The sequence below is a fragment of the Varroa destructor genome, unplaced genomic scaffold (assembly GCF_002443255.2).
Source record: "Varroa destructor unplaced genomic scaffold, Vdes_3.0 BEIS01000003.1, whole genome shotgun sequence".
Taxonomy (NCBI): Eukaryota; Metazoa; Arthropoda; class Arachnida; order Mesostigmata; family Varroidae; genus Varroa; species Varroa destructor.
The window spans coordinates 45,282,836-45,398,346 of NW_019211456.1; the positions used below are offsets into that span (position 1 = coordinate 45,282,836).

Consider the following 115,511-nt stretch of genomic DNA (forward strand, 5'->3'; position numbering starts at 1 on the left):
GTACGATCTCGCGTGCTTCTTACAGATCCTTGATGTATATATATATGTGTATATATATATATACATATATATATGTGTTCACTGATAAGCCGTTATTCCAGAATTATATAAAATACTTACATTCATCTTTACCACAAAACATCCACGGACCTCGAATTGGCAACTCATTAAATGTATCTCACGCGAATCACCAGATTTACCCATGCGCTTCAATAAAAAAAAAACTCATCGCATCGAAAATCAGGTTACAGAAGGTTAACAAGACGTCCAGTATCGTAACTTTGTAAACTTACTATAGTTTTAGCGCAATTTCGGCCCCGCTGAAACCATGCTTACTCTCTCTAATCGTATTGAACGTTAACGATTATAGTTTAAGTTTTGGTGATAGAAAATCTACTTGAATCTTCCTAAGTTAACTTTAGACATTACAGAATAGGTTAAGTATAATAGGCCCAAAAATAGACATAAAAAATTAGTAGGTCATTGTGACCAAGTGTTAGCGACCATTAATAGATACCATTCAAATAGCATAAACGTCAGTTCAGTAGACGACGGTCGAGAAAATTGGTAAACGATTGCCCTGTTAGATTATCTAATAGACGGGCAGACGTTCGTTCGGGCAGAAGAAGGAGAATTTTCGATGGAGAATATACTGAACATCTGTTAATTTCGATACGGTATCTGGCCAAGTACATCTGATCTATATTACAAACATAAACGCATACATAATTATCTGTAAAAACTGTCGAGCTAAACTAGTTACTATTCATTTAGTCTGGTTTATAAGAAAATAATAAATTAAAGCTGTTCGAGCAATTTATCGGTGTCTCGGTTTTTGGCCAGTTTTAGATAGCCTAGAATGTAGCTACTTTTTTTGCCGTAGAAGGATGTCGTTAGGGCATTTGCCGTATCGTAACTATCTGATTACCATCCCTGTTTTCATCCCTGCATAATACTACCATAGTAGTGAAAACGTTCGATGAAAATCTAAGGTGGAGCGTTTCCTTGAGAAAAGGTTATCGAACGCTCTAAATAGGACGTCAAGTGAATGATAGCAGGAACGTCTGTAGTCATGCTTCACTTCATGGCGTGCATGAATAAACAACTGATTTTTTCGGTCAGATCCTCCTCCTGGTAGCGCTTCGTATTGAAGTTCTATTGTTTAAGATATTACCATATGTTTAATGGCTGAGAAAGCTCGAGTGGAAGGCGGGATTCCTTATTCATTATTAACGACTATGCAAAGCGGACCACTGTCGATGCCTTATTCATAGATCGCGTGTAGAATACCGAGGACCTTGAAAGAGCCTTCAACAATTAACCTAGCTTATAGTTCCACGTCTATGATAAGGCACAAAATATATTTTCGACTTATATACTTTAGTTCGTGTCGTCTAATTCTATTGCAAAAACTGTATCACATTCAATCTAAAAAATAACATTCGCATAAAGTATATTTCATAGAAAAATAAGCCTGTCAAAATATTTACACTTTATACATGGGGGAACCTAATCCTTAGTGGTAGTAGTGGTAGGAGTACCGTATAAAATCGCGGAAAAACTGAATTTTTCATCTATAGAATATAAATGTAACCGGTTTATCGTGTTTTCCTCCATATCTCCAACGTTTGGCAGGTATGGCAAAAGAGAATCTTGTTCTGTAAGGTGTCAATTTGGTAACAGAGTTAATTGCTGTTAAACAAAGAAGAGCATGCGAAGTGGCAAAAAGCCATTATTTCTACATGAAGAGTGTTCGCATGTTACGAATGAACGGGACGTCCCTTGATCGGTCTTCTATCGGCCCTGCCATTATCTACTTTTACTGCTTCGTATATGTTTCAGTCTGCTGTACCTAAACAATCGCGGCTATCGGGTTTCGCTGCTATTTCGCCAACTTATACGGTAACCAATCCGCGCATCTAAATACCTACACCTGCGAATCTTCTCCGTTTGCTTCATTGTCTACTTTTTCCTCGTTGCAGGCACGCCTCCGTTGTTTTCTTTCCTAATCATGAAATGATTTTTAGCTTTTTTAGCAAACTGTTTGCTTGGGTTGGGGTCATTCTCCGTGCGGACCTTGTCACCCACTCAGCCCAGTTATGGAAAAGTTTTACTCAGTAGATGCGAATTAACGCCACCTTAAAGTGAACGAGTTAGCAGAAGCCTTGGCGGCCTGAAAACTCTTGCCACGTCTACCCCGCACGCGAGCACAAATGAGCAGGTACATAAGCGGGTGCATACGCGGTAAGCAACCTTCTGTGTCTGCATTGATGTAACTCTTTATGGCGTCAACGTGAATCCGAGTGGGCGGTTGAAAGTTTAGCAATCAATTGCGTGTGGCTGCTCTTGGCAATGTTGGTGGAAGTCGCACTTTGGCGCTTTAGTCGGACCACTTCAATGTGTGAAGGCTTCTACGAACAGAGACGACACTGCAGTTAAAAAGTACCACAACAGTGATGGGAGAAAATCTGTGGATGAATGTTGAAACAACATCTAGATTTTCTAGTATCCCTGTGTCCCCTTTTCCTGTTGCCCTCACGCGTTATACGATCGAACCGTCTTTGAAGCGGGAAGCAGACGGTTAATCAGATACCGAAATAGACAGACTTGAATATTGCCCCCACGAGCACGCGCTCATTGCCGTGCAGTTGTCGCTGTGTCAAGGCTAGCGACCGTGACTTCGATGGTAATTGTCGAGATCATGATGGCTGAGGCTCACCATGCCGAACGGCAGCAGGCTGCCGTCTGCTCGTTCCGGGTAACGTTAATATTAGCTGTTTATGGGTGGATGTCTCTCATTCCCGGTGGCCAGGCTCTCTAAAAGCTTTCTGGCGCCTTGTTCGCCCAGAGGCTGCTGGTTGAACTGGACAGAAAGTCGACTGGCGTGCTGCTCCCGCACGTGCAGGCCTCGTCCTCTCTCCCAGCACGAGGCGCATGCGCGCACCTTCCAGCTGATCGGCGGAGGGTCGCGGCGGTGGTTGGTCCCTGCTGTCTGCCTGACGACTTTGATCGTGTATGGCCGGCTCGGTGCTGCTGGTCCGTCTAACAGGCTAAAGCTCTACCACCAGTAGCAGCAGCGACAGCGCTTACCACCAAAGAGAGACAGATAGTTGTTCGCCTGTTTGCCTACCTTACCTAACTCCGCTATCCGTGTGATGTTGACAATTCACTGATCAATCTGCCGATTGTTCATCCGGCCGTTCGTCGTTCTACCGATAACTTCCAATACGCCTCTACTGTTCATTACAAGTACTACGGCGACTGATAGTGCTGTCACTACCGTTGTGATTTGTGGCCAAGCGGCCGTACTATTTGACTGTGTACGCACGTTGCTACGACTACTGCTACTCCGATTACTACCAGCATCGCACTCGGTTGCTGCGGCTGATTTCGGTCAACATCATCTGTGCTACCTTTGTGCTATCAGCCGTCGAGAGATGCTCGCCTGATCTGGTCCAATTGCCTCCCACTCGCATAGAGAAGGAGAGACACACAGCTGATGGTCCTCGCTCCGGAGCAGGCACAGTTGGGACTTGGCGGGTACGAGAAGGCCACTTACCACGACCACCTCAACAGCCACAAATACGGCAACCAGATTTGTTACGTGGTGCCATCGAGCGCATCAGCTCTGCTGCGACGGCAACGACGACGCCAGGGGCAGAACAGATTACAGGTCTATCCCTGATAAAGGGCAATGCTATTTGTATTCGATGAGCAACGAGCTGTTGCATTTCGACAGCCACAGGCAAAGAGAGAAAATGAGTGAAAGAACAGAGGGCGCCAAACGGAAAAATAAAGCGAAAAAAAGACATAGAATTTGAATAGAGTGGGGTCCTGATTGCAATTCTATTGCTGTTATATTCGACTATTGCCACTCGTAGTACAACTAAAACTACTTCATTCAATTCGGATAGAATTGCAGACAAAGGCGCCGACGACAACCTTGACGTGACGGCGTGACTGTGTTGCTCTAAGAAGTCTCTATCTATAAGGAGACTGATAAGTAAATATATATATTTATGTGTATATATATATATATATATATATATATATATGTACATATATATAAATACGTATATCTATACGAACTATTTGACAAGTACTCCAATAAAAGTGTTAGCAACTTCAAGTATTTCTACACAGTTAACTGCTGTAATTCTGCGCCGAGGGAACTCAGAAAAAAATAACCAAACCGTATATATGAGATCCAATCGTCAGATAGCGAATCGATCGAATCATTCAGTATGGCAAAGTGGTAAATAACCAAGTTACCGTCAATTTTTCTAGTTTTCATTAAGTTGGTAGTTGTTAGTGTTAGTCGTCGTGTGTCATTGATGCTGCAGCCGTCTGGTGGAAGTTAATAGGAAACAGCTGACGTCCTGACCCGGACGCTTGCACGGTTACGGCAACGAAACGAACGAATCACTATCGGCATTATCATAACGGCGATGGTACAACAACGGTGGCAGATGGAGAACAACAACTAAAAGTTTTGAACAGAACGAGAAAGCAGACTAAATGGTCGGTAGAAGAGGGTCGTCAGATCGAAATCGTTCTTAAATACTAGATTTACTATTACGCCAGCAATGATGACGAACCATTTTGTTTATCGATAGCGGAAGTTGCAGGTCAACAACTTAATCAGTAGTTGACCTAATCGTTATTTTTTGTGATCCGATGGCTTTCGTTTCACAAACGTTATACACGGTAAAGCAGTAGGAAGAGAGACGCTTATCCAAAAAGCTTAGTCTCAGAATCTATAGGACATGCTATAAGAGAGAATACTGTTATCCTGACGTAATTCTAAAAACAACGGTGTGCTAAGCAAGAACAAAGGAATGTGCCTAAATTAATCGTATTTAAGGCTGTCTCCTATATTTTCTTCGGTGAAAGAAAAACTACGTTTAGTGCATTTTCTGCACTTCTTATGCATCCCATGGTCATCGTCCAGTTATCTGCCTAGGGTTTGCGCATCCAACGTCGACTTTAGGAACAACAACAACAACATCGTAAGGCTCTGATCATTGTTGATTGGTAGTGTCAACCTAGAACGCTACCACATAGAACGCTACCAACAAAGTTTTTTCTGAACTTGACGCGCTGGATGGATCTTGCCAAAACGGGAAAAATATCTCAACGGCCACGGCCGCATTCTAATGCAACGGAATAGAAAGTGAATCTTGAAGGTTAGTGGCAGTTCGAAATGTTAACGATCGCATGATGGGCTGAAAGATTTGGGCGATCTTGTAGTGCTCTCGTGAGGACAGAAGCGAGCACTGGAGTCATGATTTCCCAATCGAAATTTTCGAAGACCATCTTCCCTCGTCCGATTGACTCTCGCGAGTCATAGAGCAATACATAAGGGATCATTTTTAACGGACCTTTCTCAACATTCAACAGTCCAGCTGTTCGGCTGTAAGAAATCAGCCGTACAGCAGTTGCGCGGTTGTGAGGCCATCGGACATTACAATTACCCCACCCCGTGCAGCAACAGTGACCTCCGTTCACGATGCGGGTCGAAGCTCAGTGGATTCAACAGTACGGCACCACCGGTAAGTTGATTAAACAGAAATGACTAATAAGAAAATAGTTGGGATGGTGGTCTGTAGGGCAGAAACATCAAGATACTGGCAAAGTCCAATGCATGTTCTCTATCCACGGGACTGTGCGATAGCAGGAAAATTAATCAGCTTATCAATTGAATTCGACGGGAGATAGCTCAAAAGTTAACTTGAATAAGCTGTTCTTGCTTTTTCTGTTCTTCGTCTTCGTCATTAACTTCACTAAGAAATTTCGATCGTTGCCGTCTCTCAGTGCACTCCTCCAGCTGGACAAAATGCGCTACCTCTACTAGCCGTAGCATCGTATTGTAGAATACCTAGGCAGAAGGTAAGGTGTACTATTAGTACGCCAGCAGACGGTAACGTACACTATGTATGGTGGCGACGCGGCCGTCTGTTTGCTCGTGTTGTCCTGAGTTTGTTAGCGCGCACTCGTTCGTCCATTTTTCCACAGTGCCAGGCGAAATGGCCTGTTCTGATCCTTCGTTCTGCCGTTGTTTCCTTACCTGTAGATACAATGTTTGCGCTACTGCACTTGAAGGAAGCACGCGTCAGTTTCGGCTGTGGCCAGCGGTATCAGCCATCGTCTCTACTGCCTCCTTTGTTGCTTGCAACGTATTATGACGGCGATGATGGTCTTGATGCTGATGTTGGTTATGACGGCGACGACAAGGGTGATGATAATGACGATGGCCTTCATCGATGACGTCGACAAGGTTTCACAAGTGCCGGCACTTTTCAAGCGCGATAGTACCTTCTCGTTGCTGCTGCTGCTGCGGTTGTTGTTTGGCGACCCCGCGCGGCCAATGACTGTTACAATTAGAATAACAGTTGGTCATACTAATGCTGTTTCTGCTACTGTCGACAACCAAGAATAAACGAAAAATCATCTGTAGCGCTATACAGGGTTATGACTATCAATCAGCCAGCAACCCATTGTAACCCAATGGGTCAATGCTGCATTATGGCTAGGAAAGTAGCTTTGCTTTGAAAGTTAAAATTGTGTCCATTTTTTTTTTTATCTAGTCGCTAATTCTGCATCCGAACGCTATCGTCACCAATAGATCTTGATCACACGTTTACACCGATAAAAATCGTTTGATACCATATACACATATGATAGAGTAGCAGTATGATTTGTATGTAATACTGTATAGTATGGTGATCGCTATTATATGTATATCGCACGCGATTGAATTAGTCCTAAAGTAAATTGCTAAGGCTGTGCCGGCATCAGACGAAAGCTCGCTTGTCTTGCCATCAGAGGGTAAGCACTGTATAAGTACTAGTGTCCTCCAACAACACGCATTGGTGTCTAAAATCCAATTTACACTCGAGTAAGATCAGGCGAGCTGGCATGGTTGGAAGGCTTTAAAAGCTACAATATTCGTCATCGGTATCGATAAACGTATGTACCCGTAGCGTACGCCTGCTATGACCCGAATCGACACGAGTTAACGAGAGCCCAACGGAGCAGATCAGTACTCCAAAAAAAGTTGCATGAAAACCATAGAAGCAAACCTATTTCTCGTAAACGAATTCTATTGGCCAACCACACACACGATGAAGGTGGTCAGCAGTCTGCCGCTTGTTTCTACAAGTGAATCCTAAATCGGATCCTCTCTCGTTTGCGTCATATTTGTCGTGCGTTTTTTTTTTATAATATACTTACAGCTGAGGAGCGGGTTATTGTTGGCTAATTAGTGACTGCGCTGAACCATGACCTTTGCCCCCTATCTGGAATGTATACTATTCTATTAGTGCCGATCACTGGTGATACTGCTGTTTTTTTCCCTAATTTATACATTTTGTTAGCTAGTGTTGACGGCACCACGGGATGGCGACGTACGCAGTGATGGGAAAATCTCGTCGCGATATTTTAACTACGTGTCTTCGAATCGTAATTAAAACCGCTAATAGAATAACAACAGACCTACGGCAACAAAATTCGACTGCGTGCAGTGACTTGCGTCATATTGAAGGCTGGAGGTCGCTGTCTTTCAACGTGATGCGAGCATGCTCTCTGCCATTCAAAGCCATCAACTGCTTCATATATTGAGAGCATCTGTAGAAGCCAGATTTCGCTAACTCCGCGATTAAGTCCGTATAACGGCAAATGTCCAGCGGCTGAAATTGCTGCGCTCAGTATTTTCATTCGTACGTAAACGTTTCAATGACTATAGCTACCCGTCGTGTAACGAAAGGTCCAAGTGTTATACGCTGAACTAATTAAGTCAGCAGCCGAAGTTAATCAATGAATGTAGCATATTTAGTTTTACCTGTGCCAAGCAATTTCGGCCTAATCATTATAGCAAAAGGGGAAATGTTTTGTGCTCAACAGACTCGCTCTAACGACTGTCGTTCAGTATTATTACGTATCCAAGTGTATTCGAGATTAATGTCATCTGTAAACATAAATAACTTTACGTACATCATACAACAATCGACTCTCTCTCTCTCTATACACATGTAAAAATTGCACGAAGACCTGCATGAAGTATAATACTCACGTGCACCTCATATTATGGGAACAATTCTGGGGCATCCCTTCCAGTTAGTCTCTATGGCCGGCTGTTTTTCGTTTTTTGAAGAACCCCTGACTGGTTGTGAAAAGCAGAGTCGACGGCAGTTCGCTTTAGCGGCGCTGTCGGTAACGCCTCGTTCGTCGAACAGGGTCTTCGTTTTTAACACTTCCGCGTTCCTTGAGGTGCTCATATTGCTTGACTTCCCCCTTTACTCTGCTTACAGTTCAGCGTAGCTTAGCTATCCAGCTGCGCGGAGCGTATTCCATTGACATTTAGTCGGTAGTCAACGACAGAGCTATAACGTGGTGATGCTGACATCCTATAGACGGTCGTTCAACAACAGCCACGGGACAGCTGGCAACTGCGCAGGCACCGTCATTCCCGTCAGTGGTGCAGGCAGCAGGAGCCGAAGCGCAAGCGAAGCTAAATCAGCGACGGAGACACACGCCAGGACAAAGCGAAGCCCTCGAACCTCGCTTCACCCCACCTTCACTCCGCTGCCGCCACTAGCCGCCGCCACGCGTTGCCAGCCCGACCGCCCGCGGACCTCACCGCAAGCTAGCGAGTACCGCAAAAGCTGCTACTAGAGGGCGGCGCGATCGTGCTACGCGCGCGGTTAATCGCAGCCAAAGTCACCGCCAACGTGGCTCACGTGCAAGCGATACGTATGGCGGAGCGTGAATTAGTCGGGAAGCTGCAAGTCTAAATTGTATATACCGTAGCACATACGATACGGCACCACGCTAGACAACAAGTATTATATTTCATTATTAATAACAAAATAGAGTTTCAAAGACTCTTAGAGAATTGGAGCTAGCTAAGGCGTGGCGGCAGCTTTATCGTCGGCACGCTCCTCGCTTGCGACACTCGTGATCATTCATAAAATAAGTGTACTCCAATGTCCTTTCGCCGCTAAACTTTGAAATCGTTCTGGTGGTATGTAGTGCCATTTTAGATTGAAATACCCGTGACCAGAGCATGTTTGCAGACATACGTGCATGTGCAAATTATTTTGCCCAACACTCGGCGTTTCCTGCTTCTCTGTATAAACAGCTATACCTAGGTAAACCTGCCTCTGTAGACGAAAGCCGCTGCGTACGGCTGGCATCTTCTGATGCGACCGTCGGGACAAACGGCGTCTTACGCCTGAGCAGTTGCAATGGTTCGCTATAATACCTTCTTGACAGGCTCTAGGTATTCACCGTCAAGCAATATTTGAGCTAAATAAATTGGATAGGAGAAACTGTGCGGAAGCTAACGCTACTACCCTGTCGCTCTGACTGTTGATCATGATTTAATGTTAGCAGCGTTCAATACCTGGCATTTAAGTCTGCCACAAGCGCCACCATTAAGCGTTACCTGTCTAACTAACTGTTAGATCTCAGATGATTCTCTTTTTTCTGGCGTTAACCTCTTTGTTCTGTTCATCTTCGCCCCAGATTCATTTCTGATCAGACTATATGCAGATCAGCTAGTCCGACGTACCGAATGCTAATAAGTGTGCTTCGTTACGTTAGGGGTTTCCTATTAATTACCAGCCACCGATTTCTAACTATTACATTGACAGAGTGACACGGCGCGTGATCAACGCAAAGATAACGCTACATTTCGGCTCGTCATCGTATCTCCCGTACATACTTTACGAAATGTTGTGCTAAATTAAGTAAGTAAACATAAACTGTTGTAAATTACCGGTAGTAATATAACATTACAAGCAATAAAATCTAGTTTGCCATGAAGTAACAGGCAGCATAAACCGAGGCGTAAAAATGGCGATTTTACTGGTGAAAATGTTTTAATTTTCTTTTGTTATATGCACATGTATCTCATGCCGCATAAGAATCACCAGGGGAACGTGCAAAGCAGAGGGGGAAACGCGGCGTCGATTGTGTGTCGCATGGACTCCTTCGAACTATCGAACCGGGGGTAATCATTATAGCATCGATATTAACATTGAGCAAGTGAACCTAATCTTCAACACTAACAGCGCTATACAGCCATTCAAGCACAAAAAATTTCGCGAACCCCGCCGTACTCCCCAAACTACCCCTATAAACCATCAAAAGCTGCTGTTATTAAAGTTCGGCCTTCTATCGGTGTAAGTTCTTCTCTGCGGACCATGTGTGCTACGAAACTCCGCTTTTTCCATTGCTATTCCAAACCAATTCCGTTACTATTTTCTCGCAACGCTATGCACTTGCTGTCGATATCCCGTCACGACTTTCGTATTATACTATATTTTTTTTTTGTCAACTTTTATTAGTTAATTCGCACGCCTAAATCCAGAGACCTGATTTTTGGCACATAGCGTCACACACACATATCTTTGTAGAATTGTAGACATACACATGGTTCTAACAAAAAGTAGCAGCGTTGAGAACTACTACGCTGTAGACAGATATATATATATATATACGTATACATGGTGAGTGTCTACCGACAGAGACATAACTAGCTGAATCTGATTGGCTTTACTTCTATCTGGTGTGCCATTTTAACGACTGTTCAATCTTTAAGCTTGCCTTTTGCAGGCTGATTTTTTTCATGACCACGTATACATAACTCTCAATTAGTATTTCTGAGACTATGATGGTAGAAAAGACGAAGTAAGGTCTTTTGGTCATAACGGACAAGGCTTCATAGCGAATTTTGAATCTTTCAAACATTCTCTTCCAAGTCAACGCTAGGTCACTTTTTGCCACTGAACTTATCGCCGATGTAAGTAAACAATATCGTTCAGGGCTCTGAAACGAATAGGACATCTGTGGTGTGTAAGACAAAATGAGCAATTGTGCACGGTTCGTAATTAATTGGCTATTCTGAGTAAATCGCCGGCATAACGTCTAGCCATGTTCCAATCGACACGAGCGATTGATAGCAAGCACGCCAATAAATAACTATAGATACACGGTAAACGGCGTCAAAAGCATCTTCACAATTCCTTCGTTGCCCTTCTATTTCAAATTTATACGCGCGAATGTACGCTATCATATTATACGTTGGATCGGCAATGTACCGTAGAAACAACAAGGCGTGCTTTCCCAACGCTGCTTATTAACTTATACGTAGACAGGAGCTATTTGAGGGTATCGACGTGCTCGCAAACGTGTCAGCCTGCGGGAAGTACTAGGACGGATCGAGCAGCATGTGATGCTTACGCACTATATGCCGTTGATAAAATCGTTAAATTTTATTACGACATATATAATTAAAGTAGTACGATCGTTAGTGGTGTGATAAATTAGTTAGTTGGAAAAAGCTCTACAAATATGCCATGAAAACACTGTGTATCAATACTGACGGATGGGATCGCTGCTGGCAAAAAGATATTTACCATTGGCCTTATTACCCGGATATCGTGTTTTGCGACCCTCTCGCATTATAGCGGTATCGAACTAATAATCATGCCCGTTCTAGAATACCATCTGGCATCGACGAGTCTGTGTCAGCACAAACAAAGGTCTTCGCAGGCCAAAACGCAGCTGCCCTGGCTATCGTGACATAGAACTTACTGAATCTCGATGACTCAATGAAACTAGACACGCATAATTCACATAATTTTTTTGTCCACTGCTGTAAACCCCACTTATTTTTTTCTAGTCCACCGTCTCTAGGTTTAACCATAGATATGTCCCAGACGAGTGACGTTTCTCGATCGTTCGGCCTTTAGCGCAACTGTAATACTTGTATTCTTCCACAATTTAATTTTCTGTAGTCGCCAACGCTGTGTGCTAGTGCTTTACGTAGTGATGCCATGTGCTATCGCGCACTCTGCAGAAGGTGGCTTCATTCTACCGAATTAGGTATTCCCTATTGCCCCACAAAGCACTGCCCCGCCCTACCATACGGCGGCGACCCTGCAACAGCCGAAGCTGTGCATACGCCATATGTTGTGCTGTGAAAAGGTAATCTTACAATAAACGTGAAAATATAGGTTAGCAGTCGTCATTCGTCATTACGATCTTCAAGTGCTTCGAGAAGGGGCCGTTTGCCCCGCAGACCGCCTTTCTCTAGACCGATTGACACTTTCTGGTTATTTCTAAGCACAGACTAGACCTGGCGGCACTGGCAGAGTTGATATTGTTGATGGTGTACTTGCGCTATGTTAGTTGTCATGCCTTTACCACTGGAGCTGTTGCCTTTGCTAAAGCTATTCGAAGTCTGGTTGACGCGGCTCTTGCTGTACGTAACCCATTCATTCGCTCACAGTTCTCACAGTGGCGCACTGCTTGCTACAGCGCGTTAGGTAAAAATCAGTTAGTCGGCAATACATCGGCTAGGTGCGCGCACTACCGATGGACGGTGCGTTGAAGTGAGCGACGAGGTGCGGAGACAAGTAAGCATCGTTCCGCTTACGTGTGTGTATGTGTGGCATATTGCTAGCTGTTCGTGTCTGTTACTGGTGAGCGTCAGCCACCGCATGAGCAAATAAATGGGCGAACAAGGTTAGCGCTGCACGATTCCGTGCATAACTAGCGTGCGCGCACACGTTCTAGAGGCTTGCCTTGACAGCTACTTTACTATTGCCGTTGCCACTACTACCTGTCACAGAACTGATTGTCGCCGTGATGTCCACGTGTTGCTAACGGTAGCAACGGCAGTCATAACAGCGGTAGTTCCAGCCAAAGAATTAACATGAGAGCTGTGTACTTATAACGACAGTAGAACGGTCGCGTTCACTGCGAGAAGTGTCCGCCAGCTACGGCAACAGCGGCGGCCGCGACGACGACCGCAGCAGTGCGTAAACCAGCTGAGTAAGGTGGAGTGTCAAGGAGATGGTGCAGTGGGGACGAAGCGACAAAGCTTCTATCGGCCCGCCGTATCACTGTGTCCAGGATTTCAAGCGAAAGATCGCCCCCTTTTCTCCCTTCCCAGTCTCCCCATTTTCCATTCCTGTGGCACCGTAGTCGTCATTGTCACTACAAGCTGATACAGCTGCTGAATAAAGGGCTCTTGACGATGGTTTTGCTAAGGCTGTTGCTTCTGTAGCTGTATCTGGTAGTAATTCATTTTCTCCTCTATCTCCCATACCTCGTTGCTTGCCCGATTTCTTTCTAAATCTGGCTTTAAGCTCTGTCAACGAACGAAACGACGAAGCTGCGACGTTCGTGTTCGACCCATCGGGTCGGGGCTGGGTGGCTGACGGCCATAGCTGCACACTAATATGTTGCCAATGCCGAACCATTCCCGAGGCTACCATTACAAACACATTTCCTTTTGTTTAGCTCTCGCTGGATTCGTTTGCTTGGGTCGGTCTCGCCGGAAAAGCACCGTAATAGCAATGTTTTTTCGCATAGCGCTAAACTTCCTTATACTTCAGGCCCGATTCTAGCGGTGACGGTCCTTAAACGAAACACAAGGTTGGGGCCCCTCTATATTATCGTGCTATTCCTTTGTATATTTGTACATTATGGCATTAGATGAGCCCAATAACGATACTTTTTTGCGTTATTTCTCTATTCTTTAAAATAATGATGAGAAATGATGAACAAACCAAGCTAGAAATTGCTGATAAATCCATTGTCACACCACTAGTCAAAAACTTTTTATTGCCATTTATCGAATATACATATATATATATATATATATATATATATATATATATAGAAAGAGAGGTGGAAAAAGTAAGACATTTCTGCTTCTACCGTTTTCTTGTCGATATACGAGAGAGACAGTTATACATAAAATACGTTTTAAACTCAGCAGTGTCTCGTCGTTTGTTATTGTTTGTTCTCTGTTAAGCTCCGGAATCTGCGCAATAACGCGTCCAGAAAAAAACGTGCCGAAGAATCCTGACTCAATCCATATTTTTTCTCTTTTTATATTCAAGAAACTTACCCGACTACTACGACAACAGACGCGACTGCAGCTGCAGTCGCCATCTTTGTTAACTACTCTATTCTATGGTTCAATCCGCGTGGTAACTGTAACTAACTATTCGCCTAACGTGTTAATTGGAAAAGGCAAGACCGGATCACAGATAAATCCACGTGAAGCAGCGACTGTTACGAGGATTACTATAGCTGGTCAGCGGCCGTCTTGAGTTTGTTGTGCTCGTTCGTTGACCTATAGAGTTCCTTGAGTTTCTCTGGCTGCCTGGAAACTTCCACGCAAGTAGAATAGTCGACGCCGATTTAACTATTTTTTAACCCCCTTTTTTTTCTCTTGCTTTGACAATCTTTGCCTGGGCATCTGATCCCTGGTTCGTTAGAATTCACGACATACCCTCAGCTAACAGCTTACGCCAATGCAGAAATTGCCTCCGTCGCCGTCGTTACCATCGACAGCATCGTCTGCTTGTATCAGACAAACCAAACGGTCAGGTCGAATGACAAAGCGAGTGAAGCCGTGAGACCAGACTGCGTCTGTAGCCAGATCGGGACTTACTTGATCGATCAATCGATCTTGAGTCCCGCGGTACACGTGGAATGATCTCATGACATACGACCAGTATTCATTCGCTAACGCGATACTCTTTTGCGAGATAGGCAGAAAAATTGCCGCGGTAACCTAGTCACAATTGTAATAATCATCAGCATATCTGGTCGGGTCACTTTCCGTTATCCCCACGTCTCTAGTAACGAGATATATATTTACGTACACTAGCGGCGAGCAAGGGAGGCGCAAAGGCCCCTAGCAACAAGAAAATGGCGGGCTTTTAATGGCGGACAGCGGTAGATTTTCTTGTTGATCACGATTCTGTTGCACTCGAAAACAACGTGTAGTATATGGGTGACCTTGTCCTTTGCCGCTTACTGCATCGATTATGACTCAATTACGTCATCGAAGCAGTGGCTTCGACTTTCGTTGTTATCAAAGCTGCTACGCCACCAAAACGTAAACACCGCGTTTTCTGAACAATCATCGTCCCATTCAAATGCACACAATCTCAAGGGGGAGGTAGGGACTGGACAGAGGTTAAAAAATGATCTGCTCCTATTGTTCGTCGACGCAAATTGTCCCTTTACAATGAAAATGAAGTAATTGTTGCTGATGATGACACTCGATTGTGATAAAACAACGAACAAGGGCCGTACCAGAAATGCTTGTCGACCAGGACCAGTCGAACCATTTGGTGGACCCGTCTGACTTTGAATAACCCTCTAACAAATGCCTAGTCATTTTTAGGGGGGTGGGGGGCAGTGCGATAAATTTGTTATATCTGTGCTGACTTCCATCAACGGACCTCGCATTGTTGGGCTAATAAGAAGGTACTCGTTCCCAGCGGACTCATAATCAGTCAAGGTCAATAGCAGATCAAAAAGGCAGCATAACGTTGTCTTCCTTAGAACAACTTGACGAAACACCGTGTGCAAGAGGCTATCCATAGGCAAATTCTAACCACCGCCTGTTAACGAACAGTTGTGAAAATTCCACATATACTAGTAAAACACACTGCAGACGCCTTCTCTATCCAGAATATCGCGTACCTTCAAGCGCCTCAGCGCTATGGCAAGCAAATATTATTTAGATCATCCCTCCTTTCGCCTCAGGGGGCAGGAACGTAAGACGTTCCCCTTTTACTCGACCGCCAAGCACGCACAACGCCCCCTACAGTGATTTCGACTGCGTGAGAAGGTCTGCGCCTCGGAAGGCTTCTTAGGTAGCCTTCCATACTAGTCCGAACAAACGAATTCCGAGCTACCTCCGTCCGCGACCCCTGCTTACTCGATAAGCCGCCTGCTTTTGTTGGTCCAGCTTAGTCTTTGAGGTCTAGCTTTTATTAGTGGTCCATGTTTATAATCGTGGGTGTTGCTATTCTTTTTCTGAACAACAGCAAGAAGCAGACGCAGCCGAGTGCTTCATTGTCTGTGCCTGCTACTCATTTGATGACAAGCGAACTGTTTCGCGCTTCTTTTGATTCTTCCCTCACATCGTCCGTCTCCTACGGCATCTTCGCTCTTTGTTCGTCTTCATTAGACCCAGCCACGTGTCAAGGCCGTCACCACAGCATCGTTCAACCGTCGCCGTCGGGGCTCAGTGACGGCAAACTAGTCAAAATGGCGAAGAAGAGCCCCCCGCCCGGTCCCGCTTTGCCTGATCGGCTGTCCATTGGTCGGTCGTCCGGGCCATTGCGAGCTTGTCAGGGTCACCATTTCGGCATCTCGCCATCGACAAAGCAAGCTAGGGCTGCAAAGCACAAGCTGAACGCAGCTTTGTTGCAATTTTCGCTGTACATCTGCACCGCCCCGCGTCTCATAGAAATATATACCAACTGCGATCGGAGCGTAGTGTGTCGGCGTTGTAGTAATTGTTGTGGCTGTTCCACGTTTGTTATAAATTCTGCCACACCGCTCTCTTCGACATGGCGTTGGTGTACGAAGGGCTCTTGGCGCGTCTCGAACCTTTCTCCACTCGTTTCGTAGCAGTGTTCATCGAAAACAAACCTGCGCCTTGAACCTCACGATAGGGAGAGAGTGAGGCACGGGCAGCGCGATGACCTACTTTCGGTTAAAGCCGCTGACAATCGGCGGAGAGCGATGCCGAGCGCCCGCCTGCCTGTTTCCTCTAGTCGAGTTAAGGCTACGAGACCGTAGGCCAGGGTCTGCATCTATCCTGCCACGGCTGCTGCTGGTCAGGATCGTGCAATCCTGAGACGAGAGGCCAGATAACACGTTGTACTAGGAAACATCCCAACAGATCAAGCGCGCAAAAGGCCTACAGAATAATAGATTTCCTGGTTTGCTTGCACGTTTTCTCGCTTCCTCTATCATTTGCCCGCTCACTCGTGCCAGGCCTACCCCCAGGAGGAGGAAACAGCAGTTAGGGTGGCGGCAGCAGGCTTCTACTACCAGTCAGTAGTTGCCGGCGTTGCTGACCTCACCCACGGCCTTCGGTTGAACAGCGTCCGAATGAAAGGAAGGGAGAACAGCTGAGGGAGCCTGCGAGCATAAACCGCATTTTCCGACAAATAGGGAGAAGGGGGCAAACTTGGCCGAAGGTCATTGTGGGCACACCTAATGCATTGTAACACTAACACACATATACGATAGCCGTGTTATCATACGCGTCCGTTTGGCATCCGACACGACTTCAGCTGGTTTGTTATTTGAGCAAACCATACATACCCCCTTTACATACACATGCAAACAAATATGCTTAGACGCAACTCAAATAGAGGACAGAGTGGCACTGCTTGAATGACTTGTAGATGCTCATACAAGCAAAATGTCCGTGCTGCTAAGTAAAGAAAAACTGTTCCTTCATTATTTTACGTAATTACATATACAGGTCCGATGTGGTAGCTTTCGGAGAACTCGTTTGTTGCTTTCTTCGCAGAACTCCAAACAGATTCGCCCCCAGTCACTGCTACTAGTTGCCTGAGACCGGTAGCGGGCAGTGGGGGCCGGGGTCGGCTGTAATAGCCGTGTTGTTTTCTCATCAGAGTCACCCCATGACTACTGCTTAGCATGAACACACATAATAACGTCACAATCTTCTAGAATCCTGTACGGGTATTGTGAACGAGCGTATACTATATGTATATATAGCCATACAGCAGAAGTACTTCTGCTGCGCCGGCACCTCCGATCATGCAACATTATGAACTTTTTGCGTAAGCCATGGACTGGTTACTACCGGTTAGTTGCACTGTGGAGCCAGTGTCTCGTTCAATTGCTGCGCACGCGCAGAAGCTGTAAGTTTAACCTCGAAAACATGCTAAGAAATGCCCTCTAGGGCTGCTTGCACAAGTCTTTTCGACGCTTTGTGCGCACGCAGCGCATAATCAGCGATTGAACTTTGTTAGCTGGTAATGATTGCCGTATAGTTAACTATATTGCAACATCTTTATAGATATAAAAAAAAAAAGTGGAGAGAAGGCAACGATAGCAAACTGACCGGTACTGCACTTTTCCCCCTCAGCATTGGAGATAAACGATTTTGCTCAGCTTTCAATGACGATATAGGCCTCATGAGTAAAATCCGGCTCTGAGATCAACCGAAAATTATTTGTCAACAATGAGACAAATGATTCTCAATTAAAATATGCCTCAGTTCGTTTAAATCAGCCCCAAATATATAATGAACGCGCTTTAGACACCTATTTCTGGGATGTTTCTCTGTGTAGCTGCTACGATGAGGGGCGCTTGCGTTAGCTATAGATGTACTTGACATCGCTAACTTGAACAAGGCACCTCAACACTACTAAGAGAAGCCATGCGAGTCTTAGGACAACAAGGACATACAGAATTATTAATTCGCTGCAAAAGTATACGATGCGCTCGAACTGACTCATCGTCTGTTCAGCCTACTGCGCAAGACAGCGGCTTGGAACAAATCCTTTTCCAAGAGCTCCTGCCGATAACGCTGTGCTTCGGATCGTGTGTTCCGTTTGTCCACATCTCTGCTTGTGCTGACCATGCGGCAATACTCAACAGTGGTACGAATGCAAAGAGCGGCCCGGGCTGTTAGGATTCGTTGGTCGGTAGACGAGTCACTCGCTCGTCGCTGACGAAGAAATAAGGTCTCCGCTTCCTCTCTTTCCGTTCCCTATATTGCTCTGTCTTGCGATAACAACCGTTGATCGATTTAGGCGTAGAGCACACGAATTTTCGGTTCCACCGTAACCAGCGTACAACCTTGCCACTACTGAAGCTACCTATCGCTGCTGTATGATGAATACAGTGTAACCTATGGCGTGACTGCAGCATACCTCACTCTAACGTTGTCCTTATCGTTATGATGTATAGCATGCTGCGGTCGTAAGGAGTCGTGCGCACGTTTTGTTTTCCCCTCTGACGTATGTGCATGTATTTGGCTAGGCGATTGTGATACTGATAATTAGGTGGATGAAGAAACAAACGGGGACCCAAGGAAACATCGGCAGAAGCAGCGGCTGCTATAAGGCGTGCTACGACAGCGCCCCACCGAACGGACCCGACAGTGCCCTGCTGCCTGGCGCGGCAAGCGCTGGGCTTCCCCGGAAGTATTCTCTGTTGCATGAAGGGAGAGGACAGTCGACGACGCGCTCGCCACCGTTACCTTCTCCTCGTCTGGATGACGTCTAACTCGTTTTGTTTACACTCTCGATAGCAACAGGAGAACCCACGTTGCCTGCCCCGCCGCCGCTGTCGCCACCTCTCAACTTGATACTACTGGCAATTGTCACACTGGCTTTGCTTTTGCTATTGGTTCCTACATATAATGATTATTATCGAAGTTTCTGAAACCCCCGAGCAACAATCAGCGCATTGAATGAATAGGATCTACTCTGCCATTCTTTGATCTCGGCGGTATAACAGAGGTTGACGTCATCTGACGTTGTCGTCATCCGCGCAACTCAGCTTACCGACAAAATAGGCATCCGTCGGACGACAGCATTGTTCTTTTGTACGACTTTTCAACCGCTGGCCAGTATAATTCAGAGGGCCTATGGAGACGTCAGGGAAACGTCACGAGCTGTTTCGTTGAACATCTTGCCTTTCAATCATTACCTTTTGCCCATGTCGACCATAAGATAGACAGAGGGATAGACGAAAGAATAAACGTCTCAGGATATACAAATGGAATGATCCAGGGCCATTCCCTGAATTACGCGGCAGAATATCTGCAGTTTTCTTGGGAAGGAGGACGAGCGCACTGTCGCTGTGTAAGCAGTGTCGCTTTTTCATGCTCTTTGTGGAACTCCGTCATCTGAAGCAGCTGGGCTTCCCCATAGAGCCACTTCGAGCCCTTTCCCTTTCTCGCGCGACGTTACGGGCAACGTAATCGTCGTTTCCAGGAAAAAAAGTAGACCATTGGCCGGAGAGGGTGGACTTCAAGGGGAGAGACAGAACAAGCACCATTTGCTTGTGAAGCCATGTGGAGAAAGCTGTGCTGCCTAGCCGGAAGGAGGATACAGGGGGGCTGGCAAGATAAGGGGAAACGGACTACTGCTAGGGCGTACGTCAACGAATATCTTAATTTCTTGTTGAAACGCATACATCCATGAATCCGTTATTTTTCTCGTATACAAACGAGTACACGTTAGACCTTTATACTAAAGCTAACTAGATTTACGGGTCTTCCTCTTGACGCCGAGAAAGTTTTCCCATTGAAATCAATAAAGGTTTGCTGAGCAATAAAACTTCTAGCTAATTGGTAAGGATTTTACGTGGCATCGGTAAGGCTTTCATAGCAAAAGTGAACGAAATTAACCAACTGGTACTTTTGCTGGTTAATCCGTAATAGACCTCGAACATATGAGCTGTACCTGAACTGAATCTCTATTTGGCTAAAAAGTTCACATTTAGATACCACCATGACAGCAAAAAAAATCCTATCAATCTAGATAAAACAGAAACTAGAACAATTGTCGCTGCCAACTCCAGTTCATCGCATCTCACCACCTCAAAATATAAACAATGGTGTCTCCATCAATCATACATTTTGTCTGATTTACCTGTAGTTTACCTGTATTTAAAATCTATTTATATATTTTATACCTATTATTTTGTTGCTAACTCAGCTCGTGTTGTGGCCTGTTCCCTACGAGGAAAGGAAATCCTTGTGTCTAAAGAGTTCAGTCGTTATCAATTTGTTTTTCATTATTGTCTGCATATAATAACTCAGGCCAAACTTTATGCTCTGTCCGGTGCTTTCCTGAAAATGATAAACAATATACAGCGTCGTCCTTTCAAACTGGCTGGCAAATGGCTAATAGATCTGTTCTTAAAATGTGCTTGTAGCAAACACGTATGCTCTGTGCTTAGGGCTGTGTGTTTGTCCTTGTCTAGGTGTGCTTGGTCATAAGAAGTTGGCGCGTTAGAACCGGCGACAACATTGCGTCTCCTGTGTTTCTGATGTGTGCGCTTTCCCATGGAGGCAGCAGCAGCAGCAGCATCGTCGCTCAATGACAACTGCTGACACTGGCGTGAGTAGATGACGCTGGCTGCGGTGGCAGTAATGATGGGGCTTATGATGTCCGTGGCGGGGCCCTGAAGGACCTGGTTGCGTCAGTGGACCGCCGCACACCAGTGGCGCTGGTAACGGTGATGGTGGCGTTAGTAGCCATGAGCTGGAGGCCTTGTTCCGGTCCCAACCATGACCCTGAAGGACTTCCCGTCACACAGACCGCCGGCCGATAGACCGACCGACCAACACACATAGACGCCTCAGCATCGCCGCGATGACAGCTTCGTCGTCAGGCGTAGCAATGATGGACGTTTCAGCTGCAGGCCGCATCAGAAGTATTCGCTTTGAATTATAATTGCCAAGCAACTGATGTGTGCTAGTTCGTCGGCTCGCTCTCACACAAATGCTATATCGGGAGACGAAGAGTCTGTCTGCTATATAGCCTCGCCTACCTCGGATAATTCACCAGCAGAAGCAATGGCGAGCAGCGACCGCGCGATTGAATCAGCCAAACGGCATCGTCGGAGCAATAGCGATAGCAGCAGCGACAACAGTCAACCGATATAACCGCCGCTTCGATTGATAGGGTTGAACTGTGCGGTGTTATATGATATTAAATGAACAGACAGATGTGGCCTGCACACAGAAAAAACGATAAACGGACGTACAGCAAGAAAGGCACCCCAAGACATTACGTTTGCTAGCTAATAGCAGGAGCAGCCACATCGCGTTCACTTGGCTACGATGCAAGGCCTCAGACTGCGCGACGCTGCTTCTTCTGCAGTACCATGCTAGCCCTATTACTATAGTAGCAACAACTTTGACAATATCTGCCTGGCGCTCCTTCTCATAGCGATTGTAGTCAAAGATGTAGCTTCCTTAGGGGTTCTGTAGCGCCAAGCCTTACTCGTCGTAGTTGTCGTCACCGCCGCCTATAATGTAGCAGTTCTGCTAGATGGGGCCAAGGCCGTTCTTACCTTTAGCTACTTACTAGAATATAGCAGCTCTTGCGAGAAACGTAATGCCCGATGACGGTAGCGGCAACAGCAGCTGCATTGTAGGCTACTGCTGTTCGTGCCGCCGCTGCTGTTATCAACAGCTATAGCAAGTACTATTTTTGCTAGGATAGATGTATTATCAGTACGACTACGTCTAGTTTTCTGCAAATCTCAAGACACAGGAAAGCTGCGAGCGGCATCACGCACCGACACGCTGATAGCACGCACACAAAACACAAACCACTAGCCGTGAATGACAGGCAAGCGAACTAACGGATCTTCGTGCCGAGGCCACTCGCAATAACGCTTGTAGATCTGACAATTCGAACCGCAGTTGACTCCGGCGCAGCTGTTACCAGTAGAGCCAGAAGCAATCGAGTAGAAGCGATTTGAAGTGTGGCATCGGAACAATGAGGTGAACGGTTATAAGGCTCTTTTGTGCGGTGTTCGTATGAGACACACCTTAGAGCGAATGGCGACAGCTTCAAAAACAGAACTACAATGAAGTTACAGATGGAGAACGTTACTGGGTTGACGATAGCTTCGTTTGTGATAAGTTCCCTCGTCCATTCATTGTTTGGTTGGCTAGCTCGAGTAATTCTTTTTCCTAATATGACGTATGAATTTAGCGTACGTGTTTGACCGTGCAGTACTTCATTGTCAGTACACCAGCTGATAAACCAAGGCCGATGGACGTCTGATGTCATGCATAGGTGGAAGATTGGTTTTTTACATGAGGAAGACAGATTGACTAGCCGCATCAATGACGTGGAAAGAGTAATTGTTACCGCATTTGTTTTCATCATGGTGCATCATGAGCATTGTTGATATGCCTTAGATGGAAACAGAACAAAAAAAAATAGACAAGCTAATTTTACCAATTGCCCGCTTTTTATAAACAGTTCACACAGAACGCCATACGGGTGAGTGGGCAACGACAAATGCCACTGGGCATTGAGACAAGCAATGCTGAGCAATCGGTCCAACGAGACGCTTAAATAGGTTGTTGATGCCACTTCCGCGTTTGCGCACAGGAATTAGGCAGTCGTAGTGTATCTTGTTCCCCATGTTCCTTAAAGCTATCATAGAACTCAAGCACACGCTGTTTCATGTATAGCCTGTTGGAGACAACTGTACAGACTACGACGTAAAACAGATTTCATTTTTTCTCTGTAGACGTTACGCATCTTCACAGGTTTATGCAGCAGTTTAAAATATGGTAAATCAATTTCGGAGTGAGGGGAGCGAGAATCGATGGGCACTCTTACTAGAGGTCCCCTGTACAATTCATCGTGATACGTATAGATTCAGTTAAATTCTGAAAAACCGAAGTTTTTCTAGTTTGGCCCTTGTCCAGGTAAAGCTACCGCAGGTGATGTTGGTGGCAAAGACACCTGCCGTTTACATCCTGCAGTTCGCGTTTTCCTGTCTCATTCCGTTTCATGACGTTGTCCGCCCTCCTTGATATCTGTAGATGCCCTATGCCGACGCTGCTTTCTTTGCTACGCTGCCGGATGCTCCCAGGCCACATGCATCTACTAAGCCACTTGCCACAGTATGCCATGCCATTAATGGTGGCAGACAAAATGGCGAGGCAGAAAGAGCTGTAGTATGTGCGACAGTAAGCATGCGCTGGCCTAGCTAGTGTTGGTAGCTGGGGGCTGCCAAACGGAACAAAACCTCTTTCAGCAACAGTGTTCGGTGCCATTGAACAGCGACATCAAAAAAGTCACATACACGAATAGAAACGTAGACGCAATAAGTCAAACATTAAAGACGACAGATCGCTTTAGGACATTTTTGTATCAGTAGCGCTGTTCGCTTACCAATAGGACACGAAAAGAGCTTTTTCTTTCTGGGCCCAAAAACAAATACGCAAAAAACAACGCTTTCCCGGCAATTGGCACTGATTGAAAAGCAGTTTTAGGATTTCTACTAGCGACAGTGTTGGCGGCGACACTCGACGTTATTCGTTGCTACGACGGCAAACTTATGTATATAACACATACAACAAACGGGCTGTCTAGACATCCGGAAAACACAATTGAATCTTTGGTAAACTGTTGGACCGCCCTGCACGCACCGTTATTCCTACGGTAGTTTTTGAGCGTTCCCGCCCCAGCAGCCGAAGAGGGGCAGCCCAGTTTCGTTCAGTTCAGTCTGCTTCTCGGTTCCGCCAAGCGCGTTCCTTTCAGTTCTGTTCAGTTCAGTGGTCGTGGGCAGCTTGAGGGCAGGCTATCTTCTCAATAGCGTCATAAATGTTTCTTTACACTTTCTGAAGATGATGACGACGTGCACATAGTCACAACGGCGGTAGTAGCGAGCTGACTCGCTTGTGATTGCGTTTAATTGCAATGGTTTTGACTGGACGTCGTTCCCCTCTTACCGGCTGCTGCGTGCTATCATCATAGTATGTATCTATCTACGTGCGTGTCTCTATGTGTGTGCGTCTCTGTGCGTGTGCTTGCAAGGTTCACAGCGCTATAGCGATCACGTAGCCCTGCTGTTAGCTTTGCTTGAGCTACATATGGTTGCGTGTATGGCGTTAGACTGTCAGCGAATGAGCGAGCTGCGCGCCATAGTTGTGGCAGCGGCTCTGTCGGGCAAAAGAACATCGACCAGTCTGCTGCGCTCGGTCTTGCGTTGCGCCACCGCTTTAGTGGGTCACTGGAGCGCCAAGTGGGTCAGAGTAGCCGAACAGCCGGGAGCAGCGACGGGAGCAGATTTCTGTTCAAGCTCTCCACCGACTCGTCGAGACGCTATGACGGTAACGACGACGAAAGAGACGATGCTGAACAACAACAACAACAACAACAACGGTGACGAGGACGACGACGTACAGCTAAACGTCTCTACGTAAAAATCAAACCCACAGTCTTCGCTGATGTTAATATTGCCGTTAACGGGTCGTCCATGCTCCTGTTGAGGCTTATTAGAAAGGGTAGGATCTGCTACAGTTTTCGAAGCGTCGAATAACGAAAGAATGCAATGGAAACGGTACGCGCGCCTATGAAAAAGATCGGACCATGGCAGGGGAGAAAAATAGCACCGAAAGAGGAAAAAGGCACTGATAAGGATAATGAAGAAACAGTAGCGGATTAACGGTGTTTGACAACAGCCACATTGGCGTAGTTATGCTTTTATTGCAAAGTAATTGTATTAGAAACACAAATAGTTCTAGTGGTCGTCGCATCATGGTTTTCGTGGATATTAAACTAACACCGAGGACGATATCGGAAAGGGGGAACGCGACTGCAGCAACAGCCGAGCGTGAGGAATTTGTCCGGAATCAGGCTTTCCCGGGCCTAGTACTGCTGCCGCCGTTCGGTTCTAATACGATCCGCCGAGCTTGCGCAACGAGGGCAGGTAGCGACACAACGAATTGTTAATTCTTTTTTGCCCGTTTTCTATTCGGGTTTCGATTCTTCACTAATACCGCCGACTGGGTCCAACAAAAAAGAGTCAAAAGATCTGTTCGCGTTCGCTTTTTCTATTTTCGATGTTCTATTGTATTATGTGGCAAAGCGGCTACTGTCTAGTTGGCATTCAAAGGATAAAAAAAAGACGAAATATAACAAAGTGAACATAAAAAAAGTGCAAAACGTGTGTCAATCCTTTAGTTGGTGCAAATTTCTTTAATCCTTCGTAGATGTATGCATAAATATACGATATATATATATATATATATATATATATTGCTATCCGTTAGCAAGTCATCGTCAAAAAATACTAAACCGGGGCTGACTTAAAGATAATGTTTAGGAATATATTTACTCATATCGGGATCGTGCACCGTCCACCACTAACTAATACGGTAATTATCTAAATATACGACGATAGAATAAAACGATTAATTTAGCTCTGGCTAATTTTGGATTGGAAATTTTAATTTATATGTACAGCTTAACATCGCATGGTTGCAACAGTTGTAATTGTCAATTACGGAAGATATCCTGTACATATGGCTGTTGGGCTAGTATTTTCATCGATCTTCAATTCTAGGTACTTTATCACTAATTGATCTTTTTTTTCATTCTTCTTTTTTCAAGTAAGTTACTCTGCTAGTTCACAATAGTGGTTCACCAAGTTCTTGTGTCGGTATCGTTCGATGTAACGATTTGCATTTTAACCAGCGTCTCGACACGTCGACGTAAGCGAACCAAATTAAAATATCAGACAATAAAAGCCGACATCAAGTTTATTGTGTAACATGTCTGTTCTTGCGATACTTTCCTGTGGTAAGCCTCTACGGCTCTGCTTGCCTGGAACTTCGGTCTATGGTACACACAAATTGTGCCATAGGAATCCGTCCATATCTATAACTAGACCACCATATGGAAGTATCGAAGACAAGCAGGCACTAGAACATTATGGCGCACAACGACGATGTGCGTCACCATTTACGAGATATTATTCGTAAAGAAAGGCTCCAAGCTAAAAATTACCACATGCAGACGCAGGCGTCTTATACTTTTCTCTCCCCCGCACCTTTCTTTCTTTCTTTCAGTTGTAGAATTTTCCAGATGCTTGTCCAGCGAGCGAAAGCCAAATGTGTCAGGTACTGAGAGGCCATTTTTTTTTAATATCAATTTTTTGTAGTTTAAAAATTCACAGCTTTTTCCTTGCCTCACGGTCTCCTACGATATTCATCCCCTCTTCTGGCTGACAACATTTGGCGACAGCGGGCAAAAAGGAAAGAAAATGGAGGCTTTCAGGGCAGACATCGTATGGCTCTTGTGGCAGATCCCCATTCAACACAGTCCATAGCCAGCTGCGAGCAGATGGGCTTATACGCAGAACAAGCGGCTGGCGCAAGCCATCGTAATACGGCGAGAAGTGACCAAGCAATGAAGCACCTAAATAAAATAATCAAACCAGCAGAGTCATTGATACAACCTGTGGACCAGGGTAATCTAGCCGAAAAGCGCAGATCAAAATGAAGCAGCAATACATAGCTACCTATATACCTATCCGTTATCCCGTATCGGCCTTACCACTGGGACGGGCAGTCAGTCAATTAGTCAGTCAGGAATGCCTACTAGCTGCGTTCTTGTATAGATGCTGTGGCTATCTCGCCATCGATCATATACCAGCCTCGCTCGTGTGTACGGATATTTCTTACGTAACGTCGCCACGCCAGCACAGCCATTGGCCGAAGCACCGTTTGTACACCGCTGTGTTTGGAAGAACACGAAACCGCAATGGCTGTTGCGTTCTGATGCGGTCACGCTGCTCTTTAACGTTTTCGAAAATCATGGGGTAGCATCAGCCGTGACGGCAGTAGCTGCAGCCCTCGTAAACGCGTCCCTATATGCAATCCAAGCATTGCAAGATATTCGTAGAAAACCAACAGCAACTAGAGCCGTTGTCACCAGAAGAAAAGGAAGAACAAATGAGGGGCAAGCAAGGGGGCGATGTTTGCCTTTATCATCATTGTATGATCGTCTACCGCTTGTTAATGCTTTGGGGAAAAAGTGCAAACTGTCACCTATGCGAAGGGAGAACAAGAACGTAATAGTATTAATAGCTAATCATCATTTATATAATTTTCGATGATAACCGGTGGACTGTGTGCAATGTGCAGCATATGCTATATGTAATATTCAAGAGAATACGTGATAGGTGCTCCAGTGGAGTGTTAGATCCGTATTAGTTTCAACATTTAATATGGTCAACACAGCATTGACAGCTTCTGATTAGAGAGGGTCAATGTTATTGAATGAACAGGATGTTCTACCGAGCTACAAAGTCTAATCATGGCTCCGCACAGCTAAGAAGAGCGCGCGTCGATTCAAAACACAGAGGAAAAAATGATCTGAATAGTCAATGCGGGTTACGTATCTGTTCGTCATCGAATTATCTATACCTTTATACATGCACTGCGCTGTCGAACAGAACGAACGTGGTCCGAGAGAACTAACTGGAATATGGCGTTATCGTTGGGCAAAACAGTGCATTATATATTATACATGTAGCAATTTACCTATTTTGAAATTAGTGTTTCTACTGCGATTATTGCAGCTTGGCTACGACTGAAGTAGGTACTGTTGCTTCGGCGAATACACGAAGCCCCTCTTTTTCCTTCAAATTCCACAGGTTACAGATGTGCCCCCAATACGAAAACACGCCGCTAGACATTACTCAGCAGGGTGCCTAAGTCCGTGCTATATTTGAACTAGATAATGTAATAATAACACCATTATAGTGCTCTATCGCTCTGCTCTGATTTTGATCTGCGGCAGGTAACTTGTTACTAGGCTACATTGCGTTTTAGAACCGCTAAATACAGCAGCTAGAAAAAAAAAAAGTCAAGACGGCCAAATGTGGCGCATTGGAGTTTTATAAATTTATGCTGCTACTAAAGAGAAAACTATTCTTTATTGCATTAGTAAAACACATAAGTTACGTTAACTGTGATAATATTAAATTAGCTAAATGAGCAGTTTAAAAAACAACTATATCTATGGATACGTTGAAGCCGATTACCGCTACTGGATTAAGACTAGGGTGTGCGGGGTAAACAGGCCTAGATAAACATATCCTAAAGTGTACCTTAACTGTTTAGACGTCCGGATGTTATGCAACAGCCACAAAAAAGTGCTATCACATAATATATTATTTCGCATACAGCTGTAGCCTCAAGACATCCAATACGCTGTGTGTGTTTGCTTAGCAGGTTATGCGTGTAAGTGAATGCCTTTGAACACTGCTAATAGCTGAACGGTCAAAGACTTTGTTAGTATTAACCCGTATTAGGCCAGCCACTAGGCACGGGCGTGTCGGGAGGAAAGGTTGCGGATCATTTCTTACGACTCAGTCACTCTTACAACGACAATCACTTAGGAAGCGTTTTACCGCCTGAGGCCTAAGTGTACTTGCCCTTCTGTCCAAAATCCGTATGATGCATATATTCCCATATCCGTGTATGTAGTATGAGACTGGTTAGTTGTCAGCCCTTCAAAAAACGAGCCAAAATGTCTGTATGATCTAACTACACTCGGCCAGCTTGATACTCCTCTGGGAAACTCTTCTCCGTTCCGACTAAGCGAGAGTCTGATGAGGTCAACTGCTCTATCTATGGTCAATATTTCCATCAACGAGACCAACGAACGAGGCCGGAACGAGGCTGGAAAACTTTGCTGTACACGAACAAACATGCTACGCCTATGGCTACGTCTGCTTTTGCTGCCATTATGATGTTCTAGTGTCTAGTATTGTAGCTAGAGCTATATTTCTTCGAGAGCTTTGCTTCTTTTTGCCGACGTAAAAAAGACGGTTAAAATTACCCAACGGGCTCCGCCCCGGTTCGCATGTCTCCCTTGGGCCACTGGCGCTTGTTGTCCATGTCCACTTTTTCCTGTTGTTTCTCAGTCAGATAGTGCTCTTGAGGTCACCACTCCGCTCACGGTCACGTGGGTGGGAGGCCCCACTGCACCAACGAGAATATCGGCCTGCCAGCTATGCACTGTTAATACTATCTAACCAGGGGGCGAGAGCAGCTCTCTTTCTCTCGTTTTCCTCGACCCTGTCGCTATCCTAACCACGACAGCAGTGCGCTAGCGCGTTGGTCAACCCCACAATGTTCTACCCATCTTTATTTTCGCCAGCAGGGTCAAACGACGGCCCAAAGAGTTGACAGTGTTAATCTCAGTCTGTGTGTAGCATGTGCATTGTGATCGTCGTCGTCGTCGTCGTCGTCATTGTCAGAGTCATTATCGCAAGAAAATGAAAGCATTCCGTCTTTTCTTCCTTGTTCCTTGCCTCCGAAACAGGTTTCTGTGACTTGGGCTGGTGGGTTATAGCGTAGCGCTGAAGTACCGCTTGAATACTTGTATTCTACTAACAGATTAGTGCTATTCTACGATACTGAAGGTGTTTAGGGGGTGTTAGATGATGTCGATTGTATTACACATGGCCAGAAACTAACTCTAAAGTTCTAACCTTTCATCGACGCTATTTTAGTTATACGATGTGGGCCTTGAGTAACGGGCTTTCGTGATTAGCAGAGTCGCTCGTTGTAGGGCAATCGGAGGCGAAACAGCAGCAGCAGTCGCCATCACGCCTACAGATACATCACTTACTACTGCAGGAGTTTCGTTGGTGACTTGACAATATGGTAGTGCATCTGTGCGACGCACTGGGACCCTCTGCCCGGTCCAGAGCTTTATATCGGTTGATGTTAAACTGTTTGTGCGCAGTAGTATTGCCCAGTAGATTCTGTTGATCGAATATCTTGCTGGACGGTAACTATACTGTAATAACGACGGTAAAGTAACGTACGTGTGGCAAATGAAAAAGAAACTTACTCTTTCACACTTTCTATGTTGTTAATCCCACAGACCGCTGGGCACTTCTGTACAACAAACGGCCATTTTCATTTAGCGCACGATAGATAACTGCCGATACAGGCAGCGCATAGATACGGCACCACGCAGACAACCCGTCGAACAGCAACAATTTTTTGTTGACTGGAGACATTATCTATCGCCTAGCAGAATGGATCGTTTGGCGTCGTAGTGCAGTAGTACCAGTATGATCGAAGATGAGCCTAGCTTATAGAGAAATTAGGCACACGCGCCCACACACACACACACACAAATATAAAAACACTTATAAAAATACCGACGAACAAACATTTTAGTAATTTATCGAAAACTGACGCAGACGGAAAATTGTACAGATACATTGTAATGGTGCGTACTGGTAATATTTTCCAACAAAATAATGATTAGTAAATGGGCGGTGCCACGGCATCGTTTACTACTTCGATGCCCTGTTCAATGCGCATGGTATACACATCTAGATTTATACCGAGGTATTTGTCACGTAGGTTATGCCCGACGTTGTATCAGTCTACTGATGAATGACTAATAGCTAATGCTGATATTACCCATCTTGTTGTTGATTGAGTCCTCTCGAAGAGTAGAGGAATAGGCTTCATTGAGCTAGTTAGTTTGGCACTGATTAATCTGTCTAATCATCGTCGTCATTATGAGTTCGGTCACTTCAGTAAGCAATAACTAGCGATAACAAGAGAGAAGAAAAACGGGAAAACAGAAACCGCTGACGATCTCAAATGTATACTCTAGCTGACGGCAAATCCTGTCGACCGTGTAATGTTGAAACCTAGTCGCGTGTAAATATGGACGAAATCAGCACTCTATGCAGTATGGGTAGCGTAGCTTGTGTGACATGCTGCGTAAATTAGAGGAACGATAAATACTGATACCAATTCTGTTGACGTAGTTGCTGGTGGTTTGTTTTACTTTCTTGGATATTAAAGCCCCCTCCTATCGTTCCGCGCGATCTGTTGCCTGTAACAAAATATTATAAAAAGACTGTACGATGGTCAATGACCGCGAAGTCTTTTGGTCCGCAAGGGGCAGAGGTGCGTTCCTTTGAGGGAACGCTGCTTGTCTTCTTCAATAAAAGGACAAGGGCAGCGACAATATCCGGATGTATGCTTTATAATTTAGGCTGTACCCTAAATTGTCCTCCTCAATGGTGATGACCTCGCCGCAGGCCACTCACCTTTTGCTGCGCTGCTGTCGCCGCCGCCGTACCATCGTTTGAAAAGTATCGCCCTCGTCCGCGCCATCGTTCGTGCAGTTCACTCTGGCGTCTGTGTCGTCTTCGTCAGCTGTTGTGCGTATTTCACGTAACGTTTCGGCAAATTAGTGCTACAGTACATGACGCTATGATAATGTCATTGAAAATGTCGCTAATCTCCGCAGTAGTCGATCCGGCTGAGCGACTGGCGAGAAACCGCAGCTTACTGTGATGACCATGATGGTCAGCCGGCCAACAAACAATGCGCACGGACATTCGTTTGCCATCCCGCAGACCAGAGGCAATGCTGTACTAAGCTTTCGCTAGATTCGTACGTGGAATTTAGCGTATTTGTTGCTCGATGCAGCTACCGAACAGAAGTAATTGGATGAACTTGGGTTCGGTGTCATCCTGTATATGAGTTTCGCTGCCACCGCCGCGCGCCCGCCACTATGGCTATTACGAGCACATCAATAAACATCAAGGACCATGGTCAGCAAGCGAAATGGTGAATATACCGAGCCGACCTGCGGCTGGGCTGCCAGTCCTCGAACCTTTTGCTCCATTCGTTACAACTCCCGCTGACTGGGCCGGCTCGGCATTTGCTCAAAATGATCGCCCACCATCACAAGATTGCTCTTAGCATCGTTTGCCTAACTGTATCATTATAGTACACACAGAGCGCTATATATATATATATATATATATATATATATATATATGTATATATATTATTACTGCTAGTCTCATTGTTCTTGCAAGTATGGTTAAGTATGTACACGAGTGCAGTTGCGTGGAGTTGTCAGTGAGGATTTGCCGACGCGCTGAAGCCCGATCATGTTCAGACGACACGGTATGTCTACTATAATTCTATATAATGGAATATATAGCTAGTCCTTAATATCCGAATGGGCATCGTTCCTTGGCCAGAATGATCGGAAAATAGCTAAGCACGACTGCACATATAGCCGCTATTATATTATAAATGCACAAGTTGGCACGGTCTACGTACTCTGTCAACAATTCCTTTCGAGTAGTCGAAAAACATTTAAGGGGGTAGCTGACTGTCCTCTGTTGAAGTAGCCGTGATGATGGTGATCGCGGCGTTGGTGGTTACCGTAGCGCTGTTGGTATCAGTATCGTTATCGGAACAAACACACGAACCGCTGGTGGCCACAGGCCGCTGCTCGCAGTCACTCGGACCCACTTAGTTACATACGACATTAGTAAACAGCTGTAGTGGTATCAGCAGTAGGCGATAGTAATGTGGTTTTCTATATATGGCACAATGCAGCTATTCTCAGTTTGCCAGTCCGGCTTAAGAAGTAGTGATAATATCGCTACGAGGAGAGCAGGGGAAGCATCACACCAAAAGGCCAGCTAGTAGGACCAGGCAGCAGTGTAGCGCTTAAGCTACGCCTTAAGAGGCAGCTAGTAAACTGGAGTTTCGAGTAAGGGCTGCGAACAGTTACCTTTTTGTATCGGCAGTTTACTAACACTGGCTTATTTTGGGCAACAGCAAGATCGAGCTCATGCCCAGGCACATTGCCTGACATGCACACACACACACGCGCACGGATATATACGCGGTGCAAGCTAGTGAAGACACAGCGTGACATCCTAGAACATTAGCAGGCTATGGAGTGTATAGTACCCTGTGCCGAATACCACTGATTCTCTCTTGCTTTTTCTGCGCTGTGTTCTGTGTACACGAGCGTATGCCACCTTATCGGAGTCAGTTTGCTGCTCGTATGCTAGGTTGGCACCGACAACAACCGGGTTGAGGCCCGGATTGTGAAGCCATGCGAACGCCCCTGGCGGCACGCGGAAAGCCCCGCTGCCAGCAAGTCCCCGTACAGCAGCAACGGGGGGTTACGGCTGCATGTTATGATTGTTGTTGCTGTTTCCGCTGCCGCTCCTACTTTTACTCATGTTTGTGCACTTCATATAAGTAGTAGAGCTCGATCTTCATATAGGTAGCCAACGTAACTGAAAAATGACAGTACAGAGCTAGTTAGTTGACGCTTGTAGTGACATCTTTGGTTGCCTGTACGTGGTCCTGCTAACATGCGGCGTCGTAGTTGGATTTCTTTTGCTAACGAAATCGTAAAAGACACTATAATAAATTGATCGCAAGTGCAAGCTGGATATCGGTAGCTTTTCAGTGATCGTATGAACGCATACATATACGCGAGATTCTTCAGCTTGAGCATATCAACAAGCCTCATGGCGTCGTTAGGCCGGGTACATGTTAGGTCGCACCTAATAGGCGATGTGGAGAATTTCACTAGCGTATCCGTCGTAATCTAGCAGTTCGACCGGAGGTTGAGGCTGAGTATAGGATCCGGAAGCAGACCCCAAGGAAAAGGAGAAACAGAGGAAGCTAGCGTTCTTATGTAATTTGTTGATAAAAACAGAGACAGGCACTAACAGGCTTCTCCTTCAAGCTACTTCTGGCACAATAATAGACCCAGCTGTACATGAATACCATTACAACAGACTGAGACAGAGAGTTACAAGATACATATGTCAGCACGGTGACGATGATTTGTGTGTATAGCATAAGAATGCAAGTGAAAATATTTGTTGTTAAAATTTATATAGCTATTGAAGAAAAAAGCAGATTGTTTTCTTAACGTAAACACCACCTTATCTCTAAAACTGGTAAAACAGGTTGTCGCTTAGAGATGTAAACACTACGGTAGAAAATCATATCGTGACTAAGTGTTACATGCTATCTAGCAGAAGGAACGGAAAACAAAAAATGTGTTAGATTATCGCTCAAATCATGCTTCAGAGACGTATTTTCTAAGTATTTCATAGTCCAAGTAGAACTGAATTAGGTATGCGCTTACCTCCGAAAACCCAAGTATGTGGGAGAGGAAATGTAGATGTGATAATGTGTGCCTTGCCTCTTATCCTCAGAATGTACACACACATTATGTATATATATATATCGTTTGCAAGATCTAAGACTTCTAGTTTCCGTTGACCATGGAATAATCAGGCAGGCGATACTCGTATTAGTAATAGCTGCGGCGGTAATGGTCGACCTATATTTTGGCAGTTCACTCCTTCGTCTATTTTCTGCTACTTAGACAGTGCGGCGGGCTTGCAGACGTAGAGTTTCGTTTGGCTGATTCACTTTATCTATACATATATATATGGCAGGGGAATTGCTTAACTGGCAATATTGTTCTACTCTACTTTCGTCCGGTCTGGTCCAAATCAGCAGAGCAACGGAGTAGTCTGATGAGACAAATTTGTTGATAGTTTATGGACATGGGCGAGCAACTAACGGCTCGAGCAGCAGCGACAAGTGTCATAACGCTTTATTAACCTCCATTCCTTTCCATCCGTCTCTACAGATTTTATCGATGATTTTTTGGGCTGTTTCTCCATCTTCAGTAGTGATAGTAATAAGAGTCTCGTTCTTCTTTTTTTCCCTTTACTTGCTGTTCGTCCAGATCATTGTTACGCTATTTCTCGAACATTTGCGGTGCTTTCATGCCGTATAATCGGGATCTAGAATTGATGCATTTCCGTCACTGGCCACAGGGATGTTAAGAGCGAATCAATCGTATGCTACAGCAAGCGTTCGGAAAGGGTGAGAGTAAATCTATCCGTTCTCCACCGGCGAACTGGAGCAGCATTACCTAGAGTAGTAACAAAATCATTAAAAAAAAAAAAAAAAAAAAACTGTTGGAAGTTAAACGCTTGTCAATCAACAAATGAATATGGAGCCGGGTAGGAATATTATGCAATCGATTAAGCCACGCTCCCCTTCCTTCGCCTTCAACGATTTTAGCAGAAAGACCAAGTTAGATGTTGATGATTACAGAGAAACTTCACAGTGCGTTAAACAAAAAAGCAAGATAATTGCGTTTTAAAATAAGCACTATCAAGATACCTCGCTAGTTTTCCTTTAACGTTTTGGCATAATCGATAGCACATAAAATGAAAATCTAGAGTAAGTCTACAATATTGATTAACTGGTTCCTTTAGCAATTTTGTCAGGTTTTTTTTTCCCTATGCGTGTACTCGGCTAGGTATGATGATCTGGAACTGTACATTACTACAACCGTTGCTGTCGCCCTAATCGTCGAACTTCTGCCCAAGTACAAGCAGCTGAAATAGATCATGCTGTTGGTGCAAAACATGGCATTGATGACACGCAACTATTACTACTGTTGCTGGCGCTACCGCCGCTCTTCCGGCATTGCGACCTTCACGATACCGCACGCTGACGCGGAGCATTCTCTTGCGTCAATGGCAAAGCGATGAACCGCCGCACAAACGCCGTGATACACACACACAAACACATACGCAAGCAGACGAACAGGCACAGACGGACGCATGGCGAGCTGCTCTTGCTGATTGTGCTGCGCCTGGCAAGGTAAACAGGCAAAGCATGTGGGTCTATCTATTTGCTGCGGCTGCTTGTGGAGCTACAAGCCAACCAGCTGACTGGCTAACGGCTGACTGGCGTGTGGTTTCTCTGCTTAGTTTGGTCGTATCGCTAGTAACGACGACTAGTGGGCGACCCACTTTGTGACCCGGTTTGCTTTGCTGGGTACTGTTCTGTTGACGTCGTTGGCTTGTTTGTTACGAAATGCTTGTTGATGCTACTATCGAATAAAACCGCTTCATGGATACGAAGCAGTGTTGCCACCGTGGTCGTAGCGGGCTTCAGAGACTTGTTCACTGGATGGTTGTCTGGCTTCTAATCCTAGCACGCGCTGTAACAAGTTCCTCAGGGCAGGGTCAGAACCCACCCTAGGGCACTGAAGCGCCTTTTCGGCTACGCCACTCATTGTCTAAACTCGTTGGAGGAAGACGTAGTCAGAACTTCGATCCGGCACAGGCCTGCAGACATCTTTGAATGTAGCTAGCAGTGAAAGACTCACAAACATTTCAATACCACCTATTGACAATTAGGCAATATAGGCAATAACATCAGCGGGCTATTGGTATACAGGACAATTCAAGTGCTTTAATTTACTATCAGTAGTAGTGACAGTAATAAACTGTTAACTAAATACAGTTTAATTTTCGTATATTCGAAGGTACTAGAAGCACTATGTTTCATGTTGCCCTTTGTATTCGGCCTTTGACTACCGAGTCGTTGGCGGCAGGCAAGCCTGCTTTTTTCTAATTCAGTTCTGTGGCATTAGGTTTTAGTGATCGTTCTCGTGATAGCTTAGTGGGTAACGTATTTCTATCTAGGTTCGAACCTGGGCATAGACACGCTTCGTTTCTCGTTGGGGGCCGCCCGCTTGATGAAATTCCTAGCGGCGATATCGGACGTAAGACTCGAAACATAGAGGTTTCAAAGGCTATAGAGTAACACCATGAAATTATTGTATACTATGAGTACGACTACCAAAATGTTCGTGTAGATGGGGCATTGTTTATTAACCAGTAAAACTGATAGGAATGCACATACGATAACACAATGCAGGTATTAAAAACATATTGGTAACTGTTCTGCCACTATATGCACTTCCCGTGAAGTCAAGTGGCTAGTAGACAGCTAGCTCCAGGGTCGATCGTCAGAGTTTGCTAACACCCCCAACCATGCTTCGGAATAGCTAGGTTCTTGCTCGAAAGCATCATTGAAGAAGTTTCTAAAAATTGTACTCTTTCTCGGATTTTTCGTTGCGTTTATGATCCTCATAGAAAGATAGATCTATCTAGCAGGTTAAAAAGGTCAGGGTCGATTGGAGTTGACTCGGGATGGCATGATCGGCGAGGTGTTAGGTCATTCGGAACGGTTTCGCGAGTAATGCGTCGCAAATGTCAGAGGTACTTATTTCAGAGATCCGAGACAGCGATGAGTGGCGTTGGGACAAAGAAAGCCTTGATAGATGCTGCAGTTTTTGAACTGTCAGAGATGATCACGGTCTTTCGTAAAGCGAGCAAATACTTTTCGCAGAGCTCGCGTGTTGGTGACAAATCTATGTGTTGACGCATCGCTCTACGAACTCAGGTAAATGTCGCTATAAGTCACTCATGCAGATATGAATCATTTATAGTGACTAGGTAAATGTACTAGAAGAGCATAATGTTAAGGTGTCACGGTCGACAATTGTAGACCACTACGGAAGATAAGAGGCATACCTGCTACTGCTGAAGCTAAGGAGGCTTAGGATCATGCTTTCTACATGCTACAGCTCTATCTTTTTTCAGCTTCCTCGAAAAAAAATAGGAAACGTAATGGATTGTTCAAAGGCGATGCTGTTTATATTCTACTGATCGCTGGATAGATAATGAGTGAAGACCTATTTGTGATCGCATAAGTAATTGGTCATGTGAAAGATATGTGCTATTTACTCAATTATATACACAACGGGCACTATAGTGGTCTGTGAAAATGCAGTAATTATTATATGGTTATCGTTGTTGTCATTGGTGCGCTTCTATATAATCATACTATGCATTGATTAATCTATGAACCCTTCGCGCTTAAATGAGCCGTAGTCGTGACCCGGTAAAGCACCTCATGATTCCGGGAAGGGCCTGCTTCAGCTGTCCGGGCGTCCTTTGACACTTGCCCATAAAGTTAATTCATGATAGCACTAAATTATAGCTCCTTTTGAATCTGTAATAGTAATGCCACTCTCCGTAAATAGAATGCAAGTCAGACGCTATTTAGATAAAGTAGTTACTTAACTCGATATTCGTTTCGCGTAAAGCACTGTAACAAAATAGTATACTTAATAATGTGCTCTGTTGCTTACGCTAAATCTTCACAACATACGTATGTACACATTTATTAAGCAAAATAAAACATGTAATCAGTCCTTTCCAAAAGAAAAATCGTCACGACCACTACATCATTATCAGTGTGTATCATATAAACGTATTCAACCTATCCAACACATTCATGTGCACATTTTCATTCACCATCTATATGTATATATATATATATATATATAGCAAACTGCTTTTGTCCTGTCTCTGTAAATTTATCTAGTAGCCGTACGTCGACATTGTTTCCGACATGCAAACAGCTAAACTGACGGACATGGCGGTGTGTGGCGATTGTCGGCACTGTTTTCCTACTAAGAAGAAAAAGGACACCGCATTCTCTTCCAGCCTCAAGTCTTCATACGAGCCAAAAATCCACTGCTCAAGTTCAAAACGTAGACTAAAGTAGGATAAATGCTGGAAAGCAAAACAGACGTTACCACAACTATTAAGTTCTCTCTTCTTGATGTTTCTTTATTGTCGCGCTTCTTCTCTTCTATAATCCGACTGGGGGCTCTGCCACAGGGGCAATATCAGTAGCCCACTGCTCGTTCCTCAACGAGTTGCGTCTGTTCTACGTTCAATGACCCCTCGGTTAGAGTCGGAGCGACTCGCGTTTCCAGGCGGCAGGCGGGGCATCGGCGATCGCTTCCTGGATTTCTGTCGTATGCTACCAAGGACTTTTGTTCAGGGAGGAGTGCGAAATGCCCCTATTGTCCATAAAATGAAAGAAGGGAAGGTCGGAAGTGAACAAAGCTATGGGGCGCTCGCCCAATGAAAAAAACTAGAGAACAATCTGTTGTTGCTTACCGTTGCTGTACTAACAATATCCACCAACGTAAGCAGCACCATCTCCACCGTTAACGTCTCAAGCTTTCGCGTGCCGGTAAACCCAAAGCAGTAGTGTTTACGTAATGAAAAAAAAAAGCTTAATAAGCGAGCATTCGATTAAGAGGTCCGAGGGTAACGCGCAAAACAAAGGCTCAGGAAATATTGCGAATCTTACATTTTGAAAACATCGAAGAGAAACCTCTGCTGCTAAGTGCTGCGGTTCAATTGACCGCTCACGCACTTGTGCAGACATCCATGTACCACCGAATGGCCCTCATGAGCTTACGAACACGTCACAGAAGAGTCTCAAGGAACATAAATTGTTGAGAACTTTGCAAAGATCGCCGTTTCATTTCGTCACAGTTCTTGAATGGCGCGGAAGAACATTTGGCCGGTTAACTATTATGGCTAGACAAGTTAACCATATTGGTAGCGAGCCGAGTTTTTCTGCAAGATTTTACAGCAAACCCATTTTTTACCCCATTTACGAAATTTTAGTATAAGAAATGTTTGTTGCTATGTGCTAATACTGCTTATAATATGAGTGATTATGATTCACACCGATAGCGTAATACACTACAACATCAAGTAAAATTAGCCTAGGGTCCTAGACACCACATAGCCCGTTTACTCTTACTTACTTACATACTCTAAAGTATATTATTTTGCAACTTATCTCATTTTGATCTTTGTACTTGTAGCTAATATGGAAAAAAAAAAAGTAAAAATGCTCAGTTCTCTACCAAGGCGGTGGATCCTATCAAAGAATGTTTAGGCCAATGTTGAAGGCCTCACTGCTTTTCTTAGGTCGCAGTTTTCCGCCAAGCCTAGACAATCGTATGTAACAGTCGATCATCCACCATGAACTGACTCCCCCTTCCCCCTCTGATAACGTAATGGAACCGATTGATCTGTAACTGCAATTTTAGATGGGCAGAAACATAGTATTGTCGGATGTTGATATGTTGTTCTGAGAAGAACTGAGTGAAAAAAGCGTGAGTTTGTCAAAGCTAAATTTTCCAGCATTGCTTGTTCAACATTTCGTTCATCTCACACACAAATACGTCAATAAAATGTATGAACGCATTGCTGCCGCATCAACCGTGAACAATCCGAATGCTCGGTATGACTAGATATTTTTGCTGCCCGATTTCACTATACTACTAGTGAATACTAAGTATAAAAACTACTAATTATATATAAATATAAAATCAGTTTCTGGATGATTTTTGTGGGGAAATGAAATTAGATTGGTGTTATATAAAGGCACAGAATGCAGCTGGAGAATTCATCTGAAAATCGGGGACTAATGGCATTGACAACGTTATAATGGGTGTGTCTCTAGTATACTGGAACCGCGTCCGCACAAATGTCGATACTGCCACTGGACCAACAAAAACAAATGTCGTTCTTGCTCTACTTGGTCTCCAAGTCGATGACAACAACACTATAACTTTTTAAATTCGAGCGACGAAATTAAACATGTGAAAATATTCAATAGCCGTCTGCTTATTGCTAGACGTATTTTTTGTAAAGTAACGACGATTCAGAGGTCTTCCTCATCGTCGCCTCGTACAATCGAATACATGGACGATCGATACGCTAGCAATATCTTATCGCTAGCACAGATACTTTCTGGTTATATAATACGCACGACTGTTGCGTAACCAAAGATTAGAGATTATGTTCTCTCCAAAATACCGTCCGATTTACCAGCAGGTTCCAGTAAAACAAATCTACAACAACAATACAATGGTCATCGCTTACGTAGGTGATCGGGATCATAAACTAATGGTTGCTTGGTCTTCATTTACTGCACCGGTGCGTCTCATGTCTGAATGTGACAACATCCATTGCATAAGAGGTTTACAGAGATATAATGTAATCCACAAACATAGACCGTACGTGTAATACGAGAGTGGTGGTCCACGTTTAGATATATTCTTCCATTGCTAAGTTTAGATGCTTCCGTGTTAACTTGATGGCTTAGTTACCAAATAGATCCCGATGTAGAAACCTATTACACCTACTTCATCCTGGAGGTCCGCAGCTGTCGACATCGCCTGTCAGACTCCTTGTCTATAGTACAGCCAAGCAACCGGCGAATCCTGAAGTCAAACGGGCCAAGATGAAGTCATCGACCTCGGAAGTGCGATGAACGTATCGACGTAGTAAGAAAACATTAACTGGACAAATGAGGGGGCACCAGATTGGCTGAAGGAATCCGAAGCTAACGGTTTCTCGTTTGATTGAAACTGTATACGTTGCCAGAGGTCTCTCCCGTTTGAATTGATACTCGCTCGTTGGAGGGCAGGATAATTTCGATCGTTACTTCGTCTACTCGTCGCTTCACTCGTCGTTGACTACTTCAATTCGCTGTCCCTCTGGTAAGACTATTGCGAGCTGTTAGTTAAGGCCCTGTGGGTCCGCGTTGTGAATCATGTACTCTGCCTCATAGTCACCGTCGCCCGGAAACCAGAAACCCTCTTAGCTTTAGAAAATCTATACGAACTCGTACCCCGATAACGGCAACAAACAATTTGAAGCAAGATTGATAATATCCGTTAAACAGAGATAGAAGTTATATATACATAAAAACAAAAAAAAAAAAGCTTGCAACCATTACGTATTTATCCCAGCTGTGTATGCATACTTGGTTACGATAGGTGAAGCCGTTTCTTCATATCTGCTGAATATTTTAATCGGTATCGCGGCATTTTTTTCTTTTAGCGCCCTTTCCCAATCGGTATACGTCAAAAGAGGTCCTTAGCTGCATGTTTTATTTACATAAGGATCGCTCCTTCCTGCCGTTTTGTCTCCTTTCCGTTAACCTCCCGGTGAATCGTACGCTGCTGCCATCACAATCGTTTCATAGACTGTGACGGCCAGTAACAGTATATAGCTACATAGTTTAATCGCGATACCGTTTGCCACCGCAAAGACCAACATTGCTCTAACTATATGGGGTTTACAGACTGCGGCAAGCCGATCGTGGGATCTAATATGGTACATCTATTTCAACTGTCTTACTACGATCCGTTACAACTTAGTTAACCCTAATCGATGCATGATGACGCTTGCCGTAGCTATTATAGCATTGCGTATCAGCTAGATGCAGTGTGATGACTCAACCATATACACGGCAGCATGGCATCATGGTCTGAAGATTCTTGTCAATGAACATAAACGAATTTATTTCGGTTAAACGAACCAACTATTAAGACACAGTTCGAAGATCAGACCAGATCGGAAAACAGAAACAAATACAACACACAATCACGCCAAATCTGCACAGATTAAATTAGTCGACAATCGATTAGAGACAGCCACAACAACAACAGCGCACAGGTGATAATGCTAAAACAATAGCAACATTTTTACAACAGTATTTGTACGTATGTTAGCTCTACGCCATATCTCCGTTGTTGATATACTTCTATCATTCGATATATGGATGTGCCTTGTGAGACACTGATGTTACATTCACGCAAGTTTCTACACGCATCAAATTAGGGCTGTTTTAATGTACCGGTAGATGTGTGCGTGTAGCGTTATCCACATTGTAGTACCGCGAATTCAACAATATCCTATAGCGACTGTAGGATTCGCTGCTTCGTATTTGGTTTTCTGATTCTATCAAGTCTTGTCTGGACTTTGCCACAATACCAAACAGTTACTATAATTCGTTCACTTGCTTATGTGTTTGTAAGAACAATAGTTATTATTATTATTTTGATCGCTGCATTGCCTTCTTGAACGGGAACAACCTAGGCAGTCAGCGTCCGTGACAGGGCCTTTGCCGCTTACGGCGGCCGCAGTCGCCGCTGTCATAAGAACCTTTAGCAACTGGAGGCCTTTATACAGCTGACCCTTCCATTGCTGGTACTTGATTGGTCGCTCGATGGTAGCGACGGCCTTGAGACCTAAAACGAAACAAGTGGTAGCAAGTCGAACACCTGACCCGGGACCGACGCACGCTCGAAAAGGGCCGCCGTAGCGATCAACGGGCCGACTATACGAACAGCGGCAACCATGAATAGGCTGATGATGACGACGCCGGCGGTCGCAGCGGCGCACTACCGAGAGGGCGGAATGGGCACGGGAGCTGTCTCTGTCGGCCGGCACCCCACCACCTGCCCCAACCCGAACGCCAGCACCGCGGCGACCACTAGAAAAGAGAGCATGCTTCCGGTTGGTTGGCGTCTGAGTAGTTCAGCCGACCCGACTACCGGCAGAACGGGTAGGTGGAGGTGGGTGTCACCTAGGTTCCTTGACCCGGGGCTAAAAACGGTGAGTGAGAGTTTGTTTGGCGCCCGGAGATGAGTTGGGAACCGGAGAAAGGGATGCGCTGAGGGGAAGAGTAGCAAGCACCGTTAGTCGGGACATAACTGGGAATAGATAGTTGGTGATGTCTGGGTCCGTGAACGTGCCTGTATGATCCCTGCGTGTTTGTGTCCGAGTGCGGACTGGGTACGGTAGGATTGACCGGGTAAAGCTCTCAATGTAGGAACGACTAAAAGCAGAACAGAGGGGCAGATGCAGCTAGGGCTCTGGAGGGTTACAAGGAAGAAGAGCTGGAGTAGCGGCTCGGAGAGTCCCACTCGCACGTGACTGCTTGACAGACTACCTGACTGACGAGCGTCGCTACCAACAACAACAAAAACAACAAACCCCCCTTTGTGAAAATGACAGCCGACCGCTGACCGCCGACACGACGATGATGACGATTGCCACTTTTATTCCTAATACACTCAGATACTAAATATTTGTAGTTGTGGTGAGCAGAATGGCTCTTACATTTTTAGTCCCTCGTGCGTCCTCTTTTTCCTCACAGCTGCAAGCTGTGAAAAAATGCACAAACAAAGAGTAAAACGGCCCATATGCGATACGTTATAGGATGCCCTAAGGGGCAGCTGTCTACGCTTAAATCTCGTTGATGTAATGCTATCTCTATCAGGTTTCTGTGAGCGTTAAGCATTGTCGCTACTATATTCGGGTAGCCTTGGCCATCGGCCATTCCAGACCTCCAAACAGCAGCAGAAATTATTGTTGGCTATTGGGAAGAACATTCAGTTGGGGGGAAGACATTGAAACATGTACTCTTGACCGGGCTGACGCGCGAATGATAGCCATGAATTGCACGCGAAAAATCAGAAGATAGATGAAAGAGAAGGCAAACAAACAGGAAAGTAGACAGACGGAGATGTAAACATACTGACGCCAGGCAGTCACATATGCTACAACATTATTATATAACTGCGCCGTCATATATCAAAACGCACACCGAAGCGGACACCGCAAATGAAATCCGTTGACGGCTAGGGAAAGACAGTGCAGCTGATTCAAATCTAGAAAATATAGACAAAGTCATCATCATCAGCATTCATTGCTGATGATGAAGACTTTGTCTGTTAGAACACTGCTTCGTACTACTATTATTATTATCATAATTATATATGGGAACGAATTGGATAGTAAATAATAGCGCTGACCGCTATTTATCTGTTAGTGTTTATCAGACTGCTGTTTATCTAATATGGCCGGATAATAGCGGCAATATCAGGGAACGCAAACGGCGGCGACTGTGGCAGCTAGAAATGTTTTCGGTGTTATTAACATCGTGGCTGTGTGTGATACGTTTAAACTCAAGCCCGTTTATCATTTTAGCTCGGAAGCTGCAGTGATTGGATCATCCTTTTCAGCCATCATCGCTAATAAAACGAAAATCGCAAATAAATTAGAATTATGATAATGTATGCAGTGAGAACCGTCATGGCAATGATCAATTATTACAAGAATACGGGTAGTTTCTGAGTGGCCGATGATTCACATGATGCTCTTGGTGAAGGTAACGTCTCCGTTGTTTGCTTTTTAGATGACCGTACTGATCAAGAAGTAAATCTGTCCACGTTTCTATGTTATCTTCGTGATAGCGCAGTGGGTAACGTGTTTATCTGCTACGCTTAGGGGCACGTGATCGTACACGTATGAATCCGGACGTAGACACAGTTCGTTTGATCCTAGGAAGGACCAGCCTTCTAAAGTAATGCTTAGCGGCTAAAGTACCGGATAAAAAACATGAAAAAAACGTGACGGCATGAAGTGACATTCGCCAGTGTCAACCATATATATATATATATAAGATTCAATAAAATAAGCGCTAGAATCTATTTCAATAGACACCGCCCCCGCCCCCGCCCCCGCCATCTCAGATATCAAACTGTGAAAATGACCTCTAGCCACTGCTCTGAGACAACACCGCCATAAAGAGACAACAAAATAGAGCACTTCCCTATGACGAGCGTTATCCAAACGAGAGGGAGCCTAGGAAAGATTCATTAAATTTGTGGGTTGGATATTAAATAGAAATCTTTTAAATAATGACAGATGTCTATTTGTTCGAATAAAACATCGAAACAGATGTTGCATCCCCTTTGTCGACACGGAATCAACACTTGCCATAGTACAATGAATACAGAAACGCAGCCTGTATCTGTGCAGAAAAAAGCTGCTTCCTATGAATACGTTCTAGATGACTATACACCCAAAAATCTAAAATCCAAACAAACGCGTAGCTAAATAACGTGAAATATAATTCCCAATGACATCTAGCTTCACGGCTACGTTGATGGAAAAACAAGGGAGAGAGGGAGAGAGAGCGAGGGTATATCGAGCACTTTGCGTCTATCTTTGATGTTGTTGGTAAACTTGTAATATTATATCAGTTCCTCTTTGGAATCGTTTGCGTTTGAACTGTCAGGCCACTCAGCGGTCAGCCTTAGTTCATGACATCATCAGGCCTATATGAGGTACTTGATCAAAGCTTCCTTTGTCGTCATGACTTGACGAAATATACTGGTGAGGGTTACTTACGTCAGAGCCTCAAGGGCGAGAGTACGCTAGCTGGCGCATGCGCTTCGCTTTCAAGTATGTCGGATGTCGGCTCTCTACCCGTTTAGCCACCGACACCTACTTGTACATTCATTTCCTCCGTCCACGTGCCGTAGTCTCTACGGGTATCCGTATCTGCGTTCGTGGTGACACTGTCACGCATTGTTAGCGTCCGCTTTTTTTCACAGTAGACAACTATACAACGTCCATGCCATTGCGCCCCGTTGTGGTGTTCAGTTTCGACGTAAGAGCTGATGGATTCCAGGTGCCAGCAGCAGCATATGTTGTTGCACATACGAATCTTGGCCCGCCTTCGATATGCTGAAAACTACGTCTGAAGTTCCCCTCCGATTTGACTCTCTAAGCAAGTGCCGCCGATTTACGACGTCTGTCTTCAACGTATCTCCAAGCGCTTCGTGGCGAATTACTTTAATTGATTTTTGCATGTTTTGATTATGTGCAATGTACGGATTAGGTGTTGTGCGGGAACAAATACAGTTCGAATCGTGCTAGGATGGTACTGAAAGTTTGCACTATCCTTTAAACGAACTCGAACGTGTCTCCAGATTGCAGTCACTGAAGGGGTAAGCACTATTCTAGTGTAGCCGAACTTTTTTCTTAATTTGTATAGTAAATATCAATACATAAAAAGTTCGTCATGTTTAGCAGTATTCTACGGATTAGAATTGGAGCTTTAACACGCAAAATTTTCAGTATCATGTCGGTTGCAACGCACGTGTTGAATATGCGTTTTTTTTTCTAAATTTCTCTATGTAGTTGACTTATCTGCTCAAGCGAAAGTCAGTGCCTATAGAAAGGTTTGACTTTAGGTGGATTTTTTCTTGTGGATTGAAGAATATTTGGTTATTAATTGAGCCGAGAACGAACGTCGGGCACACGGCCTGCCGTGCGGCAGGGGGCAAGAGCGACGGACATATAAGTCCGATGGATTCGTTACCACCTTGTAGGCTTTGTCAATCGTTGATATTTTTATCGACTATCTTAATCGACAGATACGAGAGAATGCTAATTTCCTTCAGTGATTTCCTGTAAAACGGGTATCAGGCTACAATAGGAAGGTCATAATAACGCTAAAAGGAAACAGGCATAGTGCGAGGAACAGTGGATAGCTTCAAAATAACTTATAGTTCTTATAGCAATCTGCAGTTGTTGTATCTATTAACGGTAGCCATTGGTGTGACAGCTACGATCACCCTTATCCACCCGTCTACCAGTTTATCCTTCCAGTTTATGTTTGCCTGCATAGCTTTATATGAAGGCACACGTATTTTGTTAAATTGGATACGCAGCTTTTCTGTAATAGCCTGTAGCCCGTTGAGGTTATCGATCTCACTTTTTTACACCGAACGGCTATTTACAAGACATCACAATATTGTTTGATATTTTAAAACAGACTGTCGGCCAAATCCATTGGTGTGCAACAGATTAGTCTAGACAAGTATCTTAGCAACTTCAGTACAAGTAATCTTTCAGCAATAACATCATTAAAAAAATAAAATAAATTTGAAGCCGCCTCGGTATATTTCCAGTAGAGGCCAGTGAGTCGCGCTTAGAGACGATTTTTGCAATGCGGGTGATATCGTGACGAACCATCCAATGCATTCGCTGTTGTTGACTATTTGTTGTTATGTCATCTATACTGCGGGTCGTAATTAAAGCTATACATGTTACGGAAGTTCTTGAGGAACCATCAGGCTTCAATATTGATCGCCGCATATGTATAGGTATAAATAGTACGTACACTCTTCATAGAATAACAATTGTAATAATAATAACCTAATCAGAGCACAACAACAATGGACGGTATTCAGCTAAAAAAAAATAGATCTTATTCTATCCTGTAATCGGCTGCACTATAAACGTTTGATCACGGCTGCTGTAGAACTAAACAAACATAGGTCACAATGATTTCAAGCTAAATTACATCAGGTCGGGTGGCTTTATCTATTTTAATTTCCGAAAGACGGGAGTAACAACAATTTTTTTGTGTTTGCTAACCGTATTTTTCAATAAATCCATACACTAAAAAACAGAGGTGTTTGCTATTTTTTTTTTTTTATACTTATTCTGAATGTGAATCGGTGGCGCAGCTTAGCGTTGCATACATCGTATTTGGACATGGAAATCGTACAAAATCAGAAATGTGGTAGATTAATGACGAGTAAACACCTCTCCCAACTATAATTAGGTGGCCAGTAGCCAGACGTGGTGCGGCCCATCGTCGCTACTGGTGCTGGGTATGATGAACCTAAATAGACAAGCAATGACAAAACTGTGACGTTATAGTGTCTAATACAACTGAATGGTATTTTCGCACAAATGTGCGTGTGCGCGTATCTACGTGACTTGGCTTGGTTTTATGTCGTAATTGTTGTTGGCCATTGTTGTCTTCCATAACGGTCTTCCCAACGACGATAGGATGCTGCATGTGTCACGACCGATAGCCTATTAATTGCGAACAACGTAACAACACCTACTTGTTCTTCAGCCTCTACTGCTACAACACGTCGACTGTCTTTGATGGGTGCGGCTGACATCGCTACCATCGATGGATTTACCGTCTGCTACCATTCGAACGTGATGGCCGCTATGTTGGATGCTATTAATCGTAGAGCTGGTGGCTGGACGAAGACAGTAAAAGCAGTAAAACTATTATATATTTTTTCTTTTTTTTCAAAATGATCCAAACAACTCAAGATGTTCGAGCGTAACGCTCACGCTCAATACACATATGACTATGGCGGCTGAGACAGCGGCGTGGGTCAGTGGCGAGGGTGTAAACCGCGTGATTGAATCAATAAATGCGTGTACCAATCAGTTTATTAACGCCACTTCTACTGCCGATGTTATTTTTTCTAATTGCTATGGCCGATGCCACGACAGCCCCTAGTAATAGTTGCAGATTTGTAAACTAACGTGAGGGCGTGCTCACATGCTGCTGAATTTAGCTTATCGACACGCTGGATATCTGTGTAGGTGAACTAACAATGTCGTACTGTAGTTTTCTATATATATATATATATATATATATATATATAGTGATAGAGCATATTCGTATCAACAACGAGACTATTATCAACAAAATACCACGCTACCCAATCATTATTATTATTATGTATTTATTTGCCCTCTTCATGTCATTACCCTGCACTTTTCCTGTTATACTGTTGCTGCTGAATCAAACATGTAGCGCGATGTTAGCTAAAGGCCTCGGCATACGCGTTACAGATAGAATGTCAGCGCACACAAAATGTAGGGCGCTAACATAATTTTCACATCAGACTAAATCAGATTCAGACAAATTCGATGTCGGCTTAGATGAACGTAACAATGTCGATTAGACAGACCCGTAGGCTTCGCCTCTCACCCATTTTCTTATTAAACCCACTTTACCTGTATAGAGGTAAAGAGCTGATCAATAGAGGCAACGTCGGAATTATATATTGTTATACGCAAACTTCGTTTAACTCCTTAGTTCTGAAGATCCCTCTTTAGGATTGCTCTTACCTTTATACGTTGCGCGCTTTTTTGAATCAGCTGATTCTGTTAGCTGTTAATGTCTGGACGAAGGATGATCAGTGGGCTATCCTCTAGTGGTAGATTATAATGTGACAATCTAAATGTCAAGAAATCCTGTGAGGAAGTGCGTAACGTCGGCATCCTCCCTCATTTGATAACACGAGTGATGTTCAGAGAATCGTTCATTGGAAGTATTGTTAGTAATCTGGGTATTTCATTTCGTAGGAACCAATTAATAGGCATTTGTTAGCGGAAGTGCTCATAGGAGTTTCAAAAGATATAGGCTGGCAGATAAGCGACCCACAGAAAATCGGCCCAATCCGTGCGTTCTAAGGGGTCGTTTCGAGTCGGACAAACCCGCACATTCAGACATTAATAGAATGGTAGACAGATAGATAAAACTGTCGAATTGGCTGTTTTAATCTACCAGTGACCAATACGGTTCTACGAAGTTATAACAACAAAGTTATATGCTACTGTAGTCAACGCGGGAAATCCCGCGTGTTTCAACCTCATAGAAAAAGTGATGCTATATAATGAACTGTAGATTATCACTGGGTGGTGCATACAGAATCTGGATTCTGGATCCATGATAGGCAAAAATATTCTAATCAAGTTAAATGTATGACAAAGGCATAATGCTACAGATAGTGAACGAGACGAAACATCTGTGACTGACTGATCTGGGCTGGGTTCCATCTAAACGCTTCATTTTTTTAACCGCAATCCGTTTTTCAGTATTGTTATTGGGGGAGAAAGTAGTGAATACTGATTGATTGAATTTTACCTGCATTACGTCTTCCATTCATTATGTCCAATGGTACGCTATATGATACGTCAAGTGGTAGTTGAAATAATCAATTCAGACCTTTTTCTTTCAACATGTTCGTCCTGCTGATGCTAACGAATTGCCCCATTATAGTTGCACCATATCTGATTCGACGACTAAAGCGACAAACATGCCTGCATATAATAACACTCATAATCATCATCACTCTGGTTATGGTTATCGTGTTTTTCGGTCCACTTCACTGCAAGTACGACCCTCTCTTTTAGCCTACTATGTACTGTCACACAGTACTTCTTCCATTCACGGCAAATTCGCGGAGAGCGGTTCACGCTAAGTATAAGGGAGCGTGGATACGGCCAGATATCTCGGGTTAGCTCCTGCGACGGCAGCTGCTACTGATGCTTACGATGCTAGAATAGGGATGATCGCGCTAAAATGTGCTAGTCCCGTACGGCGTCGCGGGGGCCGCGCACGATACGAGTTTCGTGACCCACTTCCTGTTATTGACCGATTTCACTGCCAGCACGCCAGTGCCACGACATAGGTGGTGAAGAATAGTACGTAAAATAGTCACGCTAGAATAGTATAGCGCATGTATGTGCCAATGTATGAATGCAATTATGTCTGATTTACTAGGACACTCGCTAGGAATGCCAGGCTCGGTGGCAATCATAGCAGTCGGACGTTGATGAAGGCTTTGAATTGTTCTTGTTCATTTAAGTAGAACCGAGATGCAGTCAAAGATAGAGGGCTAAAAAGCTAAGTCATCCTACTTTAACTTCCGATGGCAAATGGCAGAGTGGACTCGCGCTGTCCTCTTTACTTGCACTAAACCCCGTCGTCTCTAATCGTCTTTTATTGCTCCCCGTCCGACGAGCATTTTTGTAAGTTTCGCCTTATTTCGATCACAGGCATCTATTTCAAGCCATCAATTCTCGTAACTCGTGCAAAATTCTATTCTATTCGAGCGTAGCATCCACACATGTTGTTATCGCCATTTTCAACATAGTTGCTGCTGCTTCTCTGCCGAGACTAAATACCTGTTGAATAAATGAAACTGGGCGAATAGCACTTCTAGATGATGCATGCTGTGCTACAAATTTGTAGTGAGGGTCAAATATAGACCCATAGTGCACGCTATGATGATAAAGTGATGGCAGGCGTGCAGCAATGCAACCTACATTCGTTGTACAGGACCTTCGTCGCGATGACTCCGACAATGACCGAGTTACCGCTACTCCTCTTAATATGAGCGAAATCAGCAACAAACGCTATCACCATCGCTACGGCTACGAGCTGAGTGCTTCCCTCCTCCATTGGTACCTTGTTCGTCAGACTAGTTGGTGTCAACGCGACCCAGCCCCACCGCTGACCCACCTTACCGCTGACAGTTGCTTTGCGACAAACCTGACTTCTTTAATGCGGTTTGCTTAGTATGCCCGGCAGAAGCAATTCTAATAGCTTACCCCATTAAACTAGTCCCATCGGCTTTCTCCGGGGCTGCGGACACCATTCATTCTCTGCAAAATCTATCGTTGACTGTTCCCACAGCCTCTACAAGGAAGGGCAGCAGAAAAACGGAATAGTGCCGCGGAAAGAACAAGCATTTACTCATAAACTGAACGGAACTATTACCGCCGCTTATCTTCAATTTTGGTGCACTTTGTTTATCGATATTTTATCTTTCAGTCTAATTTGCTACTTTTACATGCTGTAGCGGTTTTTCACGTGGATCTAGCACTATTGGCTTACACATCGGACTTAATAATTAAAGACCTACTTTTTCTGCTGATGCCTCTCTTCTATACACACTTGGCATTCGCATTACGATAGCCGAATATATGCCACCTGAATTTCACAGCGTCCTCACTTCCGTCCGTCTCACTCAAGAACTTGTCGATCAATTCTACTTGGCAAGCCTTTCACACACTCGGGTGCGCCGTGTACCCCTGAAGACCGTATTTTAAACTAGCCGAACCATATAGAAATAGCAATCCGACGTAAACCATATTCCCCAGACGTCTATTACAGTTTGTGGTCAATGTGATCTCATAGTATTTTCCTTAACAAGGGTGAGTACAAAACAAGTTATTGCCGAAAGAAGCCTAAACATAAAATTGCCAACGACGATAATGATCAGCAGCTCTACAACATTTACAAGAAAATCCAGTGGGCCTAAAAACGAGCGGATAATGGATTGTAGCACTTCACCAGACTAGAAATGCTTTCGGTTGCGGCGCGACGCTGTGTTGTCACTAATGACGAGCGCTCACTCGCGGCTGGAGACAACTTCGGTACCGACCCATATTTCTGTCACGTGCCTTGCCCATTAAGAGCGCCGTTCTGGCTACGATGCAGGCCCTTCATCGCCTTCTCCAGTACCGAGATCGCCGTCTACTGGGCGGGACGGGGTGGGGCACTTCTTTGAAAATCGATAGTTAATGAAGCCTGTACCAGGCATTGTCACAAGCCAGCCCAGAAATGTAGCATTCGCGCTATCGTGATTGCTTGTTAGCAATTGATGCAGGAACGTATGTTCGATTGCAAACAAGGTGCTAGGAGATAATAATACTAATAAGGGTGATAGCGATCACGTCGGCCGGAACATTATAGTAATTTTACGCTTGTGATTGATTGATTGACGCCGAAGATGGTTCGAATATGACTCATTCGTAATGCTGGAGTGGGCAGACCCCGCTGAATGATTCACGGATCGGCTGAGATAAATCTGTGAGGTTTAAAAAGATCGCTTTATATAATAGATAGACCTATGACAAATAATGATTTTTTAATTAGACCTGTATTGGTCGCTTACGCTTAATAATACGATTGATCAATTACTTTTTCTAGAAACACGTTTCCTATTCATAGTTTATTCTCTTTATTAGGCGTTGTAACTTAAAGTTAATCTTGGGTTTTGCTTGCTGATATTGCCAATGGTCAACTGCGTTGACGCCTATATACCATCAGAAGCGAATTGATCTAATTAATATATGTATGATTACATGGTATTGAATAGTCAGCATCCTTCTACGGCAAATTATCACTACGAAACTCGTTCGTTGGGCAACATCGTTTGGGGTGGATTTTGGTGATGATAATATTACCGTACCCATTTCGGCAGCCAGGGATTTGGATCGTTACGGCTCCTAGCCATGACCTTCACCCGGGTACAACCGTTATTATCTGCGAGTTTGCTTTTATGATATAACAGATAAGTTACGAACAGTGTGTCGAAAGGATATTTCATAAATATTACTGGTGGATGACTTAATGGAAATTATGTTCACGTCGACCCGTAGAACTTGAAGGCAAGCGTACCTGAAACCAGATTTCATTCCGTATTCTCTAGATACTTCAAACTGCAAACCAGTTCATAGACGCAGCGAAGTTCGTCGCGTGCAAAAATCGAACGAACCTGCTCGTTGGAACTTATTTACGTGATTCTTACTCTGCGCTAACTAATGTCATAGCCTAATTCCCACTGTTGTTAGCTGTCCGATGTGAGTCATGTACATTGAGATCAGTTTGCAATGTTAGCTGTAGTGCGAGAAGCACGGTACGAAGAAATATGTCTGTTTTCAAAAGCCATGTTGAAATGATCGTTTATCCTGGCATCTGCTGATTTTGATTAAACTACGAGACTGTTTCAAAAGCCGAATAATCAAAGATTCCCTAATTGATTGATACATTGACAGTCACACACAAACGCTTCCCTCGCTATCATTCATTAAAATTATAATTCGTTTATGTCGGGACAAGACGGCTTCGATCCTACACCCAACCCCTGTACGGTAGACGGCTATTGTCGTGCTCAGCTGATCGTATATATATATAGAATACACTGTGGAGTATAAGAAAAATACGTTTCGTATATTGTTTGTGAAACAACACAACGTACAAGCGTCTGCGTCGGTAAAGTTTAGCTCTACTATTGTTATCGTTTGATAATTGACGATGTTTTATTCATTTGGAGCAGCACAAAACAATAACATGTCGCTACGCGGTCGCTACTAGATTCGTTGTTTGCTTTCCTCAGCAGAGAGGATCCGCATAGGAGGCCGGCCAGCTGTGATACAAGTCTCTCTACAATTTTTGGACGAGATTTGCCCTCTTGACAACAGTTGGCATCATGTTTGCATGACAGCGTAGATCGTCGAACACTGTCGCCGTAAACGCAAGGCACATACTATAGCCATACAGAAAGAAATGCAACGCATTAAGTTGCAACAAGTAACACTTCGCAAAAACGTGTGGAAGATAGACAGACTCCAAGCTGAAGAGGAGAAATTAGCGAGAACTCTCTTATGTTCTGCAGTTGAACTCGTGTAGCGCCTTCAAGCGAACTCTGCTTGAGGCCATACAGACTGATCCTTTTTTAATCGCTTTTTAGTTCACTGTATGCAGATAGACGGTGTAATCTTCTAGACGGGAGGGAAGGGCTCTCTGTGCATGCAGGTTTGTGTACATGTAGTTCTAAAAGGGACGATGATTCAAGCTACAAAGTAGTTTCGCCAGTCGGGCCTTTCTCCGCATGGAGCTTAAAGTGATTCCGCTGAAAGGTTATTTGAATATTGCCAATTGTTCCAAAGGTCGCCGGTATCGGGGTGCTGATCTAATTTGAGCTTAAGCTCTTTCCGACAACATTAACTCTCTTAGGCTCAATTAGGCTGAATAGATACTTTGTTTGTATTAGCTCACTCCGTTAAATGTTGCGGCGTTTCTTCTGTTTATACGAGTAATAGTTTGCTTGTTATGGTGTTTACCGTCAGTACGAACATGATAGAACCCTTCGTCAACACTTACTTGGGGTCACAGAATGATCGCACGCTGCTATGTTAATACGCCAAGTTCTATCTATATTCAAATACACCCACTACTCCGGCGATCTTTTCCTTGTCTTACGGACTACATCGTCAACAGGTGATCTCCATCTTTCAATAATTTTTTGTCACCAATTATATATGTAATTTTACCTCTGTGAAATTTTCGATGTCGTACAAATGGCCTTCATTGGAGTCATGCGTTGCTTGCTTGGCGTTCGCCGCTCGATAGCACTAGAAGAGGACAGCGCGGCGCTAACAGCGACTGTTGTTGATCGTCATCTTAGGGCAACTGGGCTGACTTCGTAAGAACTGGGGCTAGTTCAGCCCGACGTTGCCGGCTAACAGCAACAGCGCTCGAGTATGACGGTGGTCGCGCACGAGTAACTGCTCGCGCGACCACCGCCATCTAGTGACAAGTGTTGTCTCCAATGACGTCACGTTTAGCAACATACGCACATGCACAAATAAATGCGCGACCGCAAACGTTCGCTCAGTTTCTTGTCACTATGAGTGGTGGTAATGCTACTGTACTTATTATTACGTCGAGCATAACAGACGCAATCTTTGCTTTCTTACGGCTGTCTTGTCGGCCGACAGAATGTGCCTGTTACTCTGTTATTGACAGGGCGGTAGCGGTTGGAGCACGGACAGCAGGAGCTGACGTCATCTAGCGCCCTCGTTCACTTTGTCCGCGTCGTCTCTTTCGCTATAGAGACTTCAATAATAACTTGATTTGTCACCATCAATAATAATAATAGCAGAATTAACAACTATAAGAGCTGACAAAGCACCTATGAGATCGAACGTGCGCATATCAACAAAACTGACCGCATCGGCACAGAGCGTAATATACTTAGGCGCACAATTCTGATCAAGTGGAACGAAGGATACCGAAAATAATAGTAATAAACAGCCACCATGGATTAAATTCACCTATAAGCCTATCGTTATGCCATTACGTCAAGCCATGCTCCCTGTCCTTTGGCGAACTTCTTTCCACCTTAACGGTAATCTCTGTTGGTCTAGCTGATGCCAACACCCTTTTTTGATTACCTGGCTAGTGTGTTTGTGTTCGAAATAAGTGTTCCGTGGAAAAGAGCCAACGCCATTTGACCTTACAGGGAATAATTCCTTCTGTTTATCCTTAAACTTTTGTTCCGCCCTCTCCTTATACTATACTTGCTATGAACAAGTTTCCTTTTTCTAAATTGAAATATATAAAGATCATAAGTGTCATGGGATGCAATTTCAGACAGCAACTGGCGTTGCTGTCAGAGTTGACCTTAATTGTTCTCCATAGTTTGGACGAATGCTGCCGGCGAGCAACTAAGTGTAGAAAAGCTAGATATATTACCTGCTTATGAGTAACTGAAAAAAAACTGTTCTTAATACATGTTTGTATTCTATTGAAACCATAGAAAAGGGCGCATTTGTAATAATTTTACAGCCAATACGTTGCTCAAAGGCCGAATCAATTCACAAATCTGATGGAAGCAAGCTACGACCCTGTATCAGCCCCGACAGGCAAATGCTCAAAAGAAAAGCCCAAGGCTGCGTGAACATGCTGAACACCTATCCATTTAAAAAACCTAACGATGCCACAAAAATATACGACGAGATTTAGAGGTGGGTTGAAATATACGAAGGCTCTATCGATCACTGTTTTCAAATCAGTTTTTTAAACGTATTATAGATATTGTAAGAGTATAGTTGAAAACTAGTGTGTATAATTCTACCTTGATTTCAGCAGGATTCTATCGTGTTGGTTGATTGGAGTGCACGTAGGTTTGGTAACCTTTGATTTCTAGCCGGTGCCTTGTGTGTACCCCTGCATGCTATATGCATGTAATCGAATATCACATTGCCGTCTATATGAGCGGAGGCCCACTCTCCAATTTCACGACGCTTCTATAGGACTCGTTTCATTTACACATTAATTTGAAACAGACGCGGTTATTGTGTAAAGTATTGTTCTATCCAAAGAGGCAGCTGTCGCAGCAGCTGGTAGCTTAGTGCGCCCTGTTACTCGTGACTGATAGCTCTCTATATTGCTTTGCCAATCAACTTTCCCCATCGACTAACCGATAGAACATCTATCGCAGTGAGTGTCGTTTTGCATATTCCGCTGTGCATATATATACATATATGGAGAAAAGTATTTGAGTACAACTATGCAATGTTTTTATCGCAAGATATGTTTGTCAATCCACCTATAGATGTAGAATTGAAACGGCACTCGAGTATCATAAACGAAACACACGGAAACAGTGAACGGCAGTAACAAGCACAAGATGGCTTCTTTTAGCAAGCAAGTAATAAGGGTGTCTATGGACGGATCAAGGCAAAGTAAGAGCCGCAATATATGCTAGTCGTCATGCGACAGTAGTTGGGTCAAAAGCCAAGTTGTCCACCATCTCTTTGTATTTGAGCGACCCCTAGGTGGTAGATACCCACAGGATATTTCTAATAGGGAGTATATGTGATTATTAGCTTATTGAAATAATGGGCAACTGTTTAACGCATATGGGGGATAGTTCTCGATCAGATGGAGAACAGTAGATTTCAATTAAAGTTTCAAATCCGGGTAGATTATTCAATAGTGACTATGTGAGCTTTTAAAAGCTTTTCATAGGTTGTAATAAAACCTATCTTCGCTGTGATTCACGTAGATCTCTCTCTCCTGTTCCATTCCAACAAGTCGAGACTATATATTGATTCTCGCTCTGTTGACTCACAATCACTAATCGCTTGTGGCGTCGCTCGTCCAAATCTTATCGGCGCCTGTTTGCCCGATGAAGTTTGTTCTGGGTTGTTTGCCCTCGTGATCGCACGAACGAAGATTTGGGCGTCGCTAGAAAAAAACATAGCCTTTTTCAAAGCCTCACATTGCCCTACCCCCTAGCTACGTGCGTTTACATGCATTCTATATTTTTATTAATTATGTGCGGCGGGAAACCTTCATTACTAAACAAGTGTTGATCTTGTTTGGGCTAAACTCTCTGATATCCCCTTACCGAGTGCCCATAGAGCGTACCCGCGTACCCATCAGCACGATCAGCCGCGGTAAACGCACCAAAAAACGAACGATAGAGTACCACCACAGCCACAACAAACATCTCGCACCGACCGTCCACCCTATTTCTCCTGATCATGTCAAGCCTTAGACATTTCTTTCGGAATCCTCTTTTGTTTGTATAAACGATAATGCCGGCTGCTTTAATGGAGTCGATACTGTTATTTGTACCGTAGATGGGGCAATTCATTTTGGTAAACACACAGACAGACAGACACGGAATCAGCCCACCCGCTAGCTATCAGCAGCATTGGCGCACACAACATTTTATCCTTCAGAGACGCGGCGCTTTGCTGTTAGCTGGCGAATGACCTGGTATGAACAAAAAAAAAAAAAAGCTATCAGAGGTTTCAAAATCTTCCAAGCTACTGCTCTCCTTGTCCTGTCTTTAAGGCCATCTCCAGCGTCGATACATTATCGTAAGCCACATTTATACGCAAAACACGCAGTCCTACCAAGCTGTGCGTTATATATATATATATATATATATATATATATATATATATATAGTCGAATGTCCTGCTCTTCGTTATGTTTTGAGAAAATGATGAATTTGAGCTACTTAAATTTAGATAATTATCACAGAAAACTGACACAGTGAGACATTTTCGATTACTCAGAGTTTTGATCTATGATGAGCAATTGTTTCTGTTCGATTCAACTATTGCTTGCGTTCATTTCAGTTCTTGAGGCCAAGCGACCACAAAGTTGACGAAGTCATTATATGCGTCTATGTGAAACGAGACGAGTAACGTCATTAGTTGGGGTAGCAGTGAAAACATGAAAGAAACCCCTTTATATTAAAACCTTGAACCTTTTTTCCTCCCAGCCAAGAGACTTTGACTCGCTCAGAGAAAGGTTTCTTACAACAGAATCGACTGAACATACCAGCAAAGCATCTGTCATGTATACATACATACATACGTATACATACATATATATGGCAGGAAAGTATTGCTTTGTCAGCGATGGAACGAATGCAAATTTCAGACCTACTATCACGGCCACGCCACACCCAAAGCGCTATTCTCTTTATTCAAAACTGCTCTTGCTATTAAAGTAAAAATAATACAAGTTTCGCTGGCTACCGTTATCTGTAAAAGTAGCATGTCGGCCATAGTTGTAAAGCCACTTGTTTACAAAATTACATATTACTACGATAGCTAGGAATTGTCCAAGGAGAGAATTTGGTAACAACATTTTAATCGAGTGTTTATATACTAATACTGATTAAAATCTAGAAACAATTTATATAAACTAGAGTACGGTAAACAGTTCGCTGTGCTCCAATTGTTAGTTCAGGTTAGTTAACTAATTCTGTACACTTTTCACCTCAATCTGGGTACAAAACTTATCGATTTTAGTAACAAAACATGTCGAATACTTAGTTCGATTTGTAAAATACCGTTACTTAATATTAATAATATTAAGTTATTTATTAAGTAGTCCAGATATAGGATAGAATCGGCAAATTGCTGGCGTAAGGATTCGATTTTCGTCTATGAAAATTCGCTTATAAGTTAGAAACGCTACTTTAAGATATACCGTTAATTTGTTCGTGTCATCTCTGTTGTGCCTGTACTATAGAAGTTAACGTAACTTGACTCTTTCTTGTAACAGGCCATTGATGAAATCCGAATATCTGGCTAAGTATCCTAGCCATATGTGCTCATCTAAAGTTTTAATATGGCTAAGTAACGATAAAGTTCATTGAATTACTCGACTGTTATTGTGTTGCTGGCGTAGACATCGTTAAAGTTGTCCGTATTAGTAAGGTCGGGATATGTATTAAAGTTCTAATGTGATGCTGTCTGCGCGCACTTATCTGTGTACCCCAGAATGTAAGCAGTTTCGGCAGTTCGCAAAACCCACTTTCTCTTACCGTCGTTCGATTCACCGTTCTCTCTGGTCACCGTATGACTCAGTGGGAAATACATATGGCCAAATTCATTAGAGGCCAAATAGGCCTATTCAGGCTTTAAACAGAGCGTCGAAGTTAGCTTATTTTATTCGGGTGTATCCCTTTGAACATGAACATGGTCAGGAACTGTTACTAGATCAGCAACAGAAACGGTACGAAAGCTGGTCAACACGAACGTTGGCAATGTCGCCGACGATGGGCGCTATTTCGAATTCAGAAAACGGAGTGCACAAGACGATGACACGGGCTGACCCTGCTGATTATGGCGAGCTGCTCGTTTGTTCTTAAACGGCTCCTCCGATCGCTCGTTCGGCCAAACAATAACGGAAAGCATCCGTATAGACTCACAAAAAGCTCCCTCCATGTTTTCCATAGTCTGGGCTAGGTTACAGGCTAAGTATCGACGGGTCGTTTCTAATCGGTCCTCTTGCCTAGCTAAAAAGGTGTCCAGTGACCTCGTGCAGTTTAGGATATTATTATTACTACCACTGTCGATCCACACGGACTGTGAGTGTGGCATTGGCGAACATCGACGAGACTGTCGCTCTTTGACAAATGTCCTACCACTTCTAGTCATTAGATGTTCAGAAGAAGTCTGCCGTCATATAACTGAAATGTCCACGAGCCAATATAACATATCGATTCTAATATACTCATACACACGCGAGCACATAAACACTCACGGACGAAATAGTGAGAGTTGTGGAGTACTATGACGAGTGTACTCTGTGAGTCACTATACATTCGTCTAGTAGTGTTTACTAAGGTATTAACATTGTCCTACCATTGTTTCACGCCACGATACGTGGGAAGTGGCGTCGCTTCATCTGCCGACGGAGTTGTTTCTGCATTTTTAATATCGGAAAAACAAAAAACGACGTCTAGAAAATTTTCGTCCTTTACTGTCAACAAACGGGTTCGTCGGTTTTTGACGCATGACGATGAAGTGTCCTGTTGGAGCAATCTGGTTAAAATAAAGGCCGATTTCCACTTTTACAGTAGTAGATTCGATTATTATTATTGTAGGAAAATGCACAAAACGTCAAACAACTTGGCCTATTAATAAACATTGGCGTGTCGCTAAAGTTACGGTGAATGTATTATATCACATGTTAGTCGATGAAGTCAATTGTGACATCACTTTCGGTAATGAAGCCCTCTCCCACAATTGCGGTAATAAAATGCTTAACTAGGTTGAAGCCGTCCTGCATCCGCAAGTCCGAACGAAATTACGCCATTGCTATTATGTCGCCGGGAATATCTCAAAACCATTTAATTTATATTGTTTAACTTGAACCGGCTAGTCGTTTGCCATCTCTAGAGTTGTTTGAAATTGTTTTTTCCAATAGCTCGTTTTGCTAAATCTACCAAAATGTAATCGTATGGTTTAATTTGCTAAATCACAAAGCTGACAATGTAATAGCTTTTGCCTAAATGAGATCTCTATGCAGCGCAACAGCATGTCTCGAACCGATCATGCCTTTTTTTTTATGCTAACAAGCTTCAGGATCATCTACCTAATACAAGCCCACGCGTGCTACTTCCATAACACATAATAACAAAGCAAACACCTTCGTTCATGTTTGCGACTATATTAACCGCCAACTCATACGGTTGTTATGGTCATAACGACAATGTCATAATGTAGAACCAGTATTTCTTAAACAGATGGCAAAAATACAGATCGCAGCTGCTGAAGCAGCAGAACTAACAACGGTCCTAAAAGCGCCTACAACACAAAGCACAATTGCAATATCAATTGGGAAAAGAACAACAACGATTAAAACAGCGGTACTCTGTACAACGACGTTATCAATACATGGATCACTAAGTTAGTTTTCATAGCAGAACTTGCTCTGTTCAACGACACCGTTCGTGGGATATATCGATACGGATCGGGTTTGTTCGGCCAATAATTGGCCAGAAACCTCAGGCGAATGAAAATTGGCGCTCAAGTCCCCGCGTGGAGCCGCTGGCGTCGGCAGCGTTTTCGAATTCGAAAATTCTATCTGTCGTCGCGAAACGCATGTTTATGTGCCATCCCAAGCAGAGCTAATGTACGACGAAATAAATATGAGTTTGCTCAAATTAAGCCTGATTTAAACAAGCTTAGATATTGATAGCGTTGTCGGCTGTTATTGTCCTGTTTCACTGCTACTGAACCGCTTGCATGAAGGCGTCAACAAAGCAGTCTGCATTCAGAGAGCCATCAGCAAGGACGAGGAAAAGGGTAAGAGTGGGGCCAAAAAAAAAAACTGTTTATTTACAACTATACAGCGTTCAATCACAACTGCGTTCAGAGCAACAAGCAAATAGAAAAGGAGAATGGCTTAGGGGGGAGGTTCTCGGCGTGCACCGGACGAGACCAGGGGATAGACCAGCTCCGTCTGGTGACGGAAGCAGCAAACGGAGGAAGGAAGGGGGAAACCACCGGTGGCTATCGCGTCGACGGTAACTGGCATGGATCGGCAGTAGATATTATCACAAGATGACGGTTGTCCACTGGGAGATAAAAGGCGGTGTTGACAATGGAAAGATGGCGGCGTCAAAGGTAATGACCACAATTGTGATAATGGCGGCAATACTGGCGGCGACTACGAGTTGAACCGAAAACAAAGGCGATCGAACCAAACAATTTGGGCGGCCGTTCGTCGTGATACTGGCAAAAGCTGAGTACAGGGTTGTAACAACAGGATATTTAGTGAATGGTCAATAAGCAACAAAACGACTATTCTTCTAGAATCAGATAGTATAGGTAAATAGCTTTAGACGTAGAAAGGAAGTATATATGCACTTTATTTAGGATCGACTACTGGATTTTAATAGTAATTCATCATGTCGTACGTGTCTACGGGCACTGAAGGTCTTTTCGACTAATATGTATGCACACGACGGTCCGTAAAATGCCGTGTTAAGTCACAGTAGATTAGTACTGCGGACTTGAAAACCGAGTAATGGAAATCTTACTATGCTTCGGGTTTATCTGCTTTAGCGTCGCTCATTGTTTCAGCGTGTAGTCAAATAACAGGAAGTTTATAGATGACCTCCCTTATCATTACAGGTCAATGCTTTGGAAAACAAGTTAACTCACAGCTTCTTTAATTGTTGATATCATCGTCGTCGTTTGATTCAGGAACTATGTGCAGAAAGAAATTAAACCTAACTTCAAATCTGAGCAATGTATGACACCAATTGAGAGCTATATGAATTGATTAAGAGTTGACGGAGAGCTCGGGAAGGTCGAAGTGCCTTTTTGAACTTTCGATCTTTGAACTTCTCGTTTGCCACCTTCTTTCGCAGAATCCGAGAGGGTCATCGCAGTTAGGGTTAAGCCGCTTGCCAATCAACTTCATGTAACTTAATCTTCTGTCTATTGTCTGCTGCGACAAGATCGCGCGTTTCTTTGCCTGAAGAGTAACACATGGACGCCGAATAGAAGAGCATCAGGTCAGTGATTGGCAGTACTGTTGATCCTGTCTCATTTGGCGCTGCTAAAGGCGACATAGCTTCTTCCGTTGTGTCAACTAGCCATCTATCCAGTCACGGGTATGAAACGAACTGGCCCGTTCAGATGGTGCATTTTTCCCCATTGCCTTAGCCATCGTCGATGTTCTCGTCGCTACTGTTGCCGCTCTGCCGCCGCGACGACTGTCTCTATTGCCTGTCAATGGCTGCATTGTGTCCATCGTTTCCTCCTCGCACGAGTAAGTCGTCGTCGTCGCCGTCGTCGTCGTCGTCGTCGCCAGCGCCATTCGCTCTTCACTCGCTGAGTCTCTCGCCCACTGCTGCCAGCAGCAGCGCCGGCGGCGGCAGCGTCAGTGGCCGAACACGCAACGCACCTGGCAGACGCAGCGCTAGTGCTGTCAAGCAAGCCACTGCTGTGGCGGCGCGGCTGGTGGTTGCGCCGGTACTGTTATACACTTACAACAGCCACTACGATGGTTACAGGCAGTGCTGGTGACGGCGCTGGTGCGTGGTGCTGATATGGTACCGTAGAGAGATCTAGCCGAACTGGTGCTTGTAGTCGTAGAGCTACTGAGAGATAAAACTGGAGTGGAGCGATCTTTGCTTGAACTCTACCTTAAATTAGTTGGAGTTGTACTGATTGACGACAACGACGACTCCTACAGAAGTACTAGTGCTGCCGCCTGTGGGTATGGCCACGACGAACGAACGACAACTTGAGCCAGCGAAGATCAACAGGACTACTCTTAGTTGCTGACGCTCTGTTCGAACGATAGGTGACTAGCTAAGCTCATCGACGCTTTCTGTAGTGGTTAACGCTTCTCTCAGGGACCAACAGCGAAACAATCACCGAAATAAATATAGACAGGTAAAAGAAAAAGGAAAAAACAGAATGAATTCAACTACTCAGTCACCTGCTTAAGCTGTTCATCGGACTCGTGAGTGGATAGTGTGGGCTGGCCGTTATCAGGACTCGCCCGTTTTAGCCCCCGGCTCTCCCTCGGGCATTTCTCTTGCATTCTTGCTCTTTTGTTTCTTAAGTACTTTCAAGTGGAGTACGGCATAGCTGCTACCATCCGTTAGTACGTTGCCTGGAGTACTTCGAAGAAATGCAGCTGCAGAGCGCAGCTGGGACGTAGCTGTATCTGCCTTTGTGTCACATGTTCGTCGACGTTGCACAGGGCCCTCTAAGTCTTGCGCATTAAGGAAAGACGGAGGAACTGTGTCGCACTGTGTGACTGTGCCAATGCTCCCACTGGGCAATTCTAGTACAGGTGGAAACCTTGCGTAAAAGGTACTCTGGAGGCGGGCGCGAGGGATTCAGGGAAAACTTTCCGCCGCTGTTCGACGAAGCTTTCCGCCTCCGAGACGGTACACTGCCAGAATACGTTCGCGTCGCTGCGCAATAGCGAGTTCATGTCGTTTACTCTCAGAACAGCTCGAGTCTAGGTTTTAACTTAATAATGTTAATGTTGTGCGAAGTGGTAAAAGAGTCAATGGGTGAACCTTAAGGATATACCTGAACTGCTATTACATAGCTCAACGGTTGTTCTGCCTGTGTTCACGATACGGCTAGCTTCCGTAAAGGCGCGGTGAATGTGCGCCAGTCCGGAAATTCAACGAGTGCGACGTCGCCCCTGTTCGCCAGCACTAGTGAAGATGGCAGCGGGCGTAATGGCGCGTCGAACAGTCCGTAAGTTCTATTTATAAGTGTACATACTGTTCACAGTAATCTTGCTAGTCCTTCACGTTTTTGGTTTTCCCCTCCTAGCTCAATGTATTATAGCTTGCGACGATATGCAGCGTCGTTGGTTCTGTTCCACCTTATCAGTTATCCAAGGACCAGTAACGCCCTAAAAATGAACGAACCTAGAGAATGGCCTACTACTACTACTACTACTACTACTACTACTACTACTACTACTACTACTGCTGCCACTGCTGCTGCTGCTGCTGCGACGTACGTATAAATAGATATACAAATGGAACGACTCCCATCAGTAGATACAGAGGTAGCAGTTGTAGTGGGAGTATAGCCGGTGATGGCCGTCCGTTGCTGTGGTGGTGCCTTCTCGGGCTGATGCTGCGCTTCTTCCTGCAATGGGCTTTCCTTCGGCAGGCCACAGCTGCCGATTGCGATGGCTTCGCAGTGGCTGCTCTTTCGACGGCTCGATGGCTCGGCGATGCGGCGATGACTTGTTGAATCCGTGTAACGCCGCTCCTGCCAGCAGCAATCGCTGCCGTGCCCCACTGCTGCTGCTGATGGCGCTGCTAGCGGTTATGGTGCTGCTGCTGCGTCTGGAAGACACGAGCGCCAGCGAGAGACTCGACAGAGACCTTGCGTTAACACACAGACCGACTGACCGACCGAGTAAGATGACGGCTGGTCGCTGCGGCTGCCGCTTTCTTACTTACTTGCCGTATTGGCTTGCTTCGTTGAATAGTCGTCCGGTCTACTGCCTAGCTAACCGGCCGTCGGGCAGCTGGGCCGTATTGGACCGACGAATCGTCCACCATCAGCGTCCATAAATGTCGTCGTCGTCGTCGTCGGCGGCGGCGGCGGCGGCGGCGGCGACGGCGGCGGCATCGTGCCGTTCAGAATAACGAATACAGCGCTCGCTGACAAAGTAGTAGCAGCAGCAGCAGCAGCAGCAGCAACCGTCTGCTAGAGAGCAGTACCAAACAGGTTGGACCGGGTAACAACTGCTTAAAGCTAAATGGCTCAAAATGAGCAGTACAGGATAGTGCTTGAGACTGGACAGTGATTGTAGTGTATACATATTTAATGTCAATAAAGTAGTACTACTAATGACATTTAGTAGGAAACAAATAATGGCATTACATCTCGTAAGCAGGCTGAATGACACACAGACCCTAAAGGGAGACGTAATAATTCACACACTACAACCGTTTACATTGTAACCCGCAGATTCGCTAACATACGCAGCTATCTCTTCAACGTTACAAGCACAATATTGGGCGTAGTGGAATACATCTTTATGTAAATACGTATGCGTCTAGTATACTGGGAGTTCACGGAGTGGGTGCATGAGAGTCGCATCCGCTGGCCGCAAAAACTCCCAGCTGAGCGTTTTTCTTCAGATGTTTGTTTCAGGGCACTGAAGGGTCGGTACATGTCCTTCTGCTAAATTATGTCATTTGGCTGCTGTTGTTCCCCAGAAACATCACAGTACACATATCTAAAAACGTGCCTTAGACAGAAATTTTCTCGTGTACGTATATTCCAAGAAGACAGAAACTATCCCAAGACCAAATGTAACCTGAACACTGGATGAAACATAGTTATTTCAGACGAAGTCCATCTGTTGCTAGAACAACTCTGGCTCTAACTTCAATTCCAACAGTGTATATTGACCCCCGATTGACCCCAGAGATTGCCACTCTCCTCAGCTTAACAGCAACAATAATAAAAACGATTGGAACGATCGAGACGGTCCAATGATATCTTGGAAGTTTATATTCCAGTAAGCGACTCTTTCACGTGTAATTTTGCTTGCCCGTCTACCTATCTGTCTGTCTGGCTGGCTGTGTATATGCTAGCATGATCGTCGTCTGCATAACCTAGCACTCGACTCCCCTCTATTTGTCAGTGAGCTCCGCTCCGCATTCTATTCTAATCTAGATTAGCTAGCTCCAGCTACATAACACACCACGCCGGCGGTTCCAGCACTGGAACAGCTGGAAGCCACTATCAGCTATCGGCCATGGGGGTAAATAGACCTTAACTGCTGCTCATCGTGGCAGCAGCAGCAGAAACGCTTCTCACTGCTGCCCACATATGGCATTATGTTGTTTTATATTCCATATTTGTGAATTCATCCCTGGCATACACAAACTGTTCAGTGGCACGCCGGGTGGAAATGGCCCCTTGCCTCCTGTTCTTCCTGCCCCATCTTTCGTTCTGGATTCTGCTTTGTTTCTCTTGTCCTTATTTTTTTGCCTTTCATCACAGTGGAATGGCCTACAACAGGGTAAAGCGGTGTATGATGGTGATGTGACTACATATCAGGACCACTATTAGAATCGTATACAATGACCGCTTCTGTTCTCCTAATTTGCCATTGCGTCTGCTTCATTGCCAATGCTATCACGTCATGTTAATCATCATGGCGACGGATGTTCGTAGCAGCTGCAATTGAACCAGCATCCACAGCAAAACCTCTATGTGTTTCAGCGGTATCTTGACTCCGCTTACTTTCTCTCTCTCTCATCTGGTGTCTTTCGCTCTCTCAAACTTTCGCGCGCGCGCACTTTCCTGCGTCTGCGACAGACTATGTCTGTCGACTGCAGCTGACTCTTTTGCAGAGCAGCGCTCCTTAACGCTCTAGCGGCCGGCCACTGGCAGGCCCGGCTGCCGGCGGTGACTGCAGCAGCAGCGGAAGGACGGATGAGCGGACGTTGCGGCGGCAGCAGCAGCAGCAGCTCTCACCAGGCGACGTCGCCGTCGTTGCAACAATGCTGCTGCTGCTGCTGTTGTGTTTATTGTTGACGTTTGTATTATTTACTTATTGCTGCCGCTGGCGCGCGTTGCTTGTGCGGCGCTGATGTCGATGTCACGTCGCCAATATCAATAACAGACAATAGGGGGAGAATAAGAAATAACTGATAGCAAAATCTGCCAATTTGGTCATCAGCACTAATAGTAGTAGCTTCAGTAACAGCGGTACATGCTACGAATACTGTTACCGTTGCTGTGCTTGGCAGTTTCGTCCTTAAATCTCCTCTGGCGTTCTAGAAGCCAGGAACGAAGGCAGGTACACTGGTAAATCGATCGACTGGGCGACGCACACAGATAGGCGCTCGAACAAAATCAGACTCATTAAAGCCAGAAGTGACAGCATCAGTATGAATCATATCTGACGGAAAACAATACCGAAAAGCGGACAGTTCCCAACCTTCTTTTGTTCAAATCTCAAGAACTCGACGCAATCATTTAGACTTAAAAATCTCCGTTGCCTCTTAAGGCTAAGTGAAGAAAAACTGCTCGTTAGTTTGCACAAGTGGCTGTACTAACCGCTATGAAAATAATAGGAGCCTACGCCCAGTGCAGTACAAAGCAGAGAGAGTTGCAGAGTCAGCCGCACCTAAGGCAGCGTCGGTTGGTAACGTATATATATATATAGAGCAGCTGTAGGGTATGCACCTTTAGTACAACAAAATATAAGGAGCGCGAATTCGAAATAGAAAACGGTCTGCAGTGGTGCGATGGCAAGGTACTATGTGGCAGTGATGGCTTCTGCCAGGGACGACTGCACTGGGCGGCAGGTATCAGGTTGTGTTGCCCTTGCATATGGATAGAACTGGTAGACAGCAGAATTGTTCAGTCTGTTGGTTTGCGTATCAATCGACTACACTGAAAGACCTTGAGACCGTCGATCGCAATGGTCATTGGTTCACTGCTGGCCGTACCTGAACAGCTGATTTCCAATGGCGGTAGTGCGCTGCTGCTGCTGCATTTAAAGGCAACCATAACTGCCGATCGGCTGACGCAGTGTCGGCAGCAGTGATAGCCCTTCTCGATGATGTGTAAACCATCTGTGTCTATGCAGATGTGCAGATGAATATAAGTGCACCTGTCGCGTGTGTGTGTGTCCCTCTGACCAGTCTCTAGTGAATATACACATTGATGTGGATCTAGGAGCTGGCGGTGACCATCCAGAAGCTGCCGACGCTGCGCCACCTGTCCTGCTTCGGCTGCTGTGTGCGATAACAGGGTAGCCAGCCATTGCCGTTGGCAGGATGGTGCTAAAGTGTCCGGTTGCCGCCTGAAGCCAACTTTGCCTGTTGGCTGGTTAGTTATAGCTGTTAGCTGGTGGACAGGTCTATTGGCAGTGCTGCTTGATGTACTTCGGCTGTCATGTACTAGCACGTAGAGCTACTCTAGCGAGAGAGCGAGTAATATGCGCAGAATGGCGCAATAGTATAATAAAGTGGATGGAAATGGAATAGTATAGAGGAGGATTGGCGCGATTAGATTGGCCACTAGTCGTGGCCGCCGTTGCTGCCGCTGGTTGTAGTCTGGCCTGGCCAGGCCACAAAATAACTTAGCTTTGGCCACAAGAATCGATAGAGAGATACTATGGGCGAACGGAAGTGCCAAAGGCCATCGTCAGCATCACAGCGGCAGCCACACGATAAAGGACAGCCTAAAGGTCACTATAGAACTGCCAGTGCCGTCACTCGTCGCCATCGAGAGCAAGCGCCTGTGTTACACGTTGGTATGCGTGTGTATCTCATCTGGACAGCTGTGAAGTCAACGGCAGTAGAAGTGTGACACCACTGACCCTCACTTGATATTGGTAATGCTGTTTTGCCAGCAAAGTCAGTATAAAACCAGCAGATAGCGGGAGTAATAGGAGCAGCAGTCTCAAAATCGGTCGCACAAAACTGTAACCAAATTTAACCTTTGATTAGTTAGAAATATACACAAGTAGTTACTGATATAAACATATACACACACACCAGTAATTACTACTTGTGGATATGGTTAGTGGCGGAGTCCGAACAAAATGAAAAAAGATAGAAGCTTTAGCTAGCGGAACGTTAGATAAACTATAATAAATTTACCTAAGACCCCTGATCCCACATGAAGTGCTGCCGGCAGTCGAGGCTGCTGGCGGCAAGAGCTAACAAAAACATGTTAAGACGGGAGAAAGAAAGACAGAGAGATGGTTTAGACAATGTTCAATAAAGAAAAAAGTGTGCATCTACTCGTATATAGTTTGTGCGCACCATAGCTCCGAAATCCAGAAAAGGCCCAGCTTAGCTTTGGAAACGAGAGGCGTATCGTCGACTCACTGAACAAGGTGAATCTGTCAGCGGCCACCTGTGTGAGTGTAAGAGACAATGAGCGTTTCCGATTGTTGACTTTGCGCAGCGCAGAAGATACAGACGACTGGGAAGAAAAAACAGGGATAGAGAGAGCTATTTGTTATGACAGGTTATCTATCTATATGATTGTAACTCGGATGTTAGATGGCAAAACATAAGAACAGCAGACGAAGAGGTGTATAGGGCACTAGCATTGTTGTGCGTGCGTCCGTTTGTTTTCTTGTGGCTGATCGAATAGTAGAGTTGTGTGCCCTCAGTTCGACATAATAGAGATCACTAAAGACATCAGCGTAAGACATAACGAGCCGAGCTCCTCTTGAACACGGTATCATATTATTTATTAACCAGACACGCCGTTGAGATCTAGTTAACCAGATTTTTGTAGGCAAGTCTTAAGGCAAACCGACCAGCCGCCTACTATTAATATCCAAACAACATAAGAGGCCCTATTCGCAATGGTGGTACAGAATGGACCTAGGTTTCCATAAAGTTATTTGTTTAGGGTACTCTCTGTTCGTTGAGCACGTTTGTTTGTTAGTTTCGGCGGGATATAACGTGTGATAGCCTGTTAAGAGCTGCTAGAGAATGTGTCTTCTGTGCGTTAGCTGGCAACAAATCAACATTTGTTGCAAATTCATAATATGCATGAGGTTGGTTGTCCACCTGTCGTGCAGTGCTACTATTTCAGGGTGGTAGGTGCATGATGTTATCGACTAGAGATTGAGTTATTCAAGATATTATCACGGGATCGAGAGACTAGGCACCAACAGTGATCCGTTAACATGGTTGCCATCTATATTCTACTGGAATTCATTGGAACGGCTGTGCAGGAGCCATCTAAACACTGGTTACCGCCCTGTGTTAACAAGGCCCATTCAGACACTTTCTGCGACATTATTAAACCTGCCATACTGTCATCGTGGGACACGCTGTCGTTTCAAAGGTGCTAAGAAACAGGTTGATTAGTGAGTAGTTAAGGGTTACCAGATGGGGACAGAATAATTTCGAAATTCTGTTCGACGTTACTGGAGGGGTGGGGGGGGGGGGGGGAGCTTGTTCCACCATCGCTTATAGCGATTATGCACTGTTCAGTAGTTGTCGATGAGTGCCGATGGCTGCGGCGGCAGTGGTTCGAGCAACACAAGCTGTTGCTACCGGGGCGGCATCATCGCTTTCGTCTCTATAGCGTAACCAACAGCAGCGGCCGGATCCACCGTTGTTTCGTACTGCACTGATGGTGCTGCTGCTGGAAGTTGTGGCTGTAGTTCATCGTTGCTTTATCGTCGATGAACGCAAGGAAGTGGCGACGCGCTGCCGCCGCTGTTACCCGCCGTCGTACGATTGCCGCTATTGCAGAAGAACGGTTGCGGCTTCTCCCAGATCCCGCAGACCAAGGCGGTACCGACCGCCGTTGACGACGACGACGACCTTGGGCGTTGACGCTTTTCTTGCTCCTTTCCACTCACTCTGGTAAAACTATTGCTGCTAGTATAAATCTACCATTCGTGCTGGTGCCGCCGCCACCGTTGCTGGTGCTACGATTGGTCTGATAGTAGCACTAGCATCGTCGAGCGTCCCTACCGTTGTTAATGCATTGCTTGCCAGCAATGCTGGTCTCATCGTGCGCACACCGCATTGGACCGCTCACTATGACCGCTGGCTTTTGATGCAACGCAAGGTCGCTACCGCTCTGCTACTACTGCTACCGCCGTTGCCGCCAGTGAAGTCGCCGATGCGAAAGCGCAAGCGACCGCTAGTTAGAACGGCAGCAGTGGATCTCGTTGACGACCAACAGCATTATTACATTTATGTTTATAGGAGGAAAACGGCCTTCGCCATAGGCAACTGAAGGGGTACATCTGCGAGGGCTGTGCGTTCTAAAGTCGGAAGAGTAGCGGTTTACAAGAAATACGCTGCCAGTACCCGCAGCTTACGTTATAGCATAAGCTATGCCCTATGTTAAACAAACATTATTATTATTATTATATGATGCACCTAGCAAGTTGTGAGGTGACCATTTATTCCTCTAGTAAAACACTCAGCCAGCTAGACATGATCGAAACTCGCATTAGCAATGGACCAAAATTGTGGTGTAATTTTTCTGAAATTGAAACTCAGTCTTTCACATTTTCGTTTACGGTCTAAACTGGTCTAGCGGCACCAGTGCGAAACAAACTGTGGACCTACTGGCCATCGCGGACTTTTTATGTGTACATTTACGAGACCAGTTATGCCGTTATTCATTCGAGCGTGTGTGGCCGCATTTGATGTACCTTTGCCTCTCTTGTATGGCCACTTATTATTTGTTCTTCTAATTAGCTTATAACTATGTCCTTAATTAGCAGTGCCCTCGATCGAATCTTTCAAAACTTCCCTTGCATTTTGCATATGTATAGCAAGGTGGTCGCACGAGCTTCGGGGCATCTAGCCGCATCAGTCCCAACGAGCTATAGACGTTCGTTGGCTGTTTGCTCCTTTGCAACAATCAGATTTCACTCGGAAGTGGAGTCGGACGTTTAAATAAAGCCTTACCTATTAGGCATGTCAATGCCACTGATTTCGTTGCCGCATATATCGGCAACAAAATTGGTGACTGTTGAAATGTTGATCTTACCCGACACCAATGCTATTTCGCATGGGTAAACGGCCGGTTAACATGGAAAACTGTATTAAACCTATGTACGTATATATGCATCTATAGAGATACAGGTAACGTTAAATATTTCAATAATAATAAAAAGCGTCCTCATTGTCATCGTCGTAATGATTTCCGCTACATAGCTCTAACAGGCGCCAACAATGCTCAAAAAAGAAAACGAAAAAAAAAAAAATTTATTTCACATTGTGTGTTGTGCTAGAATGTTTCTTTTGAGTAGCGAACGCATAAAGGATATTTTGAATGTATTAGGCCATGTTTACGATCTTATGCTTACTGCTGCCCTTGTTCGTGCTACATTTTGTCTGTGTCGTTGATTTCGAATTGATTATTTTTAGCGGAGTCGTTGTTTATTAATCTGTAACGTGCGCAAGGCCGGCCGGGCCTATAACGATACTAGCATTCGTGTGTAGGCAGGACATGCGGTGTAATCTGATGTTATCGTGCTCTCCATGATAGCCTTAAACTATAAAGGCTAGGTCGAAGAGATGACCCGGTAGATAAATGGGAAATTCTGAACTGTAAGCAGAAGCTTATCAGTATAGCTACCGATGAGGGTTATGGGATATAGAATAAGGGTGTCACTGTGTTGCTGTTGCAGCTGTGGTTATAAAGTAAAAATACATCGCTGAAAATCATCACAATTATTTAGTATGTACGTCCAGTTTGTATGTTTGCTTAAAAACTTTTTTTGTATATGGCCTTGATTGTGGCAATAATGTTTTCCATCACACGTAGATTGAAGCATCAATATATTAGTGAGCTGTCGTCTAAACAACTGATTTGGGCTGATTTTTCCCATTGGATAGCTGTCTGGTTTCCTAGAGTTTAAGCGTCAATAGCAAAAAAAAAAATAGTCTGAACTTATTCAGCAGCGTCAGCCTACCAGGTGCGGGTTCAAGTTGAGGGAAAACTCGTCTGCCCGGAGATGCACATTTGTTCAGCATACGGCCTGAAGATCTCCCTGAAAGTCTGTGAGAAACATCAAACTATCCTCATCAGTTAGGTATTCGAGGGATGCCTTTGTAGCATGTAATCGATAAGATGCAACATCATGCCTGGCTTCGTTTATACATGTTTGCAAAGTGACCTGGGCACACTTCAGACGCGATTACCGTAGTCATACTTCATTAACTAGGTCTTTTAATAATAATGTGATGGTGCTTATTTCCTTTCTGATTCGTGATTATTCCTAGTCGTATCGTTCACTGTCATCGGAATCCTATGCAATCATAGACGGGCGTTTTCGTATTGTGCTTACCCATTGTACAACAGTTGTTGGTACTGACGAACATGTTTGTTTATCATATCGCCACAGCAGGGGGTCGCCATTAAAGCAAACGAAAATTAACTAGTCGTGCATGTATATGGATTGTAATGTATATAATACCTTTTTTCTTACTTGTCAGCGCTGCTAATGGCTTAGTCGAGTATACATTGAATAGATTCACTGGGTTGCCTCCGTTGTGGCTAGAACGCTCAGTATTGTTGCTACTAAGTTTTTTTATTTTTCCGTGATTTAATTTCAACAACCACCACACTACTAGAGGGAGAAAGGATAGGGTTAATATCACAGAAATAGGCCAGTAGTAATTCGTTCGATCGATGCCTTCTTTTGAATGGTCTACTTGTTGGTCGGCGAGCTAATCGTGAATGCATCAAGAGACCATACGTGTATATAAGAGAATACGTGGCTCGTGCCAGTTATGGTATATGCCCAATATTTTATTTAAGTCGAGCCCTTTCGAGGCACCTTTGCCTTGCCACTAATCGCCTCGAACAGATCTAACGATCGTCGTACGACGTTTCGAATTGAGTACACTGTGTGTCCGAGAATGATTGATCCAAGCGGCGGCTGTCTTCAGATAATGGCAACGACGTTGTCATTCTAGTATTATTTCTGTATCTATCGACTCTATATTGAACTATAATAGTATCCGTGGTAGTGTGCATATTGATCTAGTATCTGTTCCGTCTGCTGTCCAGACTCTCTCGTGAGACGGCTGACGCCGTGAGAGTGGAGTAAACTGTGTACCATAGTCCGTTATAGCAGTAGAAACTGTGTTTTGATTGAGCGGCGCGAGTAATCTAATGGAACATATCTATTTGGTTTCAGTCAATTTGCCAGAGCAACACGGCGGCCACGTGAACATGACAAACTTCGAGCTCCTCAGAGTACTCGGAACCGGGGGTAAGTTAATTCTGATCTTTTCCTCACGTTTTCTGTAACTATTTACCTTCTGGTATACGATGATGCTATCGACGGTGGCGGTACAGTTTATTGGCAAATGGTAGGCAAATATACATATGTATATTGCACCATGTCTCTCCTAAGCTCGGAGCAACTCCTTATTTTCTATAGGGCAATGTGCAACGTTGTCTTACCTATCGCCCATTGTCTTCTATTAAACTAAGAGTTATATATGATTATATTCATATGACTAGATACAGATACAACGATTAGAGCGCCATTTCTTATATAAAGCTAGGCATATGACTATTGTTTAGTAGTTGGACCGGTGAGACCGGTTGGATGGTGGAAGAAAACCGACAAGTCGCGCGTTTAGCGAAAACACATAGCCGACCTCAGTCCCACACCGGCATAGTTGCCGAAATGGTTGCCCAAAACATATTTGCGCATCAAGTAGTATCGTATCACGGTCCCGGACTACTGAAGTTGCAAGATCCGCCGGAATCTTCTTCTCTTCCTTCTCCATCTTCTGGGCCATGATGATGTCTCGTCTCTCACCAACAATTTCCCACTGCTCAGTTGCTCATTGTCGCTCAGGCTGATCTACTGCTTCGTTACTTCAGCAGCAGCACAGGACATCACCACCACATACAGCTTCAAAGCACCGTTAAACTAGCGCTAGCACTTCGCTGCCGCGCTGTTATTTAGCTCTGGATCTGGGGCTACGTCAGCGGCACGATCAGCTCTCGGCCCCAGCGTTCGGGGCCATGTCGCTGGGTCGGCTGGCCAACTTGGCCGTTCTGTCTTCGGCCTCTCGCTGGTACAAACCCACTCGAGTCTTACGCCGTTGCTGTTGTTCAACTTAGGCATTACGCGCAATGTGGCAAACACGGCCAGCACACGATCAGCAAAAAGAGGGAGTCCAGGGGGGTCGAAGGCAAGAAAGCGCCATAAATCAAATGACACACCGCCAAAACCTGGCGCGGGCTCACACACTTCGGTCTGTCTCTTCAGTTGTCGTCGCGGCTACTGATTTTGTCACTACAGTTCCGCTCCAAATTTTTTGTATTTCTCCTTTGCTGCAACGTTGTTCCGATAACAGCACAGAGACAACGGCGCAACCGGCATCTCTGCGCCGTTGTCTGCGTAATGCTCTAGTGGCGATGGTTGGCTTCTCGAGTTGTTTCTTTTTTTTTGCTGCGCTTTTTTTCGCTCGCTCCCTGATTGTCGTCCGTTATGCGATTCTGGCGCCTGATGTTTGCTGCTGCTGCCGCCGCTAATGACAGCGCTAGTGGACGCTGATGCAGACAACGGTCGCTCGTCGTGTGATTGCTGTTCCACTGCGTAGCAGCTGTTGTTGCCGCTTCTGCCGCCGCCGCCGCCGCCGCCGCCACCACGAGCGCCAGCACCACCGCTAGCGGGATGTGCAGGCCAGGCGGCACTGGGTCATACCGGCTGAAGAGGACAAGATAGAAAAGAAAATCAAAAGGAGAGAGGAGGCTACGAGGACATCTTCGAAGCATCGTCAGCTCACGTCACTACCGCTGCTGCTGATGCTGGAGTGCCTCGCGCTGCTGTCCGGGTCGAGTGCTGAATGCCGAACGCCAACGATTGGCCGCTGTGGAAGCTGTGCCGAAGCTGGCGCAAGCTGCTTCTGTTCTTCCGAGTTGCGACTGACGCAAGAAACAGACGAAGGAAGACGACGGAACAGATTCAATCCATGGGCGTTGCTTTGCGTCTCTATTTTGCTATTTCAGCCGACGGCTCTTCGTATTAGTTGTTTTCTGAGATGGAGACTTGAGGAAGGCTTTTCAGCTGAACAAGAACAGTCGGTAGGGTAAAAACATAAGAACGCAGAACAAACAAACAATGTCTGCGACTGCGTCTATTCTCGGGAAAAGAATTCCCGGGTCTTTATTGTGTGCTCGCCGCCACAGTTCTTAAACTGATGACAGTTTTATAAATAGCAGATATAATAGATATATGCGGTGTCCTTGTGAGGGGAGTTATGTATATATATATATATGGTAACTCGGCAGATGCTCGACAAGGACATCTCAGATATCTCGCACATTTGTAGCTAGATAAAGCCATAAATTACTTTATGTGTTTCCCCCTATACGTCTTTATAAGAGCCAGTCGTGTCACCACGTTTAAATACGCCGAACTAAAACGGCATTCTGCTATATATAGGTGCAATAATAGAAAACATGTTCGAGAAGCAAATAACTCACGTTTCGGAAGATCATGTTTAAGATATATACGGTACGTACGACAGAATATGCCTTGTACGCTCAGCTCATAGCCCACACAGTTGTTATTACGAATGGACGCGTGCTTATGCATGTATTACATACAGATATTGTTGTACGATGCGACAGTGAAGTAAGCTGCTACTTTTTCCGATTGCCAACTACATTGTCCATGTAGCTGCGGTTGCCATTAACGAATCGTAAAGTTGAATGAAATGATTATTGTTTTTATTGTGCCAGTAACGTTTGGCAGTAGAAATGGTAATATTGATACATGGTTAAATACGATCTTTGATGTATTCACGTTTTCCTTGTTCATTTGCACAACCTGGTTGTTACAACAGTTCCAGTGCCTATGACTGACGACGTTAGCGTCAACAGCAGTCGTCTACGGCTGTTTCCTACAAATGACAGCATATTACCCTCTTGTTTTCTAGTAGTAGTTGCTATACCTGATGCTCATCATAATATGGCACTTACAAACGCTTGATTGTCGCTTCAACACCGCTGAACTGCTGCGGTGCCTAAGCGACGCTCTTGCTGCTGCTACAGTTGCTAGCTGCGTCCTTGAGAGGAAATCCTTCCGAAAACCTTCACCGCTGTTTGGTCTAAAGACGAAGTGCGCACCCAATGGACGACCGTACGCTGGACAGATACACGGATGGATGGATGGATGGATGGATGGATGGGCACACAGAAGCGGCCACACAAACGCGTGCAGTTACCGCACCGACGATCAACGACAGGCATCGACACGCTTCAATCGCACGATTACAGCTTTGCCTCCCCAGCAACGCTGCGATTGCTTACAGAACAGAGTCAGGCGAAATGAACCCATAAGACTGGATGAATATGCGCAGAAAGGAAAGGAATTAGAAGCTGATAACTATCATCTACTACTACTGCTAACTACTAATAATTCACAGAATGAAAGTTGGTAGTGCTCGTTGGAGAAAGTGCCTTATTTTTTGAGTTGCACTTCCGGCTTCAGATCACACCGGCGTCAACGTCATGACTCGACTGTCGTTCTTCGAACCTTTTTTTTGGCCTATTAGATTCAGTTGCGTAGGACGAAAAAGCTCCGCTGAATTTCGTGTCGGATGCGTATATTAGTATGTATGTTGAGACTGTCTAATGTTGAGGGTTAACTCGTGTATTTAATATTAGCGTTAATTCCCTTGATCCTGTCGTTAGACCAACAACAACTGGCAGGATCCCCATATGTTTACGCTGCCACACGCAAACTGCATGAAGCAGCTCAACGGAGACCGCGCCAAATACAGAGCTACGACTAACGTAGCCGCTTCTGTCATCTGTCCTTGTGCTTCTTCCACCGCGATCCACCAAACTATCTCTTTTTCATATTTCGCGATGTCTCTAACGAAAGCTTGCGGGACAACAGGCAAAATATTCAAGAATTTTCTGTCTCCCGCAATTTTCCTGTACTAGTCCTGTCCTCTCATGGTGTGGTAACTCGCAGTATCTGTGACGTAGGCTAGTAGTGTGACCGAGTCGTTTCTGTTGTTGCTGTAGGCAGTGCAATGCGAACGCGGCGAAAGGACGCGGGCAAAGGCAGCTGAGCGAGCCAGCATGAACGAAGCAAAAACTGAAGAAATGTAACAGTAACAACAACAGCAGCAGCGCTTAAATCGATGGTCAGAGCGGCGTCGCATAATAGAAGCGGCAGCATCAACGACAGAGCTAGCTACGTGCGGCTGTAGAAGCGGTGGCGATGCGCCGTTGCCAGTGCTGCTGCTCCGGCCGAATTCTTCCGGCGAAAAAATAGGGTCAAGTTGGCTGGCTAATTGGCTGGCTACTGCGTGGCCTGTGGTGGTTGCGATGTTGTGACGCCGCTGTGGCCGGTGATCCTATTGATGACAGTGATGCTTCGTGGGTAACACAGCTGCCTCCGGTTGCTGGTGCTGTAGTTACAAAATAGTAACGGCTATGGAAGCGGTAGTAGTACTAGTAGTAGCAGTAGTCGTCGTTGAAGAGCAGGCAAATTAGTCGAGTTACGTGTACGGCGTATAGTGAGTGTAGTATGGTCCGACGCCACAGCCGAAATTGCGCATGCGCGGAGAATCTGGCACACTAACACCACCAGTGACAACAACAGCAGCAGCAGCAGCGGTTGCAAAAGCCGTAACAGCGTGTTACTCGCTTCTAATGTTCTAAGTCTGACTTTAACTGCTGGTTCTGGCGCTGCAGTCGGTACTTTTTTTTTTCTTCATTAGGTTACTCGTCTGACTTCGACTTTGTTCGGCTACACAGTGCTCTGCCGATAGTGAAGCAACGCCGCGAACCAAGTGCCATTGCGATCGGTCTCTCGCTGCTGCCGATAGTTGTTCGTACGATAAAGAGAGCAAAAAGAGAGAAACTGAATGCTACGCTGTTCTTTCACGCTGTCGTAGCTTATAGCGAAATAAGTGAGCCTGTAGTGGCGAGAAAGCTGGTGCGATCCATAGGCCAAGTCAACTGTGAGGCAGCTTCGTCAGCGCGATCGTGCGCGCACCTCCACGCAACACTTCGCTGACTCGAAGCGTTCGAGCTACAGCTGCTCAGTAGAGAACCGCGAGTAACAGCAGAATTGACTACTGTTCCAGCCGTTTAGTTACGTGATTACGTGTCTGTTCTCATCCAATAACCGCGTCGCTGGAGCGTTGACTTGTTGTTACTGGGCGAATCAGCCGGTCGGTCAACTCGTTGGCTGATTGATACGCGCTTAACGCAATTACAAGGAAAAGGATAAGAAGGACTCTGGAGAAACAGCCACGAACAACTCCTGCTGTTGGCGCCCCTGATTCTCCGATCTGCAGGGCTCTTTTCGCCTTGGCTACCTCTACGCGCGGCTGACTATGGATTGGATCCTTCAACGGCGGCACCAGCAGCGTTCTTGATCCGCATTGATTCACCATCGACGCACACTTCGCCGCCCGGATCTGCGATAGCCGGGCCGGAATACATCGGTTCCGGCCTGGCATTTCATCTACTTTACAGTCTGTTCTGCGCCAGCAACTAGTGACACTGTTGCTGACGTTGCGATTTTGGCTGCAAAATATAACATAGGTACTGGCAGACGCAACGAAACACACACGCAATCGTAGCCCAAAGCCTAGCTCGTGCCAATGGGGACGAAAAAAAGCCCACATTCCTTCTCATCTTTAGTTAAGTACAATCGCCGTTTATTCTATGTCTATATATCAGAAGGAGAAAGACTGTCATATGTAGTGGATTGGACTTGACCAGAGCTTTGAATATAACAGGGTCGTCTGTTATGTATAATCAAGACTAAACACCGTTGTAGTGAACAGGTGATACGAACAAAATGAGGTAATTTTTCTGTTACTGAAAGGGCCCACCTCAAACTAAGTCGTAATGATTTATCGGTGATGATATGGAGTAGTTCGCTTCAGCTTACCATGGTCGAATATCCAATGGAAGGAGAAGCAGTGAAAATCGAACTTAAAAGAATGTTCGTTTGCCAAAGAACATTGCCATCTAGATTGTAGCCGGAAGACGTAGCTTATCTAGCAGACACTTACTCACTGGGAATTGCGTCACCATCGCCTTCAGACAGCCCCGAGTGGAGCCGTTGCTGCTGGTGGGTTTGGTAACGGCAGAGGCGTCGGGGGCCCTCTGGTTCCCCTTTCCTTCTGTCTGTCGGTCTAACTGGTGCTAGTGATGACCCATATCCGTGAACCGGATGATGCAAAGAAAGACGAATAAACCGTAGATGCTGCTGGGAGTCAAAACACTTGCTACATCTTGTGTATAAGTGTGAGCTGTCACATTCGTATATAATAGATTCACAGAACATCTATACATATAAATAGCTGCAAGTTCAGTTATGAAAGTATTACTGCTCTAGATTTTTCGTGTCGCTTGACCCACTCGAGGAATGATTAAACGTGTACCGTCGACATGACGAATCATCTTGTGGGAGAACGATATTTTCTTCTCCATCTACGAGAGTTAATTGTGGCAATATGAATTAAAAGTGCTTGAACTGTTACGGGATACAGTTGCTGCTCATTGCATAATAGAGCGCATATCAATAAAACGATGGTAGGATGGATTTCAAGCCATTGCCGGGCGAGAAAACTGTGCAAGTGGGCGGGGAGCAACTTTACGCGCGCCAATTTGAACGTGGCTCGTTGCTTTGTTTCGCTGCTGGCGGTAAGTCCCTAAGCCCGGGGCCGGAATACCTACCTTGTTATTGACGTTTTTATTGTTATCGTTTTGGATTGTACAGTCTTGGAGATGACGCACATCCTCAGGGCGAAACGCTATGCGAGATGAAAGCCGACAATCAATCTTAGCATGGCATTGTCGACGTCAGCGTTCCGTTATCTCCTGTAGCGCATGCGTACATAATAGCAATCTTGATAGATTCATCAAAAGTCAGATATACGTTCTTCTGCTTGCGCAAAGCAAGCAAACAGATCTTTCCGCTGCGGCCTGAGGGTAACATAATCGTCCACTAACTGAGCACTCCCACAGTCGCATGTGGCAGCATACAACACGTTTTCAGCAACTACGCGGAGCAACGATAGGCCAACGGCATCGATAAAACAAATTTCGCTGAATAGCAATAGCAGCATTCGTAAGAACAGTATAAACGGCGGCAACGATTACGATCATAATGTGTAGTATATATGAAATCTACACATAACTGAAAAAAAGAAACCAAAATCGCTCGGCACGCCACATGTTGCCTTGAAGAAAAGCCCTTTTCGCTGTTAGAACAACAATTGTACATGTATATGATATATTCCAGACGTGCGTAGGTAGACATTAATGCGACAGTGAATTGGCAACTACATAAGTTAGAACGCAATGACAACTCGAATACGAGTAATGTGACATGATAATGCTACGAAGATCTTTGCAGGCCTCCCTCTAATACAAACAGCAATATTGTCGCAGTGGTGTAACAGATATTGCGGGTGGTAAGTTAGAAATAGAAGTCATAAACACGTTTAGACAAACACGGCATATATAACGTCAGGAAGCATTTGATGCTTGATCGTCGTCATTAGGACGACGAAAATGTCTGATTGATCGTGCATTACAACTGTCACCGCCCAATGGTTAACAATAACAGGCTACGTACGGTGCCCAATGTACTTTTTTCACTGTTGTCATCCAAAGTCGTTGAACAATTCAACGAAAATTTATCCCAAGTACTGCTTATTGAACTATACTATAGTTTGTTTTGAAAGTTGCGGGTCGTTTTCAATAAAATTATTTGGTTTGGCCCCTGTTACAGCAGCGGTGAAAAACAATTTAGCCGGAAATCTTCTGCACGACAACAGCGCCCCTTCTTGCGCGCATTCACAGGGAGGATAACGGTAAAATAGCGGCCAGTGTTCGAATCAGTTCGAAGCAGCCGGGGCCATTGGCCGCGGTGGGGGGCGGTGGTGGATGTTGTTGGAATGGTTGGACGGCCATTAAGAGATCCGGTGCCGAATAGCTCCATCGGCATGTTGGCGCCAGCTTCTCGGTGATTCTCGATCTGATCATGATGCTGGTGATGGCGACAACGGTTTTAAGCGGAAGTGTGTTGACTACCTACGGACCCAGTCGGAAGCTGGAGCTTCCGACGAGTTGCTACGACCATTGCGGCAACGACCGGATCACTGGATGCTACGACTATCCTACTGGTCTTGCCGCTGCTAGTGATTCTATGGCCGCCGTAACGCGCCTCAGCAGCAAAAATAATCGTGTCCTCGTTTGACCGCGACGACGACAAGCGCAACATCAACACCAAGTTAGTGTCGATCGGTGGATGGGTGACGATTGCGGATAATAGCAGCAAATAGAATTTTCGACAACTAATGGCAGTCCTAAAGGCAATGATAGCCTGTGATGTCTTGGTTTCGTGATGTCTTTTCGTCATCGCTATTATTGTCTTTACATGCTTATCCATCGACCCTGCTAGGAAAACACTAAGAAAAAAGATCATGATGGCGATTACTGTGCCTATGGTGGCAGGATTTGCCATCTACATTTTTCAACTGCGAGAATAAAATGCAGGTTTATGTATAGCCGTTTAGCAGTGCTCTGCTAGAAGTTCAGTACCTACTTTAGGTCACTGGAAAGGAAGCAGCACTGTACTAAAGAGCGTATGCGGCATTTTATAACACCAATTGCGCTAATACTGTTTGTTTTTCGCTTTTTGCACATACATACATACATACATATATATAACGCCGACGATGACGTTCCATTTTTCGAGCTGATGTCAGTCAGTCAGTCAGTGAGGCTAGGCGATTCTTGTCGTCGTTTCATCCCAGTATTCTTATCGTTATTATTGAAGCACACGTTTGCAAATTAGCGGGGAAAATGGACTGTGGGTTTGGGGCGGGCCGTGAGGGGAATGACGAGTTGCCGTTGCAGCGGTCCCCATCATCGTTGGCTACGGTAACAGCAGCAGCAGCAGCAACAAACTGATAAAAATCCTTTTACCGGTGTCGTGTTCTTCAACCAGATTCGGCTGGTGAGGGTTCTTGTTCGATATCTGCCTCCCTGGCATCGTCTGGATGTTGCTTGTCATCATTGTCATTCGTCGTGATCGCAATGGCTAAATTGTAGTAGAAGTTCTTGCAGCGGCCTGTTGACTGCTGTAGTTTCTCTTTCAACGCTAATACTGCTGTTACTTTAAACATTACCACCACCATCACTATCCCCAGCAGCAGCAGCAGCAGCAGCAGCGGCGGCGGCGGCGGCGGCAGCAGAGGGCCAACAAGAATCGTTGCTGCCGCCGAAGCGATCATAACAGCCATAAAGAGCGCGAACCATCCCCAGCTGGGGCTGCCCGACGAGACGCAAGCCCGACGTAACAACAACGGCAGCAGCGGTGGTTGTTTGACTCTCGTAGCGGTTAGAAGCAATAGCAGCGTCGGCCACCATTACCGCCGCCGCCACCGTCGTCGTTGACACTTTGTTAGCCCTTACGGTTGTTTGCTGCGTTGGTTTGTTGACTTGCTCTCTATGGACCGCCTCGCGACTGCCTGATTACCGCTGGATACCAGCTACGCAGCTAGCCGACTTGGACGGATGGATGAATCGCTACTGCTGCTGCTTCTTGCTCGTTTGTTTGCCTTGTTCGTCGCTCGCTGGGCCGTTCGAATGAATGACCCAGTTACGCGCCCGGCGCATTCAGGCGAGCAAAGCCACTAGTGGGTCAGGGTTAGTTCGAAGTGAACGAGCAGTTTCGGCGATGGACGGCGTTCGCGGCTCCGGTGGTAACGCTGACTGTGGCGGTGGCATCGGCAACAGTGAAGGTAGCAGCGCTATTTGTGACGCTGGTGATAGTATCGAGTGTTCATCACTAACGCCACCATCAATACTTCATCGTCATCAGTAACAGCAACGACAGCCTGATGCTGTCTTTACTATCGCCGCTGCTGTGCATCGGCCAACAAGAAAAAATCATCGATATTAAGTATAGTGACAGAAGCGTCCGAGGTATAAAAGGTCTTTGCTCCCGCGACGCTGCTGTTGTTTCTGCTATTGCTCTTAATAATTATTTTCTCCAGCTGCTATGGCGAATTCGGAATAGATATTATTGAGTCGAACTATCGCATTAATCTAACAGCATTAGATTATGTCGAGGCGTGTTACCTCAGGAAGAGCACTTAGACAATGAAATCAATAGAGATCTGATGAATTTTATGCAATTAGCCGTGGAAATAGCTCAGACAGTAGTTCGTGTTTAGAGCAGGACATGATCTTATCGTTCGTTATAGCTGTTCTGTATATTTCGACTGGTAGGCGTAACGCCTTGCCAAGTCGCTTGCGCAGTATTGCCCCTTCGGGGTTTCCCTACGGTAGCTGCGCACCGAGCGCTGTTTACTGCGTGTTTTACCACAACCTGCTAAAGCAGCAATGGCGGTAATGATGGGACTACTGACGAAATATGTTTACTGTTTATCACAAATCGGACAAAGCCTAACAGAGAAAAACATTATTATATAACAAATGTGTAAATAAACGTTGGGCCTTTAGTTGTCACTGCTACAACAACAACACACATGCTAAAATGCGCCTGTGCAACAACTTCGTATTACAGTTGCTTTTATGGCTACTTTTAATATTAAATTCTGCTCTTGTCTGCTACGTATTATTAGTGCGGTAAACACTTTTATAGAAGTTTATGCGACAAGATAGTCGCTACCGCTGTCAACTACCCCTCGCCGATAATCACTACCAATGGGATAAACAATGATGTTAGTCGTAACGACAGCACATATATTTAGCAGTTTTTAGAGAAGATTTTTTAGAAGAGAAACGGTAATTATAAATAAATATAATATCATCTGTCGAGGACGTGATAGTAGCAACTCTGCTAGCAAAACATTACGATCAGCAAAGCGAACTGTCAGGAAGAGGGTCGCTTCGTAGATTAGTTGTAGCAGCAGCATCATTACATCAGTCACGATCAGCGTCACCATCGACGACGACGACAATGAACCTGTTCAGTGACGGTCGAAACGGCAGCTGCCTCTGGTACCTTCCTACGCCTGTAGCTATGCGCCGAAACGATCCGACGGTCGGAGAAAGCAACCAACCAATCAAGTTGGCAAGCAGCGTGTAAAGTTGACTCTTGCTTGCCTTGAACGATGAGGGTCCATAGGGCAAAAAGCAGGAACCCTTGGACCCTCCAGCGTTCTAGAGATCTATTACGCCACCTGCACATACACACACGTTTACGGACCGGCCGTCGCTGAGCTAATCGCTCTGCAGTGTATGAAGAAGCAAAGAATGAAAATGAGTGAGCTGACAAGACGCAAGTATCAACAACGAGAAAGACGACCCAACAATGCACAAACTGAGCGAAACGGACAACCCCTTCCCTTCACCCCTCCGGAGTGAAGACTTTCATATATCGAGTAAAATATGAGGGACGACGAAAAACTACGAAAATTGTCATGCTGTCTGTCCAGGCCGTGCTTATATCACTGGTACGTGACCTTTGAAAGTTGGCAGGATTGTTACCCTATCTGTCCATTTGTTTGGATTTTTTGTGTTTTCGCTGGTTGTATAGTTGTATTTTTGGGGGGTATTGAGCAGAATAAAGTGAATGAGGTAACAGCACAACAAATTGCATGGCTAAGTAATACGACTTGTAGCTCCCGAATGTCATGTGGCTGGAGTGAACCCGTTATAGGCAGTCAATGGACACGCAATGATGCAAATCGGTGTTTTTTTTTGGAGGAGGAAGGACGTGGGAAACAAAGAGACAGATATTCCGCTGCCAATGGCCAACAAAGTAGACTTTGTGTAAGGCGAGTGGACTTCGTTTAAATACTTGATAGAAATGTGTCGAATATTGTATATGACAAATACAATTTCTAGCTATACAAGTTCCTTTGATTACTCTAGGTATAACGATGATATTAAGATTAATTTTTATCTAGAGTATAGTGACTGGCTTACTACGATGTGATTGCTCTTACTTTCGAATGTATAACAGTGTCGAGAATTAGTCCAAAATATCTGTCTGGTCATAGTAGCGATAATATAACCGTTTGCCAGCCGAGTCGGCCCTAATGGGTTGTAGCATCCGCTTCTCCAGTGAGTCGTGAAGTCATTGTAAAAACGCAACGATGGCTTGAGGTAGAGTACTCAGATTCTGCATCCTATCTTCGAGCAGATAAAACATCTCAGTCGTAGCTAAATTAACGTGTACTGTTACGCCTGTAGAGCAACCTGTGGGCATGTCAGTACTTCTAGACGTACCCTCGAAGAACTCTCTTTTATACTTGAGGAGATCATAATGCACGTCGTAGGCATTTTGTGATCGGATGTATCCCGATAATGTCGCTAAATTAGAATGAAACCGTATTCTCCTGAATCCAAAGCATTTAAAAAGTAACGGAAAAGGACGTAAGTTACTTACTTTTTAAAAAATAAGTGGAATATTTAAATCATTTTGTTTAAACTGCTAATGCTTGGTAGCTTCGACAAAGACAATTTAAACGAATTCTCCTTTTTTAAACTAACTTTGAATGGTACTAGCACAGTTATACTAATATAAGTTATATTTGCAAGCTGAGTCTTTCGTAGTTCATTCCTAATATTTGGTAAAACACCAAACAAGTTCGGAAGTTAAAAGGAAAAATGTGGGTAATAACACTAATGTGTATGCTTTGCTGTTTGCAGCATACGGTAAAGTGTTTCTCGTCCGGAAGATTGCTGGTCACGACAACGGCAAATTGTATGCAATGAAAGTGCTCAAGAAGGCCTCAATTGTTCAGAAGCAGAAAACCCTGGAACACACAAAAACAGAGCGACAAGTACTTGAGGCGATCCGGCAGAGTCCATTCCTCGTCAACCTTCACTACGCCTTCCAGACGAAAACCAAACTGCATCTTATACTCGGTAAGTGAACTAAACAGCAGCTCATCGGTACAATTGTCTGGATTTGTGGAATTCGGTTCTCGCTCGCATGTAATTCCTATGTAGCTCGATGTAGTATCTTGCCTCAGCCCACAGACAGGTAAAATGCTGAAACACTCAGAGACTCATGGTTCAAATAAGGTTGTGTCGAAACGGTTTTGCACACAATTTGTTAGGCAAGCAATAGCGGCATCAGGGAAAACCGTTTGAAAACGCTGCCCAGGCTTGTCGTCCTAGTGACAGCCAGCAGATCCGTCTGAAGCAACTAACCATAACTCTAACTACGCTCTTGAGGGCAAGTGTTTCTTATCCTTCTCGGGATTGTCGTTTAACGTATTCAATGGTAACGTCATCGTAAAAACGGCCTATTTATGTCTGTTCTTGCTGTCGTCCTATCAACAAAAGCCGTACACATATATATCTGCACAGGGTCACACACTTATGCTCGATACTATCACTGAGTACAACCTACATACGTGACTCACTAGTGACCCAAACGTGCCTGCCACGATTGATCGCTTTCATGTGTTGTTTAAGCAACGAGACGGCTTATTCAGTTTGCGCTATAGGGTCACTGTGCAAAACGAGCACATTGTCGCTAATGGAATCGAACTGCGCCAACTGAGGACTTCGTCGAAAGGGCTGTGAAAAGTCTAGAGACAAAAAGACCAGGGCACTTTCTACTAACTGATTTGTTGTTTATTGCTTCAATTGATTTATTGTTCGTAGTGTTAGTTCGTGCATTCTAGCTAATATGTTTTGTGTCATCTGTTTGCAGATTTCATCAGTGGCGGTGAATTGTTCACGCACCTGTATCAGCGAGACCATTTCGAGGAAGCTCACGTAAAGTTTTACATTGGTGAGATCATTGTCGCGCTCGAACAGCTGCACAAGCTGGGCATTATCTATCGAGACATCAAACTTGAGAATATTCTTCTTGACGCCGAAGGTCACATCGTCTTGACAGACTTTGGTCTAAGCAAGGAGTTTGTCTGTGACAACAGCAGCGAACAGCAACGGACATTTTCGTTTTGTGGCACAATCGAGTACATGGCGCCCGAAGTCGTAAAGGCGAGTACGACAGGCCATGACTACTGCGCCGACTGGTGGTCAGTCGGAGTGCTCACGTACGAATTGCTCACAGGAGCCTCCCCGTTCACCGTCGAAGGTGAAAAAAACAACCAGGCTGAGATCTCAAAGCGTATTTTGCGCAACCAGCCTCCAATGCCTTCAACGATTTCGAGTGAGGCACGTGATTTTATTGAGAAGCTGCTCATTAAAGACCCCACTAAGCGGCTTGGAGGTGGTAGCGGTGGGGCTGAAGAACTCAAAGCGCATCGTTTCTTCCGTGGAATCAACTGGATCGCCCTTGCTAACAAGCAAATATCGGCTCCATTTGTACCGAAGATTACCAGTAAGTAATTTTTTAGCCCCTGATGAGGTCAGCTGTGGCAATAACATGCCATGTTCTCTTTGTAGCTAGCGAACTAACTGATAATGCTCCTGTAACTTTCCCCACAAGGCAACGCGGTGTTGCGTAGTTATGAATATGGTTAGGATATATATATTAAATGTAATGACTAATGTGAGCTGATATCTACTTTCATTTTTTCTATTATATCTAGGCGTTGTGCTTCTGTCGTCAATTTGTTACAAGTGTATCACCCAAAGAAGCGCACTTCTAAAGATGCTGTTCTCTCGGGTGCCCTAACGCCTGGTGTCTCCTTTTCTATATTATTTCTGCTTATAGATGAGTTGGACGTCAGCAACTTTTCAGAAGAGTTTACATCGATGATTCCAGCCGATTCGCCGGCTGTTGTACCCAACTACTCGGAATCTGATACGGGGGATCTGTTCAAAGGGTATTCGTACGTTGCGCCGTCAGTACTATTTTCGGCCAATGCACTCTCAAAAGATCTCATGATCAGCGAAGCTCAGGGTGATGCCCGGCCCGGTCTCAATCAGCTTATTGCTGCGCGATTTAAGAACTCAACCTTTTTCCGTGACTACGACCTACTGGTTGAAGAGAGCGGTTTCCTGGGCGATGGTTCCTTTTCGGTGTGTCGAAAATGCGTCCATAAGGAGACAGGAATACAGCGCGCAGTCAAAATCGTAAGCCGTCGACTGGACACCAGCCGCGAAGTGCAATTGCTCCGAATGTGCCAAGGTCATTCGAATATAGTTGAACTCGTACAAGTATACGACGACGAATATCACACCTACATTGTCACCGAGCTACTTAGTGGCGGTGAGCTGTTCCAAATGATCAGTCGGAAATCAAGCTTCACGGAAAACGAAGCACGCAAGATCTTCAAACGCTTAGTGTCAGCCGTCAATTTTATGCATAAGAGGAGCATTGTACATCGCGATCTCAAGCCGGAAAACCTTCTGTTTACAGCCGACAAATCAACGATTAAAGTCGTTGACTTCGGCTTCGCTCGACTAAAACCAGCGGAAGAATTGATGAAGACCCCCTGCTTCACAGTGAGTTATGCAGCGCCGGAGGTCCTTAACCAAGCTCAAGACAAAACTGCACAAGGGTACAATGAGCAATGCGATTTATGGAGTCTCGGCGTCATCCTGGTATGTATATCAAATGCATTTTTTTCTGCGATTCCACACAGGGTTTTTATAGCGCGTACTTGCTTTTCTTTGATTCTGAATGTAATTACTTAATTTCTGGGCTATTCATAAGCTCCAATAGTTATTTTAGCTTGGATATTTTTTAACTAATATGAATGCGTGCCTAGTAGATAACACGTTTAGCATATACATAATGCGAGATAGTAATCTACTTTTGTTCCATTAGTATGCGATGCTGTCTGGTCGAAGTCCGTTCCACAGTCCGAGTCGAGATGCTTCTGCCGCTGCAATCATGAAGCGGATTACTGCTGGCGATTTCACGATAAATTCATCTCAATGGGACGTTGTGTCAGCCGATGCCAAGCAGATTGTGCAGGGCCTTCTGACCGTGGACCCTCAACAGAGGCTGACCATGTCGGAGCTGCGTGCCCATTCCTGGCTTCATCATCCCAACAAGAAAAACTTACGGACGCCATTAGCTACACCGGAAGTCCTGCATAGCGATCAGCGGCAGCATTTGATGGGCACTCAGAAGGCGTCGATGGCTGCATCGAAAACGGGAACCCCAGATGTTTTGGCTGCAACCTCAAATTCGGCAGATGCTCTCGCTAGTGCAGGAACGAGTGGATTCCGTGCTACCTTTGATGCATTCCATCTAGCCACCCGAGGTGGGTTCCGTCTCGCCGAAGTCGGGTCTGCCTCACTGGCCCAACGGCGCCTTCAGAAAAAGTCGGCCGGTTCAAGGTCGACCTCCACATCAACGTCGTCTTCAAGCTGTGTTTCAGGTTCAGCGTCTAGTCGTCCGTCGAATGCCAGCCCATCGACGCGTCATGTCTCGTCATCGTCATCAGGCATGCCACCTTCATGTTCGTCGGCGTCGTCAGCGCCGTCGGTGTTCACGTTCCCCGAGACAAAGGTCGCAGCGTATTTGCAGACGCTTAGCCCGTCCGCCAGCCCCGAACCTGCAGGACCACCCCGATACGAGCCTGAACCCATTCAGAGCCCTGGGTCGGATTCGAGCTCATCAAACGCACTCATCAAGGCCGAATTTACCGTTATCCAGACAGAGCCGCTTAAGTTCAAATTTGAGCTGCTTAATGGCAACGGGTCAAGCGAGCCGCTTGAAGGGTTGGCTGTAGCTGCTACGTCGACAAAAATGCTTAGTCTGGGTGGGGAGCACAAAATGATAACTCGACGACGGAAAAAGAAGGCGGATGAAGAGCTCTTTCAGGCAAAGCGACTAAAAGTATGACCCAACGAGGTAACGCTTGACCTGTTGGCGATAAGCGAAGGTGTGGACGAGAAGTGAGTAGAACATCTGGAATTGTGCCTACCTTTTACTTAAACTGAGGTCGTCCACTGAACATAATGTATATAACGCAACGTACCGATACAGCCGATATCTCTTAGACAATCTACGGGCCATACTAGGAATCGTAGCAATCGCTCGAGCTCGTCGTAGGCAAGAACAAAACGGTGGACGAAGTTTTTTTAATAGTGTCGTTGTTGTCTCATTTGTTGTCAGAGAGGTAGATGTAAAACTGTACATTGCAAAAAGGGCCCTATGCTGTCATCGCTGAATACGATTGGCATCGTGACTGCAGATAGAACGCATACGTAACATTTGTAAGTGAATATACACAGAGCACATGAACATACACACCCGCAGAAGTTCGACATTAACAGTGTTACATTACAATCAAGTACTTTACGAACGGTGTACTGCTGCCTGTATAGGTTTTACGCGTACGTTTACGTCTAATGTTAATGACTACACAATGAAAAGGTAATAATATTAATATAATAATTAAAATCTTATAACAATAATTGTCTAGGCTAATTTTGCACCTGTGCCACGTTGCGACGGACCGCATGTGCTACTAGAATTTTTGAATTAGGACAAAGGGTCTACTTGCCCCTTCTATATGCCCTTTTAGCTCTTCCTCGTCAAAAGCAGCCCGCGTCCGATTGAAATAAATTACCGGTCCTTAAAGTGTTACTACTTAATTAATTCTAATTGAAGTGAAGATGTTAGATTTTGGTTATGGTAAATGGTTCTATTCGGCAAAAGACTATCGTGCTAACGAACACAAAAGGTGTAGAAAAATAAGCGTTAATGGGAGGATACCATAAACGCACCGTAAAAACCAAAACATTTTTCTTGATCCTCTTCCTAGACGAGGGGCGCGCTATTGAAAATGATAATAATGCTGGTGGTGGCTCATTGAAATCCAGTAGTCGTCGTCGTCGTCGTCGTCGTCGTCGTCGTCGTCGTCGTCGTCGTCGTCGTCGTCGTCGTCGTATGTGAAGAGCGCGAACCAGCGTACGTGATCGAACGTGATATAAATGTTCTGTGTGATATAGTAGCACTGATGAAGAGGATGGAAGTCGGAGCCGTCAGTGCACGCGTTCACGACAAGCTGTGTGTGAATGCGATAGGGGACCGAAAAAGTATTTTGCTGTTATAGTTGTAAAAATGATAGTCTAACAATCAGTGAAACGTAACGAACTCAATTTGTGTCGCCTGTATGCCTGAACGCCACCACGAACAAGTCGGCTGTTGCTGCCGCTGCTAACTTCTTATGGGTCGTCGTTATGGCTGTTGTTGATCTTGTTCTTGCCGATGACGACGACGACGGGAGATTAGTGACGGTCAAAGCTGGGGGTCTAGTTTTAACATAAGCTGTGTCGCCGCTATGTCACGCCACTGTTGTTTAGATGAATGTGTTTCCTTATACTTGTATTGCTACTCTTTGTATTAGTATTTGCTTCCTATAGCACATGTGCTGATGAAAATGACCGACAGTTGGTTGGAGGACGAGGCGCCTGCGCTGTGATACACACATACATCTAGAGATGCAATGAAAGCTAATCTATCAAATGTCGAAGCGAAATTAAGGGGGCAAAGCGAACTGTTGACATGGCAAAAGTCAGCCATAAGCTACGAAGAGATACGAGTGCATTCGACAGACGAACACTAAACAGAAAGTTTAAAGAACAAACAATGAACGCGTCGACGAGAATGTCACGGCTTAGTGAAAAACTCGTTACACTGTGTTTGTTATAATTTATATATAAAATAAAAAAAAACATAACTAAATTATTGCTAATTGCTAACCTATAATGAGTGAACCCACTTTTTTCATTATAAAGTAGCTTGATTGGCATTCATTGCTGCTAGATCACTGAGGCTCAATCGGGTAATTCAATCACGCCATCTACGTCCACGGGCGAAGCAGTGCGTGTAGACCTTGTCGAGCGCTTTCTGTAGTATCGCCTTCAAAGAGCCATCACTCGATTTCCGTGTTCTTTAGCCATCGTCATTCTTATCTAACGGCGTATGCTAATTTGAGTAACGTCTCGATACTGACATAGTTGGCGGACGGTTATGCGCTTCCCTGCGGCGCTAATGTCTTGTTTAGCTTAACTTCCTCCACAGCCAGCAGGGAGTACAGCGTACAAGCGAACACGAACATCTGTCACTGCAATGATATCGTGCAATATTTTCCTGCTTAAATGCATTCGTATACATACGCACTAGAGAGGATATACATTAGACACAGTTTATTATCAAATACAATGGTCAACATCCAAATGCCAACCATAAATCACCGCTCTCTCTGTCTCTCCAGCCGAGATGGATCAATTGCTGTCCACTAACTTAATAGTCGGATCAATTGTCTCAAATGACGGTTATTTCTGGACCAAATCTTATTGTAAAGCTGAAAAGTACGTGCACTAACCTAAAAGGGATGAAAACGCCAACCACCACATTGCAAGGGTGAAATTTGCTAGGTTAGTAATTGCGAAGAAATAGTTAAAGTAGCTCTTTCCGCCGGCCACTAGTTGACACGATACGTATAAATTTCATATGATTATATTCAAATCAATATAAATATAGCAAATGACTGTATCTAGTAGTTTGTTAGGATTAACAGCAATAGGCCTTAACATGGACACGATTAGCGTAGTCTCCGTGTCAAGCCGAGCAAATTTTTCACGAGTTCATTTGTAGCCTATCCATCCAATATGATAATTATCTTAACAGTTAACAAGTCACTAGTTTTATATTTGAGGAGGCAGCGTCTGTGTCCACAGCCCCGGACTGAGTTACGGCTGTTACACCGACTTGTGTAGAACAAACAGAAAATATAGAATAGAGAGAGAAAACTCTAAGATCGTTGACTAATTACCAGGTGTATTGTACAATAATAATTGTAACAATTGCGTAACGCAATTACATAGATGCAAGGATATTTGCCGGGAACTGACGAGCGCAACAGTTGGCCACCTTTGAATACCGTTGCGAATGGCTACAATATCGCAATGAGAAATAATGCTGCCCCTGCCTCCACAAGCACGACCTTTGACTCATCTTCCAACACGAGTTCTTTAGCCTATAGCGGCGAAGACGATGGTGCTACTTGTTACTCTCTGTTGTTTCGTAAGCGCGCATGCTGATACTATTCTGCCATCCGCAAAGACGCACACACCTGCCTGTTTATCACATGTTTACCCCAGTCCCCCTTTTCTGTGCTCTAAGTTGCGTGTAACAAAAGGCAGGAAAAAGCCTAGGTATAATTCGAAAGCAATGTTCGTTGTGGTAATGATGCTCGTGGGTGAGGTTCGCACGTGGTGTTGCATATGAAAGATGATGATGATAATAGTGATGGTCGACAGGCAAAAAACCTTGTTACTAACCTACTTTTTTTCCTCATGTGAGACGTCGACAAGGACTGGAATAGCGATATCGGACGAGGAAGCAGAGTGAGTTATAAACACTTGTTTGTGGAAGCAGCAGAGGCAGCGACGGCGCCAACAATGATATGGTAATAAAGGTGCTATTTCTCGAGCAATTTCAAAGATCGAACGCTGCAATCGAGTAAACGCAACATATTTGTTGAACTAACGCCTTGATGACACAGATGACGAATGCGCGACGCGTGATAGGATAAAATTATTAGGATCAACGGTAATCGGTTATTGCGGCGATGATGACGTGCTAGCGGTAATCGGTTAACGTTATTGCTGGTGTGCTTGTCATTCCTGTCTTGCAGGGTGTTGATAAAGAAAAGAGAAAAATTAACACCTGTTGGCTTCATAGCGTACACGGAGAACAGACAGAGCCATTTGTAAGGATTACTCATAATGGAGAAATCACGTAATCACCATGTTAGTTATGATGCTGGTCTCAATGCCCTAATAATGGAATTGATCGTCTGCCGCACAATCGACACCACGTATAGACACAATGTGCTACAGATGTATACGTGCACTTAAAAACGTCAATACATGTTTCAGTACAGAAAAGAATGGACGGTCTGTGATGGAGGTTGTTTCTCGCAAGATCGAAACAAAAGGCGCATTTCGCTTGATGAGCTTGCGAACTGTTGTTTTATTATGATAGAAACAAGACTTCAACCGATCGCATATGATCTAATAAAAGCATGAAAATATTAGTGACAATTGTAATTTATGTGTATATTTGTGATGATAAGTCGACATTACAGAATAACAATGATAACAACTAGATGTGTTGTTAAAATGTTATGGAAAACGCTGATCCAGCGCCCTGCGTTGTTCGTGCAACAGTTTCTTAACGATTTGAAAAAGCACCTACAATGAAAATAACCAAGTGATCTATCTGTACACATACTGTTGACCAAATTAACCGGGCCTTGCGCATTATCATTATTACTATCGACAATCGTTATCTATTCTATATACTGCATTGGATGTAAGGCTTTTTGCTTGCCTTTGTTCGTTCGTCATGTTGATAGAATCCCTTTCTCTACCTAATTCTTGCTAGCGCTCGCTTGCGAATGAAAATCAGAAAAGGGACAAAATGTTTTTATTCCGAATCGAAAGAAAGATAAAACAAAGATGGCAAATCGGCAAAAGTGTCACCGAAATGTAAGCTATGGTGCAACAATAATCGATGTATTTGAGCACGGTATGTTTTGTTTGAAGAAGCCGCAAACAATCGTAATGAGATCTACGTTTGAGAGTATAACAGGATGGCTACAAGAGATCGATAGCATCAGCCTGTAAGGAAAACACCCTTGATGAGCGGAAGAAACACAAAGACGGTTCATTTATAGGTATCACCCGACAACGACAAACGAAAACTTGGAGATGGTCTAATCATGAACATTTGAATTGAAGTTGGCGACCTAACTGATCGGAAGCTGTGAAACAATTTTCATGTAAACGCATAAAGACTAGAAAACAGAAAAGCTGGAATTGGCTTGTACAGCTTAATCATATTGATTATTAATATTTTGTAACCTATTATAAGAACATGCTCACAACATTTACCACGCTAACATATAACGAGAATGATCATATCTAATACTAACAACAAATTAACTACAAGAGACCGTAATAAGGGCAGCAGCAGCAAACATGATCACAATTGTAACAACGATGACAAATTTGACGAGAGTTAACGCATTATATTTTCCGTATATGTATATGTTAAATTAAGATGTTATGTATATTAAAGTTAGAGAGCGGCATGAGAAAGAGAAAGAGACATTATACAGTTACAGAAAAATATTATCATTAAATTAACTAAAATGGATAACGTCATCCTCATCTCCTCAATACTAGCATGAACTACTATTCGATACTACTGCTTCATTAATGATATGAATAAACTCTCATCGACGTGACGTCCCCGATTCTTCGAATTAATAATAATCTTTCTGGCACGAATATGTATTTTCTATCCACTAAGCGAAATCCTGCGAGCTCAAGGGACACTTGCTCTTTCTCCTTCTCTCATTCATTTTTCCCTATTCGTATTGTACTATACATATAAATATATTCTATACATAATACATAATTAGGCGTCGTTCGAATATTGTTGCGCGTTGAAGGATGATGGTGTTCATGCTAAAACAGCAACAATGACTGTTAAGTAAGTAGTTAAGAGCAAACTATTAATGAGGAATGGAAAATGTGAAATCTATAGGGGTGACGAGTATAAAAACATCCGAGTGTTTGTTTCAATACATTACAGCATAGACAGACAGCACAGATTTGACACACACAAAAATGACAAGACTAAAATGGCCAATGGGGTTTCTCAAACGCATGCTAGCTAATTATGGAAAATGGAGTATCATCGTTAACTGTAGGATGAATAAGGACAACTGCGTACATGCTTCGCTTTGAAGCGAAAAATGAATAACAATTGAGTATAATGAAGCAAATGAGACATTGATATAATGACAATAAGTAACGATGTCATAAATGATGTCAAAAAAATATGAGTGGATGATGCAACCAAATCCCCATGTACCTTGGGCATTGCTATAAAATGGCTAAGTTAATTAATATTATAATAATAATAAGTAATAACAACGGTAATGCTAATAATAACAACAAAGGGAGAGAGGAAGAAAGAAACGTTATGAATTGCAGAAAGAAGCGAGACGCAATAGTGGCAAATTGCTAGTGCTGCTTGTTTGCGGATGATGTTAACGAAGAAGCTGAGGAGCCCGTATGAAACAATTCCAGGCGAAATGGCGAACAAGAACATAGTGGGAGGAGGTTCAAGGAGGAGACTGAGAAAAAAGACACATGATCGCAATGACGAATAAAGTTATATATATTTTGTTATTTATTGTATCAAACAACATACTGTTTTCAACCTGTTAGATTAAAAAACGCAGATATTTAAAGATTTTGCTAAGTTCATCTAGATGTCAGCAAGCAGGACTAGTTTCAGTAGTTCTATTACAGAAACTAGTATTCAAACTAAATGAACTTTTGTCTACAAATTACAAAAATACCAATTATTCGGAACTACAAAACAAGCTTAAAAGGCGAAGCTAACGAAAAGTAGAAATTTTTATCAAAGGCGAAACTTTTATTTCTGTTCTATCATATATACAATGCGACAACAAGGCTCATTCTACCTTGGGGCTATCCTCCCCGTAACTTTTCCTTGTTGCATCTTTTGTGCTTTCATTTGAATCCTCTTGAATGTTTTCCTCGTATCTTTTCCAACAATGAGTTCCCCGTTTCGTAGCTTTCCGTACCCTGCCGTAATGTCGATCGACCTCTGCTTTTTACTCTTTCGTTTCGATAACTGTGACTTGATCGTTGATTTTTGACCCATCATCTGAAAATGAATGAATAACTGCTTCTCTCGTATGTGCTAGCAAATTAGTTAATGCATAACATTTCTTTCTTCTACTCTTTAATTCTAATTTGATAGATATTAAGCAGTGTAATCGCATTAGCGGTACAATAAGATACTACTGCTAATTCATAGTGACTTTCCGAATTCGCCTAAATTTTGAAAAGGACCTCATTTAGCACAGTAGCATGACCTACAGCGACGATGGTGGTATCCGTAATTAAAATTACCCTATTATATACCTATATACTGTATCTTGATTTCTTGGTGCGACTATTTAGTTGATTAAATAACTAGCGACTTTTAGGAAAATTGCCTTTTCGCAGGAGGGATCCTCTTTAATAGCAAACAGTAAAATAATAGTATATTTACTATCGATAATCTTGGACCCACTGTCAGTTTCATATATCAGAGATTTTGCTGGCACCTCACCTGACTACATGTTAAAATTACCTGCAGTATTTAGAGTGTCATTGTGAATGTAGGTCTTAAACTGTACGTTCTACGTGAAAAAGTAATTCGGATTTCTAAGCAATAGAAATGAACTTGCGCGACTCGAAATATCTCGTTTCATAGCTTCAAGAGACGGCCTTGGAGGTCCCTTGCTCTAAAAATTATAGTAAATAATTTTGATAAAGGTTATACTAATATAGCAAAAGAAGCGATTCAGATTAAAACCTTTTGTGCAGTCCGCACTTACCCAATAAAAATACTGTTCGCTATAGACGCAGGTTGTGCCAATTTAAATAGTAATAAAACAGCAAATACAATATACAAATTCACTTTTACCCATTAAAAGTACGGTCTGCAGTCAGAATACTGGGCCAGATGGGTTGAACCTATAGAAACAACTGGGGCTTACGGTCCATTACCGCTGATCTCGTTAAAATAATCGCAACGAAAAGATATTTCAGACGATTCCGTCAGTTGGTCGCATCTACATAGCTGACATAAGGCCTTCGAGAAAGTGCAGAAACACCGCACACGCTACACGAGCCCATCAGGAGACTAGTCGCGCGGCCCACAAAATGATTAGTAAAGTTAACCTTCGAAGCGCCTCAAACTAATCCAAGAAAGACCATCAGAAAGTACAACCGCTGTGCTCACTGACGCAAGAAACGTATCACCACAAAAGCGATATTTCCTAGGTGAACACAACTACATCATCTGCCCAGATGTACAGTGCAGAGATCCTTGCACTTTTTTTCTGCGAAGTGTCATTCTCATCTTGTTTAGAGTGCCAATTAAAGCCATGCTATCCCCATGATGAAACCTTAGCTATAGAGCCGCTCATGTGATCCGCGATATAAGGCGTACTCTCGATTTTCAGGAAAAGCCAGGACTCTATCTCAATGATAGTAAATGTAGGAACATATTTTTTTAATGCCAGTGATATAAAAAAAGGCTGCAATTCAAATTATAGTGTACTTGCTTCCAAATGCAAAAAGTGCTGCAACCATCGACTTCGAAATTTTAGGCGCACCTTTAACCTCCAAAGCCTAGACACGGCCCTATAAAAATGGAATAGCTTTTGGATTTTCGGTGTAACTTCTTGAAACCCATCGAGCGCTGTTGCTCTTACGACCAAGTCTGTGTCCTTGAAGAACCCCGTACTTTTGCGATGCAGTATTGCACACTTTGCAATAGGTCCTCTGTTACCATTCGACAGTCTTTCGAAAAACACTTACTTTATTACTCAATGTAGGCCTTGACCAAAAAAAACCAAGAACTCGGCTTACGCTTGTGAAAAGTGCACGAAATCGGCATTAAAATAGTCACTGATTGCATTTTGTCGATAATATTAGTCGCAATATTAGGTCAATGATATAGGTCCACAATTTGTTATCCGGAGGTCAGTCAGGAGACGAAAACACAGTTGGAGGTACAAAGAAGGATTACGAGATCTATGCCAAACTTTCCGCCAATGTATAGAGTGTTCGTTTTACAATCTATTTAGTAAAATAGTGTAATCCATACAGCCAATCGAATAAGGCTGTCGAGAATTTTCACACATTGTTAAGTTCGATCGCTTATCGAATCGAAAAATAGCTCTGCATTAAAACTAAATGTCTGCAAGTGGTTCAACAAAGTAAACATTCCAGAGTAATAAAAGCGCTACATTTCTTCGACACGATTACGAAACAAATGACAATATAATGGAATAATGCAAGCAAAATATACTGCTGCAGGTATAAGAATGGTTCTCGGATGAGAACTATACCCATATATATGATAAGACTCTATGTCACATAATAAAGTGTATTTTTAAGGTATTTATTACTAATGGTGTTGAGGTCCTGCATTAGTTTGGAAATTCACTGAACATGAACCCAATAAGGAATCAAGTATGGTATCGAGATGTCGAGAACGAGTTAGGGCCGAAGAAAAAATTACGAACGCCTTACAACGTAAAAATACTCTACTTCTAGTGTGGCCCAGGACCCATGCCTGAAGAAAACGGATAGAAGATGCAGTCAGAGCATGCCAACCGAGTACCGCAGTCGAAAGTGGAGGACCAAACTCTAGCCTCAGCAAACTTCTCCCCTTTCACAGTATTTTGAAATTCTTTTTTACCGACAGCGTTGCCACACGTCCTATTGTTTTGAAGCCAAGGGAGGCAGCTTTCACACAACCATAAATGCATGTGCGTACTAAATTCGGTAAAGGTGTCCTTGACCAAATTTAACAATGTGTGAAATTTCTAGGTGGCTTTAGTGGCCAATATATATATAGTCATGTAACCTATTGGCACCAGTGCGTGCGATTAATGTAGATTTCAACGAAAATAGCAGCATCTACCAGCCGGTATAACAGCCATCAAAACCACTCACGCTATGAAGTGGTAAATGTTGTTCCTCCTTTTGGGCTTTGAGTTGTTCCTTAAGCTTCTTGTAATTCAGGTATTGGTTTTTAGGTGGCTGAAAAGCACACACAATTAGCAGTTAATTGGTATCCTTTATGCTTCGCTAAAAGTGATTGTATTATCCTTCCTTTAAATATCTCAACTTTTCCATTGGGATAATCTACACGATTTGAAAGGTCATTTTATCTGAATACTGTGAATTTATTATATCAACAAATTATTATACTAAAAGAAATTACGGAATAACATCCAGTTGTATATATTTTTATGCATATGATAATGAAATAAGATTATGTCCTTCATTCAAACTAAATCGTGATGAACTGTTTATAGAAAAAATGTTCGATAGCAATGTAGGTTTCTACTACTTGTTCATACCTTGGCTCCGAGTTGTACCAGGAGCTTCTGTTTAGCGTTCAGTCTCCGTTCTCGTTCCATATCATTGTCGATTCCAAATTTAAGAACTTCGAAGCGCACTCGTTCAACGTCAAACTCCCCATCATCCTTATCCTTTTTCTGAAAGCCAAGTTACGTAAAGCAGTTGGCAGAAGAAGAGTGCAGAAGTGAAGTTATCTGGGGGCTAATACACAATACTGTGAGTGCGTTGCTATGGTAACCATTAACATACGGCCATTACTGATGCAAATCTCAGCATTGGCAAATGGTTACCACGCTGTTTCATAAATTAGTAAAAAAAAACCTCAGATAAGTTAAACAAGACTTAACCCGATCTGTTAGTAGGGCGAATGCTTGTTGCTATATTAACAAGAAAAACCCAAGGACTTGTCGACACTGCAGCAATAACACGTTAAAATATTTAAAGGTTTAAAGATAAATAACATCATTTATTGTTTTTCGATCCTTACTTTTACAGCATGTTGTTTAGTACTTATGAGGTTAATCCATCTTTTTAGGATAAATTCAGTGCCAAATTTGTTTTTGGAGTGTCAGGATATTGCGCAATAATGCACTACATCGAGTAATGGACTCTGTGAAATAATGTAACAGATAAAATGTAAGCCATTTGCTGTCGGTTAACAACCTTTCTCACGGTTTATCAGACACCTACCTTAGTATTACGCGCCTTCGACTTATTTTTTTCAAGAACTTGTGCTCTAGCATCGGCCCACATTTGCGAGAGGCGCTGTAAGCAAGGAAGCGCAAATAATATTTTATTTAATAATATTTAAATAGTACTATGCCTTCTTTAAAAGCGGGAAGATAAATATTTAGAAATGTAAAGTAAATATTCACAATAATGTACGCAATCGAGTAAATTTTATGTACGCGTTCGAAAAAATAAGAGACAATTAAAAAATAAAAAATCAAGGATGCATTCAACACAAAGCTAAAAACGGATTCCGCGCACTCTGAAGGTACTTCTTAAAACCAATAACAGCTTAATTTTACATATCGCTCACTAATGGATGCACTTCCCTGTTACAGATAGTTACTGCTTAGCTCTTTAACTCTTTGACCTATGTATAATTAATTTCTTAACCACCCCTGACTGCAAATGAATGAAGTTGACTAATGGTATGTGCTGCGCGTTAATTGTAATTTGGCGAAACTTACAATTCACGCGTATAGGTAAAAATGTATAGGATAAAGAGACATAATTAGAAAGCTAGATTAACAAAAATTTAAATTTCTGAAAAAAAACATTTTTAAGATAAACAAAGGTAGCTTACCTTGTGCTTGATAGCCGGCTCTTCAAACCTAACAACAAATGGAGCTGACATTGTTTTCTCGAGAGGCAAAAATATTTCTTAATTACAAAAACGATGACGATCCAATATCGCACAGTACTTAATCGTTGAATAATATATTATGCATTTACTAATTAAGAGATCTAAAAAAGAGCATTTCATAGAGAACACACCAGTATATAGCACGTCTAAATGATCTGTTTGTTGTGTTGGTAGCACATGCTGGTGACGATGCGGCTGCGCCGGCTGGGAGTGTCGAATTTTCGATAGAACAACAGCTCACGAAAAGAGCTCTCGCACATTAAGAAGTTCTTAATTTCACATCAACGAGAAACTTAGCCATATGTTGTATTTAGTCTTTTTTTGTGGAAAAAAGTGACACTGTTTTACTATATTCCTACGAAAGCTAGTGCGCGACATCGTAGATGATGCTTTTAAAAAAGGTCCTGTAACTGTTTAGCTGACTTTTAACGAGGAAGAATTATAATCAAGACATAAGCTTATCAATGTATAAGTATCCCAAGTAAAGCAAAAATCTATTAGCTAGATTGAGGATATATTGTTTGTGATTCTATTCCAATCACTATCAGTTAACATGCAAGTAGTATAATTTTTTAATTCCTAAATATAAATTTTTTACTGATTGAATGTTTAGTTTCTTTATAAGAATCGGATAAATAATTTATAAATGATGCAAATATGAAACCACGAAAAATATACAACGAAAGATGGCAACGTAGGCCGCTTTGTTTTCTCTAACAACGAAGCATTAATTCAAGACTTGAATACTATCAAGTGGTCATCATTTCTAAGATGCATAAAAGCCAGAAATGTAACGCAATTCGCGATGTTTCTTCCACCAAATGTCGAAAGGTCGAACTATTTGACACACAATATTGTTTCTTTTTGCATTTTATCAAGCTTTTATTAGGCCATAAAGAAGCAACCATTTCAGCTGTCACAACGTTATGTTTTCCAAGCCAAACTGGCAGTAGGTTTTGTAAAGATCATTACGTAGAGTTCTATTACATGACTACCCTGCGGTTCTATGCGTGAGAGTGAGATTCGGTTATACGTGTTACTACATTTTAAGGATGTGTCAAAGTGAGTACCTTTATAAAGAAATTTAAAGTATTCTGTGGTATATATATGACGAGTTAAGGCATTTTATTTTTGTGTCATATATGGTTGCGTTTAAAAACAATTTTGGCAACTTTGTTAACCTGACGCACGATTTGGACAAAAGAATATCGTCGACATATCCATCACACTTCAGGTGATGAGGATCTGAATTTATAATAGATAATTATTTACTCGAAAATCATGCATAAGCACAGTAGTTATACAAAACCCAGTACAGTTGGCTTCGGAGAACGATGCACATTATCACCGTTCTTTGTCACTTCTTGAGCAAGATAACAAATAATGGAACTCGTCGATTTGTTAATACTTGGGCCATTAGAAGCCTGAATTTCATATGAACACATGACAGATAAACCATCATTTTTTTTTCGTCATCATTATTATAATAAATTATTATCATGATTTAATAGATGAGCATCCCATTCTTATATCTTAAGTTAAATCATAGCCTTTCCTTGAAAGAAAATAATTTTTTCTTTTACTTTGATAAACGACTGACTTTTTCACGGAGAACCATTAATAGTCCATCTAATGCCTTTAACAAATACACTGATATATTTTTCTCATCAGTGGCACCAATTGTTAAACCAAATGGCACCAAGACAACATTAAGCAGATTTTGACCTAGATAGTCCCACCTTTTCCTATATATATATATATATATATATATATACACGTCTATTTATCGAGCACGCCTGACTCTGTCGACTTCTTCATTACGCTCTGAATACTGAAAGACCATTTACCATAGTATCGAGTATTTATATCAGTTCACTTTGTTTCGATGCCAACGGTGGGATGGCTGTCCATATGGCCGAACTCACAAAAAACTTGCGACTGCATAGTTGGGACAGACTTCTGATGGCGTTTGGCTAGCCGAAACCCAGGCAATGGCCTGAATGGCTCGGTATTTTCCAGCTTTCATCAGAGTCATCCGATTTCACAGAGAACTATTTGTTGTCTGGTGGTACAGAATCTTCTCGATAGAGGTATTTGTATTAGAGTACACGCGGCTTTGCTATGTGTTAGCTCATGGGCGAAGGCCGCGTAAGTACGTCATCAACAGCAGATCTGCGAATCCACCGATATAGAAGGAAGGACATAAAATCTATTGGGGAGAGGGAAGAGTCTCTCTGTGTGGGCCTGTTGCCGCAGACTTGTCAAAGACATAATTGATTGTGTCAAAAGACGAATCTGTATGCATACACAATTTTAACATTGTCACTTGTTCGTACTAATCAATACTTGGATTTACCTTATAACTGATACCTTGTGCTTATCAGAAGTCGAGACCTTTCATTAGGCTATTTACGATAAGCTTGTCACGCTGAGTAAGCGTTTCAAACTATAAGAAAAAGTATTGTCACGTAACAATTTTAAGTGTTCGGCAAAAATACTATCATTCGAAATTCAGAGTCCACATTTTGAATGTTGCTCAAATACTGAAACTAAATATTTTGAGGAACAAATAACGAATACCTGTTTTATCCAGTATAGAAAAGGCACCGACCGTAGCTGATGTGGTTTGTGTAGTGCTCAACAATTTACTTTAAAAAGAGCAGCTCGTTCTCTTCAGTTATTTACTTCATGGATATATGGCCTATTTACAGAATTTATATATATACATTACACAACAATCCTTGTACGTAAAGGTTTCAATACAGGCAACTCTATGTATAAAATGAGTTTGATGGATCTTTTGTACGGACGCCAATCAGGAATACTCAGAAAGAAGTTAGTTTGTTTCATATCATGCTGCGAATGTTGTTTAGATGTTACTATCAGACTAAACTGTACGCGCAATTAATCTATAATGTTAAAAAAAAACGAAGATTGCGCATGTGAGTGTTTGTATCACTGTATGCACGTCATATATACCCGCGCTAACGTGCAGTGCACGTCGCTTACTATAATGCCTGATCCCCCGAAGCTAAAAGTTGAATCCGTTTTGTGTGAGTTTATTGACGATCGTGTCATAACAACAGTAACAACCACCACAACAACAACAACAAACATGGCAAGGTGACGTACGCATGTTAAAAAGAATGCTTGTTCTTAGCCGTCGTCGAGACCGATGTAAACTAACTGGGTGATCTACTTCGATACTAATGGACCATGACAGGCTTGATTTTGCGCACTACCGCTATTGCTTTGTGTTTTTCGTCTTTTGTTTATATATTTTTATGGATTCTTCACAAGTATTACAACGCTAATTTTGACTAAAAAAGGGGCGCGTCCTGTCATGTTACTGATTAGTAAGAATGATAACTAGGCTGAGAACACGTTGGGCCCGATTTGCTGGAGTGGGTCGCCGAAGTCTGCGACTTCTTCGGGTTGCGTTTCAAAACCATCCCTACCGGTATATGATCAGCTGCACATTTCCTCTGATGCTTTTGGAAAGACTACCAGAAGAGGCTAAACTAGAGGAGAAAAGGAAAGCCAAGCGAAGCCCGGAAGTTGTGTGCAGCATTCGAGGATATTTACCACAATCATTAATGACAAATATGCTACCATATACGGATTCAGCCAAAATTAGGCTGATGAAGCCAATAAAAAACAAAACTGAAACAAAGCGACCTCAAAAAAGTAGACCAATTCGATATAGCCTTCGATTAAGTTCTCCTCTCTTGACTGGTGCAGTGGTCAAGGCCAAAAAGATCTGTCCAAATGGCAGGCTTGTATACGAGAGAAAGCAGCCAAAACTGAAAATGGTCACAACTAGTATCTTGCCAAGAAGACGAAAATGCACTCGCATAGTCACTTCCTTCCCTTACAATCTTCGCTTTAGAAGGAACGTCCGTCGCAATAGCTGGAGAGGAAGTCACGACACAGCACAACTACGAGAATGTAAAAGTATCACAATCACTCCCTATTGTCTTCGTTTTCGAAGAGATAACCAGCACAGCAAGCAGGTATCCAAGTCTCCAAATACAACGAGGAAACGACCCAGAACGAAACGCAATCGTAAGGCAGAACGGGTGTCACCGAGAAAAAGTCCTCGCCTTCTTGCTCAGCGATTCGTCCTCACCGGTGACGAAAATGACTCTTTCGATGATGAAATCTCTCCTCCAAGGTATAGAAACCGACGCTGCTTGCTGCTTTCGGATGAGGAGAGTGGCGACAAAAATGACGATAACGACGCTGTCCTGATAGCGGGCGTTTCATTTAAATTTAGCGCAAAGCGCAGCAAAAAAAGCTCCAATGGCAGGTGGTGAACAGCCTCGTATAGACACGAGCGTCAATACTGAGCAAACGTGTGTTCCACCCATATCCAATAAAGAAAAGAATAATGTCATGCTGGCTCCTACGTATCTGACCTCTCCACGAGTTCAGAATAGTCCGTTCCCAGCTAAAGTCAAATGGCCTCTGCTCCGCAGAGCGATAGTCGCTACTTCACCTCTGGCTATCAAAGACGGCGACGTTCGAGCAATTCCTTATTCGGCCTCCGATGTCTCTAGGACAAGTCTAGATAAACAGAAACGTATAACTGGTGAGCAGCAGCAGCGGAAGCAGCAAGAAGTGTCGAACACTTCTCATAATGTTCCGTCCGCAGCTTTCGCTGGGAAGTACAATCCCGCATTATATGGCAATCCGGCTTACAATAGTGTTAATTTCTATTCACCGTCGAACGTACGCGCAAACATTCGTTGAGGCCTTCTACTGAGTGGAACTTCAGCCGCACCGTCCGAGGCGCAAGTGTCCGCTGTTACCGCGCAGTAGTCGTTCATGACGGCGCGAGAATGTGACGAAGCGAAAGAATGTCAGTTTAGATCCAAAATTTTTAAGGCCGTACAAGATATGAGTCGCCTCCAAAAAATGCGCAGCCTGCCGTCTTTGGTTAACAACCGCATTCAAAGCCGCAGGCCAGCTGGTCCTTTACGGCCCTCAGAATTTCGAACTTTGAACCTCGTGCAGCGCGCTCTCCAGGGAAATCAGGCAGACGAGCACAAATCGTTAAGTGATGCTCCAGATTCGGTGCCGTTGCTATCTCTGGGAACCGCACGGCGTGCGTCTAGTGGCCATGTGCAATACTTCGTCGATTTCTAATATTAAGAATACGGATATTTTTAAACGAAATATTTATTGTTCACATAATTTGGGAAATACCTGAAATGGCCATCTAGATGCTTATAAATGCAGTGGTAAACTACGAAATCTATTAAAAACGCATAGGAAACTGCGTGATTTTCATGCTTTTAGTTCTAACCTAATTTCATGGTGTTTACTTACATATAAAGGCTATCAACATTTGCCTAACCTTAGAAGCTGAAATAAGGAAATAGTAAAAGCTAACCTCGGTATAACCGAATTCAGCTATAAACGTAACTGGATTTATAGCAGTTACACAGAATTTTGCCACTGAGGAATATGTAGTGCTAATATGTTTGACTTTACCCTAAAGAATATTATTTAAGATAAATGGTTCGGTAAAAAAACAAATAGATTTAGTACTTTTGATCATGTTTTTAATAATAGAACGACGACCATTAACAATTCCTTGCTCCTTGCATCCCACAGTATCCTTACATCAAGAATACTGTGACCATAGATCTGTAGACGAAAATAGTTGAAGGATTGCCGGTAAGTACCGCTCTTTAATCATTTTACCACAGGGAGTAAGATATTGATAATAATATATGCATTACATAACATAGAAATAAATGAACCGGAGTTGCTCAGCATCGTTAAGTCAGAAATATTTATAGGGTTTAAAGTAGCCAAATGACTGAAATCTCGAGCGCATCCTATTAAATTATTGGTCTAAAATATTTATTCGTTGAAAATATTGAGTATAATATTTTCGCTTATCGTTAAATAAATTTCCTTTTAATATGCTTTTGTTAAATTAAAATGATTTATTGGTCTTTTATGTTAACAATATTATTTGACTTATAGGTCGACAGATCTTAGCGGCTGTCGTATCTTCTCGGAATTGGCTCAAGGCACCTATCAAGCAACCTCTTATAGGCAAAAATTCCAAGAGCGTCTACTTCGGAATATTTGCATTAAAAAAAATAACAGTTTCAAAAATGCTTAAGCACATTTTTATGATTTATATTCTTAACAGCAAACTAGAAAGCGACTTTACGTGGTCCTTCAACAAAAAGTGAATTTTGGTCACTCTGATGGCTTAGCAATAAATAAGTGATATGTCTTATTATAGTGTTTAAAATATCGAGCATATCAATTATCCTATAAAACGAATGATTATGATGCGCCGTTCTTTCCCAACAATGCTCGTGGCACTGCCTGGTAGCTATCATTGTACACTATAAAGCTACTGCTATAGACCAAATTGCCTGAATGAATACACCCCAATATAAATTAACTATGAAATGGCTCTTCATAATATTGATCTAGATTTCATAAAAATTTTGAAAAATAATTCCACGGAAAGGAGCCATCTTTTAACTTTGCGGCAGCTTCAACTGTAATATAAGAAAATACATTTCAATTTTTTAATTCAACGTACTGTTTCTTGCACAGAGTACACGTAGCACCATGCCGTATTTGGCCTGTTGCCCTGTGTTCTCTTTAATAGAAGATGTCTCGTAAATCTACTTATTATAATAATAATAACTTTCTTTCAAGTTAAAGCTACTGCGCAACGTTCCTATATCACTATAAAATTATTGTACCAGATAATATTTCCCGGCTTTATTTATCTTCACTGTGGAACTTGTTTTTCTTATTATTCTCGTAGTAAATAAAATATCCAGTCGGCTAGGAAACACTTGATGTGAAGCTTTTATTCATTTTTAGGGATATTGTAGTCTTTTGAGAAAACTCCAATAGCACCTGTAACCGGTAACCGTGATTACCTTTATGCCCGATGTTATAACACTTACGTAGTCTAATACAGGTTTTGTATATAAAAAGAAAAAAGAAGAATTAAAACTTTCACTTTTGAAATCTGATTTGTGACATGGCACCATCATCCCGTGGCCGTCAATAGGGTGGTTGGTAGAATGGTGAAGTGTAGAGCTTCCCAACCGCCTTTAGGCCGATATATCAAATTCAGTTTGAAGAAATTGTGTCCTAGCAAAGAAAAAATAGTTTTCCTATTCTTATGTTGTCAAAATGCTAATTAAAGTCTTCAAGTATGTAGTTAAAAACTTAACATTAATAGTGCCCTTTTCAACGAAACGATGATGCACTTCCATAAATAAAGAGTTGTACTTTTTGGTTCGCATCGCAACTTGTCTTATTCTATAGAAAAAGTATTGCAATTTTCATTTAAGAATAAACGTTTTATAAAGTGAATATTTTCTGTTTCTTGCTTGTATTTTCGGTTACTCCACAGATTACGCATAGTGATCTACTGAAAATGAAACACAGTTGCAGTATTTTTTAAAGCTGATAACATATAGCTTTGACTTTTAAGAGTAAAAATTGTTACCCGCTAAAAAATTCATCACGTATTTTTCGCAACAATGACAACAATAATCCACGCTTGGCCAGTCATCAGGTGCACGGGGGGTATAGCCAAAATCATTGGCTTAAGCTTATGGTGTAGTAATCTCAATGGCAATTCAGTAATCCTCGTTAAAACAGTGATTACTAGAACCGCGTGTCACGCGGAAGGCCGAAATTTGATCCTTCTACGGAGACGCAATTTTTTTTTAACAAAGTTAAACCCACATAGAAAGAGCTCTAAGGAAAGACAGTGAAGTAATTGCTTCAACTTTTTTAGAATGGAACCCGCGCAGTTTGATAAATAGGCAGTATAATTTATAATTGATTATTGTAAGAACCCAATACAGCCGGGATATTGTAAATGAGCCAATAGTCCACCATTTATAAAATCCTATAGAGCCGATTTTATAAAAGAACAGCACACGTAAATTTCAAATGAAACTCCTGCTGAAATTAATATATTTTTAATAAAAGATACATGGTAATAGTAATGATACTGTGATAGAAAAATTTCTAGTTGGTGGCTGTTAGTCCTGGTGCTTACCACGGACCTATTTTACCTATATTATAAGCGTCCGTTTCCACATTGCGTATATTCAGTCATTTTATTGCGTTTCCCGAAAAGTTCAGCTGCCATAAAGCATATGGAAGGCATTTTAAGAAACAATACTTCGTGCTGTTTATGGTGAACATATGACGAATGAAAAAATCAATAAACCATTAAAGGATATTTAATGCCAAATGTCTACACATGGGAAGAAGTGGTATGAAATAATAGTATTAGCACTATGGATGGGTATACCGTTCGTGTTAACGGGGGCGGTTCAATAATCCGATTCGTACCACATAATACACAAACAGCTACGATCAAGCGGCAAGAACTAGAATGCACGTAAATTAAGCTAACAACAACCGCTGAATTAAGCGTCGACCACGACGCGCTTTTGCCTTTGCTGCTGGCTGTTTTAATAGAAGAAAAGGAAACAACAGAGATGATTATAGCTCAAACCGATCATGCCGATAAAGTGGTCTATTGTATCTCAGAGCTATGTCTATAATCGTTTGTAAAATAAGTTTAATAAACTTTGTTCATCGTCTATATAATAATAAGAATATTTATTAATATGCGGGTCCACGCAGATATATCATTTATGTCGGTATAAGTGTTGTGGAGCGATGGTACCTGGCTACAATTACTAGAGTCACAAATCCAACGGGTTTGGATGGTATAAAAGGACACTAGCTGAGGTCAACGTGATTTCAACTAAAAGCTGTGAGGAGCTGGTAGATTAAGGATGGTCAGTTAAATGGACCTTGCTCAAAACGTATTTTTGATTAAATAGATAAAACTTGTTCAAATTTTGATTCGGTCCCCACAACGATTTTACAAAAACATGTACCTATGGTAAAAAAAGGAGAATTACGCGTGATTGAGGAAAGCGTTGGGCTTTATTATTATTATTGTTAAAGCTTCTAGCTCTACGATTCATTCGACATGCATCTGGAATACTCAAAGTGACTTACATTTGCTACATTTACTCAAACTTGACATTCTGTTGCATAATATTCCATACTAAACCGATACTGATAGCCAAACCATTTTTCATTTACATTTACCCCATAAAATATAATAGTATACTTAGCTGGGATAGACCCACAGATATCGCTTTCTAAGGATTTCTTTTCAATACCACTTTAGCTAGGCTTACGATAGCGACTAGCAAAACAAAAATAAGGATTCTATAGCCATGACTATAACAATGGCGAATGAAAACTGAGAGTTCTTATTCGCAATATTTTTATTATATTTATTGTTTTACCGTGGTTACAATTCGTAGATTAACTTCATAAGAAGAATCTCGGAACTTTTTTTTTAGATCTATTCGCCCCTCAAATTATTACGGAACTCCTATTTTTTTTTTTATAAGAAATCTCCTCAGTTTATAGGCCCTTAAACAAGGAAAATATACTTTTTGGAAGATCAATTTTTTGCTAAGGATATCTGTTTTATAATTTGAGTTATAGTAACCTAGAAAAGGCTAAAATTAAGGAGCTTTAGCAATAGAATATTTTTCGATTTATGGCGGGGCACTAAGATCATGTTTGACCTTGCAATTTCAATAATATAAAAAAAAAACGAGTTAGTCTACAGATATAGAGTCTAAGATGTTAACTATTTCATATCGACGGACAACAAATAATTATATTGCATATCGTAAATATTGGAAACAAACTAGGCAGTACATGTTTAATCTATGTTTACAAGAGACAAAGATAAAGGCTTGCCTAGTTTAAAACAGTAGAAATCACTGTAACTAACTTCCCTCTTTGTCTAACGATAGCCAACATACGGGAGAGGGAGGTTGGTGATATTACAAACAAAAGAATATTTGACCATCTTTCCCTATTGAATTAGACGATACTTTAAATAGCTTATTAAACTCAATCAATTTCTTCTCATGCAGTTCTTAGGCGGTCGTAAACTCTTATATATTACGATTTTATCTTCTTATGGTGATGCACGCTTCTTCGATAAAGACTACCCATGTGTTTTTGATAATATTCGTCAAATATTGGCCTTTCGATTAATCCGGAAATAAAGTTTCACCACATTACATCAACTATCTTGCCTAGCTAACTAGGCCTAGCTAACTTGAACCTCTAACGCTGTTCCAGCTAAATTGCTAACACGCTTTTTTTTTTTAAATGGAAATATAAAAGTATGTGCTGCAAGAAAGGGGACACTGTATAGTATATATTAATCAAGGGGGAATGCAGATGTCTATGGAATCACTTGTACATCCTTAGCATACAGACGGTGTTTCGACAATGATTTAGAAACGGGTGTATAGCTGCTATGAAGATTATGAGCTTTGAAATTAAAACAATGATTGGTAAAATCTATCTTGTTTAATTAAGTTAAAATAAAAGGGTTAGCTAAGGGCCATACGGATTTTCAAGAGCGACATAAAAAGTCTTCGGATCTGCAACGACCCCTATTATTGAAGATCCGCTGCTTCATTGGCGATTCTCCAAAATATAGTTTCATTACGTAAATGTTAGCTATTGTAGTCGAAGCCATCGAGCGTCTTAAGACTGTTTTTCATACGTAATGTACTTTTTTGCAACAAAAATACTGTTGATTAAATAGATAAAACTTGTTCAAATTTTGATTCGGTCCTATATCATATAGATGAAATAAACTTAATTTTGTTCTTAGAACGATTACATACGGCCGCATTTGTACAAATATCAGTTGTTTGCTTAACGGCCCACAGCGATAGAAAAAATATAGACACAATTTTATAACGTCGAAATGCATACCTTTGAAATATCCAGGGCTGTCTTTCTGGCACCGTAGTTACCTCTTTTCTAACATCTGGCCCCTGTTATGCGATGTCTATATAGCTAAGAAGTTTTTCTTTATCACGTAGCGCTCCATTTAGCCTTCAACTTCTGCTTACCTACTCAAAGGTTATTAGGTAGAATCAGTTAGAAAACTTTGCCAGCAAGTTCAGGACAAATTAGGCCAATGTTAGGTTAGGTTACACGACGCTATTCAAAATAAAGCAGCGAATAATTCAATACATATTTGAAGGCTATTAAAGGGCGCCTTTATAACTATGCTTAGAAAACGCGATCTTTCACCTTTTTATAAACATTGCCAAAATTTAAAATTGTAATTTATAGAACAACTTTTGGCATTGGGTTTCGTTACATAACAATACATAAATGCTGTTAAAATGACTTAGCGATTAAAAATATAGGTTCACTTTTGATAAAAAGCATATTCGCTTATTCTTCAACATTTCTTATATATAGACTATAAGCTGTAGCAAAAGCAAACGCTTTCTACAATGAGCAAACTATACGGAACAAATTGTACGCAACTGCTATAGGCCTACTGTTGACAGTTCATATGCTGCCTTAGACATGGCCATAATTTTTCAGTTCCGTTTGTGCTTTGAATATAGATGCGGATATAACCCAGCAAATCGAGTGTCGTATACATTTACATGCCGAACGTTAGAAGCGTGTCGTAATTTTGTTGAGGCAAACATACGTTGTAGGATTTCAAGAAGCGATGTGCGGTACCCACATACATGTCCGGCTACTCTAACATTTTTAGGGGTCTCGCTAGAATGGCCGCCTGGTCAAAAGCGCCTATTGCACATTGAAGATTACGCTGGGTGTCATCTAGAAACACCAGTAATGGCACGAGATTCCAGATATCTAACCCTATTAAGAGGTTTACTAAAACGCGAAAAATACGCGAGATTTTAATGAGATCGTACAATCAGTAACAACATGTTAAAATGATTGATAGATTATTTACTGGGTTTATCTGGCTAAAGCTCTTTATTACTATGATCATAAGCAAAGACGAAAACAGATGGCTTAGCAATACCATCTCACTTATACTAGTTATGCTTATTTTAGTGTTGTTAGTAGACTGTAACGTTTACTATATAATTATCATAGTAATAGCAATAATACAAATGACCTTTGGGAGCATTACGCGGACGCAAGAACCCGAACTTACGTTCGCATTATTATATAGATAATATGCTAACTACAATACAATCAAATCAAGGGAACAACTAAGCGCGTCATGTCGACTATGTTGACGTAGATGAATAAACATGTCAATGGGCAATGTTTTTAGTTATTACAGAGTTATAACCGATTGAATAATACAAGCAAAAAAATATATATATTAAGAACAATTCTGTTGGCC

At 43.5% G+C, this 115,511-nt stretch overlaps 2 protein-coding genes and 3 long non-coding RNA genes across 21 annotated transcripts; 2 read left to right on the forward strand and 3 right to left on the reverse strand.

Annotated features, from left to right (window-relative positions):
* Window positions 1-4,084: 4,084 nt before the first annotated feature.
* Window positions 4,085-98,135, forward strand: LOC111246753 (ribosomal protein S6 kinase alpha-5-like). Of its 12 annotated transcripts, XR_015323807.1 has the most exons (8): window positions 62,857-65,247; window positions 75,179-75,253; window positions 87,673-87,891; window positions 88,688-89,323; window positions 89,660-90,492; window positions 90,719-91,797; window positions 92,018-92,118; window positions 92,670-98,135. XR_015323807.1 is itself a non-coding variant. In XM_022796882.2 (6 exons), the coding sequence occupies exons 1-6, from the start codon at window positions 5,510-5,512 to the stop codon at window positions 91,742-91,744; spliced, it is 2,832 nt and encodes a 943-aa protein (XP_022652617.1). In that variant the 5' UTR covers window positions 4,085-5,509; the 3' UTR covers window positions 91,745-98,135. The 12 variants fall into 12 exon arrangements, 8 of the variants coding, with proteins under 8 accessions (XP_022652617.1, XP_022652618.1, XP_086839819.1 ...); XR_002671790.2 differs by having other exon boundaries at window positions 92,018-98,135; XR_002671792.2 differs by lacking the exon at window positions 92,018-92,118.
* On the reverse strand, window positions 30,538-35,784 carry LOC147757016 (uncharacterized). The gene is made up of 3 exons (XR_015323810.1): window positions 35,647-35,784; window positions 34,323-35,123; window positions 30,538-33,456 (listed from the first exon to the last, which is right to left on the reverse strand). It is a non-coding gene; the product is annotated as an uncharacterized LOC147757016 (long non-coding RNA).
* Window positions 36,087-40,152, forward strand: LOC147757017 (uncharacterized). Its single transcript, XR_015323811.1, has 3 exons — window positions 36,087-36,351; window positions 37,147-37,456; window positions 38,444-40,152. It is a non-coding gene; the product is annotated as an uncharacterized LOC147757017 (long non-coding RNA).
* Window positions 54,122-56,286, reverse strand: LOC147757018 (uncharacterized). The gene is made up of 2 exons (XR_015323814.1): window positions 55,246-56,286; window positions 54,122-54,824 (listed from the first exon to the last, which is right to left on the reverse strand). It is a non-coding gene; the product is annotated as an uncharacterized LOC147757018 (long non-coding RNA).
* A 212-nt stretch (window positions 98,136-98,347) lies between the features above and the next one.
* LOC111246755 (40S small subunit processome assembly factor 1) lies at window positions 98,348-106,896 on the reverse strand. 6 transcript variants are annotated; one of them, XM_086983705.1, is made up of 6 exons: window positions 105,836-106,896; window positions 103,196-103,223; window positions 102,574-102,648; window positions 101,883-102,020; window positions 101,473-101,559; window positions 98,348-98,641 (listed from the first exon to the last, which is right to left on the reverse strand). In XM_086983705.1, the coding sequence occupies exons 3-6, from the start codon at window positions 102,634-102,636 to the stop codon at window positions 98,414-98,416; spliced, it is 516 nt and encodes a 171-aa protein (XP_086839831.1). In that variant the 5' UTR covers window positions 102,637-102,648; window positions 103,196-103,223; window positions 105,836-106,896; the 3' UTR covers window positions 98,348-98,413. The 6 variants fall into 6 exon arrangements, with proteins under 6 accessions (XP_086839831.1, XP_086839830.1, XP_086839829.1 ...); XM_086983704.1 differs by lacking the exon at window positions 103,196-103,223 and having other exon boundaries at window positions 105,836-106,895; XM_086983703.1 differs by lacking the exons at window positions 103,196-103,223; window positions 105,836-106,896 and adding an exon at window positions 105,103-105,792.
* Between the last annotated feature and the right edge of the window lie 8,615 nt (window positions 106,897-115,511).

What these genes read in the sequence shown, in the direction of transcription:
- LOC111246753 (XM_022796881.2), top strand. Translation starts at nt 65,151, where the DNA reads ATGTGCGCCAGTCCGGAAATTCAACGAGTGCGACGTCGCCCCTGTTCG. An exon ending in AATGGCGCGTCGAACAGTCC is followed by an intron (nt 65,248 to 75,178) that starts GTAAGTTCTATT and finishes ATTTGGTTTCAG; the next exon opens with TCAATTTGCCAGAGCAACAC. An exon ending in GGAGTCTCGGCGTCATCCTG is followed by an intron (nt 90,493 to 90,718) that starts GTATGTATATCA and finishes TTGTTCCATTAG; the next exon opens with TATGCGATGCTGTCTGGTCG.
- LOC111246755 (XM_086983702.1), bottom strand. Translation starts at nt 103,246, where the DNA reads ATGTCAGCTCCATTTGTTGTTAGGTTTGAAGAGCCGGCTATCAAGCAC. An exon ending in AGCCGGCTATCAAGCACAAG is followed by an intron (nt 102,649 to 103,195) that starts GTAAGCTACCTT and finishes CCTTGCTTACAG; the next exon opens with CGCCTCTCGCAAATGTGGGC. An exon ending in TGGTACAACTCGGAGCCAAG is followed by an intron (nt 101,560 to 101,882) that starts GTATGAACAAGT and finishes TGTGCTTTTCAG; the next exon opens with CCACCTAAAAACCAATACCT.